The following is a 105,622-nucleotide window of genomic DNA, read 5'->3' as shown; positions in this document are numbered from 1 at the left end:
CAGCACAGGACAATTTGAGCCTGGTCACTTCTGCCTTGAGAGAGAATTCAAGGTTGATTTCCTCAATGATCCATTTGTTTGTTTTCTTGGCAGTCCCTCATACTCTCAGTTTTCTCCAACACCAAAGTTCAAAAGTATCAATACTCTTACTACCCCGATTCTAAATAAACTGATGGGCCTCCAGTCTATTTGTACATCGGTAAAATTTAAGGAACTCTTGCTAGACCCAATGAGTTTAATTCAGCCATTTCTGTTAATTGTAGTACTAAACACTCTGTGTAGCAGATTAATATTGTAGAGTATTCCTAGACCGTGTGGTAATGGTACACTAAAATGTTTTCACACAGTTTTTATGGTGTGCCAGCAACAAATATGGTGTCGGTCTCAGATTACAAACCCTATAATGGTCAGTTAATATGGCTGTTACCATTTTTAATAACAACTTCATAAAATATATCACATTAATAGCATGAATCCATGGATATTTGTTCTGAAAAGTCCCAATATATACAGTCTTTCTTAATTCTTCATAATAATTACTATCATAAACCAACAATATTCTTTGGTTATGAAAAGCTATTTAATTACTGAATAAATTATTTTCCACGCATCTTCCTTCTATTCCTTATTACTGGTTCTGCCACAGGGAATTTAGGACAAGACGTTTTTAATGTCAATCATGCATTGCATGAAAAGATAGAGATTCAGTAGGGAGAAGTGAGGAAAGGTCCTTTCCCTAACCCTAGCTGTCATGTTTTCCTAATACTGCCTATCTGGTTTTTGTTAATAATAGAGTCAAAATCATTAACCTAACTTTGTTCCTTCCTTAAGTACAACTAGCAATCTTTTCCTGGGAAGAAATAGTCTAATTTTTTCACCCAATCCCCCTTTTCTTTTTAATTTACATTCATGCTGCCATACCTGACAAATCCTCATTACAGAAACCAGTAAATTTAATTTTGGTGACCTTAATTCAGTTAGATAGAATTGATAGAATAGATAGAATTTTTTTATTGGCCAAGTGTGATTGGACACACAAGGAATTTGTCTTGGTGCATATGCTCTCAATGTACATAAAAGAAAAGATACCTTCATCAAGGTACAACACTTACAACACTTAATAGTAATTCAGTTCAAACCAAACCCATTCCAATTCCTATTCAAAAATATTAGACAAATTCATATAAAATATATCTTTTTTTAATATCATCTTGTTATGGAACAGAAAGTCCAAAACACTGAAGAATTTACTGTGCACCAGAGCCACTGAGTCATAATGTATCAAAAGTCAAATGCTTGTTTTTGATGTGACTGAATCTTGAGATTACTACTCCATTTTTGTTTATCCAGAAGCCTGTAACTATGAAAAAACAATTTCAATGACACCTCAAAATTACTACATAAACTTACTCTGAGCAACCGTTCAGTGAATCTTGTGTTTATATTTGTGTAAGTACATGTGTTTTTGCACATGTGCATCTATGTATTCTCATTAACAAAGCATAATAATAGAGTCAATCAAACATTACTGCAGTTTAATTGCCAGGTAATTCAATAGCAGAATAAAAATTATCAGAATTTTTCTAACTACTAACCAGAGCATATAAAACATTTGTTAGACCAATTCTAGAATACAGCTCACCTGTCTGGAACCCTCACCACATTTCTGACATCAATACAATTGAGTGTGTCCAGAAATATTTTACAAGAAGAGTTCTTCATTCCTCTGAAAACAACAAAATACCTTATCCCACCAGACTTGAAATCCTAGGCTTAGAAAACTTGGAACTCCGTTGCCTTCGACAAGACCTAAGTTTAACTCACAGAATCATCTGTTGTAATGTCCTTCCTGTTAAAGACTACTTCAGCTTCAATTGCAATAATACTAGAGCAACCAATAGATTTAAACTTAATGTCAACCGCTTTAATCTAGATTGCAGAAAATATGACTTCTGTAACAGAATCATCAGTGCTTGGAATACTTTACCTGACTCTGTGGTCTCTTCCCATAATCCTAAAAGCTTTAACCAAAAACTCTCTACTATTGACCTCACCCCATTCCTAAGAGGACCATAAGGGGCGTGCATAAGAACACAAATGTGCCTACCGTTTCTGTCCTATTGTTTTTCTTTTTCTCCCTCACACACACACACACACACACACACATATGCTTTATACACTATATAATCTTTTCTGTATGATACTTATATATATTGTTGTGACAAAATAAATAAATAAATAAAATAAAAATAGAATTCCTAGTCATACAATTGCAACAATTTTGATTCCATCACAATATGGCACAGTTTGATTTTTAACATTTAGCTTTGCTAATATATTTATAGCCAACCTAGATGCCAGCAAAAATCTGCACTATCTGCACTACTATTAATCTTCTCATCATTCCCATCACCCATCTCCTTCCACTTATGACTGTATGATTGTAACTTTGTTGCTTGTATCCTTATGATTTATATTGATATTGTTTCCTGATTGCTTATTTGTAACCTATGACAATCATTAAGTGTTGTACCTTAGAATTGTTGATGAATGTATCTTTTCTTTTATGTACACTGAGAGCGTATGCACCAAGACAAATTCCTTGTGTGTTTAATCACACTTGGCCAATTAAAAAAAAAACTATTCTGTTCTATTCTAAAAATAAAAACAAAAGTCTTATTCTCATATAAATCCAGGTCAGATTCTTTATATAGTTTTAATTACACTAGTTAGCTCGCCCTCTTTCCTTTCCTTAGTTTTTATCTCATTTTAATATTTTCTTTTTCTTCCAAGAAATAGAAATCTATTTCTTTTGGTAATTAGGCTGTTACAATATTTAAGTTGGGAAATGAGGGAGACATCCCTTCGTGTTATAGATCACACACACACACACACACACACACAGAGAGAGAGAGAGAGAGAGAGAGAGAGAGAGAGAGAGAGAGAGAGAGAGAGAGAGAGAGAGTATGCACAAATATAGACACTGACACAAGTTGAAAATGTTAAACTTCTCCCCCACCCCCAAAGGAAGTAGAAAGGTAATAGTTTGGCTTTTTCATGGCTTGCATATCCAAAGCTAGATAGATATCAAAACTCAGTTCCATTCCATCTGGAACAGTGGTGGGTTGCTACCGGTTTGCCCTGGATTGGGCGAATAGGTAGCGGCGGTGGCGGGACTCTCCACCTACCCTCCTGGATGCTTCTGTGCATGAAGCGTCACAGACATGTGAGCGTGCACACACGCAAACCGGTAGCAAACGAAATTGAAACCCACTACTGATCAGGAAGCACACACAGCAAAGTCAAGATTTTTCCAGTTACTATTCTAAAAGAGCAAATATAATCCTAACTAAAGGGCAAATGAAAAACAGTGACTGTCTAAAAACTAAAACCCGCAGATTTCAGGAAGTAGGCAGAAGAAAGCAAGTTCATCCTTCCTATTAAAATGATAACTTTATTATTTATTTCCAATGAAAATGTTTCATTATACAAACCTGCAAATTTATATCATATTATCTGATATGTAGGTAAACAATTACTGTGTTTCCCCGAAAACAAGACATGTCCGTATAATAAGCCCACTTGGGCTTTTCAGCACATGCGATAATATAAGTCACCCCCGCAAAATAAGCCACCCCCACCAACTACTTACACGCATGTGCAGCCAGTCCCTCCATTTCCTCTGGTTACTTGCTGCGCAACCAAAATGAGTTGAGGAGGTGAGGCCGGAGGGGGGGGAAGGTGGTGACATGCCCTCCCCTCCCTGGTCTTTGCACCGGCTGAGCGGGCCAACACATTCCACCCCACCCCAATGGCAACAGCAGCCTGGCTGCTTTCCTTCCCCGCCGTTTCTTTATTGAGAGGGGTGGTGGGACAGGGGAGAAGGAAGACATGTGGAGAGAGATATGGCTCCCCTTGCCGTCTCTTCTCCCCCCCCCCCCCGTCCCCTTGCCAAGCATGACAGGGGTCCTGCCCCTTGCTTAGCCACCTGCCCCCTTTAGGGATGCAATTTGGGGGTGGCAGGTGGGATGGGCGAGAAATGGGACACAGGTCTTATCTTTCAAGCTCTGTCACTTTCTTCACTGTTGTGTCCAGGGAAACATGCTGTAAATCAGCTTCAATCACAATAATACAAGAGCAAACAATAGATTTAAACTTAATGTTAACCGCCTCAATCTTGATAGCAGAAAATATGACTTCTGTAACATTGTTAATGCTTGGAACACACTACCTGACTCTGTGGTCTCTTCTCAAAATCCCCAAAGCTTCAACCAAAAACTGTCTACTATTGACCTCACCCCATTCCTAAGAGGCCTGTAAGGGGCGTACATAAGAGCACAAACATGCCTACCGTTCCTGTCCTATTGTTTCCTTTCATTATATCCAATTAATATAGTTATTACATACTTATGCTTATATATATGCTTATATATTATATAGTTATTTTCATGCTTATGCTTATATATACTGTTGTGACAAAATAAATAAATAAAATAAAAGAAGACCTTCTCACACATTTGAGAAGTTTTGATTGAGTTTGACTGAACTCGCAAGAAGGTCTTTTAAAGCGTATTTCCCTGGACACAATGGTGAGGAACGTGATGGAGCCGGAAAGGGAAGATGCATGTCCCACTTCTCACCCACCTTACTTGCCATCCCCAAACTGCATGCCTAAAGGGGGCGGATGGCTAAGCGAGGGGCAGGAGCCCTTCATGCCCAGCGAGGGAGGAGAAGAGATGGTGTTCTGTCCTCTTCGCCTCCGTCCGAACGATGGTTTAATTAGCCGGCTCTTATCAGCTCTGGCAGCAAAAGAGCCAGCGTCTGCCAAGAGCCCTTGTTAGCTGCCAAGACGCTGGTGAGTCACAACCTTCAGCTCTAGTCAATCAGTGGATTTTCCTGTTACAAAGAGACACAGCAGCTCTGGCTGCCTTTTATATCCTGTGGGGTGTGGCTCCATGACTCAGCACTTCCTAGGCCTGCCCCTCCCCTGCTTCTGTTGTTCCCTTCTCTCCTGCCTACGAAACCTAGGATTCAGCCAAGCCTGATTGCTGTCAGCTGGGTCTGCAGGCATGGCCTGGGAGTGAAAAGAGTCAGGGGAAGGAGGCCTCGTTATCTCTTTCAACTGGCCTGCTTTTGGCTCCTGGAGCTGAGCCAGGGAGGCCGGTGCTTCCGATGTAAGTCCTGACGGCCCTTCCCCCTCACTGTCCAAGTCACTTTCTGCAGCAGGCCCGGCTCTGAGTCATTTTCTGGCAGCAGGCCCAGCTCCAAGGCAGTTTCTGGCAGCAGGCCCGGCTCCAAGGCACTTTCGGGCATGGGGCCAGGTTCGGGAACGGGAGCCACAACAGATGGCAAGGGGAGCCATGACTTGCTCCACGCATCTCGCTTCTCCCCCGCCCCACCACCCCTCTCGATAAAGAGATGGCAAGGAAGGGAAGCAGCTGTTGCCATTGGGATGGGGTGGGACATGTTGGGCCGCTCAGTTGGTGCAAAGAACAAGGGGGGGAGGTGACAGCAGCCCCAAAATAATAAGACCCCCTGATAATAAGGTCAAGCCCTTATTTGGGAGGGGGGGAGGGTCAAAAGAAAATAAGATCCTGTCTTATTTTCGGGAAAACATGGTAGTTATATATTTATTCTTGTCTAACACTAAAACCAGTGGAATCATGGTTCATGCACACAGTGGTAAAACACCTCTCTAAACCAGTAAATTGCAAATCGACAGATTTAATGCATTAGAAGGAAGACAGTCACTGTGCCACATAAATGCAAAAGGAAAAAGAAGTGCTGAAGTTGCTCATGTGGCAATTCTCTATGTGGTTTAATATTGCTCAATTTTGTAGTCTTTCCGTCAAGAAATCTAGACAGTTGCTTAAAACTACAAAGCCTGATTAGGAACTTCCATGGTGGGTCAATTTAAGTTAATATTACATTATTTCAACTTTCTGGCACAACAATAAAAAATATTAACTAAAAGGTTTTAAACAAAATGAATAAAAAAATGTACTTAATGGGTGTATAATAATTTACCATTGCAAAAGCAGAAATTTTCCTGGTAACAATTATTGTTAATTTCCTAAGATTCTAAAGCCCATATAATATATTTTTCCATAAATTATAGTATTATCAATTTAATTAACTTAGCTACAATACTTTGGTAACCAAATAGCATAACGCAGACACTTGAGAAAGATCAGCTAACTTGCAAAAATTCTGTCAATTCCTGAAATACAAAAGTGTTTCCAAAAATCTCTGGAATGGAAGAATCTCATAGAACAGTTCAGTTTAATGTTGACATTAAATACTGAACAGAAATACTTAACATAAAAATGAAGAGAGGACAGATGGAGTGGCTGGAATCAAAACCACAAACATCTTTGCTTTGCAACATGTAATTGCAGTTCTCATTTATATATATGATGGATGGGTGGATGGATGGATGGATGGATGGCTACAGTGGTCATATACTGTACATAAACACGAGTTGAGGTTTCACATCAGATCAAAAGATCTCAGGATGAGATTGTTGAATTCTTATATTTCAGTTATCTTTAAAATCTTAAATTTTATAAAAAAAGGGGGGGGAATGTGCAGTGGGGCATTACAATTCAAATGCCATAAGTGTTACAATATTACAATGCAAATACAAAATAGAATTTGTGTTGCAATGTCACAATGCTTGCTTCATTTGCCTGCCGAGGTCCATGGCACCAAGATCATAAAATGACACTGTTTGTCAACTCCTGGTATATATTTTATAATAAACTCTATTCTTACACAAACAGTTCTTACTTAGCTATTCATGCAAAGGAGATTCAGGAATACAGAAACTATTTAGGAGAAATTCTGAGAGAATTTGGTGCCCACCCTCCAAATATATCCAGCAAACATAAATTGTTGGGAGGAGGATATAAGAAAGCCAATGGATGATATATGATTTTTGATCTTTTATTGCTAATGAGTCAGGGCTAGAGATTCAATGTCAGATGAGGCACCTCTGACATTGCAAACTCCAAGCACCTATTGCAAAACAGGAGGAAGAGATAGGGTGTGAAGAACCAGAGAGAGTTTGGGTGATGGAAGCAAAGCATTTAAAAATACATTTCTTTTTTATTAACCCACTTATCCTTCAATGTTGCTTGAGGATACAATATATTTTAACTAAATTTCTCCTTAGTTCTAAGTTGCTTTTCTCCTTGATTATTTATTTTATTTTATTTTATTTATTTTGTCACAACAATATATGTAGGAATCATACAAAAGATTATATAGTATATAAACATATATGGGTAAATATAAGGAGGTATAAGCATATATATAGAAAGAAGAAAAGAAAAACAATAGGACAGGAACGGTAGGCACGTTTGTGCGCTTATGCACGCCCCTTATGGTCCTCTTAGGAATGGGGTGAGGTCAATAGTAGAAAGTTTTTGGATAAAGCTTTTAGGATTATGGGAAGAGACCACAGAGTCAGGTAAAATGTTCCAAGCACTGATGATTCTGTTACAGAAGTCATATTTTCTGCAATCTAGATTAAAGCGGTTGACATTAAGTTTAAATCTATTAGTTGCTCTAGTATTATTGCAATTAAAGCTGAAGTAGTCTTTAACCGGAAGGACATTACAATAGATGATTCTGTGAGTTAAGCTTAGGTCTTGTCGAAGGCGACTGAGTTCCAAGTTTTCTAAGCCTAGGATTTCAAGTCTGGTGGGATAGGGTATTTTGTTGTTTTCAGAGGAATGGAGAACTCTTCTTGTAAAATATTTCTGGACACGTTCAATTGTATTGATGTCAGAGATGTGGTGAGGGTTCCACCCATGAAATAAATTATTATTTATTTTTATTATTATTTTATTATTTTATTTTATTTTTTTATTTTAATTATTTAATTATTATTATTATTTTAATTATTTTATTATTATTTTTATTATTATTAAAAATAAATTATTATTTAATAATAAATGATTAGTTTCCACCCATTGCTAATCAAGGAGAGAAGCAGCTTAGAACTAAGCAGAAATTTCCTGACAGTTAGAACAATTAATCAGTGGAACAATTTGCCTCCAGAAGTTGTGAATGCTCCAACACTTCAAGTTTTTAAGAAGATGTTGGATAGCCATTTGTCTGAAATGGTGTAGAGTTTCCTGCATAAGCAGGGGGTTGGACTAGAAGACCTCCAAGGTCCCTTCCAACTCTGTTATTCTATTCTATTCTATTCTATTCTATTCTATTCTATTCTATTCTATTCTATTCTATTCTATTCTATTGTGATAAGAAAGGTACACAAAAACTGATTATATTTTTATCTTAGCCTTATATAATTTGAGTTTTTCTTTTATTTTTGGTGTTACCTATTGATGGTAGAGAGAAATTTAGCCATGCCAAATTAAATCCCTCCCAATTGAATAGGCAGCAACTAGCCATTGCTTTGTTTTAAAAAAACAAACACAGGCTCAAGGACAAGTATGAAGTATGATTCCAAACGGTCTTACAGTCTGAAGTCTGGTGAGATATTTTCAGTTGGAGTAGCACCCTGAATCTCCTAAGCATGGTTTTAAGAAAGGTAGATGTTACCACAGGACAGGTCTTCTTTTGTTATCAAAAAACAAGAGGAACCTGTTGTACATATTTTTCCTTAGTAGTTTTTTGTTGAAAAGAAATATTATGGTTTCTGGACGACTTTCTTGCCAGACAAAATGGGTGGCGTTTGTGGCTGGGAAATGAGAATTCAGGGTTTTGGGAATGGAGATGAATCATACTCTATTGCATAACAAATCATTTAGACCTGAAAAAATTTGGAACCCTCACATATTTTAGGACATGGAATATGGCAAAGTTCTGAGTGGTATCTTTGATATAAATTTAGAAAAAGGATTGTTTTTTGTTTTTTTTGTAAAATAGAAAAATTAGAGATCTTCATCCTGATGATAAATATTTTGCTCCCATATAGAAAAAAAAAGTTGCCAGTGCACATGGTATGGCGTGGCATAACCTAATCTAATATGAATAACCACTGATAACAAGTGAGGTAATCTTTCCACGTATGCTTATGTCTATATGTCTGTCTATACATACAGATACTTGAATGGCATGCACAGTGAAGACTTGAACTCAGGCATATATTCTACATTAGGAAAAGAGCCCTCCTGGGCTTTTCAGAACATGCCCAATGTCATTGCTTCATATTGTGAGCGCTTATGGCAAGATATTTATTTATTTATTAGATTTCTAGACCGCCCTTCTCCCGAAGGACTCAGGGCGGTGTACAGCCTTATTAAAACACATAGGAACACAATAAATTTAAAATACATTTAAAATGAAATATTTAACCGGCCAATTTAAAATTAAAACGGTCAAACAACCGATATAAAACCCTAAACTATAAAATTATAAATAAATTAATACAGTTTAAAATTCAATTAAAACTAAGTTAAACTAAAATATCAAATTAAAATAATATAATATTTAGACTAGTCCCGCCTGATTGAATAGGAGAGTCTTCAGTTCCCGCTTGAAGGTACGGAGGTCGGGAAGTTGGCGTAACCCAGGAGGTAACTTATCCCATAGGGTCGGTGCTGCCACAGAGAAGACTCTCGCCCTGGGGGTCACCAGCCGGCACTGTTTGGCTGATGGCACCCGGAGCAGGCCCGCTCTGTGGGAACGCACAGATCGTTGGGAGGCTATCGGTGGCAGAAGGCGGTCTCGTAAATAGCCCGGTCCTAAGCCATGGAGTGCTTTAAAGGTGAGCACTAACACCTTGAATTGTACCCAGAAGGCTACCGGCAGCCAGTGCAGGCCGCGCAGGATAAGTGTTATATGGGAGCAACGTGATGCTCCCACAATTACCAGTGCAGCCGCATTCTGGACTAGCTGGAGCCTCCCGGTGCTCTTCAAGGGGAGCCCCATGTAGAGAGCATTGTAATAGTCCAGGCGAGAGGTAACGAGGGTGTGAGTGACCGTGCGTAAGGAGTCCCGGTCAAGAAAGGGGCGCAACTGGCGCATCAGGCGAACCTGATAAAATGCTCCCCTGCAACGGCCGTCAAATGTTCTTCTAAAGACAGCCGTTCGTCCAGGAGAACACCCAAGTTGCGCACCCTTCCCCTGGGGGTTAGAACTTCACCTCCCACAGTCAGCGAAGGCGTAAGCTGACTGTACCGGGACGCCGGAACCCACAGCCACTCTGTCTTGGTAGGGTTGAGTTGGAGCCTATTCCTCCCCATCCAGACCCGCACAGCCTCGAGACACCAGTCCATCACCTCGACAGCTTCGTTGGGGTGGCTCGGGGTGGAAATGTACAGCTGAGTATCATCAGCGTACAGATGATAATCCACCCCGAAACCACGGATAACCTCACCCAGCGGCTTCATATAGATGTTGAACAGGAGAGGCGAGAAAACTGAGGCACCTCACAAGTGAGGGACCTAGAGGTCGATCTCTGCCCCCCTGCCAACACCATCTGCGAACGGTCAGAGAGATAGGACGAGAACCACCGATAAACGGTGCCTCCCACTCCCAATCCCTCCAATCGCTGCAGCAGGATACCATGGTCGATGGTATCAAAAGCCGCTGAGAGATCTAACAGGACCAGGACAGAGGAACATCCCCTGTCCTGAGCCCTCCAGAGGTCATCCACCAACGCGACCAAAGCCATCTCGGTGCTGTAACCAGGTCTGAAGCCGGACTGGAATGGGTCTAGAAAGACAGTTTCCTCCAGGTATTGCGGAAGCTGATACGCCACCACACTCTCAACAACCTTCGCCAAAAAGCGAAGGTTGGAGACTGGACGATAATTCGCCAATACAGCTGGGTCCAAGGAAGGCTTCTTGAGGAGGGGCCTCACCACCGCCTCTTTCAGGGCGGCGGGAAAGGTGCCCTCCAACAAGGAGGCGTTGATAATTCCCAGGAGCCAGCCTCGTGTCACCTCCCGTGTGGCCAGTACCAACCAGGAGGGACACGGGTCCAATAAACATGTGGTGGAATTCAGCCTAGCCAACAACCTGTCCATGTCGTCAGGAGTCACAGGATCGAATTCAGCCCAGGTAATATCCATAAGACTTGTCCCCGTCCCCTCGCCCGGATCTATCCAATCAGTGTCCAGCCTGTCCCGAATCCGAGCGATTTTTTCGGACAGATACTGTACAAAATCCTCAGCATGCCCCTGCAAGGGGTCCTCCTGAGCCTCCTGCGAGAGCAGGGAGCGGGTCACCCTAAACAGGGTGGCTGGGCGGTTATCTGCCGATGCAGATAACCACATCGAATATGTGACTCTCTGTTTGCCTCTAAGAATGACTTTCTTTAAGGTCTACTCTACTTCTTTAAGGTCTACTCAGAATGAGCTACTGGCCACTTCTTAGATACCTTTCTATGAGGTATTCAAATTTTTGATACAGTTTTCAGAGTAACTGCTATCTTATGTCTCACTTTGATGTCATCTCAAAATAATGAAGGTGTCTATTTGAGAAGGTCTCAGTGCAAAACATTTTATGCTAGTCTAGCTGGAAAGTCAGAAGAATCAAAGAATTGGGCCTAGCTTTTTCCTATATCCTTTCTAAGGTAGAGAATTTATTCTGTCTGGTATGCAGATTGGTCCTAACTTATTTTGTTTTGTTTTATATAGAAAGATTGGTGGGTGTTCCAGATGTCACATTTATAGCTAATTGGCCATTTCCCAAAAGTGATCGTTATTGCTTGACCCCATTGGTCACTAGCATTCTTGGGGCTTTGTTTTCAATTCTTATGGTTTTAATAAAATTACCATGAAGCTGTTAGGAAATATCATCCAGTGTTATAAAACTGCATTTTAGGGGGAAAGATACATATGGTAATCTGAGGTCTTTTGAGGTCCTGAGTCGTTGTCTGGATATAGTAAACAATTAGAGATAGATCAATACAATGGGGATGAACAAGATGTCTTTCTGGATAGGCCTACAGGATTGGAAGAGAAGACTCGATCTAGAAAGTTGAATTTTTTCTGAGGAATCAAGCAGTTTGTGGAATTCGATTCTGTTCTGATATGGAATGGTCAGATGGCAATGAGAATCAGACCAGTCTATGCTCAGCTTCAATTTTTGCACTAGCTGCATCCCTGCCTATGAAATTAAGATCTGGTCCCAAGTCTATTACATTTACATTACTGGAATACAGGGTCTGCCCTTGAAGAGCATTAAAAACACAAGTCCAGATGTGTCGGTCAGGTTATCTATTATGTCACTTGAAATACTGCACTTCAAATTTCTTTTAATCCTAAATCAAGGAGATTCTATAAGATTAACAGTGAGCATCTGAAAATCTGCCTTCTGTTTAATGTCTTTCTTTAGCATCTGAGGCACAGAGTGGGGTTGATGAGTGTTCAGGCCATAGTCTAATCTATGTTATGTAGTAATAGCTCCGTTCTCAGTAAGCCTTCTTTTTATTGTCTTTCAGATAATATTCTTTCATGATCAATGCTGCTGTTTGGAATTAATATTTCCATAAAGTCAATGTGGGAAGGAAAAGCTGAAGCTATTTATTATTTTGCAATTTTTAATTTTTAATTATTTTTGTTGATTTATTTGTACTTCTCAAGGATTCATTAAATGGATGGGTAATCCTAATTCTCACAATATACAAAATGATGCTTTAGAAAAAATAACCAGGATGAAGAGCAATCTGAACTTTTTATTCTTATATTATGGCCAGCACTTTCATTAGTGTGGCCAATTGACATTTTATGCCCAATGATTGAGACAAGATTGTCAAAAGGTTTCTTTTCAGAGATATTTTGAAACAGGAATAAAACCTTTTGTCTTCAGAATTCATGTCAATATGGAGTGACTCTATAATGAGACAACAATTGCTTCCAGATGCTGAACTTCCTGAAGCCTGCGCCCCCCGCCTCTTCCCCTTTACTTTCTTGCACACACTTGGAAATTGCTCAGTAATAAATGTCTAACCATAATCACAGATTATTATAAATGCCTACAGATGTTAATAAACCCATTCTATTTCCCAGGACCTATGAGAAGCATTATTCCATGTCTAGGATCACCTCCTCCCATCACTTAATGAAAGGGGCGTAAGGGGTAAAACTAAGAATAAGACAAATGTAAACATTTTCATTATTATAAATCCATTCAAGATCTGTTTCGGGTTATCAGAATTGTTGCTTTTAGTGACTATATTCCGTTCTTCCTTGATCCAATTCATTCCAGATGTGTTGGGTCTACATTTCCCAGCAAGCATGACACTTAAGAGCACTAGTGAGGAAAGGCTGAAGGACAAATTCCTAGGAGCAACTATCGTCTGTTCTCCCTAATCTGAAAGGGAAAACTAGAGAGGAAACTGTAGCCCGTAATAAATTAATTGCTCCATGTTCTCCTTTCACTCACTCCATACTTTATTACCATAGCCATATCTAGAATGGAAGAATATTTAACATAATGTTTATGAATCTCAGGCTGGGATATTAAGTCTCTGAGTTAATCCTCCACCATTAGAAGAAAAAAGTGGGCATCATTAAAATAAAAGAGAAAACATTTCTGCGCAGCTGTGTTTGCTTACTGCTATCTCTTGTGGTAATCTTGTATGAAGTGAGGGGTTTGATCCACCCTTCTAAGTTGTTTGATATATGGTTTTTAATGTTATTAGCCACCCAGAGTTGCATTTGTGAGGTGGGTGCCATATACATCAAAATAAATATATAAATAAATAAATTTGAAATGAAATGACATTTTTTTCACGTTAGCAAGATAATGCTCAAGTTTTTACAATACAGACTTCAGCAATACATGAAATGCAAATTGCTAGATATATAAGCTACATTCAGAAGAGGATGGGATTCCTAACTTCATACAAGCATCTGATGGACAACAGAAAAGCCAAGACAGTTCCAAAAAGATATCTATGTTTGTTTATATTAAGCTTATTGGCTATAGATTGCAATGAATTTTTCAGTGGATTTCCCTTAAAGGCTAGGTTATCTATTGTTATCTATTGAAGAAAATAGCAGAATGGTATATGGAACAATTAAATTGTTTAAAACTGGAAAAAGAGCATGCCAAAGTTGCAAACTATCTTTTTTATTAAACATATATGCTGAATATATAATGAGAAATGCCCTAGAAGTATTAGAAATTGGATTTGAAATTGTTGGGGGAAACATTAATCTCATAATGTTTGTGACAATACTTCAATGTTTAGAAGCATGTAAGATTTAAGCTGAAACTGCAAAAGGCAGTTTGTTGCTCAATATTTAAAAAATGGTAATGATATGTCTAGAGACAATGGCAAATAGGCCAAAAAAAATTGAGAAAATAAGACTTTATCGTCATAGAAGAAAGATTGAGTAAAGAAAAATCTATGCATTTGATGCTGGATAAAATTGTTCAGAATACCCTGGAACCCCATCCCATTTCTCCAAATTATTTGCTCAATATTAGCTAAAGTGAAACCAGATTGCTCACTGGCAGCTAAAGCTGGACATATAAGACTGTGATGGTTGGAAAAAATGAAGGCAACTGAAAAAAGTAGTCAGCAGAAGACAAGATGATTACTATAACTAATAAAACAAGTAAGAGTTAACAATAACTCAAAAACTCAGTTAATGACATTCCTGGTACCATGATGTCTACTTGGTCATAAAGAGTTAGAAGTGACTGAAGAATAACAAACTTGAAAGTACAGGTCAACCAGGGCCTCTGGTGGTGCAACAGGCTAATGCAGCCTATTATTAACAGCAACTGCTTGCAATATTGCAGGTTCAAGTCCCACCAGGCCCAAGGTTGACTCAGCCTTCCATCCTTTATAAGGTAGGTAAAATGAGGACCCAGATTGTTGGGGGGCAATAAGTTGACTTTGTATATAGTATACAAATGGATGAAGACTATTGCTTGACATAGTGTAAGCCGCCCTGAGTCTTCGGAGAAGGGCGGGATATAAATGCAAAAAAAAACAAAAAAAAACCACATGCCAAATTTTCTCTTTCCTCAAATCCTTAGCACCTCTTTCTGTCCCAATACATCCTTTGCCTGAGGAGAGAATGGAAATTCATAATGGTATGGAGTATAAGTTATAACTCTGACACCATTCCAAGTGTGTATGCTTTGCAAATTTAAAACAGTGAGGATTTCACTGGGAAGAGGGAGGTGAAGGGGAGTGAAATAGACCAGATAACTTTAAAATTAAATCATCTCTGGTTTATGCATTTCTACATAATTGGCAACAAAAGTCTTACAGAAACTATCGTTCAATTGGCCAGACGCACCAAGATTCCAAAGAATGTAAGAAGAGCCTTATACTGGATCAAAGAAATGTATATTTAATCCAGCAACCTTCTCCCACAATGAGTAACAGAAGGACCAGAAACCTATACGAAGAGCAATAGCACAGAAGCACAGTCAGTGAATAAAATTGCAGGAAACTGGAAGGATTTTTTTAAAAAATGGCAACTCATTTAAATATTTGATTAAACGTTTTATTTATTTTTTAAAAATAAATATTTTATTTATTCAACCAGATTGTACATCTGAACCAAATCTGGATTTTGTTTTGCAGTGGGTAATTACTGCTAGCTTCAGATAAGATATACATTTTAAAAATGTGCCTTTAAAGTTAACAAGTGGTTTATAAAAATCAGTTAAAGTAGGCACTGTCCAAACTGGAATATATAAAATGCATTCTTTATTTTGGATGTGATCACACAGTACTAGAACGAGACGTTATGCTGCATGAATAGACAGACATGGTTAGTTCAAATTCTTGACTAAACACTGTGTCATCGAGCATGCCTGTAAATGTATCCATCCTTTAAGGAAACTCTATTTGTGGTTTTGTTGGGACACTATGAATAGTTGGCAGCAAAGTACTTGTTTGGGAAACCTGCATCATTAATTCTGGCATTTAGCTGTATTATGGATGCAAAGCCTATTGCAAAATATTCCACATGAAAGAATCTGTGATGAGGAAACAAAACACAATAGATGTGAAGGGCAGAAGCAAAACCAGATTGGAATAGCTTTGAGATGAGCCCTCCTGCATGCAAAAGAAGAGTCACCCACAAATAAGAACAATTAGGGTTCATAATTGTCAATACCTCCTTCCTTCATCCTTGGACTATCTAGCATAAGATAGACAATACAGGTAGTCCTCAATTTAGGACCACAATTTATGCTGCTAAATGAGAAATTGGTTAAGTGAGTTTTGCCCCATTTTACAACTTTTCTTGTCACATTTGCTAAGTGGATTACTCTAGTTTTCAAATCAGTAACATGGTGGTAAAGTGAATCTGGTTTCCCCGTTGACTTTGCGTGTCAAAAGCTTGCAAAAGATGATCACATGGCCCCAGGACACTGCAGCCATCATAAATTATGAATCAGTTGTCAAGCATCCAAATTTAAATCGCATGACCATGGGGATGCTGTCATGGTCATAAATGTGAAAAATAGTGCCGTTGTAACTTTGACCAGTGACTAAGTGAATTTTTGTAAATCGAGAGCTACCTGTATAGGACTGCCATATGCCATTGATCTTACCATCCCACATGATTTTTTAAAAATTATAATTATTTTTGGTGGATTCACTTCGCTGTCGTCCTTTTGAGAGAGTGCATATACCATCCTTTAAAAATATCAAATAGGTCCATAAAAACATAAAATTAGATTATCAGAATAAACGAATATGCCTACTCCTAATCGAGCGCTAAATGCACTCACAATTCTTATTTCTGTTTTATGCGATGCAGGTTAAAATTTACATATCACTACCGTTGAATTTTCTTGAATCTTTTGAAAAAATTGATTACAAGGTTTTTTTAAAATTTAAAATGATAATTAAGTATAATTAAAATGAGTAAAATGTGGAAGAAGCTGTTTAGAAATACACATACAGGTAATCCTCGACTTACAACCATTCATTTAGTGACTGTTCAATGTTACAATAGAACTGAAAAAAAGTCACTTAGGATTGTTTTTCACATGACCGTTGCAGCATACCAATGGTCACGTGATCAAAATTTGGACACTTGGCAACCGGCATGTATTTTTTAAGGCTGTGGTATCCTGGGATCATTTTCTGACAAGCAAAGTCAATGGGGAAGCCAAATTCACTTAACAACCATGTTACTAACTTAACTGCAGTACATTTAACAACTGTGGCAAGATCATAAGATGGGGAAAACTCAACTTTCTGTCAGCAACAGAAAATTGGAGCTCAGTTGTGCTGTAAGTCAAGAACTACATAATAAGCAGTTTTCATATGTCTACAAAATTGAAACAGGAAATCATATTATCATCAGATACTGGTGATAAATTCAGAAAATGACATCTATCAGATGTTCTATGTGACAAAATATGCACATGAACTTTGGTACCCATCTCCCCACTTTTTATTAGAATTGATTGTACATTTTCTGTGTCAGTCTGATGCACAATAAGACTAAATCCTAGAATTCATAACTTTTTAGTTGTATTACAATAATGAATATTTCTTTAGCTGTCATTGTTAAATTTTGCTTCTCCTGAAAAGATCAAAATTAAGATATGTTGTATTCTTTAAAGTTCAATAACACTTATCTATTTAAAAAATGTAAAAAGAAATTAGAGTTTCATAATTAATTAATTAATTGAAAGAGGCGGTGGTGAGACCCCTCCTCAAGAAGCCTTCCCTGGACCCAGCTGTTTTAGGTAATTATCGTCCGGTCTCCAACCTTCGCTTCGCGGCGAAGGTTGTAGAGAGTATGGTGGCATATCAGTTTCCCTTACACCTGGATGAAACTGTCTATCTAGACCCGTTCCAGTCCGGCTTCCGGCCCGGTTACAGCACTGAGACGGCTTTGGTCGCGTTGGTGGATGATCTCTGGAGGGCCAGAGATAGAGGATGTTCCTCTGCCCTGGTCCTGTTAGACCTCTCAGCGGCTTTCGATACCATCGACCATGGTATCCTGCTGCGCCGGTTGGGGGGATTGGGAGTGGGAGGCACCGTTTATCGGTGGTTCTCCTCCTATCTCTCCGATCGGTCGCAGACAGTGTTGACAGGGGGGCAGAGGTCGGCTCCGAGGCGCCTCACTTGTGGGGTGCCGCAGGGGTCGATCCTCTCGCCCCTTCTGTTCAACATCTATATGAAGCCGCTGGGTGAGATCATCAGTGGCTTCGGTGTGAGGTACCAGCTGTATGCTGATGACACCCAGCTGTACTTTTCCACACCGGGCCACCCCAACGAAGCTATCGAAGTGTTGTCCCGGTGCTTGGAGGCCGTACGGGTCTGGATGGGGAGAAACAGGCTCAAGCTCAATCCCTCCAAGACAGAGTGGCTGTGGATGCCGGCATCTCGGTACAGTCAGCTGAGTCCTCGGCTGACTGTTGGGGCCAGTCATTGGCCCCAATGGAAGGGGTGCGCAACTTGGGCGTCCTCCTGGATGAACGGCTGTCTTTTGAAGATCATTTGACGGCCGTCTCCAGGAGAGCTTTTTACCAGGTTCGCCTGGTGCGCCAGTTGCACCCCTTTCTAGACCGGGATGCCCTATGCACGGTCACTCACGCCCTCGTGACGTCTCGCCTGGATTACTGCAATGCTCTCTACATGGGGCTCCCCTTGAAGGGCATCCGGAGGCTGCAGTTAGTTCAGAATGCGGCTGCGGGTTATAGAGGAGCCCTCGTGGCTCCCGTATGACACCAATCCTGCGCAGGCTGCACTGGCTACCTGTGGCCTTCCGGGTGCGCTTCAAGGTTTTGGTAACCACCTTCAAAGCGCTCCATGGCATAGGGCCGGGTTATTTACGGGACCGCCTACTGCTACCGGATACCTCTCACCGACCCGTGCGCTCTCACAGAGAGGGACTCCTCAGGGTGCCGTCAGCTAGGCAGTGTCGTCTGGCGACGCCCAGGGGAAGGGCTTTCTCTGTGGGGGCTCCCACCCTCTGGAACGAACTCCCCCCAGGACTCCGTCAACTTCTGGACCTCCGTACCTTCCGTCGCGAGCTCAAGACACATTTATTCATCTGTGCAGGACTGGCTTAGATTTTAAATTTATAGGGGTTTTAAATTGGTCTTAATATTTATATTTCTATTTTTAATAATTGGGCATTAGAATAAGTTTTTTAATGTTTATTTTAATTTGTATATAAGTGTTTTATATGCCTATGAACCGCCCTGAGTCCTTCGGGAGATAGGGCGGTATACAAATATGAATAATAAATAAATAAATAAATAAAATTATCAGAATAAACTAATAAATATTTTAAATGTATAGTTTTTTAAAAAAATTTAAATCTATAGCTTCAAACATAACTATACTGTACATAATCCATTTTATAAAATAACAAAATGACTTTCTATTGTAAAATATGTTAAAATTAACATGGATATTTCAAGTGTCAACTCTCTTAAAAATGCAGGAAAAAAATGGATTATTTTTGTGGCTACAAAATTCTCATTTTTACTTACAACAATATGAAACCCCAATTATAGTCATTATCACTTTTCAATAAGTGTTCTAATTACACAGGCTATTCAGGACATCTATAAATACGTTATTATATTCACATTTTCCTAATAATGTAATGGCAAGACACAGATACATCAGCAGGAAGCAGGAAGAAATGATGAGTATAAGGTATTTAAGGAAAGGGAAGATGCAATATAATAAACAAGAGAAAGCCAAGTAGCGATTAACTCAAATATCCCGATAAAAAAGAAAAAGGACCTCACCATACTGGCCTCACATTTAATTAGTGGTAACAGAATTCATAGCTACAGAAATCAGACTGGTTGGTGATGCTGTTTCTAATCCTTAAATTGATAAACAGACGTATATCTATTCAATTGAGGAACAAGATGCATTATTTCTGATACACGATGGATAATGGCAAAAGCCAAAGAACACTAAAATAAATCAGTATGTGGTTTATTGAGTATGGAAAGGTCTTTGACAACATCAAGCTATGGAATCTCTTCAGGAAAATGTCAATTTCAGAATATCTGGTTTTGTTCTTGTAAAAAGCAAAATAGACAGGAAGTGACAGTCTGGACAGAACCTGGGCAAACAGACAGGCTCCAAGTTAGTAAAGTGGCAAGTTTCATACTCTTATTCATTCAATTTATATGCTGAATATATACAGGTAGTCCTTGACTTTGACCACAATTCAGTCCAAAATATGTGCTACTAAGCGCGGTAGTTGTTAAATTACTAAGACAGTTGTTAAGTGAAGATGGCTTCCTCATTCGGGGGGGCCTCCTGGGGGGCTCAGCAGGATTCGGGTGATCCCACAAATGCCACCCCTGCTGGCCACACCCACGGCCACCCCACCCTCCCACCCCACTCCGCCCCTCCCAGGAGCCTCCCCGTGGCTCGTTCATCATTCCAGGTAAGTGTAGGAGCTGTGCGGAGGGCAAAAAAACGGGCCTACTGGAGGTTCCAGAAACGGGCCTGTTTCTGGCCTCCAGAGTGCCCCCAGAGCCCGGGGGAAGCAGTTTTCGCTCCCCCAGAGGCTCAAGGAAAGCCTCCAGAGCCTGGGAGGGTGAAAAATGCCCCCTATGGTGCAGGTTTCTGACTAGGCCACGTTCACTATGGCCACGCTCACCCAGCAACAGGGCAGTGAACCCATTGCTAAAGGAGCTGAAGCCCACCCCTGTGCGCATTGATAGCTTGTCAGGTTATAAAAGATGATCACATGACCCCAGGACACTGCAACCATCAGCATGAGTTAGTTGCCAAGCATCTGAATTTTGATCACATGACCATGGGAATGTTGCAATATTTGTAAGTGAAAAATGATCATATCATGTATTTGAAGCAGGCTTTACCTTTACTGCATAATATAAATGATACTATTATTGCAGAATAACAATTATTATGTACAAAAGCAAATGGTGCATAGTTTGCGTTTGTTATGAATGTGACAGATTTCATCTAAAGCCTTTAAGCAGCAGCATTCTATCTAAGTGTTGGGAGAAGAAAAGGGGTGTGGTGAAAGCTGCAAGGATGAAGTCAGCAGCTGTCAACCATAGTTTTTTGTTTTTAATATGTTCGTCCATTCAAACGTAGCCAAGATACATACAAGACAGTCAGGATTGTGCCAAGCATCACATCAGTGCAGATAATCCTTCAGTGAGAGTTTGAACCCTGACCCCTAGAGATAAATCCCAGAAGATTCCAATGAATTCAACTGGCCCATCAACCAGAGTCTTAGGGCAGGCACTGCTTTTCAGTCTATAGAGATAAATTCTGTCTGTGAAATGAAATGTTTCTTTCAAAAATCAAATTTTATGAGGAGAAATCACACAAGATGTCTTGGGTGTAACCATATATTCACATGGGTGCTGACATTGGAAATACTGGGATTAAGATGGAGAGGCTGTTGTTTAAATCCTAGTTCAGTTCTCTAGTTTGCTAGAAGACTTTTGATCACTAAATAATGGCAGCCTAGCTTATTACTTAAACCTTTGATGAGAAGAAATGAATAAATGAAATTATAAAATGTGAGAAAAACTTTATTTACTGTTTCAGTAAAACTACCAAGGAAATTTAAAACCAAATAGTACAGAAAATAAAATCCAACACAGACCAATTGGTAAAGCAGTAGAAAGCACCAATTCAAAGCAATTTTCAAGAGAATGGTCAAAATATCTAGATTCCAGTTTAATAAATAAAAATAACGTTGACCAATTGGCACCTTGAAATAACTTCTGGGAAAGGCTTTCACAGGTACTGTCACAGCTGCGACACTTTTCTTCCATAGCTTTTGATGGAAAAAGACACAGCAGTTGAACATGACCACAAGATCTGAGCAAGGAGCTAAGCTTCCAGGAACCCAATCATAAGGCTTTCCAGGAATAATGGGTTCTTTGAACTATGCCTACAGAGAGCCTAGTTTTTGTTGACATTTCCATAAGCATATTCTCAATTAATAAATTAAGAGCAGTATCACCTATGAACAGAACTTTTAAAAAAAAAAATCATCTAAAGCAACTTCACATACTGTATATTCCACGTAACACCTAGTTGAGAACACCTAACAATATTTTACCAGGAATTTCCTGCTTGTACTATATCGTTATCGAAGTACATTTTCCAATGCAATGCAAATTGTGGCTAATGAAAGACTGGCATTCTATAGCAAGAGAGAACAAGAGCCCGACTGCTTCTTGAGTTGAGTTCTGTGACTAGCATCAGATTGGGCTTGGTATATAATCCTGTGAATCATTTAACATATAGAATACTATTTAGGATTATGTGTTTAGTAAACAGAAAAACGTATGCAGTAATATGAGACAGATGCTTCTTTCTGTCAGACAGCAATTTGTAATGACAAAATGTGTTCCTCTTTGAAATAAGGAACACCCCTGTGACTAAGGACAGATGTTTGGCCCACAGATCTTACACTATATTTTTTTAAAAACTCAATCAATCTTGTTTTTTCACTGCCACGATTCCTTAGAATTCACTTTCCCAATGCATACAACTCTATGTGGAAGCTTGTCTGTTTTTCACTTTTTGCTTTACACTGTCATTTTATATAAAACAGACCCATAACACCAGTAGTGGGATTCAAGTAATTTAACAACCGGTTCTCTCTCCTAATGATTTGTTACAACAATCAGTTTGTCAAACTGCTCAGAAAGTTAACATCCGATTGTCCTGAAGTGGTGTGAACTGGCTGAATCCCACCACTGCATAACACTCTGAAATAACACTGCCCTCCCTTAATAGGAGGAAAGTCAGTGGAGTCTCATCTATTTCCTTCTTTCCCCACACCAGGCTTTCTTTGGTGGAGAAATTCCAGAGATCTTTCAACCACAACCACTTCTGTTTCTGACACAAGTCTTTCCAAGCCACACCATGTCCTCCACCACCATACATTGTAAGTAGATTCTTACAAATAGTTTCTTAGGCATTACTTAGGAATACTTTCTGTTCTGATTCCAGGATCTCGTCTCCTGCTTTCTTCAAGCTGGAAATCGTTTTCCCAATATTTCATAGTGAACATCTTAAATCAAAGTGATCCTTTTCTCTCTCCTCAGAGTTTCAGTTTGAAAAAGACTAATTTGAAAAAGACTAACCCAACCACTCTATAAAAAAAGTAAAAGCTACGAACTCCCACAAAGGATGTCCAGTTTTAAAATATATGTAAATAAAGTCTCCCTGAATTGAACTCAGTTCTAGTGATCACAGGGACATGTAGATTTGTGGCATGAATATGTAAGGGATTTGCCATTCCTTTCTTGTTATTTTTATCCTCAGCTGACTTTATAGATATGAGTCCTGAAATCCCAGGAAATCAGACAGCAACCTTATTTTTTTTTTAAAAAAAAAAGCTTAATTAACCTAATACGGCGGCGACAGTCGCTGCTCTTCTCTCCTCTTTGGAACCTTCGTGAGAACCTGGGTGGTGGACCATCTTAGTTCCACCCAGGGCTATGCTGTCTATACCATGCATTTTTTGAGACCTCTTCGTTTCCCAGCTGGCGGCTCTACCCAACGACTGTCGTTTAAGATCTCGACAAACCAGGATACCACCATTTCTTCAGACTCTGATGACTTTTTCATATAACCAGCTTCTTGCACTACGAGATGCCCCCCTCTCGCGGGTGTGGCCCTCTTCCCTATCGAGGGCCTACCTTGATGACGAATTTTGGAATCCCGAGAGGTGGCATGCTTCTAAGAGAGGGTTAAGGAGGTTTTTAAATTCAGCTTTTCGTAAATTTTTATCTAAATCAACAAATGGGTTATGGGGTGGGGTAGGTGAGGGGGCATGCCCACAGGGGGTTAGGCTAGTCCCTTCTAAAGTTCATGATCTGGAGGTTCGTAAATTGGAGGTCTTGGAGGAGGTTAAAGCTCGACCACGTATGGGCATTTCCATCTGCACGGTACGGGGGAGGGGCAGGTATGGCGGAAGCAGGGGCTCGTATCATGTTCGGGGAGTGCGTTCTCGCTGTTTGAAAGCGATACCGCACTCCGGGCCCCTTGGCTTTACTCGTGTCCCGAGTGGTGATATCCCCCGGAACCTGGACCTTCGATTGATGTTGTGCAATGCCAGGTCCGTCATGAACAAGGCCCCCCCTCATATTCGATCTTATTCAAGAGGGGGGAGCGGACCTAATGGGCATTACGGAGACCTGGTTGGGCACGGAAGGGGGGGTTCCCCTCACCGAGATTTGCCCACCAGGCTTCCGTGCATTCTATCAGCCGAGGGCCCAGGGTAGGGGTGGGGGGGGTGGCGGTTGTTATTAACGAGAGTCTGGATCTGAGGGAGGTCGCTGTCCCGCAGATAGCTGGTTGTGAATCCCTCTTAGTGAGGTGGGGCCGGGGGGTACAGGTGGGCTTGCTGATTATGTACCTGGCTCCTTGCTACGTGACGGCAGCCCTGCCCGAGCTGCTGGAGACGATAGCCAGGACGGCAGTTGAGACCCCCAGACTTATGGTCATGGGGGATTTCAACTTGCCGTTGGCAGGCGAATCATCAATGGCAGCTTGGGAGTTCATGGCCTCCATGACGGCCTTGGACCTGACCCAGGTAGTTGACGTCCCCACCCACGTCAGGGGTAACACACTGGACTTGATTTTCGTCTCGGGACAGTGGCTTAATGATCTGAAGTTAGGGGAATTAATATCTCAACCCCTGTCATGGTCAGATCATTTACTCCTTCAGCTAGACTTTCGGACTGCTACACCTCACTGCAGGGAGACGGAACCAGTTCAATGGTTCCGTCCCAGGCGCCTGATGGACCCAGAGAGGTTTCTGACGGAGCTTGGGCCATTTCCGAGGGATTTAGCCCACGGCTCGGCTGAGGAACTGGTGGCCGCCTGGGAGGATGCGGCGGCTGGCGCCTTGGACCGCGTCGTGCCTTTGCGGCTTCTGACCCGGCGACGAACTCGACCAGCTCCTTGGTATAACGAAGAGCTGAGAGAGATGAAGCGCTGGAAAAGAAGCCTAGAGAGCGCCTGGAGGTCCAGCCGCTCCGAACCTGACCGAACACTAGCGAGGTCATATATTCAGACCTATCTAGTGGCGATCAGGGCGGCGAAACATAACTATTTCTCCGCACTCATCGCATCGGCAGATAATCGCCCAGCCGCCCTGTTTAGGGTGACCCGCTCCCTGCTCACGCAGGAGGATCGGGAGGACCCCTTACAGGGACGAGCTGAGGATTTTGTACAGTATCTGTCTGATAAAATCGCTCAGATTCGGGATGGCTTGGACACTGATTGGATAGATCCGGGTGGGATAGCGGGGATGAGTCTTGAGAATGTTATCTGGGCTGAGTTCGGTCCTGTGACTCCTGATGACATGGACAGGTTGTTGGGTAGGTTGAATCCCACCACATGTTTATTGGACCTGTGTCCCTCCTGGATGGTACTGGCCACACACGAGGCTGGCTCCTGGGAGTTACCAACGCTTCTTTGTTGGAGGGTGTTTTCCCCTCCGCCTTGAAAGAGGCGGTGGTGAGGCCCCTTCTTAAGAAGCCCTCCCTGGACCCGGCTGTATTAGCGAACTATCGTCCAGTCTCCAACCTTCGCTTTCTGGCGAAGGTTGTTGAGAGTGTGGTGGCATATCAGCTTCCTCAATACCTGGAGGAAACTGTCTATCTAGACCCGTTCCAGTCCGGTTTCAGACCCGGATACAGCACCGAGATGGCTTTGGTCGCGCTGGTGGATGACCTCTGGAGGGCCCAGGACAAGGGTTGTTCCTCTGTCCTGGTGCTATTAGATCTCTCGGCGGCTTTTGATACCATCGACCATGGTATCCTGCTGCAGCGGTTGGAGGGATTGGGAGTGGGAGGCACCGTTTATCGGTGGTTCTCGTCCTATCTCTCTGACCGTTCGCAGACGGTGTTGGCAGGGGGGCAGAGATCGACCTCTAGGTCCCTCACTTGTGAGGTGCCTCAGGGGTCAGTTTTCTCGCCTCTCCTGTTCAACATCTATATGAAGCCGCTGGGTGAGGTTATCCGTGGTTTCGGGGTGGATTATCATCTGTACGCTGATGATACTCAGCTGTACATTTCCACCCCGAACCACCTCAACGAAGCCATTGAGGTGATGGGCCGGTGTCTTGAGGCCGTGCAGGTCTGGATGGGGAGGAACAGGCTCCAACTCAACCCTTCCAAGACAGAGTGGCTGTGGGTTCCGGCGTCCCGGTACAGTCAGCTTACACCATCGCTGACTGGGGGGGGGGGAAAGTACTGACCCCCAGGGGAGGAGTGCGCAACTTAGGCGTTCTCCTGGACGATCGGCTGTCCTTAGAGGAACATTTGACAGCCGTCGCCCGGGGAGCATTTTATCAGGTTCACCTGATTTGCCAGTTGCGCCCCTTCCTTGACCGGGATGCCTTACGCATGGTCACTCATGCCCTCGTCACTTCCCGCCTGGACTATTGCAATGCTCTCTACATGGGGCTCCCCTTGAAGAGCACCAGGAGGCTCCAGTTAGTCCAGAATGCGGCCGCGTGGGTGATAGAGGGAGCACAGCGTTGCTCCCATATAATACCTATCCTGTGCAGCCTACACTGGCTGCCGGTAGCCTTCCGGGTGGAATTCAAGGTTCTGGTTACCATCTTTAAAGCGCTCCATGGCTTAGGACCGGGGTATCTACGAGACCACCTTCTGCCGCCGATAGCCTCCCAATGACCGGTGTGCTCCCACAGAGCGGGCCTCCTCCGGGTGCCGTTGACCAAGCAATGTAGGTTGGCGACCCCCAGGGGGAGGGCCTTCTCTGTGGCAGCACCGGCCCTGTGGAACGAGCTTCCTCCAGGGTTACGGCAACTCCCTGACCTCCGGACCTTCAGGCGTGAACTGAAGACTTTATTATTTCAACGAGCTGGACTAGCCTAAGAATAAAATATTTTAGTCAATTTTAATGGGTTTTAACCGGTTTTTTACCGTTTTAGTGATTTGGCGATTATAATATTTTGTTTTAATTGGGTTTTAAATTGCATATTTATTATTGTTGTATTTTTAATATGCCTGTGAACCGCCCTGAGTCCTACGGGAGATGGTGCGTTATAAAAGTATAAAAATAAATAAATAATACACATATCGAAAATAAGACCCTGTCTTCTTATTATTTTGGGGTGCATGGAGAAAGATGGGGCTCCTCTTGCTATCTTACCTGATTTCCATCTCTGTCTCCCTAACCTGAGGAAATGGCAGGGACTAGCTGCACATGCACTTAAATATTTTTGGGGAGAGCTTATTTTTGGGTGGGCTTATTTTAATGCATGTGCTCAAAAGCCTGATTGGGCTTATATCCAGGGAGGTCTTATTTCAGAGAAACAGAGTAGAAAACAACTATGTCAGATGAAATTACTGGTATTGCTGATTTTTGTGTTTATTGGATCCATAAATAATACGCAGCCCTCCAACTATTTCTGAACGCCAATTCAGAAGTTCAGCCACATCTGGAGGGTTGTCTGTTATGCACCCGTCACCTTAAGAGATGAAGGAGTCACTCAGAAACTTATGAATTATATGGTTTTCTTTCAAGACATTGTGAGAAATTAAACCAATTAACTGCTATAATTGGCAAATATACTTAAACTATGTAACTGTACCCATACATACATTCAGATCACACTATTCCCATTTGGGTTAAGCAACATGATGCTGAGGCAAAAGAGAAGAAAGAAATACTGTGAAAAATCTACTTCAGCAGCTGTATCATTCTGACAGCACTTTTATTTCTTTTTCACATTTTTTTCTTGGACTCTTTAACATTTATAACATTTGTCAGAATTATATTCTTCAATGTATCAATGTCATTCCCATACAAATCTCCAAACCACTCTTTCTAGCTCCTTTTTCTTTCCAAATAATTTCATCACTTTTGTTTTTAATTAAGTTCACTCTGCTGGCGACTTCATGGTTAGCCCACTTTACCACTTTCAAATAGTTTTTAAATTTAAATATAAACCTCAAAGTCACTCTGTATTTTTTCTGCATCTTTTAATCTTAAATATTTCTTGCTGTTTGATAACATTCTTTAATATTCTTCTATACACGGTATCTTATTTTAATTCTTTTTTAAACCATTCTTTTAAATGCATTTTTAAAAATCTGAACCATTCCACCATCCCATCATTTCGCCAAAAATAAATTTTGTACCATCCATTAGTGAAACTCCATATACTTCTGTGATACTCTGTAACACATTTTACACTGTTTTAAGCAGCTTCCACATGACTTTTACTTATATTTATTTTCCATTCATTTTGTAGAAATGGAATCTATTTTTGAATACCTTCTCTTCTAGGTGGCATTTTAATTTTATCAAGTTTTTCTTCCCTGTCATTTTCTTGCCTGTCCACCTTTTTCAAATTTCCCCTTGACTTTATCAAACCTCATAAATCATGTATTTCTCCCTAATTCTCTCAGCTTTTCATGAAAAATCATCAAATCACAATCAGTGATTTTAAATGTCTATTCATTGCATTGTCATTGAATAGCATGCTACCTAGAGGTACTGTTGTGAAATAAATTCTTCAAACAGAATAAAATAGAGTAGAATCAAATCAAATCAAACCAAATAGAAAATTAGAATAGAATAGAAATCTTGTGAGCCACTATTCTCATTCATTCTCCAAATGACTCAGTTGTTTTTTAAAAACTCTTCTTGTTTCCATTAATGGATCAATTCCTGTCATCAAGCAGAATAAATTCTCCACCAGATCATACTCAAAATGGTGTCGTTTTTCCCAAACTTATTCCTGTTATCAATATTCACTGTAGTGTAACATACATATTCTAGCACCAACACACATATTCTATTTTTGTAAGTACCCACAACTTAGATGGCAGTAGTTATCATCTCTGACATAAAATTCAGCCTTTTGTTAATAATTAAACCTATTTTTAGATCCCTATATGTATTTTTCTATCTCATTCCATCTGAAATACTGCACAGCTGAAATACTGTACAGATAGGTCTCATCTAAAACACCATATAGCTATTGCCCAAGAAACATTATATACGTATCCTAAATGATACTACCAAACTATAAATTTTAAATATGATTTTCTCAAGGAGCAGTTTTTATTACAAATTGCAAGGAAATTAATTGCAAGGGAAAAGAGGAAGATCATTTTCAAAACAAACATATTTTATTCTTGCTATTTAGCGGAGGGAAATGCTTCTTTGCTAAATATCTCCCAGTTTTGTATTGACTGTACTCAGTTCAAAAAACATTTGAATTACAGCTGTGTTTTGGATTTAGTTGAATCTTGGATCCTGAGGTAAAGTGTGTAATTCAGAACAGATTTTCATTCTCCAAGGCACGGCAGATAGAATTCCTGTTTTGATACATGACCTTAAAAAAGTTTCTAGCCCAAATTCTGTTTTTTTAGACGCACAGTGTGCAAAGAGACAGGAGAGATGGAGGAGGGGATTGAATTTTTACATAAACCTGAAGGAGAAGGGAGTTAAGTATTGAATTCCACAATTTCTCCCAAAGTGGAAGCAGGTAGAGGATCAGAATGATTCTTATGATTAAGCTAATGTTGGCCAAGTCAATCTGAGCATACAGATAGTCCTCGACTTACAACAGTTCATTTAGTGATCGTTCAATATTTCAACAGCACTGAAAAAGTGACTTATGACTATTTTTTTTACAGTTATGACCTTTGCAGTGTCTCCTGATAAAAATTCAGATGCTTGGCAACTGGTTCATATTTATGACCATTGCTGTGCCCTGGGATCATGTGATCATCTTTTGCGACCTTCTGACAAGCAAAGTCAATGGGGAAACCAGATTCACTTAACAACCATGTTAATAACCTAACAACTGCAGTGAATCACTTAACTATGGCAAAAAAGGTCATAAAATGGGGCCAAACCCACTTAATAAATGTCTCACTTAACAACTGAAATTTTGGTCATAAGTCAAGGACTACCTATATTTGGATTTGAGAGGGATCCTTAGTTTTACTATATGCTCCACATGCTTTTGTACCGGCCAGATTTTATGAAGCACAGTAATCTGAAACGTAAAAACAACACTGGTTTAGGATTTAATTTATGAATTTGGAAAAAAATAATAAAAGTTATGACTATATTTAAGTTATTCTCTGCTTCTTCCAGGTATGCATATATTCTATCTGAATTTCAAAGCTGGATCATCTTCCTCCTCCTTCTCCTTTGTACATAGAATTTTTGGGAAATATATACTGTCATTGTGAGATGAGGCTTTGCTCTCATAATATCTTTGGCATCAAATTAAAGGTTACTACTTGCCTAGACATTTGGAGATTTTTAAAGTTTTCATTAGTGTAACTACTGAATTTCATAATATCATTTCTGTCCTAGTTGTGCAGAATACAAATCCTAGAGGCTCATTAATTTGTTCTTAACACTACATATTTAACATTGCTATTTAACATTCCCAGCAAATAGGAATCATTGGCAGGTTAACAGATGTTCTTTTTTTTATTATTAATCATTACTATCTTTCAGTTGATGCAACTTTTTAAAAATTGTTTCTAAATAGTTAAACTTTGTTAGTTTTCTTAAAATCTGTTTGCTTTATTATAGCCCTGGTTGCTATGGAAATAATGCAATTGCGACAGTTCTGTCTTATTCAGAAATCATGACGCAGTTTTGGTTTTGTGCTCTGCAGTCTGCTACCAAAATATTTCCAAAGTTCAGAGTCCCCAAAGCAATCCAATTTTTTAAAACAAAACAAAGTCTTGATCTTCTGTGAACAAGTCTTGATACCACATAGACTTGATCTGATCTGATTGAAGTTAATAGCCAATAAATGCAGATATTATATAATTACCCTAGAGGACTTCCAGATTTATCTCTATTCAAGGAAATGCATTAACATATAATCAAAATACTGTACCATGAAAAATATCATTTTCATATAAATTTTAGCAAAAACATTATCACCAGGCTAACAAACTGTTATTATATTCAATTATCAATAGAATAAAATGTATGTTGCTGTTTTATTATCAAACTAGGTAACATCATCAGCATCAGCACGGTGCACTGATGATTTTATTTAGACAAGTAACCACTGTCATTACATTAAGCTTTATTGTGGGAAACAGTTTGTTTAGTATTTTATGTGAAAATATACTTTTTTATATTGTCAGTTCATTTGTTTATGTAATTCAAGCTATTCTCTATTTACCAGGCAGCCTTTCAACTGGTAATGTCAGGACCAGATTGGAGACTTTCTGCATCTTTAAACCATGATAGAATTGTGCTTAACCACTGTTCAGTGTTAAACATCCTTTTGTAGAAAGTATCCAATTCTAAATTTAAGTCTTTATTTTAATCCCCTAATTATTTTTTCTATTTTACATATTATAATACACTACAATGACATGCAGGGTTCAGCAACTGAAAATGAAGCAAAATGACAACTTTCACATTTCAAAGGCATTTTTAAAATACTGTATCAGAATAATCTTAAGAAAACATTATTATCAAATTTTACAATGACTATGGATCATCAGTCAGAAAATAAAAACCAGGATAAATTCTTAATTTAAATTCACATTTCTCACCCTTGAATTTCTTTTAAAATGAAACATAATCTATTACAGGTTTTTTTTCTGTACTGACTGGTTTAACAATAAATAATAAAGTGAGCAAAGATGCTTGTTTTTGTGAAAAGGAAAACAGTAGCCTCTAGTGGCACACACTGGAATTTCTCTGAAGAAGTGTTATAAAAGATGGCATTTGGATGTTTACCTCTATTCACAGAATAGAATAGAATAGAATTTTATTGGCCAAGTGTGATTGGACACACAAGGAATTCGTTTTGGTGCATATGCTCTCAGTGTACATAAAAGAAAAGATCTGGTGTGCAGTGCTCTATAGCATCGTTTTGAGGGTAGGAGTTGAAACAGTTTATGTCCAGGATGTGAGGGATCTGTAAATATTTTCACAGCCCTCTTCTTGATTCGTGCAGTATACAGATCTTTAATGGAAGGCAGGTTGGTAGCAATTATTTTTTCTGCAGTTCTAATTATCCTCTGAAGTCTGTGTCTTTCTTGTTGGGTTGCAGAACCAAACCAGACAGTTATAGAGGTGCAAATGACAGACTCAATAATTCCTTTGTAGAACTGGATCAGCAGCTCCTTGGGCAGTTTGAGCTTTCTGAGTTGAACTAGACAAATATATAAATACATCTCTACTGTGAAGTGATATATACAAAATAAAATGTGGAGTTCAACAATGATCCAGATTTATAGAGAAAACAGTTTGGGATGTACATTCTTCTTTGTACCTCCTTAAATTCATTGTATCTTTTTCTGTTAAGTGAACCCAGGAGAAAATACAGTTTCTTTAAGACACCCACACCCACATCCCTTCTCAAATGTGTTTTTCTTTTCTAATCTGGGCAACTACATAGATCTATGTAGTTATGCAAAAGTACTATTTAATTGAGTACTGTGATATGTATTTTGGATATCTTTTGGATTTCAGATCTAGGGCAATTAGCTTAATTAATTTTGGAGTAGGGAGACCATTTATTTGTGAACCAATAATTGCTCCTAACCCACCAGTTAATAGGTCTTTACCTTTTGAGACACCACCATTTACCTTTAGCAATAATATATGTGGTTATTGGTTATTACAGTGTCTATCATCCTAATATTTAGTCCTTGGTATAAATCTTTAATTAAAAAAATACATAGCAAGTGCTTCAATAAAATAAGTGAAAAAATGCAACAGAAAAAGTGTAACGTATAATGTGCTGCTTCAATAAACCATTTCAATTCTATACTTAATTATATAATGCAAACTGAAACTGAAAATTCTGCCACTAGAAAGGGAAGAGATATGACAACTTTCAGTTCACTCATAATAGCACACAAAGCTTTCAATATACACCTTCAAATCTACAGCAAAAAGCAGAAAATGATGGAAGGAGCAATGCTGCTGTTTTAGGAGAGACAAAATTCACACTCCACTCCTAGTGAACCTGTAGATCTCATACATGAAGAAAACAGAGACCTCTTCTCTGAGCTGGGTAGAAATAGTAATCCAAGCAAAGCTAAAGAAAACTGGATTGCCAGGATTTAGGCATAAACTAAGGACTACACTGTAGCCTAGTCTCACAAATCTGAAGGAGCGTCTCAAAGTGTCTGGTTTTTTTTCTCACTTATTATCCTTTCATTATAATTTCATACAGTACACGAGTATCTCCATAAATTAAATACTCCTGTATGACTCACGATTCTTGTTATTTGATTACGATATGCTTGGTTTCTGTGCATTCACACTTTCTGTTCAAAGAGGCTCTTCCCCACTCTATCAGAGTTGTTATGCATCTTCAGGACAATTCTTGCCAAGTTCAGATGTTACATAATTTTATTTTCTGTTAGTATTTGCCAATAAAGTTTCCACAGCTTCACTTAAGCTTAGGGCTTCCTCATCTCTAAATCTAGCCTTGAGGTTGGGAAAGCTAGGCAGTAATAAGGATGTAAGAGAGCAAACACAACACTGAAGCCAGCAGCCTCTCTAATTTTATGTACCTGTTCTTGCTAAGAGTTTTCTCTCTCATTCATTCTCACATTATTACACCAGCTTTTCTTTGCTTATTGCATCCTATGTATGTTTACCCATAGACAGGCTGCACAATTTTGGAAAAAGATGAAAGATAAGCTACAAGATAAAATGACGTGAGATTTTGTTTTTGACTAACAAATATGTCCTGAAATATGTTATGTCTTATTTTGACCCCCCCTTAATTATTCTTCTATGCTGTTATCTTTAAGGCTGTATCTTTCTTTTAACCTCCCACAAAACTTATGGAGTTGCTATATAAAGCTACATCATTAATAACTCCAATCATCTTGTGTGTAGTGGCAAACTTTGATCTCAGTTACTTTGTCTACATACACACACATTGTAATTTGCTATTCCAAACTAGCTACACTAGTAGGAGTTGCAGAACAATATGAGGTAGTGGGTTGGGAGTAATTTTAGGGATATATGCCTTTGAGGAGATGGGAATCTTCAGAAGATGCAAACCCTCATAGATTTAATTTTGAAAGTATGAAAGCTCTTTAAAACAGAGTAAAAGTAATTATGTATTATAGAAGTCGATGCAGTTACAATAATTAAAAGTATCAAAAAGGTTTGATAAAATGAAAAAGGCTGTAGAAGAGAAAAAAATGTATATAATGGAATGATTGTAGCAAAAAATGAAATTGAGAGAAAAATACCGCAATCTACCGAAAAGGTGTTTATGTATAGCATGCAATCAAGGAAAAGGAAAGACTGCTATTCTCTTTCCTATTTGGAAATTAATAGATCTTCTCATAATCTTCATACAGGCTTTATACTTGTTTCCTTTTCTTCCAATTCATTTCTTCCCAAATTACACTCTTGATACTAAATTGTGTCACACATTTAGAACCTCTAATCACTCTTCAATTTTCTTTCTCTAGAATTGGTTTTAACTACAAGCTTCAACATTGGGGAAGGAAAAGAGGTGACCAAATAACAGGAACAACAGGAGCTTTTCTTCTTCCATATTTCTGATTGGCACATTTCAGTAGTACCAAGCATGCTATCCCCGATTGATAGAGGATACATTCTAAAAGAAACTTATTAGTATGGAACTGAGTCCCGCAAATGTATGTTGAGTTGTTGGAAAGTTGTGGTGCTGTGGTAGGGATATATGATGTTGTTGTATGGTTTGTTTGGTCTTATTGTTTTATTGGATTTCAATGTGAGCTGCCTAGAATTTCATGTCTTACGTTACCATGTAAGATAGATATAAGATACGTAATCATATAATTTTTCTAAATAAGTATATACAAACATTCTTTCATCCCTAATAGGAAAACAATAACATTTAAATTCTGATTTTCTCATGTTGGTCAATCAATTCAACTGATTGTGGTGACAGACCAGTGTAAGAGGACTTCTATGAATGAATATGTTCTATCTTAATAAATGATAAACAAAATAAAGCTTTATATGTATGTATGTATGTATGTGTGTGTGTGTGTGTGTGTGTGTGTGTATATTTGAACCCAATCAGTTCAAACCCCCTCTAGCAGTTAAAAGGAAGAAACAGCTGCGATCACACATTGCTCCCAGAAGCACGAAGCTGAAGCCTGAAGATGACAAATGAGACTTCGTCGAAACGTCGCCAAGACACTTCCAATTTTACGCGGGAGAAAACCCGAATAACCAAAGACCTACATACAAACACCCGCGAAAACCTCAGAAAACACACACACACACACACACACACATATATATGCGAAATCCACTCATTCATCACGAAATCTCCAGAATCGTAAAGCCTAAAAACTTAAAATTTGGCACATACGTTCCTCTTGGCTTCTAGGTGCTTGCTAAGAAAGAATTTTTGGAAATGACCATCAGATCATTAGTATTTCATATATAGTATATTCATATACAATATATTAACACACTTGATGCTAAGGAGTTAGACGTTCTACTGCCCCTCCCCACCTGAAAAGTTCCAACTGCCAGTTGCCTCACATTCCGTTAACTCAGTTCAAACTGGCAGATTTTCCACTTCTTCACTTAGGAGAACTCTGGGGGTCCTTACAGTACTAAATGTCCTTACCTCACCAAAATGTCTACACCATCCACCTATGGAAATGCTTCCGAACTCGAGGTGGTGAGAAAGACATTCCCTTATTAGTTTCAATCACCAACCACCACTGAGCCAACTGACTGTGAATCAGATTTCCCCTGCATAGTGTCCCAGCCCCAAATCACTTCTTATACTGACCTCCTCAGTTCAGCCGAATCTGTTCCTTCTACTGTAACACCAGTTAAAGGGAAAAGAGGGAAAAATGCAGGAAAAGATTTACAGATGCGATTAGGAAAACACAAGTAAGGGAAGCTGCAAAAAGTATTGTCAAAGTCATCCCGAAGTCAAGAGAGGTTGTAAAAAAAGTATGCATCTAATAACCCTTACCTTAATCAGGTAGCTACAGCTAAATATGCCAACATTCAAAGTGCAGGGGCAAGTCTACCACAGGATAGTGAGTATCATGGCAGGGCCTCAGCAGCAGCCTTCATTTCTCCAGATATACTTTGTTGGTGATGACAATGAGAGGGACATCCGTTGTGGAATCTACCCAGGCATTACTCAATTTATCATGCCCAATCACATAGTTTCATAGCAAAGCACTACAAACTAGTACACTTATAAAACATTTATCTATAAGCGAGGGCCAGAATTAAGCTTATATTAAACTATAAGATATATTATGTAATACCGTATTTTTCAGAGTACAAGACACACTTTTTTCCTCTCTAAGAGGGTGAAAATTTGGGTGCGTCTTAATACACCAAATGTAGCCAAAAACGCAAGGCACAGAGGAGGCAATGGTCTGTGGCAAGCCCTGTAGCCTGGAACAGCTGATTGGGGGGATTCTGGGAGGCCAACCCACCCCCAATCAGCTGCTCATGCTGAATCAGGCTGTAATAATGTGCTGAAGCTGATCTGGCTGTTCACTATTTGCTGCAAGGGCGCGTTAGAGTTTGCAGCAGAAATCACATCCAGAAAGCACATACAAATAACTGATTCAGCAGGATTCAATAGTTTCTCTTTCTATATCATATAACACATGAAGTAAATATACAATACTAAAAGCAGGTTTTCCAAAGTGGTAGTCAATACAAGCAAAACAAAACAAAGGAGAGGAGTTTCAGTTTTAGTTTCAGAGATCAGCACAGCATGCAGCTTTAGTACAGAACAGTTGAGCTCACACAGCACATACTGTTTCAGCTTCCAAACAGTCCTCAACTCTCACACACACACTGACAGGACGCTAGCCAGATGAATACTGATGGATGCTGGTAGGCAGAGGCAGATTTTTTTTTCTTATTTTCCTCCCCCAAAATTAAGGTGCATCTTATACTCCGAAAAATACAGTAATTGTTTTGTGGTGGTGAATATGTGAAATCAATACACCAAGACCCAAAATATTTTAGATTTATGCCAAGGAGAAGAATAAAACCCAGATCAATGGTTAAAGGGCCGGTTTAGCTCACGCTGGTAAAAGCCTGTTATTAAGAACACAGTAGCCTGCAATTACTGCAGGTTCGAGCCCGGCCCAAGGTTGACTCAGCCTTCCATCCTTTATAAGGTAGGTAAAATGAGGACCCAGATTGTTGGGGGGGCAATAAGTTGACTTTGTAAAAATATACAAATAGAATGAGACTATTGCCTTATACACTGTAAGCCGCTCTGAGTCTTCGGAGAAGGGCGGGGTATAAATGTAAACAAAAAAAAAATAAATCATGATTGTCCAACCTTTTGGCTTGCCTAGGCCACATTGAGTGAAGAAGAATTGTCTTGGGCTACAAATAAAATATATAATATAGTTAATATATATAAAAAACAAATTTCCTCTATTTTCTAATATTTTTAATTATCTTGTGGGGCTGCATTACTAGCTGTCAGGTTGCATGGAGCCCTATAGGTCACTGATGGCACATGCTGGAATTAAATTATCTTCATCTTTCTGGTGGGTTTATGATCTTAGCCCTTTCACAAATCCAGGCTCCTCCTTCTGTTGCAGGGAGAAAGAGGTTTCATGTAAGAGGATCTGGAAAGAAATAGCTTGAGACTATCAACTTTGATCTAATTTTCTATCAGTTACTTAAGAAACAAGGTTGGTTCTCCTTTAGTGTAGTTTGATCATTGATTAATATGTAAAAATGTTCATATTATTTCTTACTTTTCTTTTTTGTTTGCTTTTAAATAACCTACAGCAAATTAAATATAATTATAATACATAACAGTAAAAGAGAAGAGTAGTAGTATTAATAATCATTTGACTGAAGAAGGGGAACCACAGAAGTTCAAAAGAGCAGAAAGAAAAATTCGAAGATAAAACATTTTCAAATCAAAGAAGTAAATAAATCAGTAACCTTTTTTTACAGGAAATAGTCTAATATATTATTTACATGTTCTCTAGAAGAATGAGGTTAAATGTCAGTGGAGGTTGCTTGAAGCAATTAAAATTAGCTTCCTCTGACTTTAAAATGAAGCTAATAAAGCAAAGAATGTTTTCTGTATATTTGTTATTTCAAAACATATAATCCTGAAGGATTATTTGTAATTTTCTTACTACTGGAGGTGAAATTCAGGAATTGGTACAGAAAAACTATCACTTTGCTACATTTTTAGTGGAAATAAACAACACAAGACTCAAGGAAAACTGTCTATTAAATATGTATATGCTCATCTTGGGAAGAATTGACACTTGATATGGAATAAAAAATTATGGATTTTTAGGGAAGAGGACTGGCTAAAAGAATGATTATGCAATATTATAAAGATAGATTTGCAGTATAAAATTGTTATACATGTAATTGTCAACAGTTGAATTAAGGGTTTTCAAGAAAGGATCAGGATGTTTAAATATAGTCAGTTCTTTTGAGGTTTTCTATTTATAACATAATCACCATAAATTTTCATACCTTGTCTTTATTATTTTATTTTGCTGATAACTAAATTTGAGGTTACGTTATATTTCTAATACTGTATGCGTACTTTTTCTTTTGATAATTAGTTTCCTGATGTGGATAGTGGCTTCAGTAAGTTGGTGGCAAAAGCCTACACAACCACTAGATGATATCAAAGGGTTAGGTTTTTCTGTATCTTTTACTACTTCTAATGGCTATCCAGATTACTACTATGCAATTAATAAGATCACAAGATCAATAAAGATTATTCTTTTGAATAAAAACTGGTAAGCTTTGACAATATTAATTTTACATAATATACTTGAATGGGCAATTAGTCAGAGATTCTATTCAGTGTACAAACCAGAGACCTATTCTTTCCACTAATTACATTCTCATTTGGCACTATTTCATATACATATATGAAACAAAACAAATTCACAGGTACCATGTACTTTTCAATTAAAAAATCTTTTAGAATTACCTTCTATCCCATAAATGTATGACATTTTCTAATGGTAAGATCCGGCTAAAATGCTTTAATGAAATAAATTCAATATTTTCAAAATTCTGAATAGTACAACCTGTACGTTTAGAAAACTAGAAATTATGTACCACTGATCTTACCACTGAATTTACTTGTAGCATAATGTAAACAATTATAGACCTATTTTTTTAAAAAAAGAACTATTTTTTTCAATTACTGGCTTAAATAAGTAGCATGGAATTTCTTTGCAATGTTCAAATGACCTGATCATTTTCATGTCTATCTAGACCCGTTCCAGTCCGGTTTCCGGCCCGGTTACAGCACGGAGACGGCTTTGGTCGCGTTGGTGGATGATCTCTGGAGGGCCAGGGATAGGGGTTGTTCCTCTGCCCTGGTCCTATTAGACCTCTCAGCGGCTTTCGATACCATCGACCATGGTATCCTGCTGCGCCGGTTGGAGGGATTGGGAGTGGGAGGCACCGTTTATCGGTGGTTCTCCTCCTATCTCTCCGACCGGCGCAGTCGGTGTTGACAGGGGGGCAGAGGTCGGCCCCGAGGCGCCTCACTTGTGGGGTGCCGCAGGGATCGATCCTCTCGCCCCTTCTGTTCAACATCTACATGAAGCCGCTGGGTGAGATCATCAGTGGGTTCGGTGTGAGGTACCAGCTGTCGCGGATGACACCCAGCTGTACTTTTCCACACCGGACCACCCCAACGGTTATCAAGTGCTGTCCCGGTGTCTGGAGGCCCTACGGGTCTGGATGGGGAGAAACAGGCTCAAGCTCAATCCCTCCAAGACAGAGAGGCTGTGGATGCCGGCATCCCGGTATAGTCAGCTAAATCCGGCTGACCATCGGTGGCGAGTCATTGGCCCGATGGAGAGGTGCGCAACTTAGCGTCCTCCTGGATGAGCGGCTGTCTCTAGAAGATCATTTGACGGCCGTCTCCAGGAGAGCGTTCTACCAGGTTCGCCTGGTGCGCCAGTTGCGCCTTTCTGGACCGGGAGGCCCTATGCACGGTCACTCACGCTCTTGTGACGTCTCGCCTGGATTACTGCGCTCTCTACATGGGGCTTCCTTGAAGGGCATCCGGAGGCTGCAGTTAGTCAGAATGCGGCTGCGCGGGTGATAGAGGGAGCCTCGTGGCTCCCGCATAACACCCATCCTGCGCAGGCTGCACTGGCTACCTGTGGCCTTCCGGTGCGCTTCAAGGTTTTGGTGACCACCTTTAAAGCGCTCCATGGCATAGGGCGGGTTATCTACGGGACCGCCTACTGCGACCAGATACCTCTCACCGACCCGTGCGCTCTCACAGAGAGGGACTCCTCAGGGTGCCGTCAGCTAGGCAGTGTCGTTTGGCGACGCCCAGGGGAAGGGCCTTCTCTGTGGGGGCTCCCACCCTCTGGAACGAACTCCCCCCAGGACTCCGTCAACTTCCTGACCTTCGAACCTTCCGTCGCGAGCTCAAGACACATTTATTCATCTGTGCAGGACTGGCTTAGATTTTAAATTTAGAGGGGTTTTAAATTGATTTTAATATTTATATTTTATATTTATATTTTTATTTTTAATAATTTGGGCGTTAGAATAAGTTTTTTAAGGATTATTTTAATTTGTATATTGATGTTTTATATGCCTGTGAACCGCCCTGAGTCCTTTGGGAGATAGGGCGGTATATAAATTCGAATAATAAATAAATAAATAAATAAATAAAATGTGATAATTCAGTAAATTATGAAATATCTATATTTCTGTAATTTTTTTAAATACAATTAAAAATTAGTTCCATTTTTTTATTTATCAAAAGTTGCAGTAATCATGGTTTTTAAAACAATTCCCCAAACATTTACAACATTTACATTTTTATCGTCTTTTTAAATTCATTTTCACTTTAAAAAATGTCTTAGCCAAATATTAAAACAAAAGATATAAACACTGAGACAAAACCATCTGTTACATTAAAACAAGTTAATGGTTTAATATTTTTCAAACTTAAGTAAGGAAATGCAGGTAGTCCTCAACTTACGATCACAACTGAACCCAAAATTTCTGTTGCAGACATTTAAGTGAATTTTGCCCCATTTTACAACCTTCCGTGGGCCGGTTTAGCTCAGCCTGGTAAAGCCTGTTATTAAGAACACAGAAGCCTGCAATTACTGCAGGTTCGAGCCCGGCCCGAGGTTGACTCAGCCTTCCATCCTTTATAAGGTAGGTAAAATGAGGACCCAGATTGTTGGGGGGGGCAATAAGTTGACTTTGTAAAAATATACAAATAGAATGAGACTATTGCCTTATACACTGTAAGCCGCCCTGAGTCTTCGGAGAAGGGCGGGGTATAAATGTAAACAAAAAATAAAATAAAAAAATAGTTAAGTGAATCACTGCAGATGTTAATAAAAGTTGTTAACTAAATTTGGCTTCCCCATTGACTTTGCTTGTCAGATCACAAAAGGGGATGATTCAGGTCTGTGCAACCACTGTAAATATGAATTAATTGCCAAACATCTGACTTTTGAACATGTGACCATGGGGATACTGCAAAGGTCATAAGTATGAAAAAACCATCATAAATCACTTTTTTCAGTGCCCTAACTTTGAACAGTCAGTAAATGAAGTGCTGTTAAGTCGAAGGCTACCTATACTTTCGTTAGTTTTGATTTTTTTGATTTACTGTATAGTAGTTTGTCATGGTTTTTTCCCTAGATTTTAAAAAACTTAATATCTAGGGAGACCTTTACAAGATTAAACTGACTTGGTGTACTTCACTTCCTACCAGGGGTGAAAACTACTTACCTTCCCTACTGGTTTGGAAGTGTGCATGCAGAGGGTCAGAAACGGGTTACTTCCTGGTTAAAACCAGGAAGTAACGATGTCCAGGCAGGTGGGCGGAGTCTCACACTGCCACCACTATCAGTTCACTGAACCATGCGCCGCTGCAGCTGCTACCAGTTCGCACTAGCCGGACAGAACCGGCAGAATTTCACCACTGCTTCCTACCATTTTAAGGCATGCTGCCAATGAGTGAACACGTGAACTACGGTCACTGATCCTCCTATCCAGTTTTTTTAAAACCATCCAATCTAGCTCCCATTACCACAACTGTAGTACAGGTAGCCCTAGACCACAATTGAGGCCAAAATTGTTTGTTGTTAAGCGAGACATTTATTAAGTTTTGCTCCATTTTACAACTTTTCTTGCCACAGCTGTTAAGTGAATCACTGCAGTTGATAAGTCAATAACCCAGTTATTAAATCAATCTGATTTGCCCATTGACTTTTCTTGTCAGAAGGATGCAAAATGATTATGGTCGCACGTGTGAGCCAGTTGCCAAGCATCTGAATTTTGATCGTGCGATCATGGGGATGCTGCAAAGGGCATTAACTGTGAAAAAACGGTCATGGGTCACTTTTTTCAGTGCTGTTGTAATTTTGGAACTAAACGAACTGTTGTAAGACGAGGACTACCTGTCCTCGATTTCTGCTTGCTAGAGTAGGTAAATATTATTGCCCCTGCATCTATGGGCCCATAGTTTCAAATCTACTCAGCACAGCCCTGAGATTTTTTGATAAGCAGTCTCTCCAACCATTCGGGTCCTACTGACACCCTCCGCCCCCCACCCTCCCCAGTCCGGGGAGTTCTCTCCCGAGACGGGCAATGCCTCGACTTGCAACCGCTCCTCTTCGGCGGGGCTGCGGACGCAGCTTCTTCTCTTTCTCCGGCGGCGCCGCGTCCCTCTAAAGACCCGTCCTCCCCGTCTCCGCCTGCGTCCCTCCGGCTCTGCACAACCATAGCCGCCCGCCGAGCTTGCCCCGCGCTGGCCGTCCAATCGCGGCGAGGAGTGGGCGGCCGAGCCGAGCGATGTGGGCCGGGCCTAGGCGGTCCCCGTGCCGTCGTCGCCGCTGCCGCCGCCATGATGCTTGTTTGCTTTCAATGAGTGTGAGAAGGAGGCGGAGGAGGAAAAGGAGGAGGAGGCGAAGAAGGAGGCGGGGGGAGCCAGTTCTCCTGTCCGGCCCGCGGCAGGAAACAAAGAGCCAGGCCGGCAGCTCAGAGACGGGGATGCTGCAGTTACAGGTACGGGGGAGGGGGGGCGAGGGAGGGGGAGGCGCGGGCGGGGCGGTTCCGCTCCTTCCTCCGTTGCCCCCTCTGGAGGATCGATCGGGGGCGGCCGACCTGGGGCAGACGGAGGGGCGGAGGTGGGCAACCGAGGAGGGAAACGGTCGGGGCTCCTCGGGGTTAATGACTGCCGAAGTGAGTCTGCTGGGAGGCAGAAAGGTCGGCGGCGTGGGGGCGGGTGTTTAGAAGCGGGCGCCGATACCCCGGAGCTGGGGAGGAAGCGAGGAAACCCGACCGTTGGGTCGAGATGTCGTGGATGGGGTTGGGGGGGTTGGTAGATGATGGGTGCTGTGGGGGTCGGGGGAGCAGATGGTGAGCGGATGCTGGGGGCCGGCAGAGCCAGCGTAGTAGTCGGCGCGGGTTGGGGAAGAAGAGGAAGCGAGAATTACTACTCTGGAGAGTAAGAGAGGTGTTGTTCTCAGGGGGAGGGGAGCGAGGGAGGGATGGGAATAGGGACGAGCGCGAGACCCAGCTAGCCGGGAGAGGGTGGGAGGCATGAATTGGGTGGAGCGGTTGGTGAGGAATTCTGAAGGGGCTGCGGGGGGAGGGAAAGCTCGGGAGTGGGGGCCCTGCCAGCACTACCGGAAGGAAACGGGGGTTGGCGAGCATTCGCTCGAAAGGGATCTATTGCCGTCGGGGGAGGGTTGTGTACAAGGTCTCTTAAATCTTTACCGGGGAGGGGGCGTGTGTGTGCATGTGTGTGTGTGAGAGAGAGTGGGGGGGGGGGAGAAATATGGTGCTGGGGATGACGATCTGGGGAAGCTTTAGAGCTGACGGAATGGATCCAGAAAGCTGGGCTTTTTTAAGGGAAGCCAAGGAGCCTTCTTGAGGGGTGGCAAGAACCGTCCGAGTCCCTAAGAAGAAAAAGTTTTTGAGTCTGCGAAAGAGGATGGATGTTTTGCACTAAAAGGGGCGGGTGAGCCTTCCTGGAAGCTATGGGAAGGTTCTGGAGGAAGTGACGTGTGCTCGGTCCTTGTTGACAAGAGCTGGGGTGGCAGGGGGGAGGAAGGGGTGGGTGGGCGGGGGTGAAGCTTTTCCTTGACGTTTGGAAGCTCATTAAGTAACTTGTCCCCGCCCCCCCCTTCATTACGCTTGGCTCCAGTGCACAGATATCCTTTTAGTATCCGTTTATACTAAAAACAACAACAACCCCAAAACAAACAAAAACCAATTAAGGGAATAATGACATGAGATGAAACAGGTTTAACCAAACCGAAGGCTGCTGCAACTCTTCAGGGCTATTTTGAAATAAATGAAAGGAAAAAAGGAGACTCCACCGCTAAGGCAGTGTCTCTTCCTCTCTGCCATCTGAAAGAAAAATAGATGAGGACTTTAAGGAAATCTGCAGACCAAAAAACCTGATTGCTGGGAACAGGATCCATAGTTGGTGATAAATTGAAGCTTGCTTTGGACTATGTGGTGCTGAGAGGCCTAGTTGGTAATACGGATGTGACAATAGAAGGTCTGTGTCTGAAATAGAAAGGAAAGAGCATTAGCTGAAATGATTGGCAGCTGTGCTAGCCAATGTAGTAAAACAAGGGCAGGAGTTGAGTGTATGTGTAGAAAGACAGCTGGCCCACGGAGACAGCAAACCCCACATATAGGTGTAAACTGAAGAATTGAAATGCAAATGTTTGAGGCTAGGGTATAAAAATAAGACTGTTTCCTGTTCTTTGAGTAGAGAGAATTATTCAGTAAAGTTGGTGAGAAATCTGAACTTTCTTATGGTTGGAAATAAAAGAAAAGCCTACTTGGCCAACAAAAATGGTAAATTGCACTTTTGGAAGCCATGTTTTATGTGATATTTCCATATGTACTGTTATTTTCATATTGGCCATTTTGAGTATGTAAGCATTTAACCTGTAAATGTTTGCTAATAAACTTTTGTATTAACTTATCAGTAACTTACCTGTTGTCTGTTGCAACAGTGTAATTATTAATCTTACATAGTATGTGGCAAGAGAGTTGATAACATTTTCCAAAATATTATGTTATGGGGTTATTTCAGAATTTTTCAATATCTTAATAAACTAGATAATGATATGATTATACACTTAACTCTTTGTGTTCATATGATTATGTTAAACAAATTTCAATGAAGATGTGAACTGTATTCTAAATAGTTATAAATTTTGGCATTTCAAAATTATTAGGTTGATAACAGACTTAAAATTCAAGAGGATTAATGTTTTGTGTGAAAGGTTTGCAAATATTAACTGGTGAGTGTATTGTATTTTGCACTTGTTTTTATCCTAGAGCAGGTGTCATAATTGGGGATTTATCAACATTTTCACTAGGGTAATTTTACAGAATTACCTATTCACCTTGTGTTCTCTCTACTGATTTGAGTGGATTCTGGAGTGTGATGCTAGGAATGAAGCCTTCTCTGGAGATTTATTCATATTATTCTTGAAATCATTCACATGTGGATTAAAGCTTTATTCCTTTTTCACCTGAATTTCTTGGATCAGTTCATTTTTATAAAGGTGTCTGATATGTATCACGTTGTTGAACTTTTGAACACACTCATGTTCAGTCTGTTAAATGTATCTGAATCATTGAGAAAGGACATATTAAAATAAATACATGAGCATAATCTTTTTTAGGATTTTATGTCTTCATTTTTTCTCTTTTGATTCCTTGAGATTATAGTTTTACATAATGATAAATTTTTATAGTTTTCATTGTAAAAGGAAAACTAAACTCAGTGACACTATTGTATAATTTTTCTTTGGTGGAAAAGTTAAATCAGGACTGTAGAGAATGTTTCTAAATGAAATGAATTTGTATATATTAAATTGTGTTCATTGAATATGAAATAGATATAGTTTAAATGCGTGGCCATATGTTGCGATTTAGTTTTCGAATGCAGGATCCTCTGTGAGGATTTGGGGGATCATATTCCAATTATTATGTGTCTTAATACAAGTTGTGTGATTTTGTACATTTTAATTTTTGTTTTATAGATGCTGTAGTGATGGGGTGTACAGTTGTTCATGAAATCTATAAGTTTATGTGCAAAATATTATTTTAGCTGAGATAAGTATGAGAAATGATGTTATGAACTCCAGTTGTAACACTTGAACTAAGTGGCAGAACAATAGGATGATTTGAAGTTCAATTTTATAAAGTTACTGGCCTTCAAACTATAAGACTCTTATTTTCTTATGGTAATGATAGACATATGGAACTTTCGGTCTGTTGTTTGTTAACATTTATCAATAAAAATTAGTCTAGTGCAGTGATGATGAACCTTTTCGGCATCGAGTGCCCAAATTGGAACGTACGTGTGTGTGTGTGTGCATGCGCGCATGCTGGAGCATCAGAAACCCAAAGACCAGCTGGCCGGTGCGCATGCGCACACCAGCCACCTGGTCTTTGGGTTTCTGCTGCTCGCATGCACACTGGCTACCTGGTCTTCGCATGCACCGGAACAGTGGGTCTTTGGGTTTCCGGCACTCTGGCGTGTGTGAAGATCAGCTGGATGGTGTGCATGCGCACACTGGAAACAAGAAGAGCTGGTGACGGCACGCATGCCCACACAGAGAGCTCTACGTGCCAGAGGTTCGCCATCATGTGTCTAGTGAATCATCCCACAGGATAGGAAGGAACAGTATCTTGTGATTTACACTTGTATTCCGAGTACCTGGAAGAGGCTTTCGCTGGTGATGATGAGTTGAAGTGATCACACTTCTTTTGCAGGTCTTTTTCTTGCTATTTACAATATATTTACTGGAAGAGCCATTTTACTTCATGAAGCATAAAAACCAGGCCTTCTTCCTTTGGTCCGTCCTGTATTGTGGACCGTTTTGTTCCTTCCTTAACCTATGATTTTAAGTACTATCTTATTCTTATAATATAGTACTATCTTATTCTTATAAATTACAAAGCAAGCTGGAAGGAAGGGTGCATCTTTCCTTTATCACAGACTGATTTAGAAAGTGAAGTTTGTTCATGCAAGACCAGCAATTACTGTATTTATAATATGTCCAAAAATTCACTATCTGTGTGTTTAACGTAGCAATATTTCATGCTGGTAGCAGAGGAAAGGCATAATCCTTTATAAGCTTTGCTACCAACTCTTGGATCTTCATTAGACAAATGAAAAGGACTTTTGCATCATCTATGTCCGAAATGGAAATGGTAGATTGGTAGATGAGGATGGATGAAATCCTTCATATTATTGCCTGAACTCTTCTATTTTCTGTGATGAATGAGATTTCTGTCTTCAAATAGAACCCGAATGAACCGTCGGGGGCAAAGCATTCCGGCCTCTTTTAGTAATCTTGCCCACCTAGATGAAACATTTATTGCAGCCAGGAGAGTGAGTCATATGTTGCATTAATCCATAGTTTACACATTTATAGTGGTGTGATTCACATATAACATAGATCTAACAGCTAGTCACACAATTTCATAGTGCAATAAGATATATTAGCTTATATTGTGAGAGCATTCTGCTTAAAATACTCTAGACAATCTGGTTACTTCAGACTGAAGTATGATACTAAGCAAATATTATAAAACATACAGTAATTTAGTGGAGCAGTGTGGTAATTTAAACTAGATTAATTTACAATGAGTTTAAAAATAAATGTAATCTTGATTGGCTAAACAACTAGCATCCTGCAGTGTAAAGTAGGTTAAACTGTGGAAATATTTGGAAGTCAGTATAGGTAGTCCTCAGTTTACGACTACAATTGAGCCCAAGATTTCTGTTGCTAAGCAAACCTTTGTTAAGTGAATTTTGCCCATTTTATGACCCTTCTTGCCACAGTTGTTAAGTGAATCTGCAGTTCTTATATTAGTAACATAGTTGTTAAGTGACTCTGGCTTCCCCATTGGCTTTGCCTCACAAAAGGTCACAAATGGTGATCAAATGATCCCGGGGCACTGCGGCTGTCATAAATATGAGCTTATTGCCAAGTGCCTTAATGGGGATACTGCAAATGGTCATAAGTGTGAAAACTGGTCAACAGTTTCAGTGCTGTTGTAACTTTGAACAATCATTAAATGAACTGTTGTAAGTTGAGACTACCTGTATATTAAAACTTACGTATTTCTATTCTTAAAACACTTATGATTCAAAATGACTATTCAGAGAAAAAGCATAAATAATTCCCCAAAATGTCTGGTTTAAAAATAAATTTGACAATTTAGTCTTGGCGAGCTAAACATATTTCCTGAAAAAGCTGAAAATAGATTAATGCTTAGTTGTTGTTTTTTAAAAAAGCAAACATTTTGATAAGTTTAAACAACCACTGTTGAACTAGTTTTTTTTATGAGAACACTTCTTGTTACATGCTTACTGAATAACTTGGGCTTTGTATTCAGAACTGGAATTCTAAGTCAGTTTTCCTTATACACTTGCATTGAATATGATATAGGATATGAAATTAGTCATTTGAATCCCTATTTTTTTCAGTGGATGCTTGCCCCTGTGTTAGATGGAAAGAGTGCAAATGAAGAAAATGATATGTGTTCACTTACCTGCTTTGGGAGCTGGATTGAAAATTGGGCCGAGGATGACACATGCAGAGCATGTATTATTTTCCCATTTAAACAAATATCGCAAAGTTTGTGTAATGTTTAGGGAATCGCTCATGCTAAGACCAATAGAAAACAGCTTGCATTTTTATTTAGATGTCTTGCCGAATCTGCAGTAATACAAAAACTACAAATAAGTAAAACTGATTTTTCTTTAGCAAAATGAATCATGGTCTGATATAATTAACATTTGAGAAACAAGATTTCCCCACTGTCAATGAAAGTAAAAGTAATGGATAGCATAATCCTTGGTAGCAGTCTATAAACATTAATAGATTACTGGAATTGCATCTTTTTATGCAATATAAAGTCTTTTTTATATTGTAGTGGTCAGTTGTTAAAATTGTTGCATGACATGAAGCTTGCTGAACCTCAGAACTCTAATATAGTAGCTGTTATGTTTTGCTATATTTCCACAAATTGCAAAAAAAATTGCAGCACTATGTATAAATAAATGTATAAAGCATTGTGTATAAATTATACACAATAAAAATTAATAAATTGTATGATTAGGATATTATATAATGTGTGTAACAAGGTTTCAGAATAAAAGGTATAATAAACTGTATTTGTTAACATAGAATTTGAATGAGGGAAATATTCTGTTCCTTATGTAAGAGAGAAATTGCATGGTACAATATGAAATTTCTTAATTACTCTGAAAAGAATTTCAATTTTTACATGAGTCTTAAGCCAAATATTAATTTTACTTACCCAGTTTTATTTTTGTAATAGGTGCACAAACACAAATGCCCATGTGGACAATCTTCTTCCAGCATCCGCTTACCTACCAATACTATTTGTCTCTCTTAATTGCTTGAAGCACAGTCTACTTATAACATAATTAGGTCTGGAAAGAAGCTTAACAGGGGCTGTATTTTGCTAGAAAACTAAATTCATTTATGTTGTGCACTGAAAATAGCTTTCTTGTTTATTACCACAACATCTGTTTACTCGAATATCAGTTCCTCATTTTTCTATCATTTATTTCTACTACTTATGATTGGAAATGATTATTTGCTTGTATATGTGTTTGTAGTTATGCTTTTTCCTACTAAGGTTTAATGTTTTCAATATAGTATTTTCTGCTTCTTTTTGAAAGAATCTTTTCAGTGTAATATGATCTCTACCAAGGGGCCATTTTTATATAGGTTCATTGAAGCTAGTGAACGACAGCTTGACTTGTTGGATGTCATGTCTTCTTAACACATGACAAATCTATTTCCATTATCTGGTTTTCATTATGTCCAAGATTGTCATTACTTTACACTTTTCTAGATTTCTTCATTTCAGCTTCTTATTGGAAATATAATGTCAAAGACTCAATGTAAACCACAATAGTAATTTTTTTTGTGGTTTACCATCTTAAACTATAATAGACCAGGAACTGCAGACATAACTGTATCCACCATTGTATCAAAAGGTATTGTTAAAAGTAATAATGTAGTTTATCCAAGAATGCTTACATTCTGGCGAAGTTTTCTACGTAAAGGCCAAGTATTTTTCTATATGATTTATTTATTTATTTCAGTCAATGATCAATCCAAATTTTAGAAAATGATAGAGAGAAAGGGTGCAATAAAACCAAGTGAACAAATATGTTACGATTAAACAAATAAGTGATACAACAGTGTAACTAAAATTCTTGAATAAAAATTGTATCTTAATCAAAAAGAGGAAGTAAATATTCAATTTATAAAATAATTTGACCAAAAAATCATTCTATTAAAATTTAAAAATTGAATATAAATCACAGCATATACAAGAATTATAAGATACAAATATAAAAGTAATTACTAACATAAGCTTGAGACCAATTGTTTATGCACATGCAGGGCTATAACACAAAACCTAGTTACAAGTCCTCTGTGGTTGGAATTTCCATATCTATATTTTTTCCCCAGTTTTTTGTTTAATCTTCATCATTAATGTTTTTATTGTGTTATAAAATAATGTAAAATACAAAGTAAATAGGAAAGCAGTGGGGGAGGGAAAGTGGAAGGAGAAGTAAGGAAAGAGAAGAATAAAAAAAGCAAAAGAAGCATTGACTTCCAACTCTCTGTTACTCTCTCTACTTTTGTTTTCACATGGAGATCGCTTCTGAACTTCATGCTTGATGTGGAGACGAAACTCTGACTTTGGGTTTTACCAATTAGACTGATAGATCTTTATAGAAATGGCTTGTTCATATTACTATGAAAAAGCAAAAAGTTGTGATTCGATGTTTATGCCTTACTTTACTGTAACAGAATTTTCATATCTAACAGAATATCTTAAAATTCCTCAGGCCAACCTGGAACATAGGACGACAGAGGAAAGATTAGACCTCTTTGAATATCACAGTGTAACAGCACATGCAGGACGGGTTCAATTGAATCCTCATCAAAGGGTAGGTTCAGCTAGGCATATAATTTTATTAAATTTCCCATATAGAGCTGGTGAGGGAAGGCTGTTGAATCTGGCTCTTCAAAAGAACTTTAATTGTGATGGGGAGATTAATGATAATTGGCTGGTTTCCCTCTGGAATAATTAAACTGAATTTATATAGATTTAGGAATAAGACCTTTCTTATTCTGATAATCAATGTCCAGGAGCCATTCTCTAATTACTTTCTTAGTCTGAATAAATTCAAAAAAGCTGTGAGAACTCAAAAGAAAAGCCACAGGAAGGGTGGGTTTTTTAACCATGTAATTTATCAGATAGTGTGGATGGACTCAATGGAAGCCACTGGAATACAGTGGCACTTGACCCAGTAATTAATAATTAATAACCAAGTTCTTAACCTACTTTTGGATATGCATTTTGAGACATGGAACAGAATTCTGATCAACTTAATTTGCACCATTTCCATTTATTTGGGTAAGGACTTAGCTGGGAACCATAAAGCAGCTGAGTCAGAGATTTAGCTGTTAATAGTTTTAAAGCCACAGGGATACCTTCTTCGTCTTTAGTGTGAACGAACTTTAGAATGGCTAAATATTCATTCCATGACCCCATGTCTTGAAGATCAAACCTAAGTATGCAAAAAACATTCTCCTGTTCAGTCTTTTGGCCATCTGTTATCCAGTGGAGACTCCTAAATGTTTTAGCAAATACTGTTATTTTGGTCTTTTAGCAGTTAATCACAAGTTGATATTCCCTGCAGTAGCACACTAAGGTGTTAAGAGTGGTTAAAACCAGCTGCAGTGGGGAAATAATGACTGCATGAAGTAATAAAGGGACAGTCACATGTGCAATTCTGGGGAGGATGAAAGCTTGGGTTTATGAGTTTGTACCCATAGAAATAAAAGCACAAACTTTAAATGTCAAACGGAATAGAACAGTGTTTTTCTTTTTAGAATCTCCTATATAGACATATTCCTATGCTTTTTCAGTGAGTAACTGTGTTAAGAAAATCTCTTTGATTTTGCAGACCAGTTCCTCCTAATATTCTGATTGGAAACATGAGATTTAGCATGGCATAATGATTAATGTGCTGGATGAAGAGTATAGAGACACAGGTTCTAGTCCTCCCTTAGGCATGGAAGCCAGTGGATGACCTTGGCATAGTCACTCCCTCTCATCCCAATCAATGTCAGGCACTGCATTAAGCTGGCTGAATCAAAATTCCTCACTGCACCATGCATGGATAAGCTTCATTGGAAGAACTAGATGGGCATGATGCAAGTCAAGCAATCTGTGCAACTAAGCAAGAAACACTAAAAAACAACAACCCTGTTTTGATTAGAAGAATTTCTTATATATTAACACTTTTAAAGACTAAGAATGCAGTCAGTGTATGTAAAATGATAGGCTTAATCTAATGTGTAATAGATGAATTCAATTTATCACTTGTTTGGTATTTCCACCTTTCTTGTTGACTGTTCTCCCAAGTGATCTGGTGAAACTTAAAGTTAAAAATGACAAAAGGAGCTTTATGATGCCTAGAGGAATCGTCGTTTTTCTTTTATCACTACCTCTTCTAGACAGGCTGCCTGATGCATCATGCTAAATTATAAGGTAGTTTTCTAGTTTTTGACTTCTGTTATTGTGTGAAGCTTTTGACTAGATTTACATATGCAAAGCATACTTTATCTAACTATGATTTAATGTATAAACCACAGTTGTGTAGGTTATTGTTAAGCCATAAATTACATTTTACCAACTATGAGATCCACATATCATGCTAAACCAGGAAAACCTATAGCTGAACATGTTGTACAAATCAGATTGCTGTTTAGGCATTCTGTATCACCTCCATTTCCTTATCTTGCTTGCCTTGGATCCAGCTCTTGGTCCTACTTCTTCCACATCTCAGTGATCCAATTTATTTTTCTTTATTCATTACTAATATCAATATCCACATTATGTTAAGTATTTTATCTGGAATAATGCAATCTCCTCACAAGTGAGATCATTAAGTGAATTGATTATAAGGTTCATAACAATTAACTGGATTTTAACTCTGATTTAAGGGCTAAAAAGAAAATGAAGTATAACATAATTTTAAATTGTATTACATTAACAGGCTTTATTGTAAAAATAGTTCACTCCAACGACTGAGCTCCAATTCTTGAAAATGTTAGAGATGGTGACCTAGACTTTCAAATATATATTTTTTTATTTTCTAAAAAGGCTTAACTTACTTCACCGATAAATATGAATTATTTGAAAATCTTTGATGTATAGTAGTAAAAATGGTAGGAATTCAAATATTCTGCCTTAAGTAGTTAAAACAATGCAAAAAAGCTCTTCAGATTTCCAGTTTTTAGCATGTTTGCTCAAATTCCTTTTATACCAAATAAGAACATTACTCTAATTGGATTTGGTCTTGTTTTTCTTAATGATGTTTGCAACTCTTCTAGTGATCAGCCTTTTGCAGTTTCCAGTGTGGATTAGGCTGGGAATATTGCAAGTCTAACATTGGGGTGTAAAATTCAGAGAAGTGTAAAATTTATTTAATATTCTGGTATACTTTTAGTGGTAAATATTGTGTAAATTTTGAAGCTTTACATCAGTTGGGAGATAGGACTTCAGTGGGAAAATCTTTGTTTAAAAAAATCATAGGATACTATAAATATACCTAAGGTACCAAGAAGCTAGGCCTGCACTTTAGAGACTTGATGCTCCTCATTCTTTTTATTCAAAATAAATAATTGTTTTGCAAAAATATCTTTTAAAACATTCATTCCAGGCTATTATATGGTGTAACATTTACAGTGTCCGTATGATATTTAGAAAGAGAATTTCTTTTCAGGAAGCTAGTGCTCTAATAGGATTCTGTTTGGACTTACTGAAGTGAAAAAATAATAAGAGCTTTATGATAGCACATAAGCATCACTTTCATAAAAAGTTAATGGGTGCTAAACATCTAATATCTCAATCAGTTGTATCTATTTTTAAAATTGAAGATCGCTAGGAATTTGCTGAGCTGTTTGAATGAGCTCTTTGTTTCTCTTAGCAAGCTATATTATATTCCCTATACTGTAGTTTGGAATTTAGTATTTACATCTGAAATCTAGTTTTTGCTGACATAGAGCTAATTTATTTAAAATACAGTAGTTGCATATTTTGGAGATATTTCCAAATGCAACTTTCACCAAACTTGAATTGTCCTACTCTTGGGACTGCAATGCTCAGAATTAAGAGTATTTTTAATCAATCATGATTTATTATAATGTAAAATAATTTTTGGTGCATTGAATTATGTGTACCCTGGTATCTATTAATCTTTTTTAGGCTTTTGATACTGTGAATTGCAATATGATTTGCTTTTTGAGGTAATCCTGGCTAGTGAGCTTCCAAAATCTAATGTGGTATGACCTGTTTTTTTCTGTTATTTTTGAATTTCCTCATCCATTTTAGTTTGCTTATACAAAATAAGACAAATATAATTAGGCAATTAGAGTTAAATTCATCTCATTGCTTACTGAATATCTAGTTATGGCTGAGACCTTATTAAATTGACTGAATTCATGAAACATAGACCATTAATAATATTAACTTTATAGTGAGATTTTTTTGTATTTATTACATATAATTTAGATCTACCAGGAATTGTTGATTGTTTAGAATATACAAACAACTGAATAAATAGTACTGTAATGTGTAAATATGTAAACCTAAAACATAATTGAAGATTCAAGTACTTGAGTTTTCAGTTGCTCAATACTTGAAGGGAAGTATTCATTTAACTACATTTTGTGAACTTTCCTATATATTTTGTAGATCAGAAATGTGGAATCATGTTAAAAAAACTTCACCTGAGTATATAGAGAAATCTTGGTAGTAGAACGTATCTAGAAATCATGATGATCTGGAATCATTCAGTAAGTTACAAAATTGAAGAATTAAAGGAAGAAAAAAGATTAAAATTAGGCAGAAAATGAAAAATACAAAACTTGTTTGGCTACATTAATATGGCTGTTTAATCATGTTTACGGATACATGATTTATAAAGTCTGAAATGAAATGGAAAAGGGAATTTGCCTATGTCTTGCAACAAATAATCCACCAATGTCTATCAGTCTTTAGTAACCCAATTCCTGCCTCCCACATGATACAGTTAAAGAATTATATAAATATATAGATAACCAATGTTCAATGCTCAAAAGTCAAAACTGCAACAGACTCTACAAACTACAGACTTGTACTATAGGAAGCGCTACAAGTGAACGAATCAATCTATTTTGCTTCCTCTTAGGATGGAAAGTAAGAGAGTTGTTGTCAAGGTTCCAGAAAAACCTCTTCTGCATAAAAAAAACTCAGAAGCCATTGTCTTTCAGAGTTCTTTACTAGCATGAGGAAACTGGCACACGATGAGTGAAATTCCAAAACTGAACTTCCGGATTCTTTCCCCAGTTATACAAACCCCAAGAGTCCCACCCCCCTAACCCCTTTGCTAGTCACATGGTCCCACGTTCTCCCAGTTCATTCGAATATCTTCTCACCACTCCTCCTGCAGATGTGAACACCATCCGACCTTGACCGCTTGAAGAATGTTACCATACCCCTCAACCCCCCTTCTTCCCCTCAGGGGAAAAATGTGGCAGCGTCTGGAACCCTAAAGTCTAGTATGGTTTCCAGGCCTGACAGTTGTGAGGAAATTAAAGAGACATGTAGTCTTGGATTTAATTAAAGTTGCTTTTTGTTTCTTTGAAACAACATTGTTCTGTACAAAGGAATCTTATCACTAATGTTACATTCCATATCATTTCCAAATCACATTGCTTAACCAGTCAATATTAGTGAACTATTACAGCAGTAAACATGCAAATTGATAAAATCTGAATCAAAATCATGTCACATGTTTTCACTATGTATCAAATAATTGTGGACTATGCAAATATAGACTAATTAAAGAAACATTAGCTGCTCTGACCACATTTTAGCTAATGAAATCTAAATGATCTCTTTTGATTTCTTGCCTTAAAAATTAAAATCTTGTAAAAAGGAATCTACTGCAGCTATTTTTACTGCTTCTATATTATGTGGTGTTTTGCACCCAATCTAGATAAACCTGTCTTCATATTTATTAAATTTAAAATAGAGTCTACTAATTGCATAAATGCTAGGTGCTTAAGAGACAACTTTTCAATCAATGTGTATGTTTTTATTTTATTTTTTTGCATGGAGAACCTTCTATTGTTGAGCCTCAGACGCTCAAATTAAGCCTCGTTTGTTAAGCTTTCCCTAATCCAGTGAATCATAGGCATAGGAGAATGGCCTGTAATTCTTGCTGTGAAACCTCCCAGGGCAGGTTATACTCTCTGTGCTTACTGTAGTGGTTTCTTGAGGTTGAAAGCATTGATCATATGTTGGGCAGGTATACGATGCAAGAAGTACAATGCATTTGTTTTTCTGGGCTTAAAATAAATATAGCTGTATGTTCATAGTTTGCCCACCATTTTACACCAAGTATTTTATCAAATATAGGTAGTCTTTGACATACAACAGTTCATTGAGTGACCCTTCAAAGTTACAACAGCACTGAAAAAAGTGACTTATGACTGTTTTTCACAGTTATGACTTTTCCAGAATCCCTATGATCCTGTGATCAAAATTCGGATGCTTGGCAACTGGTTCACACTTATGACTCTTGCTGTATCCCAAGGTCATGTGATCTCCTTTTGCAACCTTCTGACAAGCAAAATAAATAGGGAAGCCAGAGTCACATAACAGCCCTGTTAGTAACTTAACAACTGTAGTGAATTGCTTAACAACTGTGGCAAGAAAAGTCATAAAATGGGACAAACCTCCCTTGGCAAGTGTCTCACTTAAGAGCAGAAATGTTGGGCTCAATTGTGGTTGTAAGTCAGCTATATGTAAATGTATTTACAGAAGGCTTTTGATTTTGTGGAGGCTTCACTGAGTTCACATTTACAATTTCACCTTTTTGTTTATGACCCCTTTCTTTATCTCCAAAGTTCTTCCATAGAGTTTTTAAATGCTCTGGAACAAATTCATAGGAACACAGGGGCTACAGAAAAAGAGAAAATCGAGGGAAATTCTTTCCTCTTTCACTTAGGAATATTTGAACTGATTCAAAGATCTTTAATCTGTTGACACAGTTGATTTATCTCTTACTTTATATGTCTGAAAAAATAGAATAGAATAGAATAAGAATAGAATAGAATAAAATAGATTTTTTTATTGGCCAAGTGTGATTGGACACACAAGGAATTTGTCTTGGTGCATATGCTCTCAGTGTACATAAAAGAAAAGATACCTTCACTAAGGTACAACACTTACAACACAATTGATGGTCAATATATCAATATAAATCGTAAGGATTGCCAGCAACAAAGTTACAGTCATACAGTCATAAGTGGAAAGAGATTGATGATGGGAACGATGAGAAGATTAATAGTAGTGCAGATTTAGTAAATGGAATATGAAAGAGTTATAAAAGTAAAATTCTAGTGTACAAAGAGAGCACACAAAACTTCTAGCAGTATCTTTCCCCATTTCAATAGTTTTCAGGATCCATGTGTCATTCAGTGTGATGTAGTAGGGAATGACTGAGAGCTATAACACTCCCTCCCCTTTTTAAAAAAAAGATTAACTGGAAAAAGCGACCAACTAGAAGCAGTACAAGGCAGGCTTCTATAGCTTTTCCTGTGTACAGAAAATTTAATTTAACAGAATAATTGCTATTACTTTCTTATCTAATTAAAAGTATAGAGTTTTAACTTCATTTGCATTTAGGCATTTTTTTAAAAAAAAATACAGTATTGGGCCTGTATCAGATTTAGTCAATTTCCTGAAAAATGGGATAAATTGACGGATGCAAGAATTTAGATTTTATTCTGTCACTTGTTTTACTGATGTATACAAGTTACACCCACCAGAACAAAAGCCTTTTCCTTTTTTTACCCATCTGTGCTGAGATTTGTCCCATAATTTAGATTGACCCTGATTAGATCAATTTGCATCTGAGAATGTAGGCATCTTCTAGAATGTAAGGATAACTGCAATCCACATGAACTTGATATCTGAAAAAGATGTTGAGAATACCCTAGAGAATACATTCTGATTTATGCAGCAACATTTTACATAACTGCTGTAAATAAGGTCATTGAATATATTAGGATTGATTTTTGACTTGACTAATTTTTTAAAATTATCTGAGCCTTTTAGAAGGAAGCCCTTATCTAAAATCTCTCTAGGAATGCAAACTACTATTGTTATTAATAATATATACTGTATTAATTATATAATTAATATAGTATATATAATATATAGTTTTGAAAAGAAATTGTAAAGCATATAACAAACATCCCAAGATAAGAAGGTAGCAAAATATTCTTTGCCAATTGGTAAAAGAATGTCATATTGTCAATAAAATTTCATACTGACATTTTCAATCATCCCTTCCAATCATCCCTTCCTGGCTCTACAGTGATACTACATGATGTTGTTTTATGTTTCCAACCTCAGAGGTTCCAACATATAAACTATTAAATATTATAAGTTTATTGCTTCAGAGTTTATTTTCATGGTTAGTGGTATAGAATTGTTTGAAATAAATGCTTTGCAATGGCTTGCAAATGGCAATTTGTTAGTTTTGGCTATGGAATAAATTGCTTAATATGCTGTCACATTTGGCAGTTTCATTGAAAGCACAGTTTGATAATTTAAATCCATGTCAAATGGATTTAAATTTCTGCTGATGATAGGAATGAAAAGTAAGCCACATATTTATCAATCATGTGCGGATAATATCAATTATCATTCATAGCTTTTTCTTATCTATACTCAGTTTAGTTTGAGCAGAAGTCAAAGAAGCAAATGTGCAAATCTGTAAGATCTTAGAATTAAAATTTAATATTATCTACAAAGCACTCTTAGGTAATAAATTTAAGAAGCAGCAGGCTTGTTCTCATACCACACCCTAGCATTCTTTGTGAATTTTTTATGCTGCTTCAGAAAAAGTAAGCCAGCAAAGTATGCCTGAAAAGTCTCTCTCTCTCTCTTTCTCCCCCCCTCCCTCCTTCCCCCTCCCCCCCTCACCCACACTCACAATTTAAATTGAAGGAAACTATTTGGATTGATTTATGTTTGCTATTTATATATTGCAGCAATAATATGAATATGTCAAGAGTTTTTTTTCTAGTTTGCCTAATGCGAGAGATTTTTACCCATTCTGCTACAACCCTTTATCTTTATTTATTAAGACAGTTGTGAAATAGAAACAAAATAGGACAAACTGCTTTTTAAAGAAATTCCCATTTTCAGAATGTTTTCACAGTTTAAGCTGTAAACGACTAGCCTTGTGGTGCGACCGAAACAATCTGGAACTGAACACACTCAAAACCGTAGAAATGGTGGTAGACTTTAGGAGAAACCCTTCCATATTTCCACCTCTCACAATACTAGACAACACACTATCAACAGTAGAAACCTTCAAATTTCTAAGTTCTATCAAATCGCAAGATCTAAAATGGACAGCTAACATCAAAAACATCATCAAAAAAGGACAACAAAGACTATTCTTTCTGCGCCAACTCAGAAAGCTCTAACTGCTCAAGGAGCTACTGATCCAGTTCTACAGAGAAATTATTAAGTCTGTCATTTGCACCTCTATAACTGTCTGGTTCGGTTCTGCAACCCAACAAGAAAGACACAGACTTCAGAGGATAATTAGAACTGCAGAAAAAATAATTGCTACCAACCTGCGTTCCACTGAGGACCTGTATACTGCACGAATCAAGAAGAGGGCCATGAAAATATTTACAGATCCCTCATATTCTGGACATAAACTGTTTCAACTCCTACCCTCAAAACGACGCCAGAACAACTAGACACAAGAACAGTTTTTTTCCCGAAGGCCATCACTCTGCCTGGGAATAAATAATTCCCTCAACACTGTCAAACTATTTACTAAATCTGCACTACTATTAATCTTCTCATCGTTCCCATCGCCAATCTCTTTCCACTTATGACTGTATGACTGTAACTTTGTTGCTGGTAATCCTTGTGATTTATATTGATATTGATTGTTCCTGATTGCTTATTTGTACCCTATGATTATTATTAAGTGTTGTATCATTAAGTGTTAAATTGTACCCTATGACCATCATTTGTGTTGTAAATGTTGTACCTTGATGGAGGTATCTTTTCTTTTATGTACACTGAGAGCATATGCACCAAGACAAATTCCTTGTGTGTCCAATCACACTTGGCCAATAAATTTTATTCTATTCTAAAGAATTCAGAAGTAGTGCTAAGGGTTGACAGCACAGTTGGAAGAAAGGGCAAAGAAAGATAAAAAAACCCACAAATACAAAAAGTATAGAATCACAAAATTTATTTTTCTTCCTAGTTTTCCCCCACGAATAGAGATACTACTTTTTTTCAGACCAACTAACTGTTGATTCATTGGTTGCAACTGGAATTGACCAACCAGCTTGTCGCCTGAGTCTGATGTCATGGGCTGGGAGATAATGACTGGGCCAAAGTCACCCAGGCAGCTTCCTTGCCTAAGGCAGGACTAGAACTCAACAATCTCCTGATTTTTAGCCTGGTGCCTTAACCAGTAGACCAAGTCGACTCCCTGAATCACAAAATGTAAGTAGCATTGCAAATTAGAAAAATGAATCAATACATTACCTTGGGGTTTTGATAACCTTCAATATGCATTTGAATTTTGGAACAATTTTTTTCTTACCGAAATGAAGGAACAACCTATCACAAATTATCTATAGGGCAGAAATTCTTCTTAATCTGTAATTCATAAATCCCCAGTCAAATATTAAGGCCTGGTAGTGTCAGCTCCTATTTTTTGCAATCCCAGGCAGTCAGTGGTAATAGGTTTAGCAAGCCCCTGATGAGGCAGAGGATATGTCTGGGAGTCTGTGTTCTGTTTGATGCATCACAGCAGGCCTATGTTAAGAATGACATTAAAACTAGCAGGATTAAGGAAATGAAACGGAGCAATTTAATATTGGTGTTAACTCTGAAACAGAATACATTAATTAACAAAAGAAATAGAGCTACATAGGCAGCACTAGAAATAACTGATATCATTTATTTTGCCAATGATTTTGACTACTCTGGATCAGATCTTTTGTCATTTGAGTGAAAATTGTCTTTCATTCTGGGCTTTCTGAAATGTTTCTTTGCTGTGGTGCCACGTAGTGCTAAAGGATTTGAGAGCAGCCCCTACCTTGAATTCTTTTAGCACTTATGTAATATATATGAGTATTTCATTTTCTGTCTAAACTGAATACTCTCAGCCATATAGCCTTGGTAAGAAGACTTATTGTTATTGATTTATAAAGGTATATTTAAAAACATTTTCAGTTACATAGGTCGTGTTCTTTCATAGAAACAGATTCTTCTGTTAGAATTCATGAGATCAGCTTCAAAATGGCCACTAAATCAGTAGGTACTTTGAAATACAAGTGTGTGATGTGAAAGACATAATACAATATATATTTTCTTTCTGTGTAGACATGGAAAGAGCAGCCTGAATCTGTTTTTCTTAGAAGGTGTCCCAGACATCTAAGAAAATACCTTACAGTTTTCCATTTGTTAAAAACATAAAATAATGATTTGGAGACACTTATTAATTATAAGCCTTAGCAAAAAAATATATGTTTAGTTTGGTTTATAAAATGCAAAGCTCAGAGCTCTTCATCCTCTTGACTCTCCATGGCTGGTTTTACTGTTGGAATCTTGGTCTCTGAAAGTTTCTTACAAACAATTTGCAGAAATATCTATTACCATGTACTGGTACATAGACTGTTAGTAGGAATACATTTATGAAACTAAATAAGATTGTTTGCTGTTGTTAAATTTCTATTTTGCCTCAAACCCACATTTTGACAAAGAATAAGGGAAAGCAAAATGAAAACATTTGAAAAGTGAACTAATGAAAACAATAGCATTAAATAGCACAAACTAATGTAAAATACTGTATACACAGTGATATCTAAGGGGTGTGGGTGGGGGTGTTTGCATGTGCCTTACAAGATTTTTAACATTGTTGTCGAGCTTATCTTCATTACTTTATTTCTTAGGTCTTTTTAAAGCCTAAAATTTTAAAAGACCAAGAACCTTTATTTTTCATTGTACACTAGAAATTGTTATATTATGAATTTGATGTGTGATGACTCCCTTTTTTGCCACTTTCAGGAACAAGGGAACTGATGGTCAATGGGCTGGGAAGAAACAGATAAATTTGGAATATATTGTACTGGAAAATATGTCAAGTTATTAAATTAGTAGGTCTGATGGTATTTTTCAATGTAACTTTTGTAGCTGATTATATGGAACATTAGTTGTTATCTGTACATTGTCCTGACTGATGATTGATTTCCTGACTGAAAAGAATAGTGATCATTGCATGATCATTGCGTAGTGACCATGAAAACAACATGGAATGACCCTGTCACATGCCACATGCTTTTGAAATACTTCTCACAAGGTTTGTTTTTCTATAAACAGTTTGGACTCAACACTATGCAATTTTTTTCCCAGGAATGCCCAAAGAAAAGTACGAACCACCTGATCCACGAAGGATGTACACAATTATGTCCTCAGAAGAAGCAGCCAATGGGAAAAAATCACACTGGGCAGAGTTGGAAATAAGCGGTAAGAGAAAAAAATTGTGGGTGGGTCCAGGGCAAAAAAATGATTTTGGATTAATTATTGACAAGTCTGACCTCTTCATTATAACTTCAGTTATAGTAAACATTCTATTAAAATTTAATCTAGTTTGAAATGAATGTAATATACTGATATTAATTTCAAACTTTGAACTAGATTCTTCACTTGGATTAAAACCGGATACTGTACTTTGTTAAAGAATACAGGTGATCCTGAGTTTACGACCATTAGTTACGGTGGCCCTGAATGTAAGGACTTACAATTGATCCTCAAAGTTATGGCCATTGCAGTGTCCCCAAGGTCATGTGAAGGCACTTGTCAGCCTTCCCATATTTATGACTACCAGTTCTCTTCAGCTTCCCCATCCGCCTCTTTTCCCCCTAACTAGACCCTTTTGACACCCTGCACTCTATGGTCTCTGATTCCCTAACTGACATTTTTCTTTTTCATTCCCCCCCCCCGCCCCCAATGCTGACTAAGCCTGTCTGACCAATCCCTTTGTAAGGCAGCTGCTGGCTGCGTGAAACTTTCTTCCCTAGATTACGTACTGTGGTTTCCTTGCAAAACCTGGGGAAGATGTCCTGTGGCCAGCAGCTGCTTTGCAAAGGACCAGTCTGGACACATCTTGTCAGCATTGGGAAGAAGGGGTCTATAGATCAGGTGGCGTGGTGCAGCACAGGGTGGCAGGAGCCTCAGAGTGGAGGGAGGCAATGGTGTCTGGGATTGGGCTGCAGCTTTATGCTGTGTTACAGCTCAGAGTCTTCTTGCAACCCCAGGGCCATAGAGTGCCAAGAAGCCCCTTCCACTACACTGCTGGACTTGGCTTTGCACTGTGCTGCAGCTCAGGAGCTTCTTGCAGCCCAAGAGCTGTGGTAGGTCAAAAAGTCCCTGTGTGCTGCCTGTTGCACTACAGCTTTGCACCACTGGGGCTTCCCAGAGTGTAATGGGATTGTGCTGGGCCAGACTGGAGCAGTGAAGCTTCCAGGGGTGGCACATCTTCACACTACCCTGGGGCTCAGGGGTTTCCACACTGTATCCTTTCCCTAGCCTCTCTCACTTGCATAGGTGTGCATACCCTCGCATGCTTTTTTGCTGGTCTCCTTGGGCTCACACTATACTGCACCACCTCCCAGGTCATGCATGCCCTGCACATTCTTCCCGCCTTACCTGGGAGTCCCTTTGCTTCCTGCTTAATGACCCACGTGTCCAGAGCTGCAACGGCAATTGGGACTTCTGAAATTGTCACATAAGCAATGTAGTCATATCATGTCACACATTATGAGCTCATCACTTAATGGGAATTCTGGTTCCAATTATTCCAAGTCAAGAACTATGATACCAAACATTATGTATAAATCATAATGTTTATGATACCAAACATTATGTATAAATCTTATTGGGGCTTACATATGGTATTACTATAAAAAAAACTAGAGATCTGATCCAGTCTTGCTTTATTCCCTTTCACAGGAGGAACAAAATAGATATTAATGAATACCCCCATTGTAGTCTTCTGTTACTTATATGCTAAAGCAAGAATAAAAATAACTTGTATTGAATGAAAGTGGAAAATTGGAGGTGGATAAGAGAGAAGTGTGTGCTGTCGAAATGGTTTTCTACTGACAGTCTTTGACATTGCTTCTAGAAAATTCTGAATCATAAGTGCTTTTGTTCAGTGTCTTAGCTAGAGGACAAAGAGCAGAAAAAGGCGTCCCATCTTTGATACTTTATGTTGACCTTCCCTAATATACATCAGTGACAGCCCTGTTCAATCAGATAAATAGGTTATCTAGCAATAACCCATCTGTCTCTCTACAGGATATTAAGCTTACAGTACTCCAAGGCTTATATTTCTGAACATAGATTTTCCATTTTCTTTTATACATCTTTTATCCAAGAATTTAATTCCTTTAAAAAAACACAACCAAGTTAGTGAAGAATGCTTTTTTTTTTTTGCAGAGGGGGGTTGGGTTTCTTCTGATCTTACTGAAAGTCTCTATAGCCTAATTTTTTTTCACCTTTGCAGAAATGCTTTTTGTATACTGTGTTTTTATACAAAGCTTGTACCATTCCAGATATTTTTTAAACACAATTCCTAGCATCCATCCTCCCTAGCCTTCATAGGAATAATGGAGGTTACTGATGAGTAACTTCTGGAATGCCACAGGTTATTTCCTATGCCACTGTTTTGCTTCAATTTATTCTAAAATGTTTAAAAAAATTTTTTTTTTTAAAAAAGGTTCTTAAATGAATTGTGTTTCTCTCTCTGTTTATTTCTTTGGATTCTTTGTTTTCATGTAATCTCTGGATTTGGCTCTTAATATTTGCTGGATTCTTTTTATTCACAAAATTAGAAAAGTGTGTCAAGGAAACTTCTCTTTGCAGAAATCATGTTGGATGTTCTTGAGCTTGGTTTTTTGCATATGTTTAATATTTCTACTTAATATAAAAATTGTTCTCACTAGTTTTCTGGATTAAAATATTAAATAATCTGTAATTCTTACATTCATAGTACTTCTATCTTCTGGTAAGAAGAGTAGTCTTAATATTTTTTTTTAGAATCACAATAATTTTGCATTTATATTTTTCAAGAATTTTTAAGAATGTACTGAATGTTTTGATTTTCAGTTTAGATATTAAAACTTCCTCCTTAAAGATTTAACATTTAATATTTTATTATCTCATTTGCATTCTATTTATTCTTCTTTATTCATCCTTTCCGTATAAACCGCCTGCTTTTTGAGGCAGGTTGGCATTAAATTCAGTAATTTATTTGCAGACCCTTTTCAAATATAAGTGGCTCTCGACTTATGACCACAGTTGAGACCAAAATTTCCATTGCTAAGCAAGACAGTTGTTAAGTGAGTTTTGCCCCATTTTAAGAGCTTACTTGCCACAGTTGTTAAGTGAATCACTGCAGTTGTTAAGCTAGTTACACAGTTGTTAAGTGAATCTAGCTTCCCCAGTGACTTTGTTTGTCAGAAAACGACAACTACTGATTACATGACCCCAGAGCACTGGAATCATCATAAATACATACCAGTTCCCAAGCATCTGAATTTTGATCATGTGACCATGGGGATGCTGCAACTGTCATAAGTGTGAAAAATGGTCATAGATCACTTTTTTCAGTGCCATTTGTAATTTCAAAAGGTCACTAAATGAATGGTTGCAAGTCGAGGTATACCTGTAGAAGGGCTCATTTTGCCAGGGGAAAATAGCATTTAGCAGAACTCTCTGCTTGAGGAAGGCAGAGTGATAATTTTTGCTAATTATAGATAGTCCTCGACTTAAGACCACAATTGAACCCAGGAATTTATGTTGCTAAGTGAGAAATTTGTTTAATGAGTTTTGCCCCATTTTACAACTTTTCTTGCCATGTTTGTTAAGTGAATCACTGCAGTTGTTAAATTAGTTACATGGTTGTTAAGTGAATCACTGCAGTTGTTAAATTAGTTACACAGTTGTTAAGTGAATCTGGCTTCCCCCATTGACTTTGCTTGTCAGAAAGTCACAAGAGATGATCACATGACCCCCGTGATCTACAACTCTCATAACTATGAACCAGTTAGCAAGCATCTGATTATAAATCACGTGGGGATACTGCAAGGATCATAAGTGTGAAAAATGGTCATAAGTCCCTTTTTTCAGAGCTGTTGTAACTTCAAACCGTCATTAAATGACGTAAGTTGAGAACTACCTGTATCTGATTTTGCTGATTACATCTCTATTTATTTATTATTTATTTATTTTATTTATTATTTATTTTATTTGATTTTTATACCGCCCTTCTCCCGAAGGACTCAGGGCGGTGTACAGGCATAATAAAACCGACAATACAATATACAAATTTAAAATACGATTTAAAAAACTTATTTTAAATTAGCCCAATAATTAAAATTTACCATACTAAGAAAACCCCGTTTAAAATTAATGAATTTAAACATTAAAATCCCAATTTAAGCCAGCCCTGCGCGGATAAAAAGATGAGTCTTGAGTTCGCGACGAAATGTCCGAAGGTCGGGTATTTGGCGTAAACCCGGGGGAAGTTCGTTCCAGAGTGTGGGAGGCCCCACAGAGAAGGCCCTTCCCCTGGGGGCCGCCAGCCGACATTGTTTGGCGGACGGCACCCTGAGAAGTCCCTCTCTATGGGAGCGTACGGGTCGGTGGGAGGCGTGTGGTAACAGCAGGCGGTCCCGTAAGTACCCAGGTCCTAAGCCATGGAGCGATTTAAAGGTCATAACCAACACCTTAAAGTGCACCCGGAAGGCCACAGGCAGCCAGTGCAGTCTGCGCAGGAGCGGTGTTACATGGGAGCTACGCGTAGCTCCCTCTATAACCCGCGCAGCTGCATTCTGGACTAACTGAAGCCTCCGAGCGCACTTCAATGGAGCCCCATGTAGAGAGCATTACAGTAATCCAAGCGAGAGGTAACGAGCGCATGAGTGACTGTGCATAAGGCATCCCGATCAAGGAAGGCGCAACTGCGAACCAGGCGAACCTGGTGGAAGGCCCTCCTGGAGACGGCCGTCAAATGGTCTTCAAGCGACAGCCGATCATCCAGGAGGACACCCAAGTTCGCACCCTGTCCTTTGGGGCCAATAACTCGCCTCCAACAGCCAGCCGCGGCTGCAGCTGACTGAATCGGGTGCCGGCATCCACAGCCACTCCGTCTTGGAGGATTAAGCTTGAGCCTGTTTCTCCCCATCCAGACCCGTACAGCTTCCAAACACCGGGACAGCACTTGACAACTTCATTGGGGTGGTCTGGGGTGGAAAAGTACAGCTGAGTGTCGTCAGCGTACTGCTGGTATCTCACCCCAAAACCACTGATGATCTCACCCAACGGCTTCATGTAGATGTTGAACAGCAGGGCGAGAGAATCGACCCCTGTGGGACCCCACAAGTGAGGCCCCTCGCGGTCGACCTCTGCCCCCCTGTCAACACCGTCTGCGGCCGGTCAGAGAGATAGGAGGAGAACCACCGATATACGGTGCCTCCCACTCCCAATCCCCCCACCCCGCGCAGCAGGATACCATGATCGATGGTATCGAACGCCGCTGAGAGGTCTAATAGGACCAGGGCAGAGGAATATCCCCTGTCCCTGGCCCTCCAGAGATCATCCACCAATGCGACCAAAGCTGTCTCCGTGCTGTATCCGGGTCGGAAGCCGGACTGGAACGGGTCTAGATAGACATCTTCATCCAGGTGTTGGGGCAGCTGTCGCGCCACGGCACTCTCTACAACCTTCGCAACAAAGCGAAGGTTGGAGACTGGACGATAATTACCCAAAATAGCTGGGTCCAAAGAGGGCTTCTTAAGGAGGGGTCTCACCACCGCCTCTTTCAAGGCGGCAGGGAAAACCCCATCCAACAAAGAAGCGTTGATAATCCTCTGGAGCCAGCCTCGTGTCACCGCCTGAGTGGCCAGTACCAGCCAGGAAGGACACGGGTCCAGTAAACATGTCGTGCCGTGAAGCCTCCCCAACAGCCTGTCCACGTCCTCGGGAGCCACAGGGTCAAACTCATCCCAAATGTGCTCAACAAGACGTGCCTCCTCTCCTCGCTTGGATCATCCCAAATTCGGTCCAGACCGTCCCTCAGCTGAGCGATTTTATCGTATAGATAACCACTAAACTCCTCGGCTCGTCCCTGCAAGGGTCATCCCGCACCTCCTGATGTAGGAGAGAGCGGGTCACCAAACAGGGCGGCCGGGCGGTTATCTGCCGACGCAATGAGGGTGGGCGTGGGCGCCTCGCTTCCTCATTGCCACTAGGTAGGTCCTAGAATAGGTCCTAACTAGTGTCCGATCAACCGGGCGACTGGACCTCCAGGTGCTCTCTAGGCGTCTTCTCCGGCGTTTCATCTCCCTCAGCCCCTCGGAGAACCAAGGGCCGGACGAGATCTCGCCGGGTCAGAGGCCGCAAAGGCGCGACACGGTCCAGGGCCCGGCCGTGGCCGCTCCGAGGCCACGACCAGTTCCTCAGTCGTGCCGTGGGCCAGATCCTCAGGGAATGGCCCAAGCTCCGTCTGGAACCTCTCAGGGTCCATCAGGCGCCTGGGACGGAACCACCGTATAGGTTCCGTCTCCCTGCGGTGGTGAATGGCGGTTCGGAAGTCTAGGCGAAGGAGAAAATGATCCGACCATGACATTGGTTCTGTTACTAAATCGTCTAATACCAGATCATTTAACCACTGTCCAGAGATATAAATCAGATCCAGCATGCCTCCCCATGTGCGTGGGGCCATCATTTACTCGAAACAGGCCCAAGCCCGTCAGGGAAGCCTGGACCTCCCGAGCTGCCGTCGATGCCAAGCCAACTGATGGCAAGTTGAAATCCCCCATGACTATAAGTCTGGGGGTCTCAACCGCCACAGCAGCCAGTACCTCCAACAGCTCGGGCAGGGCTGTGGTCACGCAGCAAGGAGCCAGGTACGCGATCAACAAGCCCAACTGATTCCTATGGCCCCACCTCACATAGAGGATTCACAGCCGGCAATCTGAGGAACAGTGGCCTCCTCGGCTCTAGATCTTCCTTAATAACAACCGCCACCCCCACCCCTACCTTGGGCCTCGGCTGATGAAATGCTCGGAAACCTGGAGGCACAACTCAACAAGGCACCCCTCCGGGCCCAACCAGGTCTCCGTAATGCCCATAAGGTCCGCGGACTCCCCCTGAATAAGATCACAGATCAGGGGAGCTTTATTAACCACGGACCGGGCATTACATAACATCAGCCGAAGATCCAAGCTCTGAGGATCATGGCCTCCTGAGGAACGGGTAGGAACTGAGGGGCCGGAGCCCGTGATCGCCTCCAGACATCGACCCCGTGCCCCCAGGTCCCGATCCGCCCCCCCCCCTCCGCCATATCTGCCTCTCCCACTAACCACACAGATGGAACCACAATTGTCACCTGGAACATCACCCTCCCCCGGAACCTTCGGACCTAATAACACTCCGCCGCAAACATGCGCAGTGACTGGCCCCACCCTCGACGGGCTACCCCCAGCTCCCGCCCTTTCCCTCCCCCCCTTAAAATTTCCCTTAAAATCCCCCAATAAAAAACGACTAAAAGAGTTCATTAAAAATCCCCTAAGCCTCCTAGATTTGCATGCCATCTCTCGGGGTTCCAAAACCCGTCCTCAAGATGTGCCCTCGATAATGTGGAGGCCAGACCTGCGAGAGGGAGTCTCGCAGGGCAAGAAGGTCCGCGTTGAAAATCTTCGCATAGGTAAATAAAAATACAAATACAAAACGGTCAGCAGTCCATCCAGGCCGGTGAAAATGTCAAGGTGTTATTGTAGCGGTTATTATAGCAAGGTTAGGCTCCCTGGCTGGCGAGATGAACCGTGGACTTCCAGGGCTCCATGGGGCCGTTATTCTGTCCCCAAACCCAAACGGTCTCACTTGCCCCAGGTACAGATGACTAGCCATTCTCCGTCAAGTCAATCAATTGGTGTTAAAGTCAATATAGGCCTTGATGTCAGGGGCTCCATACCCAGTTGCTCCGACACTCCAGGCCAGATTGAACAATCCTAGGCCGAGCTGCCGAGGGTCTAAAAGAGGGCCAGCCACACCTCCGAGTCCTCCTCCGAGGGGCGAAACCCTCCAGATGGCTACATCTGACCCTCCGCCACTACCACTCAGCGATCGATCTTCTCGTCTCTCCTCCTCCCTGGCATTGATGGAATTGATGGAAAGACCGTTCTCAGGCATTGTTCGAAAACCCTCAGTCCTCGGGAGTGGGGGGCCACCTGCCGCCGCTGCCATCGCCGCCGATACCCGGAAGCCAAGCGCGGTCGCCGTGGCCATCACCCCAGCCAGAGGCCCAGCAGGCCCCGACAGAAGTCCAAGGGTAAGCCGAGGAAAACGCCAGGCTCCAAGGGAGAAAAGTCCGGCCAAGTCCCATCCAGCACTGTTGGAAAAAAAAAACCCTAGCCCCTGGGGGGGGCCGCCGCCGCCGCCACCGCCGCCAGACCCAAAGGCCCGCAGCGCCCGCCATGGCCACGGCCACCACCCCAAGGAAGGTGGGGAGACGCCGAGGGAGCTGCCGGGCCGCCGAGGGGGCCACTGAGCCACCGCAAGGCCGCCGGACCGCAGAGCCGCAGAGCCGCCATTGGGCCGTCACTGGGCCGCCGATCTTCCCGCAGGCCCAGGCAGACCGTAGCCAACACCGGGGTTGAACCGCCATAGAGCCGGGGCAGAGCCGGGGCAGAGCCGCTGAGTCAGGGCAGGGCAGGGCAGGGCAGGGCAGGGCAGAGGCAGGGCAGGGCAGGGCAGGACAAAGCCGCCACCGAGAAACGTCCAAAGAACCACCAGGGGAGCCGCCAAGCCGCCGGGCCTACCGCCAAACAGCCACCGCCCCGGGGAGACGCTGAGGAAAACCGCCGAGCCCGCCGCCGCGCCTATCAGCTGTTCCGAGGCTCGCGGCTCGGCGAGCTCGGCGGGCCTCAGCCCAACGCCTCCTCTGATGTTCCGCCGGAAGGGTCTGGGACCGGAGGGCTAAAAAAGACCCCCTCTCGGTCCCAGACCCCCTGGAAAAGCCGCGGACCGCACCGCGAAGATCGTCACCGCGCCATCTTGACGCATGCGCAAGTTAATGCTGACCCTTTTCTCAGCCAGTAACAGGAGATATAGTAATGGTATTGCTCACGCCGTTTTCCATTAGGAGGGTCATCTCTAGCCAATATCTCCAGCTGGCAGTTGCTGCTGCTGCCTTCCATCCATGGAGTATTGGGTTTATATGTTCTTTTTGTACCGTTTCTTTGGGACTCATTAGTTTATCTAAGTAATTGTAATTTAACTCTTTACACTCATTTCTAATGTTTTCCTTACTTACCTCTAGTGTGATGAACCAAAGTACTGTTATACCATTATCTCTTGACTACAGTGTCATCTTAAACCAAGTGTTTCCAGTTCTTTTTTCGATATTTCAGAGAAATCAATTTGAAAAGCTCAGTGACCTTTTTGATGTTAGCTACTGGTTGTTATCCAGTGACTCTGAAATTCTGATATGGAATACAGACATGACCATGTCAAAGTATAGGCACATACTTGTTATTAGCAAAATATTCAGTATACATTCCTTTGGGGATTGGAGTAAATATTATTTTAATCTATCCATGTGGGGTGCTGTGCCAGTGAATATGTGATATACTCATTTGTAATACAGGTAGTCTTCGACTTACAACCACAATTGAGCCAAACAGTTCTGTTACTAAGTGAGACAGTGCAACTTCCAAAGGGCAACTCTCGGTGTTCTCAATTTACAACAGTTTGTTTTGTGACCTAAGTTACAATGGCACTGCAAAAAGAGAGCATCCCCACTCTCATGTGTTCAAAATTCAGATGCTTAGCAACTGACTCATATTTATGACAGTGGCAGTGTCCTGGGGTCATGTGATCTCTTTTTGTCATCTTCTGACCAACAAAGTCAATGGAGAAGTCAGATTTATTTAACAACTGTGTTACTAACTTAACAATCGCAGTGATTCAGCTAACAACTTTGACAGCCAAGGTTGTAAAATGGAGCAAACCTCATCTAACAAAAGTCTCACTTGGCAACAGAAATGTTGGGCTCAATTGCTGGTTGCAAATCGAAGACTATCTGTATTTAAACAACAAACATTCTTTATAGGGAGTCCTCAACTACAACCACAATAAATGTTAAATGAGACATTTGTTAAGTAGTTTTGCCCTGTTTTACGACCTTTCTTGCCATAGTTGTTAAGTGAATCGCTGCAGTTGATGTTAATAACCTGGCTGAAACCATTGCCAAGCATCTCAATTTTGATCACATGTTCCTGGGGATGCTACTAAGCTCATAACAATGAAAAATGATCGCAAGTCCCTTTTTTCAGTGCCATTGTAACTTTGAACAGTCACTAAATGAACTGTTGTAAGTTGAGGACTACCTCTGTACTTTTTTTTTTACTTTTTTATTATCTTTTGGAGCTGTATTACCCAAGTTTGACATGCCTGCTTTAAATTTTATGCTCAGATTTGCTTTCCTTTGTAATGTTGCTTTGAAGAACCATTTGATTGCTCCAGGCATTGCTGAACTACGATTCTCAGCAGCCTCAACTAGCATGGCCAGCGGTAAAGGAAGCTAGAACTTAGTAACATCTAGAGGCCGCTTTGCCTCAACATATTAGAAGTGGAAGTGATCTAAAATAGCCGTATCCTTTTTGTTTTTTAGGGAAAGTCAGAAGCCTGAGTTCATCCTTATGGTCACTGACCCACTTGACAGCTTTGCATCTCAGTGACAATTCCTTATCCCGTATTCCTTCAGATATTGCCAAGCTTCATAACCTGATTTATTTGGATCTGTCATCTAATAAGATTCGTAGTTTACCAGCTGAGCTCGGAAACATGGTGTCACTCAGGTAACACGATCGTTTAAACCATTGTGAACTCATTTCAGTGATCTGTGTCCTTTGGCATTGTGATTTGGCAGAAAGCTTCCAGTTCAGTTGCTGTGAAAATACACACAGAATCAAAGCTAAAGCATTTGTATTTATTTATTTTTTGAGATTTCAGTTTCCCTGTGTTTACAAATCCGTGTTAAACTTAATGGATCTGATTCCTTATTAGTTGCAGACTGAAACGTGCTATGTGTATTTCATTAATAAGATGAATAGTAAATTTTGTAGCTATTAGAAACAGTAACATTTGAGAGGCGGGAGGTAATAGGAGATAAATACTCTCCATATCAACCCAGGGGTGAAATGCTACCGGATCGGAGGGGATTGCGCGATCCGGTAGCGATGGCAGCTGCTGGTTCGGAGGACCGGTAGCAAAAATCCCTGGCCCCGCCCCCCCGCCTCTGCTGAGCCACACCATCTGCAGAGGTTTGTTTTTTTTACTTTTAAAAGCCGGTTTTGCTTCAGTAAAAGTAAAAGTAGAGATTTTAAGGCACTTACCTGATTACTGAAGAACACATGGCTCTCTTTCCAGCCCGAAAGCTCCAGTTTCAGTTTCAGCCCAGACAGAATCAATCTATTCTGCTAATCTATTTCCTCGGTGATCAACTGGCTGGCTTTGCTGAGGAACTCTGGGATTTGAAGTCCACAATAAAATAAAATAAAATATTTGTGCAGCTTTCTGAGATTTGGTGTGTTTCTGTAGTGTTTCACTCTAACTACACAAACACACAAAATCTCAGAAAGCTGTATGTGGCATATTGTGTGTGTGTGTGTGTGTGTTAGTTGTGTGTGTGTAAAGTGTGAAAGTTGGTTTTTGAGCTTTTTGTGGCTATGTGAAGTGTGAAGTGCAGCTGCTTTTACATTGTGTGTGAGTCAGTTGTGTTGTGTTGTGTTGTGTGTGTGTAAAGTGTGAAAGTTGGTTTTTATTTTATTTATTTTATTTGATTTTTATACCGCCCTTCTCCCGAAGGACTCAGGGCGGTGTACAGGCAAAAGTAAAAAAAACAGACAATACAATATACAATTTAAAATGCAAGTTAAAAAACTTATTATAATTAGCCTAAAAACTTTAAAATATATAAAAAACTAAAACCCCATTTAAAATTAGTAATAAGAAATTTAAAATCGATAAAACTTAAGCCAGCCCCGCGCGAATGAAAAGATGTGTCTTCAGTTCGCGGCGAAAGGTCCGAAGGTCAGGTATTTGGCGTAAACCCGGGGGAAGCTCGTTCCAGAGTGTGGGAGCCCCCACAGAGAAGAACCTTCCCCTGGGGGCCGCCAGCCGACATTGCTTGGCGGACGGCACCCTGAGAAGTCCCTCTCTGTGAGAGCGTACGGGTCGGTGGGAGGCATGCGGTAACAGCAGGCGGTCCCGTAAGTACCCAGGCCCTAAGCCATTTTTGACCTTTTTGTGGCTATGTGAAGTGTGAAGTGCAGCTGCTTTTACATTGTGTGTGAGTCAGTTGTGTGTGTGTAAAGTATGAAAGTTGGTTTTTGGTACCTCTTATTGTTTTTTATACTTTGTTTATTATTTTTATTATTTATTGTTATTGGCCACGCCCACCAAGCCATCTGACCACCAAGCCACGCCCACCAATTAAGCCACACCCACAGAACCAGTAGGGAAAATTTTTAGATTTCACCCCTGTATCAACCTCTTCTCCCACTCTATCCACCTCTTTTGGGCACTTTGGATTATGCATTGCTTCAATGTTTTCTTGTGAAAACCTCTTCAAATTATCTGTACTTTCCCAGTTATCTTTAGTTATCTTTATTGATGCACATATAGTTCTATCCACTATCTTTCCACATAATACCTAGTTTTGTTTTTTCCTGTTTTATCTTTGGAGCTGTGTTGTAGGCTGCACTATGAGCAGTGCAGTAGTAAATAGCCCTACTTGATTTCAGTTAGTTCTATAATAAAACTCTGAATGCAACGTTCCATCAATACTGAGGATATATATTTTAAATCACTTACAATTTTATTGTTGCTTGGAATGAATTTATTTGGAATTACCTGTGATAAAAATGAGTCCAGTCTTTCCCTTTTTCAAACAATACTAGATAATTCTGTGATCCACTGGGCTGATCCTTTGAGAGAAAGTAGGGCAATGTGACCAGAATGACATTAAATTTTAGGCTGACCAGTTTTTTTTTACCCCAGTGCTGGACGATCCCATGATCATCTAAAAAGAGTACATATCGTAAATACAAAAATAATCACATTGAAAACAAATTTTAATAATAAGTCCCAAAGTTCTTAGCAAAACAGGTAAACAGAATGGCCACATGTGGGCAGAACAGTGGGGATGAGAGTGATGTCCAACTTCCTGCTGGCTTCCCCATTGACTTTGCATGTGAGAAGCTGACAGCGAGCATTTTGAAAACAAAATTGTATGACCACAGAAACCCTGCAATGATCACAGTTTTGCAAAGAAAATTGATCTGAACATTGCAGACATTTGAATTCCACAGGAGTAATGGGTCTTAGATTTTTAGAGCATTCTTTAATTTAAAGGATTTTAGGTACCTTGATTCAAAAATTGTTGTGCTATTCTGCACCTTTTCGGTTAACTTGGTTACAAACAGATAAATGAAACAAGACTTTTAGTAGTATATAAATGGATACAAATGGTGCTGTTCCTTCAAGAAGAGCAATGGGTAAAAGTCTGGACTTAAAATATTCTGGTTTTGTATAAAGATCTGATTACTGCTTTTGAAGAAAGACATATTTATGAATTTTATATAGTTTTGAATAAGCACTTTTGAGTTATAATATGTGTTCATTGGATTAGTACTAGGAGATCTGGGTTCAAAGTCCCACTCAGTCATGAAATCCTCTGAGTGACCTTAAGCTAGTCATTGTCTTTTGGCTACCGTTTAAAAAGTATTTACTGTATTAGCTCCTTAAATCATTTTGATTAGTAATGCTGGCTTAGGAATCATTGCTTCATTGTTTTATTTTCTTAATAATATAATAGGATTATGTTTAGCAGGTTTGTTTTAATTCACTGTGTTTAATATTATTTTATTAATCATTATATTCTGTCCAATATTCCTAATCCTCATGGTTCAAGCTGCTTGTCTTTTTGGTGGGTGCTTTAATATTGTTTCTATTTTTCACTGAAAGGTTTAGTTTAATTAAATATGTTATCTTACTATCTTTTTTCTTTATGTGACTCAGGGAACTCCATTTAAATAACAACCTGTTACGAGTTCTACCATTTGAGCTGGGAAAACTGTTCCAATTACAGACCTTGGGTTTGAAAGGTATGCATTTTCAGTTTTGTACTTTCTTCTCCATTTTTCATTTTGTTTTACTTTCAGCAGCCATCACTTTCTGTCTGATATTAAATAAACAAGATTAGATTTAAGCAGCTTTAAATTATTTTCATAAATATCTTGGTACTGCATTCTATTTCTGTTTTAAAGTTTTCCCTTTTTAAGGCACTAAATCAGTCTTTATTTCTTTGTCATGCCTGGAAAAAAGTAATATTTGAATTTCTTCTCCCCCCACCCTCCCCTTAGTTGAATCCAATCTGGTTTACTGATAATTTTATGAAGTGAGAACCTCAGGTTTTCAGTAATGACTTTGACTTCTGGTATTTTGAACTGAGTTTCCCAGATACTAGCGGTAATAATAAAACACTTAAATCTGTGTTCTTGAGCTTCCATTCTTCCTTTTGTCTAAACATTTCTACAGGAAACCCACTTACACAGGACATTCTGAATCTTTATCAGGAACCAGATGGAACAAGAAGGCTACTGAATTATTTGCTTGATAATCTGGCAGGTACTGCAAAAAGAAGTAAGTAGTGTTTTCTAAATACATATATGTGTATTCTTTATCATAAATACTCTTTTATTATTGAGATGTTTTTATTTTCCTCACTAGTTTCAACAGAACAGCCTCCTCCCAGATCTTGGATTATGCTACAAGAACCAGATAGGGCAAGACCAACAGGTAATGGTGAAGCAATCTTTTTAATAGATTTGCTTGACTAATTTCTTCAACTATGTTCTTCCATTTTAGAGGTGCATGTGCGTATGGTAGCTTGAGGCTAATCATGAAACAAAACTTAAATTATTTTGAGTCTGAAACGGAATAAGAGTAATGGATTAGTATAAACGTTATCTTTTTTCTAGAAAAAAGTTTCTTTAGTTCTTAAGGTAAAGTGGTATTGGGTTGGCTGTTTTGCAATTTTTTCTAATGACGGTTGTGTGGCTGTACAAATTTAAACGCCAAATGGGGTTGATGTATTTTTTAATATGCATTTTACTTAGATTAAAAAAATATATAGTCTCTTCTGATTCAAAAATTGGTGATGTTTAAAAATAACAATTTCACAAAAGCTATGATATAAGGTACCGTGTTTCCCTAAAAATAAGACTGGGTCTTATTTTCTTTTGACCCCTGAAAAAACGGCTACGGCTTTTTTTGGGGAGGGTCTTATTTCTTTCCCCCCATATACCGGTATGAGGTGGGGGGGGGATGAGCGGCCCTTTGCACCAGCTTCCCAAAGGGTTGCAGCAGGCCATCCCACTATCCACAAAACAGCTGCTTCACGCGTGCCACTCAGGCCGCTGTCTTTAGCAAATGTGGTAATCTCCCCCCCACCTGAAGATTGTTCTTTCAAAGAGGAGTTTCTCCATGACGGTGGCTGGAGGCAGCGTTTGCGTCAGGTTGGGTTTTCTCACGCCTGTCCTCTTTTTCTCAGTTTATGCTGCTCCACACAGAGCCAATAAGAGAGCTGCAGTGCCCACCAGGACCCAAAGAGTGCTGGGCTCAGCATAGCTGTAAGCCCAATGCCCGCAGCAATGAATAGGCATGCAGGCCAGCGCTCACCAGCCCAAAGGCGGCAGTGGCGAGGTGGCATAGGCATCACGGCTCCACCCAGAACGCCAGCAGCATGGGGCCTGCCGCAGCCAAGAAGTGTCCCAGCAGCAACTGGGGCAGCAGGCAGGGTGGGAGAGAAGCTCCCTGCTGGCCAAGCACTGAAGCTCCACCACTGCTGCTGCTGGGTGGACAGAGAGATGCGATTCAACCTTGGAGACCTGGTGGCAATGCTCTCTCTCCCACCCGGTGGGCTGGTGCTAGGAGGTTGTGTGATACTGCCCATGCTGAGCTGGTCGAACCACTCTGGTAGACCCGCCAGCGACTGGCTTCGTATTGGCGGTGGAAAACCCCACTCTTGGGAATTGCTGAGATTGGTCCTTCCCAATGCTCTCCATTTGAGGGCTTGGGTCTGCTCCTCTCTGCTTACTCCCATCTGTTGTTCCCATAGCATTGCCCCGGTCAGCAGCTCCCATAGCTTTGCCCCACAGAGAGGGATCCAGTTGAATGGCTTGCCAGGGCGCCGGTTCTTTGGGCCTGGCACCCTGTCGGCATTCTGCTTCGGCAGCCTCCACTGCCTTCAACACAGATTCAGAAGGAGAGTAGATGGTCTCGATGTGACCATTGAACCAGTCCCAGTGGTTCCCTCTGGGTTGCCTTGCTGTCCTCTATCTTCCCTGAATCTTCACGCCACCTGGTGTTGGGTCAGCGCTTGGGGCTCAGGACCCTGGACAGCACCCCAGTGATCGGAGAGCTGGTTGAAGTTTTAAGGGAGATTCAGGTTAAAGTAACACCCCTAATGAAAGAAGATTCCGAGGCTAGAAATTCCTCAAAGTTCCATTTTATTAGAGTTGTCATATTGGCACATCTGGGAAAACTTGAATCTGAAAGCTTCCAGGTTTTCCCCACCCAAAAGAAAGTCCCTTCCCCTGCACCCACATCACATGTCCATCATATGTCCATCACATGGTCCAATCAATGCACCGTGCCAACTGGAGATTTCTCCCAGTCATGCCACTCTAGATGCAGGTCCGAATGTCCTTGACTCTCCGAGAAAGGAACATTATTATGGCTAAATATCTCCACCAATCTATCCTATCCCCCCTCCTAGTTCCCCACAGCACTAAGTATGGCAGCCCTGAAGATCCAAAGAAAAAGATGGCCTGCAGGGGTGACACTGGGCTTTGCTTCTATCGTAAACACGCGCTTCCACAACTGCCTGTCCTTTTCTCAAGCAGCATCAGCCGGGTAGAGGTGGGGGTGGGGAGACAATTCTGACAGGCCGCATGGCTTTCTGCCTCATCAGAGCAGCAGCCTAAGCAATACCCGAGCTCCAGGCCTGGTGGAGCGCAAACTGTGGTCGCCGCCTGCTCCATAGCCACAAGGTGAGCTACGGAATAGAAGGACCCTCGGCTGCAAGCTTGCCTGGCGCCATGAACAGGGCTGGGGCTAGCAAGAGTGTGCTGGAAACATCTCCAGGCACCCAGAGAGACAAAACCTGTGGCCTTTGCTGGATTAGCTGACCCATGGGCTGCGGTTAAGAGGCCCAGCAGCCATGGGGTGACCAGGGAAGGGAAGGGCTGCCTCCTGTGTTGGTCATGCCCACCCACTTCACTAGGACTTATTTTTGGAGTAGGGCGTATATTAGGCCCCCAAAAATCAGGCTAAAGCTTATTTTCACGGTAGGTCATATTTTTGGAGAAACACAGTAGTTTACAAGATTTGGTCAACAGTTACACCAAAACATAGAATATGAATTACATTCCATAATTTAGTATTTATTTATTTTATTTGTTAAATTTATCCCCTGCCTATCTCATTGTGGAACTACTCTGGGCAGCTTACAACAATAAAAACAGAGAAATAAAAACAAGTGTAAACATAACAGTAGCAAAATAAATACAGTAATGTGAGATTTAAAGATGGGCGGGAGAAACAGCAATGTGGGGCGGAGGTGAGGTTTGCTATCTGTTTGATATGTATGGATACTTGTTTTTTAAATATAAATTGGAGTATAATTTAGACAAAATATTTAAAATTATATTTATTAGAATCTTTATTTATTAAAATGAGTGAAACTTTTTTCTCTCCAGCTCTGTTCTCTGTCATGTGTTACAATGTTCTGTGTGATAAATATGCTACTCGGCAGCTATATGGATATTGCCCATCATGGGCACTGAACTGGGAATACAGGAAAAAAGCTATAATGCAGGAAATTTTGAGTTGTAATGCTGACATCATAAGTCTTCAGGTAAGTGTATTTCCTTTTATAATACGATGATCACCTTTTAAAGTTGTTAATATATAAGTTATAATGCATTTTTGTCATCTGTATTATCCCTCACTGCCTTTATCACTAAAATGAGCCCTTAGCTTCTGCTTGTGAACTATTTGAAGGTAATCACAGACAAATGAATAGAGGCAATAGTAAACAAATACAATGACGCTTAAATATTTTCTACCCCACCCCATAGTGGCATTGAAAGTCATTTCCTGATTTATCATTCATCTGTTGTAATTCAGTTGCTTTCCCATCTGTTTTAAGGATGGGCTACATGGTCACAGATGATGTGCCAAACTAACAGATGTATTGAAAAAAATAAAGTTGCAGAGCTTCTCTGCTAGGGATTACATGGGCCTTGAAGCAGAAAACAGGAATTAGGGTCAACCCCGCTGGCTAGTGCACACTTCACCAAGCCAGAGAAATGCTAATTTGTTTTTTGTGTTAAATGTAGCTTGTCATCTCATGAGTTTATATTATATTATAGCTTGTCATCTCATGAGTTTAAAGTGTCCATCAATAGATATAAATTGGATGCTTTCTAAATAGCAATTAAAAGGGCAAAAATTGTCCAGATTCCCAACCCTGCCTTTTGGAGTTTCATTTCTCTTCTGTTCTTCAAATGTGTAGTTATTTCATTGTGACCTAGTTTTTTTTTCTGTTATGGACATATTTTTGAATAGGTAATTAGTATTTTTAATCTTACCTTTTATGTGATGTACTTACCACTAGAATTCTGGCATAAATAATAGCTCTCCTTTATGATACTTCTTTATCTCCTAGCTTATTGAGGAAACTACATATCATAGGTCCCAAGTTTCTTAACAGCTATTCTTTATTGGTCTGGATTTTTCTGATCTTGAAAAATGCTCATTGTCAAAGGGAAATATTTTGCTCCATAAATATAGAAGCTTTTATAGCTGCATATTTTGTATATTCAAGTCCTTGATGCATCAACTAGCAGTGAACAAATAAAAGATTATTGCAGTTGCTAATGTGCTAAACCAAAAAGAATTACTTAGAATTGAGCTCCTGAATTTTAGGGTCTAGCTGCCATTCAACTTGATCTTTTGTAAAATTCAGTGGACTCTAAACTAAATTCTTGATTGGCTGAAGGAACAAAATAATATTTTTGTAATGATAGTTTAGTTAGGGCCTACCATAAGAGTTTACAAATCCTATTGTATTGTTCTTCCTTCTCCGATGTATTTATCTTCTAATTTTATTTTTCTTATTTTTTTTATTGCTGACTGATACATTTACCTTTTTGAAGCTTTAGACTATTCAGTCAGTTACTATTGCAATTAGTTTAATTAGATCTGCACCTGTGTGCTTTAGATAGATAATGTGCTTCATTTCAAGCTCAGTACAAAAGAGGTCCATATAAAAGCAGATTGAATTGGAACCTCCTCTTCATGGCAGAGAGTGTCATCTTTGTATTGTTAAATAAACCCATGAGACATACAGCCAGCATGCAGAGAACAAAGGGAGCTAATCGCTCATTGGCAGTCTTTCTATCAGCACCTAGTTTTAGCACTTAACAAACATTTAGTTCTTTAACAGAGCAGGCCTACTGCCTCTGGAAAGACCAGAAGAAGCCTGGTCAGAAACATCATGTGTTCACTATGAAGCATTGTTTTGTTATTACAAAAATTACTTTGACATTATTGCGCTGCAACTTAGCATTGCACTTAATAATTGTCTTACTAATTGTCTTACTATGTCTTATTTTATTATTATTTATTATTATTTATTGGATTTATAAACCGCCCTTCTCCCGAAGGACTCAGGGCGGTGTACAGCCAGGATAAAAAAGAACAATATACAGTTAAAATACAATTAAAAAACTTATTATACAGTATGGCCGAAATAATTAAGAATTAAGAATCTAAAAACCCCAATTAAAACCAGAGAAAAAATTTAAAATTTAAAATTAAACAATTTAAGAAAGCCCCACACGAACAAACAAATATGTTTTCAGTTCGCGGCGAAAAGTCCGAAGGTCAGGAATTTGATGTAAACCAGGGGGGAGTTCGTTCCAAAGAGTGGGGGCCCCCACAGAGAAGGATCTTCCTCTGGGGGCCGCCAGCCAACATTGTCTGGCGGACGGCACCCTGAGAAGGCCCTCTCTGTGCGAGCGTACGGGTCGGTGGGAGACTACTATGTCTTACTAACGTACTATGGTACGTTGATTCGGAAAGAGAGATTGCACAGTACCATAAAATAAACTGTTCTTTTGCCAGAAAGAAATAATGAAAAGCTCACAACCAAAGAAACAGTCACACATATACAGGGCTCAAGTCAAGAAAAATTAAACTGAGCAGAAGCCTAGCAACACAAAAAGATAAGAAGAGCTGGGAGAGGTGTTGATTTCATGAATTGGGATGTGGATCGAGTTTATAGAGTTAATTCGCAATATGCACGCACGCATGCAGTTCCCAGAGAGGTTCATGTCAAATTTGTGAGAAGAGAGACGAGAGATGAAATTCTTAGAAAACATAGGAGTGGGGCACTGATTTACAGGGGCAGGGAGATAGCCATTCTGAGGCAGATTCCCAGACAGGTACGTGAAAAAAGAAAGAAATATTATTTTTTGTCAAGCAAATTGTACCAGAAGGGAGTGGGCTTCAGATGGATGATGCCAGAGGGATTGATGATTTTCCGGGAGGGCATTACGAAAAAAATCAGTACAATTGTGGAGGCTACGGCCTATGTGGAGGAACACAAAGCCTTCCTGGAATCAGATGATCCAGGAATTGAAGAAGGGAGGTTATAGATCATGGGGCTGAGCGGCTGCCGCTGTTGCGGCCCTGGAGTTGGGTCAGGCTGAACCCAGAGTTCTGAGATCCAAAACTAGGAAGTGATAAAGATATTTGGGATTGTGTTGGTTTTCCTTATTCTCTTTTGTACGATATTCTGATTATTCTTGACTCTTCTTTATTACGTATTTAAAATTTGCAAACTTAGCTACTTCGTGTCACCTGCTTGCCTTATGGCTGTTGTATGTGTTAAAAAATTTGAGTAAAATTCTTATTTTAGATAAGAAAAATGAAAATTTACCATACCTGATATGTATTTGTATAAACCTTTTTTGACTAATAAAAACTTTTTGAATAAAAAAAAAAAAAAAAAAAAAAAAAAAAGATAAGAAGAGCTCACTGAAAACCGCAAAACAACATTGTCTCTGTTCTGACATTTTTAAATATTTTGGAACCCAGATACAACAGGAAGGCAAAAGAGCATGCGCAGGTTGCTCAAATGTACCAAAGCTTGACAAACCAACACAGTGTACAGTACTAGTAGTCTTTGCATTTACACAAGCTCAATATCACTAGCAATATGCAAACACATATTTGAGTTACCTTCATGCAAAGAAAGACACAGCAGTGGTTAGGCTTATTCGGTCAATCTATATCAGGGGTGTCAAACTCAAGGCCCATGGGTCAGATCTGGCCCGTAGAGTGCTTAGATCTGGCTTGCAAGGCTGCCCTGGAAAGAATGAAGGACCGGCCCGCGATGCCTCTGCCAGCGAAAATGGGCACCCAAGCTCTGTTTTCACTGACGAGGGTTGCAGGAGGCCGTTGCAGCCGAAAACTGAGCTCGGGAGCTCGTTTTCACTGGCAGAGCACTTAGGCCACCACAGGCACCAATATTAGTGATGTGCTGGCCATGCCGTATTCCCCCCTCTCCCCGCTGAGGTCAAACACAACCCTGATGTGGCCCTCAATGAAATCAAGTTTGATACCCCTGGTCTATATGTAATTTCAGTTATCTATCACACTTAGGGCTCATGTTTGGTTTAAACTAAAAGCATCCAGAGGGGACTGGGGAAAGGGATGATGCACTGATATAAATGAACTCTGACCTTTTGTACATAAGTTGCATGAAAGATTAGTGCAGAGAGTGTGACAGCTTTTGTCATTTTGCTGAAAGTTCTGGATCCTGTGGATGCCTCCGGTTTAAACCATATTGTCATAACTTAATTTTGGGACAGTTGTATATCATTTCCTTATAGCAATTTATATGAAATTTAAATATTTCTACATTCTTAGGCTCTCATTGTTTGAATAGTGCCAAAACATCAAAAAATACCAAGTAATTTGCTGAAGAATTTGTCTAAAATTAGGAAATAAAGTGTAATGGACGAGTCCTAAAAAACTTTATTTTCCTCACAGAGGCTGTCACTAGAGATGTGCAAAATTATTCAGTTGCAAACTTCGTGTAACAGAACACAATGGTTTCAAGAGCTAGCTTTGAGGGTTTTGACTGTTCAGAGCAGTATAACTGGGCAATAGTTTTGTGTTGTAATTAAGTTCTTTTCTCCAGCCATTTTCCAGTCTAGCCAGTCATGTCCTAGCTATTAATGCTTTAGACGCAGGGTGGGGGGTGGGGATACAATTAAACACATGATCAGACAGAAGAAACCTGCTCAAAGCTTCATGCCTGGCAGCTTACCAAGCTTCTGCCATTAAAAAAAACACAGCGACTTTGCTATGGGGAAATAGAGTTCATGTAGGAGAGAGCGAGCTCTGATTTATTTTGCAGATAAGTATTGCAAAGGTATATGTGTGCCTATACTTTATACAGAAATGTTCATATTAGTAGTCTTGACGTATAGGCAGTGTTTTGGTTTGTTGAATCTTGATGTACATGGGTGTGCTGTGTGTACTTTGATATCTTGCAAAGTTAATGATATGTGTTCAATTATTTCTGCAGCCAGCAATTGGAATAACAAAGTTGCTTTTGTTATGCTTACATGTGGTATAAGGCTATGGAAGGAAAGAAAGGAGGAAGGAATAGTAGCTGTTAAAATCAGATAAAGGGATTATTCAAAAAAAAAAAAAACCCAAATCACAGTGCAGATTAATTAATTGAAAGACATTTTAAAGAGTTGTGCACTTTCAGTACTTTATTAACTGAAGAGGTTTATTTAAAGAACTTGAAAAGACAGGTGTCAGATTTGATAGTAATTTAATCTAATTTTTCAGTTAGATAAGAGAAATATTTCCATTGTTTCCCGCAGGAATTTATGCTATTAATAATATTGAGTAGGCCCAGTTTTCTGCAAGTTTTAATAGTAGTAGGTAGCATTCAGCACATAAATCTGTTCCATCTACTCTGGAACCACGAGGGAACAGAAACAAGTCCCAAAGTTTCATTATTTCATATGGTCAGAATACTTAAAAATAGAAGACTCGTGCTGCTAAGGATTTTATTCCAATTTTGCAGTAACTTGAGTGTCAGTGTCTATATCTGAAGTTGGGCACACTTTGGGGCTGTTGCTGGTGTACTATGCAACAGGAGTATTTGATCTAAGAACTTTTAGGTTATCAGTATTTCCCAGACTATATATAACTGTGATGATCCAGGTGAGATGATGGAGACGCGTCTTGTCGAAGTTGTTTGGGATGAGTTTGATTCTGTGGCTCTCGAGGACGTAGACAGGCTACTGGGGAGGTTACATGCCACCACATGTTTACTGGACCCGTGTCCCTCCTGGCTGGTGCTGGCCACTCAGGAGGTGACACGAGGCTGGCTCCGGGGAATTATAAATGCTTCATTGTTGGAGGGGGTTTTCCCCGCCGCCTTGAAAGAGGCGGTGGTGAGACCCCTCCTCAAGAAGCCTTCCCTGGACCCAGCTATTTTGGGAAATTATCGTCCAGTCTCCAACCTTCGCTTTGTGGCGAAGGTTGTAGAGAGTGTGGTGGCATGGCAGCTTCCCCAGTACCTGGATGAAGCTGTCTATCTAGACCCGTTCCAGTCCGGCTTCCAGTCCAGATATAGTACGGAGACAGCTTTGGTCGCGTTGGTGGATGACCTCTGGAGGGCCAGGGATAGGGGTTGTTCCTCTGCCCTGGTCCTGTTAGATCTCTCAGCGGCTTTTGATACCATCGACCATGGTATCCTGCTGCACCGGTTGGAGAGCTTGGGAGTGGGAGGCATCGTTTATCGATGGTTCTCCTCCTATCTCTCTGACCGGTTGCAGACGGTGTTGACAGGAGGGCAGAGATCGACCGCGAGGCGTCTTACTTGTGGGGTGCCTCAGAGGTCGATTCTCTCGCCTCTCCTGTTCAACATCTATATGAAGCCATTGGGCAAGGTCATCAGTGGCTTTGGGGTGAGTTACCAGCTGTACGCTGACGATACACAGCTATACTTTTCCACCCCGGGCCACCCCAACGAAGCTGTCGAAGTGCTATCCCGGTGCCTGGAAGCCGTACGGGTCTGGATGAGGAGAAACAGACTCAAGCTCAATCCCTCCAAGACGGAGTGGCTGTGGATGCCGGCACCCCGGTACAGTCAGCTGCAACCGCATTGGCCCCAACAGAAAGGGTGCGCAACTTGGGTGTTCTCCTGGATGGACGGCTGTCGTTTGAAGACCATTTGGCGGCCGTCTCCAGGAGAGCTTTTTATCAGGTCTGCCTGGTTTGCCAGTTGCGCCCCTTCCTTGACCGGGATGCCTTATGCACGGTCACTCACGCTCTTGTCACTTCTCGTCTGGATTATTGCAATGCTCTCTACATGGGGCTCCCCTTGAAGTGCACTCGGAGGCTTCAGTTAGTTCAGAATGCAGCTGCGCGGGTGATTGAGGGAGCCACACGTTGCTCCCGTGTAACACCGCTCCTGCGCAGTCTGCACTGGCTACTTGTGGTCTTTCGGTTGCGCTTCAAGGTGTTGGTTACCACCTTTAAAGCGCTCCATGGCTTAGGGCCTGGGTACTTACGGGACCGCCTGCTGTTACCTTATGCCTCCCACCGACCCGTACGCTCACACAGAGAGGGTCTTCTCAGGGTGCCGTCCGCCAAGCAATGTCGGCTGGCGGCCCCCAGGGGAAGGGCCTTCTCTGTTGGAGCACCTACCCTCTGGAACGAACTTCCCCCTGGTTTGCGTCAATTACCTGACCTTCGGACCTTTCGCCGTGAATTGAAAATGCACTTGTTTATCCAAGCGGGACTGGCTTAATTTTTAAACTTTTTGAATTTTAATAATTTTAATTGGGGTATTTTTATGAATTTTATGGGTCAAATTTGACTGTTTTAAATTTTCGGCCATTTATAGAATATGTTATTTTAACTTTGGTCTTAATTTGTATATTGTACTGTTTTTATTCTGGCTGTACACCGCCCTGAGTCCTTCGGGAGAAGGACGGTATAAAAATCTAAATAATAAATAAATAAATAAAATAAATATATACAGATGATATTGCAGCAATGTCTTGGCAATATTATCTTCTGACCTTATGGCCCACAAGAAAGTGTAAAAGATACTTTGCCGTGTGAGCTAAGAAATCTGTGGGATGAATCCACACCCTCTAAGTACTTTAGGCAACCAGGAGGGAGGTGAGGGAGAATGGATTCAGGATATTATTAATGCCTCTTAGATAGAGGAAGTAAGTGAAAGAGGGGTTGGGTTGCCTGTTGTCAACCCAAGATTAAGATGACTGTCAATCGGTCATATTACTCAACTTCTTTTAGGGGAAGATTTTGATGGGGCTTCAATTGCAAATTGTTCTAGGTAAAGTGGACTGACTGGATCCCTTAGAATCAAGATTCAGACTTGGACATGAGACTAAGACTGTTCTGGCTGATGAACTTGTACAGACTTCAATGAAGAGAGTACACCTGCCTAACTCCTATTAGATAGATCTTCTAGTGTTAGGAATTAGTCTGAGTCTTCAGATTCAGAAGCTGAAGAGCTTAACCACTGACCCTGAGGCTACACTACATACAGGAATTAGTTGAAGAGATTTCTAAGAAGACATAGTGCAGCTGAATCAGCTGATCCAGAGCCTGAGTTAGGCAAACTCCTTAAACCCTTAAACCCAGTAGTGCATCCCAAATTGCGAAGAGGAGACCAAATGAAGTCACACCACACTGAAAGAAAGAAGTATGGCTCAAATTAATCAAAATGATTGTAAGGGTTATGGAAAGGAAACTTAACAATTACAACCCCTCGCCCCCTGTCAATCTGCATGCATGTGATCATATATCAGTGCTTCTTTGGATTGTCTGGATCAATTATAAAACTTGATCATTCTAGGACCACTTCTGAATTGGCCCTTTTCCCCCTCTCTGGGCTACAGTTAGTTGTCACATTTTCATTCACTAAGTAGAAAGTCAGCTGTTTGCAATGTGTTTATGCCACTACAGTTAAGGATTCATGACTACAATAAAGACCTTGAGTTTGTATCAAAGCTGGCCGTAAATGTGCAGTTGGCAGTACAAGACAGATTGAAAGTAACTCTTTTAATTGCAGTTGTTGACAATTGAAAACAAAGCATTTTATCTGATCATACAAGTTGTATAATATAGACTGTACCAGCACCATTTTAAAAATGCCCTGTAGTAATGCCTGAGAATGGCTTTTTAGCCCAGTGCAATTTGTATATGAGTTTGTGCCTTGAAAACCTCCCACACACCATTTTCAAGCTGATTTCGTTTTTACTACTGTGTTTCCCCGAAAATAAGATCCTGGCTTTTTATTATTTTTTGGAATCCTGAAATAAGAGCTTGGCCTTATTTTCAGGGAGGTCTTTTTCTGAGACGCATGGAGCAAGACGGGGCTCCTCTTGCCACCTTACCTGATTTCCAGCTCTGTCTCCCTAACCCTGACCAGAGGAAATGGTGGAGACTGGCTGCTCATGTGGTTAAATATTTTCGGGGAGGGCTTATTTTTGGGGAGGTGGGCCTTATTTTAGCACATTTGCTCAAAAGCCCAATTGGGCTTATTATCAGGGGATGTCTTATTTTGGGGGAAACAGGGTGTCTAGTTCAGTAACAAAATGGGTTACATCTCCATACCTTCATTGTTTAATTATAGTGAGATTATCAACCATTTCAAGTTGAAATTAACACTGACAGGGAAGCTGGTCACTCATTATGCAAATGACTGTGGCTTCCTGTCACAAAAATTGAAGTGGAATGAAATAGCTGGGATGGACCAGTTGCAGATAAGATTGACAGACAGGATCCTGGCTGAGTTGGCCAGAGTAAAGTGCCCGATCTCTCTGATCCACTTATACCTTTGTATTGATGGATGCTTCCAACAATTCAGAGGATTATCCCATCCAGGTCTCCCTTGGATGCATTCTCCTTTTAGATCCCAAAGATCCGTTTGAAAAATTCATTCAAATGATCAGAAGCTGGTCTCATTTATAACTGGAAAATAAACTATATGCAGGAACATGCCTATATGCCGTATGTACATCAAAGAAATCACATTCTACTATGTTTGAATATAGCTGACTAGATGGGCTCCTAGATCAGGAAACTGGGGCCCTTCAACTACCATATTTTTGGAGTATAAGATGTACCTTTTCCCCCCCAAAAAGAGGGTGAAAATCTGGGTGCGTTTTATACTCTGAATGTAGTTCTGCCCAGCCTCTCAAACAGAGGTTTCAGAGGCTGAAAAAAGCCTCTGAAAGGAAGCTTCAGAAAAAAGCCTCCGAAACAGAGCTTCAGGAAAAAAAAAAGCCTCTGAAACAAAGCTTCAGAAAAAAAGCCTTCAAACAGAGCTTCAGAAAAAAAGACTCAGAAACGAAGCTTCAGGAAAAAAAGCCCCTGAAACAGAGCTTCAGAAAAGAAAGGTTTTTTTTGAAAAGGAGTTTCAGAAGTTTCAGAGGCTGGAAAAAAAGCAAGGCACAGAGCTCACAACCAAGGAACCTGTTGTTAAAATTCACCTCTGGGAACAGCTGATTGCAGGTATTCCGGGAGGCCGATCCACTCGCCAATCAGCTGTTTTCTTTTTTTCCTCCCCAAAAACTAAGGTGCATCTTATACTCTGAAAAATACAGTAGGTCCATTTGATCCTGTCTGTAAAGATGTAAATTCTCGACTTCTTCAACCTACCAACTCTGAAAAAGTGGTATACCCCAGGCAGAAAGGTTTCCATGAACTAAATCTGGGGTAGTCAACCTTTTTATACCTACCGCCCACTTTTGTATCTCTATTAGTAGTAAAATTTTCTAACTGCCCACCAGTTCCACAGTAATGCGCTGTGTATCATCACTTGCGCATGCCTCTTGCGCATCATGGATTGGGGTTGGGGGGGGGGCACCGGCTACCAGCTCTGCTTGTCTGTTACAGGACTGAGGTGAGGGAGACAGAACATGGCTGTGTGTGGGGGAGATGCGCGAGCTATTCTGGGATGAGGCTGTTTTGTTTGTGGTCGCACTATAGCGCCATTTAGTTTCACTTACGTAATGTGAACTAAACTTATGCGCGGGCAATACAAATAGTATATTTTCAGAAATTTAAAATTGTCACAGGGAATTTTATGAAAACCTAATGAAAATGTTTTTAAATAATGCTATGATTTTTTTAAAAAAAGTCAATTAAATTAAAAAAAAGGAAAGTGCTTCAGTATCGGACAAAACCCCTACCGCCCACCATGAAAGCTGGAACGCCCACTAGTGGGTGGTAGGGACCAGGTTGACTACCACTGAACTAAATGAATCCTTCTCCACCCAGCCTATCTTCCAACATCCTAACCCTGCTAAACCATTTGCAATGGAAGCTAATGATTCTAATATCACAATAAATGTTATTTCAATTAGAAGAGAATATACGTAGCTCAGGGTAGAACTGTGGAGTCCTTGGTGCTCTCTGAGCTTGGTTGTTTACTGGCAGACATTTTATTACCTGACTAGGTAACGTCACTAAGAACTGATGATGTTATCTAGATGGGTAATGAAACATTTGCAAGCAAACAACCAAGTTAAGAGAGCTCCAAAGAATCCAAAGGTTATTTGGCTACAAGCTACAGCAAAAATACAGACCTTGCTTCCCTGTATCTAGCCTATAACTAGATAAAATTAAATTTATCAAAATAGCACTATATTGTCTGGGACAAGAAACTCTTAGCTATGTAGGTAGCCTTTGAAACTTGGAGGCATTTACTGGAATGAAACCCTGTTGAAGTTGGAATGGGTCATTGTAACCTGGAATACTTACAAGCAGCTCAGAAGTGCTACTAGCTGTTGTCAGAGACCAGCCAAGGAAATGCACAAAGCTTTTATTTCTACTACTTAGATCCCAGAAAAGTGTATCTGTTCTTCATTACTGACTTATCAAACCCAAAGTTGTTGAACAAAAGTGTCGATACTTTTTCTAAAATGGTACACTTTATACCTTCCTCATGCTTGCCAAGAAATTAACTCAATTGTCCTGAACCATATCCCCAGCTTTAAGCATTGCACAAACATTTTATTTTGGAGCATGAAATCCCTTTTACATGGGACCCAGTTTGATGTAATGGTTAAAGGCACTGGGCTGGACATCCAGGAGATTCTGTGCTGCAGTCCTGCCTCAGGCATGATCTGGGCAACTGGTCACTCTTTCAGTGCTAGAAGACTGGAAAGAGTGCTTTTTTCCATGCCAAGATTTTATACCAGTGCTTAAGTCAAGCCTTATTATGGACCATTAACCCAAAATCTTCTATATGGTAAAAAAGCTGCAGCCATGCATAAACTACTTTGCTATTAACAATATAAAATTCTATGGGCTACAAATGTAAATATAGTATACATCCACAGGAATAACATCTTATTTTGCAAACTGGCTGAACTACTTTTATATCATTTGCCTACTTTGAATCATAAGAGCCAGCCTTCGAATCTACCCAACTGGAAGTTCAAGTGATTAAGGATCAGACAAGGAAATGTACAAACATTTTGCTGACTGACACAACTTGGTCCCGCTCTTTCAGTTGGTTTGATTATCATCAGATACTATAAGTAATTGCTTTAGATCTGAAGGAACAGGTCTATGACTTGAGTGGTTTCTTGCAAACTTGCAACTTCTGCTTGAGTAAAAAAAAAACAAAAGAGGCCATGGTCATGGGAGTCTTTGCCCAGCTTTGTCTGGCACTTCTGTTATGGTAGCTTCTTATGAAGCTCTTAAGCTGTGCCTTCTGCTCCTATAATGCTTTATTTATACTGTTACAATGGGTCTGTGTTTGAAGATCATTCAGAAACTGCAGTTGGCTGAAAACATAACTTCTGGCAAAATCTAACAACTTTGGGACTATAACATCTGATGCTTCCATAACTTCAGTGGTTACTAGTAAGACTTTCAGTTCCAATGCATACTTCAGTCTTCGCCCTTTAAAATCCTTCATGATTCAGTTCTCATGTATTTTCACAGCCATCTATTACAGCAAGAATCAAACCGTTCTGTCTATTCACCCCAGGAATACTTGCTTACAATCTACAAGAAGTAAAGAGAGGTGATGTAGGAGATGTCCAGGTTGAGCCCGAAGGAGAGGTCAAACATGTCATCAATATCGAGTCCCTTCATGCCCACAAGTGATCTAAGTTCAGTCCACCTTGAAATCCATTGACTCTTATCTACCACTAGTTTGCTTTGATTGTTAGTAATTCAGATTCTTGTAGAGAGCATTAGCATATAATAAACCATTTGAACTGCCTGGATTCCTCATTTCCTGCACTTGACGAGCAGTCCTTGATCTTGGCAGTCCCAAGGTTATGGAACAAATTACTTTCACAAAGCCATTCATGTTGGTATTGGACTGCCTTTTGGGAGAAGGGTATGTTTTAATGTTTTGCCGGTTTTCAGTCAACAGTTTTCAGTTAATGTGATTTTTGTTTTGTTTTGTGGGTCTCAGGTGTTTTTGAATGTGGTGTTTTCATTACTACTTTGTAAATTACCTGGAATTTTTTGGAATCAGGTGATATTCAAATCTTTGTTATAATTACAAATGAATATATTGTATTTAACTAATTATTCGCTTTCTTATATTTTAGGAGGTTGAAACTGAGCAGTACTACAGTTTTTTCCTAGCAGAATTGAAAGAACGTGGGTACAATGGATTCTTTAGTCCAAAATCCAGAGCTAGGACAATGTCTGAACAAGAAAGAAAGCATGTTGATGGTTGTGCAATATTTTTTAAGACAGAAAAGTAAGCAAATGCTTTTTTCCTGGATCACATGCATTAACTTGCATAAATAAATCAGGTTTTCTCCTTGTAACAAAAGCTATTTCTTTAGCTTTATCTTTAGTTACTTTGCATTAAAAGGTCTTTTTATAAGTTACTGATTTAAGAATCTTGTAATACCTCAGCCGTTAACAGCAAAACTTTTCATTAATGTGGTATGAAGAAAGAGGGCTGTGGATTTTAAAGTAAGAATGTGAAATACATTTCAAATTGAGTTACCTCAAATCTGAAACACACATGTTGGGTGCAAAATGGCCCCACACAAGGTTGTGAAATACCTGTTTCAGGTATGAGATGGGCAGTTTCAAGTGTTTGGGGAATGTTGCAAACAAGAGAACAGAATTAATTTGAGCTCAAAATACTTCAGAGCGATACAAAACAGCCGGCTCTCCATTCAAGATGGAGCACTTCATATTTTAATGAGGTGTTTGGCACTTGAAACGGTTGCAGTCAAATATTTTGCACACCAGTTTCTTCAGCATTATTTTCATAAAAGCAAGGAGATTTGATTGCTATTGAAGATATAGATTCAGATATTTAGAATTGTTTAGTATACTGGTTGAAAGCAGTTTTTTTTTTTGTAGTTTGTGCTTGACATGAATGGGTATTTGTAGCTGAAAGAATATGAATATTCATCTTAGATATCCTATGTTGAACTTGAATGCTAGTGTAAGCATTCTTAAGGTGTAAAGGAATGCTTTTACATGGAAACTTTGACTGAGCTATGAATTGAGGCATCTTTGTTTGTCACCGTTAATTATTTGTACATTTATTTGTAAAATTAATAAAGGGTGGGATACAAACAAATAAATAGAAAAAAGCTCCACGATAAAGTTGCCAGGCAATTTTAAGCAGTTGTCTTCTCTTTCACTTATCTCACTCTCTCCATGCACAATATAAGACATGATGCTTAAACAGTTACAGGTTTTTAACTTACTGTCAATTTTAATAAAAACCCAGTGTGGTATACAGGTAGTCCTTGACTTATGACCACAATTGAGCCCAAAATTTCTGTTGCTAAGTAAGACATTTGTTTAGTGAATTTTGCCCCAGTTTATGAGCGTACTTCTCACATTTAAGTGAATCACTGCAGTTGTTAAGTTAGTGAAATGATTGTTAAATGAATGTGGCTTCCCCCTTTGCTTGTCTTAAAAGGTGATCACATGACTCCGGGACACTGCAGCCATCATAAATATAGGCCAGTTGCCAAGCAGTTCAATTTTGATCATGTGACCATGGGGAAGCGGCAACAGTCATAGGTGTGAAAAATGATCATAAATCACTTTTTCAGTACCATTGTAACTTTGAATGGTTACTAAACGAACTGTTGTAAATCGAGGACTACCTGTACTGGTTAAAGTGTACCAAATCAGGATCTGGAAGATCCAGTAAAGTCCATCCTTAGCCCTGGAGATTCTTTGGGTGGTTTTGGGCCAATCACATTGTCTCAATCCATTCTGTTGGAAAGTTGTGATTGTTGTTGGAAAAATGATGTGAGGAAATGTTGTGTTTGCTACTTTGAGGTCAAAGGCAGCCTATAAATCTAATAAATAAATAAGCTGTATGAAATACCTTAATATTTAAATCCTATCTGTTTTGGCAAAATGCAACAGATTTTAAAAAGAACTTTTGGTATAATAGCTACGCCAATAAATTTCCAAATCACTAAATTATATCTTACCTTGGTTTTGAAGCTATCAATATACTGAATCTTAAGTGAATTAATATATTGAGTTCATTCCGCTGCATTATATAGTACTGAAGCCCTAGCATTCACTAAGTATTACTTTGAAGGATTCACTAAAATAATTCTGTAACATTTTAAAATTCACTTGGCTCTCAAATGATGAATTCAAGATAACATTATTTGCAAAATGAAGTGCTTCTATTTTTAAAGAAGACTATATATACATCAGCTGTTACAATTAATTATAACAATTATAAATGTAGCATTTTTTTAGTTTGGACTAGACTACAATTTAGTTTGGTCTTGTTTTAGTAGGAATAAATAAAGCGTCTTCTTCAACTCCTAATGATTTCATGGATGTATCCAAGTTGTTTTCTTGGCAATAGTAAGGAACTGGTTTGCCAGTACACAACTTGTTTTTCTTTTTTTCTTTATTAACTTTATTAAGTTTGAGCAAAACCCCAGACTTCCTTGTTAAGAGAGGCTATTTACAGCATACGTTGGCATAAAACTCCTTTAAAAATTTATATAGATTGGAAATGAATGCTAGCTGACATCTCAGTGCATATGTTGATAACCTTGTTATTTGTTTCATTCTGCCAATGAATTGCTCCTTTTTGCATACTCAGAAATTCAGCCTGAGTGACCTTTACTTATATGTGGCATAAGCTATCACTTCATTGCTCTGTTTTCATTAAATACATTTTAACTATCATGTCATTGCGCTGTCTGTATTAAATAGATACTATGTTTCACTATATCATTTCTAAATTTTAAAAAGCCTGTTCTTAAATAAATAAGATGCGTCAAATATAATTGTTTTTAAAAAATGCGAAATGACGTCTTGGTTTCTGCCGTGTTCTTTTAAGGTTCACCTTGGTTCAAAAACATACTGTTGAATTTAACCAATTGGCTATGGCAAACTCCGAAGGATCTGAAGCAATGCTGAACAGAGTCATGACAAAAGACAACATTGGGGTTGCTGTGCTGTTAGAACTGCGAAAGGAGTTAATAGAAATGTCATGTAAGTTTGTTGTTAATCCAGGAGTAGATTGGACTAACTCATTTCATATATACACACACACCTTCTTTGGGAGGGAAAAATCATTCAGAAGGGCTGTAAAAACAAAACAAAAAGATGAATGACTGATCAGTGGCGCTTTGAAGCTTTCTGTGTTGTGATTGAGTTAAGAATGAAAATATATTTTATAATACTTTTCTAGTTCTAGCCCTTGCAGGTAGTCCTCATTTGATTGTGAGCAGAATTGTGAGCAGAAAATGAGTCAGTCAGTAACACAGTTTTTAAGTGAAACTGCAACTGTGTTTACATTCTTTTGCTCCCCCGCCCTTTCTAGGCCTGTAAATGTCTAGAAACTTATTTTTTTCATCATGGTTGTAATTGTGAACAGTCACTAAACAAGAAAGTCATTAAATGAGGACTACCTGTACTGCTATTTACAACATGGCTAATTGGAAGTGGGAAAAAACCCCTGTTCTTCACATATCAGAATTTCCTAGCTTTCAATATTACTAAAGGTACAAACCTTCAATTCTTGTATCAAAGAAAAATATTTTATCTGATCAAGCTACAACTGACAATCTTACCTAGTACACACAAAAAAATTAGTCTACATCTAATTTTTGCAGTACAAAAGACCCTTTGATGTCAGAAAATTGAAAGTAAAAATGTAACATGAATATTTCTGTGAGTTATTACAGCTTCTCATGTCATCTTTTCATATTTCTATGTTTTGTTAATGTCTAATGAAAATTAGATCATATGTTAAAATGGACATATATACAGTATTTCATTTAACTATGTAAGGAGGCCACTTTTGAATTGCTTTATAAAAAACGCTGATCCCTTGTACTGTTAGAGGAGAACAGATTTCTTTGATAGTACTACAACAGATTCTTTAGTTATTCACACAAAGGGGCAACTTGAATAAAAACAGTTGTAGAACAGTTTATTAGTATTTAGCCCTGCCTCTAAATAACATGGCACTTTCTTTTTTAATTGTGAAGGTATCTCTTCTGCAAGGGAGACCATTGTCTATTCATGGGAGTCGCTGTGTGACTTAGAGATCTGATATTCTCATATTTCTGTTCATGTAGGGAGCCTCCATGAAGAGAAAATATAGAAGTTACATTAGAAGATAGAGAGTTCAAGCAACAATGAGGGTCAGGTTAAAGATATGCTGCAGTCCTTTTCTATTGCTACTGGCCCTTAGAGGGTGTATAATTACTGGTTAGGCCTAAGTTCCTTTGGGGTTTTTCCATTTACAAAATTATTCCATGTTGTTTCTGATTTTCTGAGCAGACAGTACAAAGACTAAAGAATCATCTTGCCTACATAGTTATAGATAGCAGCAGCAGTTGTTTTAAAGCAACACAATTTGTGTGCAGACTATCACCATGTGGCTTTTTGTTCTTATGTTAGTAATGTAATAATGCCAACAAAAATGATATTGAGCTAATTTTTCTTTTTAAATGGTAAAATGGCTAGGTAGGCTAATGAATCCTGATTAATTTCCATTGACAATCTCAATTTAGTTGCCCAGAAGTAGGCTAGAGTGAATTAACCATTGACATTCATACAGTGCAGTTCCATTCTTGCCACATTGTAAATATTTGTTTGTTTGTTTGTTTTTAGCTGGAAAGCCACACTCTGTAATGGATAAACAGCTAATTCTGGTAGCAAATGCACACATGCACTGGGACCCAGATTATTCTGATGTGAAGTTGGTTCAGACAATGATGTTCCTTTCTGAAGTAAAGAACATAATTGACAAAGCCTCGCGGAATCTCAGGCCTAGTGCTTCGGGGGAATATGCAACAATTCCACTTGTACTGTGTGCAGATTTGAATTCCTTGCCAGATTCTGGTAAGCAGAATTAATATTCTAATTAATTATTAGAACAATTATATTACTCATTAATTTTTTGTACAGTCTAAAAGAGTTTAGATTTTATTTACTGAAATACCTCTTAAAACGTAGGATGGATTCCTTGCTGTTAATTAGGACTTCAGAAACTTCAAGCTGCTAAGGTCTTCTTGAGCACACTGTTGTGCAGAAATGATTAGTTCTGAATTCAGGTTCAGTTAGTTCTAAAGAATAAAAAAAAGGCAGAGGGTGGAGTACAAAATTAAAATGTAAGAGGTGCCCTAATAGTTGTACTGTACATGGTTCAAAATTCAAATTATGAGTAGCAAAGATCCAAAGCACTCTAAATTCTCTGCTTGACCATCACTTGTTCAGGTTCTGAGTTAAGAGGGCATTTAATTGAGAATAGGTGTGTAAAGCTTTTTATGGATTTAGCATTTTCTATTAGATTTTTGTTCCATTTTTCTTCCACAGATATTCAAGGTGACATACATAACCATTCCTCCTTCAGTTTTCCCCACAGTAATAATATTTTCAGTTAATTTGGTGACCTCAAATGACTCTCCCAAAGTGACCTAATGAGCTTCCATAGCCAAGGGTGACTTGAATCTAGGTCTCTCTAGTCTGAGTCCAGCACCTTAACTAATACATCTAATAAATTTAGTTTTAGTTCAATCTCACTACACACGCTGGAAATTTTTCTAATCTCCCATATGGAGCATAGAATAATACTGACCTTCAGTAAAGCATTAAAGTATTGGTGAAGTGGAAGAATTTTGAAGACTAAAATTGAATATGAATGCTAAGTACAGGTAGTACTTGATTTACGACTACAATTGAGCCCAACATTTCCATTGCTAAGCAAGACAGTTGTTAAATGAGTTTTGCTCCATTTTACGACCTTTTTGTCACAGCTGTTAAGGGAATCGCTACAGTTAAATTAGTAGCATGGTAACTTAACAACTGTCAGTCTGGCTTCTCTATTGATTTTGCTTGTCAGAAAGTTGCAAAAGTGATCACATAATCCTGATTCACTGCAATTGTCACAAATACCAGTTGCCAATCGTCTGAATTTTTTTTTTTTTTGCATTTATATCCCGCCCTTCTCCGAAGACTCAGGGCGGCTTACAATGTATAAGGCAATAGTCTTCATCCATTTGTATACTATATACAAAGTCAACTTATTGCCCCCCAACAATCTGGGTCCTCATTTTACCTACCTTATAAAGGATGGAAGGCTGAGTCAACCTTGGGCCTGGTGGGACTTGAACCTGCAATATTGCAAGCAGTTGCTGTTAATAATAGGCTGCATTAGCCTGTTGCGCCACCAGAGGCGCAACTTCAGTGATTATATGCCCATGGGGACGCTACATTTTTTATAAGTATAAATAACTTTTTCAATACCTTTGTAACTACAAACAGTTAGTAAATGAATGGTTGTAAGTCAAGGGCTACCAGTGGTGGAGTTAGGCTCGTTTTATTAACCTTTGGCTCACAAACATGTAGAACATCACTGTGTCTTTAATTTAATTGATTTGGTCCAAATCATATACTTAATCCTTATTGTTGTATAGAAAACAAAAACTATGATAAGCTGGTAAATATTTCCAGATTTTTAGTCAATAAAAGCAGTATAAAAATGAATGCCAGGTAATATTTTCCTTTGGCCATGATGGAGCAATAGTACTGAAATGAACAAATTTGCTTTTTTATTAATAGTTCTTTTGTTAATTTACATTGTAATAGGTGTGGTTGAATATTTGAGCACTGGTGGCGTAGAAACAAATCATAAGGATTTCAAGGAACTGAGATATAACGAAAGTCTCACTAACTTCAGTTATAATGGGAAAAATGGAACTACCAATGGAAGGATTACTCATGGTTTCAAGTTGAAGAGTGCCTATGAGAATGGTTTAATGCCTTACACAAATTACACATTTGATTTCAAGGTAAGCTTGATTTTACACAGAGATTATAACTCCTTAAAACAAATTCCCATTGCACTAATGTTGCTTTAAGGTTTATGTAGTTTAGCATGGAAAACCCAATCCAGAAACATTATGAAATGTGAGGTCAATTATGGTAGGAATTAGGGATGTACAGGCTGAGAATGTGCAGGGCTTTGGAAATTGAAAAGAAAGAAAGAAATAATTTCCTGTTGCAATTATCTAGAAGTGCCCCCTAAAGTTCTGTTATTTCATATGTATATGAAGTTTCTGGAAATGATCATCACAGGATTAGAGCTAGTTATTGGTAACATGTTGTTTATTTTTATTGTTCTGTAAATTCAGGACATCTCAGAATTGAGCATTTCCAGGTTGTTTGGGAGAACAAACTAAACCAGGTCAAGACATGTTTGTTACTGAATGTGGGAGATGGACTTAAATTTTAAAGAAACACTTATTATCAGTGGAGTGGGATGGCATTTATTCTTAAGGATCAGGGACGGCGTGAGGTTATCCTATCTGATTCATCATTGATGAAGGAATGATCATATAACATCATGTGGAACTTTTATCATTTTCAACTGATAAATCAGACCTGTCCCTGCCTGGTGAGAGAGACCTGGCTTTGGTGACTCATCTCCTATTGACCTCAAAGAAGCACTTACTGCTTATCTTGCCAGAGATGAATTTGACACTAGTGATTAATTCTGCTTTCTGTAGATATAACAGATGGCCTCAGGAGATGAAGCAAGCTCCTTTCTTATTACAGCTTAGAGGGGGCTCAGAAAATACCTGAGTTTTTATTTGCTTTTAAAAATAGGGTATAATGTTAAAAGGGGGGGGGAATTGGGGCAAAAAAACCCCACAAGTAAGGAAATGACCAAAACATGTTAGGCTACATGTAAAACCTTTTATTTCTTCAGTTTATATAGCTGTGAATCTCACTTTTATGTGACTCTAGGCAGGTTGGAATAAAACAAATAAAATGCATAAAATATTCAATATAACAAATAAATAAAATTCACAGCAGCCAGAATAATCTAACCAATCATTCACACAGCCAAGTGATAGGTCGCAAAACATGCCCAGGGCACCAGGCTAGGCTCCAAAGCCAAGATTTCAAGGCTTTATAAAAAGCAAAAAGAACCAATCTAATATGGGAGAATGATGTTCCAAATGGAGGGTCAAAAAAGGCTGTCTTGGCCTCCTCTAGCCAGTACTCCTTAGCTGAAGGTACTTAGAGTCGGGGTCCCCAACCCCAGGTCTGTGGACCGGCACCATACCGGGCATGTCAGAAACAAGGCTGCACAAACAAAGCCCCATCTATGGGATGCAGGCAACACGAAACCATGCCCCTTCCGGTCTGCGGAAAAACCTCTCTTCATGGAACTAGTCCCTGGAGCCCAAAAGATTGGGGACCACTGACCCAGAGAATGCCCTGCCCTGCCAAATTAGCCAGAACAATAAGCCCAATTTTTAAACATGTCATTAAAATTTGACCCCATGGTATAATATCAGGATTTCCATTGCATTGATAAATAGCCAGCTGGCAATCACACAACAAACACATATTGACAATCCAAAGTTGCAATTGGAGGTCACGCTGTTTTTTACAACATGAAGAGATATTGTTTGTAGCTGCTCCACGCCAAAGCTCAAAATCAGTAATTCTTGATACAGGGAGAACTTACATTTTGTGTGTACCGTATATACTCGAGTATAAGCCGAGTTTTTCAGCACGTTTTTTGTGCTGAAAAACGTCCCCTCGGCTTATACTCGGGTCTATACGGCTTATACTCGAGTTTTTTTTTTTTTTAAGCCCCTCGGCTTATACTCGAGTATATACGGCTTATACTCGAGTTTTTTTTTCTTCTTTTTTTCACATTTTACCGGACGGCGCGGGGAAGCCCTGCCGGTGCAGTGAGAGGGCGGGGCGGGGGAGCCGCCAGCCTTCTCAGCTGAGGGAGGGAGGGTTTCCCCAACCGGTAGGTGCCTCATTTCCCACCCTCGGCTTATACTCGAGTCCCCAGTTTACCCCAGTTTTTGGGGTAAAATTGGGGACCTCGGCTTATACTCGGATCGGCTTATATTCGAGTATATACGGTATGTATAATTCAAGAATATATTCCCTGTTTTAAATCACATTGATGTTTGTAACAGTACAATTACAAACTTAATGAATATTAAACCAAAATTTGATGACAATGGATCAGAACCAGATCATATGACTTAGTGTCCTGTCATCTATTTTACTCTTCTAAAACAGATAGCTAGCCAGACCACCAGTGTTCTAATGATAGGAGTTTGTTGTTAAAATGTTTAATGTTTTTGTTTTTAAACACACCTTTGTAAGCTGCCCAAAGCCAATAAATAGATGAAAGTATATTAATTTTTTGAATATATAAACTCCAGATTAGGAAATCTATTTATAGCTAATACTCTTACTTCATATTATCTCATCATTGCTTCTCTCATGTCTCTTCTCCTTTCCTATACTGATTTTGGGAAAAAAGCCCTTGGCTCAGCAAGGTTTAGATATTGGATTCTGAATAATAAGATGAACTTTTTTTCTGATGTATTGGTTCAAGGCAATATTCTTACTATGTACATTGGCTAAATTATTGGTATATCTTAAGAACTACTCAAGTGTACTATGAAAGATGTCTGACAAATGGGGAATTAGTTTAGTCTCCATTGTCTCAGCTAGAGTCCAGAACCGTGATGGTGAACCTATGGCACATGTGCCAGAGGTGGCACGCAGCACCCTCTCTGTGGGCACGTGGGCCGTCGCCCCAGTTCAGCTCTGCCTTGCATGCATGTGCGCCTCCCATCACCCAGCTGGTCTTCATGTATAGGCAGGGGGCGGTGCGTGTGCAGGTGGCTGCGTGTGCATGCAGGGGGGCAGGGCACATGCAGGGGGCGTGCACATGCGTAGGGGGGAACGTGCGGTGGCATACACATGAACGGGGGAAGGGCATGTGCAGGGTGGCTATGCACACATGCGTGGGGGTGTATGCATGCATGAGTGGCAGGGGGCATTCATGGAGGGGTGTGGGGGTGCAAGGCGCATGTGCGTGTGTGGGAGGATGGAGTTCATGCGTGGACCCACTTGTGCATGCATGGGGGGAGGGCCGCATGCATGGGGTCCACATGCGCAAACACGGGGAGGGGCGCATGCGCAGGGCCCCTGCATGGATTGCATTTTGGGTGTTCAGGCACACACATGCACATTCATGCATGCCTGCGCGTGCTTTGGGCACTCGGTCCAGAAAAGGTTAGCCATCCCTGGTCTAGAATTATCCGTAGCTAAGCAATCTGATGTTCTCCAGATGTTTAGGCCCCAACCATCGTAGCCAGGGCTATGGGATTGTATACATTTTAGTATACAATACATTTGAAAATGTCATATTCTGTCCTAAGAAGTAGAATTGGACTTCTTCTAAACCAGTGGCATGAAGATTTCTGTTCTGCCTGTGGGAGAAATAAGCCTCACTAATTCTGAATGTCTTAGTATGGATCTCACATCTTTTGAGATTAGGTGAATGTATCAAACCAATTCAGATTCTATGGCTACTCTTACATCACCTCTCCTTCTTGTCTAGACATCGTGTTTTTTTTTTATCTTTTTGAAAAAGGATATTGTAACTATTGCCATTGCCATCGATAACTATCCCACTAGTTTCACAACTGAGTTTACTGTATCTGACTTCAGTATCACCTGTGGCAACTGTAGCTTATTTTCTTCTCTCCACACCAAAATATCACACCATATTTTATGGTGCCATAAACCTGATCTTGTTTTTCTGTGAGCAACGGCCTTTCTCTCATTGTGATCTATCCTTTGATCAGAAGGCAATTAATCAAATTAATCTCCTGAAGTTGGGACCAGGGGTCATTTCTGAATACCACAAATATAAGACAATAGATCATTTTAAAATGTCCCCTTTCAAAGTCCTGTATTTCAGCCCACTCACACATGCAATGGTAGCCATTCTGATGCTGCATATGCTACACCAGGTAGCTAAGAAAGCATGGCAAAAGCCATCTTCCCTGGCTCATGGTTCCAGATATTTAAATGGTTTTTACAATTTTATACCTCTCCTATTTGGTAATTATGTGAGCTGATTTATTGCAAACATCATCTGTGGATAGAGAACTGTAAATTAAATGTTACAGGCAGAGGGGATTGGAGTGACAACCTGATAGCTACAGGCAGTGGAAACTGAAGTAGTAATGCCACATCTGATTTCAAACTATAGAAAAATGTATATTGGAATAGGCATTTTTCTATGTCTGAGGACTTTGCATAGACCAGCCATCTAAAAATACACCAATGGATATTTTAACACGAAATTAATGTGTTCATACAAACCTATAGTTTATTAATGTAAAGATATTTATGCAGTTCCTTTCTCCTTTCTTTTTTTAGGGTATTATTGATTACATCTTCTATTCTAAACCTCAGCTGAATATTCTTGGCATCTTAGGACCTTTGGATCATCATTGGCTAATAGAGAACAATATAAGTGGCTGTCCACACCCGCTCATTCCTTCTGACCACTTCTCACTTTTTGCACAACTGGAGCTGGTGCTGCCTTTCCTGCCCCCGGTAAATGGAATCCATCTGCCTAGCAGGAGGTAGTCAAGTACATTTTAGAGGACAACCTCGATGTAATTTGTAAAATTGTAAAATCTGAATATAGAGGAGTGAGGTATGGCCAACAGGGATCTTTCTTAATGATCTTAATTTTAAATCTAATAATTTGTTAAAGAAATAGTAAAAGCCAGGTGCTATCAGACACACAATTCTGAGCCCAACATGCTTTATATACTGTTAGACAGGGATTGGTGCATGGGCACCTTTCTTAGATTTGTTACCAATAATCTGTTTGTTTTATCCAATGTAATATTTCATGCCTTGAAAACAGGGAATTACTATAATAAATTCTCTTTTGCACAGATATCTGTAGCACTACTTTTTGAGGCCAGTAGTTAAAAATCAAAAGACCATTCTTCCATACTTCACTCCCTTCTTTTTCAGACTTGTTTGTTTGTAAAATATAGAATTTGAATTTAGCCTTTATTGATTGTATATGAACAACAGAAAACCTGATTTATGAGATTTTGTACTTTAAAAAAAATCAGATTTGGAAAATGATTGTATTGTAAACTAAGGCTAAATTTTTATCTGTTTCATGTGTTATAAAGGCCAGCTTGTAAAAGAAGTTGCACCAGATTTTCTCTGCTAATGATTTGCACTGTTAGGGCTTTTAGCCCATATGTACTACTTCATTTTTTTTTTTAAATTGAGAACACCGCTTTTAAATCTGAATTTGGTAAATTCATAGTTAACATGCATCCGTTTCTTTCTTTCTTTTAACTTAAAGTGGCAACTTTCACTTGTTTTTGGAACAGATAAGCTAAGCAGTGTCTGATTAGGCTTTTGTGGATGGATAGCACTCATCAGTTTGATCACTTTAGCATTTTTCCTGTCAGAAGTGGGTTGGGCAGAACATTGTGTACAGCTCTTTACTTTCTGTGTTGAGTCACCAATTTCCTATCTCCACTGTGCCTGCTTGATTTTGTTCTCAATTAGCACTGCCTGTGCATGCAGAGGGAACCTGGGCATCCTCTTTTATTTTTAAAAAAATAATGTTAACATTTTGTGAAAATTTTATGAAGATACTTTTGTATAAGCTGTGGCATCTATTTTGTTTTCCTTTTGTGAAGCGTTGGAATATCACTTTTATGAACATGCTCAAATGGTGGGTACACAAATTCTAAGCTTCTGATACCCCTGCACTGCTTCTTTCAATGTTATTGCATAATGCTGTTTCTTTCCTAGCCTCACTTCCCCACTAAATACCATCATGTGAATTCCTTTTTCAATTTAACTGTATTCCTCAGTCGCCATTCCTTGAAGATTAAGTATGCCGTCTTCTATTTTATGAAGCAGTGTAATTAGAAATGCTTTTTCAGTACAGGTTCCCTAG

General features: G+C 39.7%; 1 protein-coding gene across 4 annotated transcripts; it reads left to right on the top strand.

Moving 5' to 3' along the window:
* The first annotated feature begins 42,786 nt into the window (after positions 1–42,786).
* On the top strand, positions 42,787–104,928 carry CNOT6 (CCR4-NOT transcription complex subunit 6). 4 transcript variants are annotated; one of them, XM_058166531.1, is made up of 13 exons: positions 42,921–42,939; positions 50,816–50,917; positions 62,491–62,604; positions 72,818–73,004; positions 76,228–76,313; positions 76,747–76,851; positions 76,939–77,007; positions 79,971–80,128; positions 92,922–93,076; positions 95,669–95,823; positions 97,453–97,683; positions 99,430–99,632; positions 104,059–104,928. In XM_058166531.1, the coding sequence occupies exons 3-13, from the start codon at positions 62,493–62,495 to the stop codon at positions 104,269–104,271; spliced, it is 1,674 nt and encodes a 557-aa protein (XP_058022514.1). In that variant the 5' UTR covers positions 42,921–42,939; positions 50,816–50,917; positions 62,491–62,492; the 3' UTR covers positions 104,272–104,928. The 4 variants fall into 4 exon arrangements, with proteins under 4 accessions (XP_058022513.1, XP_058022514.1, XP_058022516.1 ...); XM_058166530.1 differs by lacking the exon at positions 50,816–50,917 and having other exon boundaries at positions 42,787–42,939; XM_058166533.1 differs by lacking the exons at positions 42,921–42,939; positions 50,816–50,917 and adding an exon at positions 72,620–72,797 and having other exon boundaries at positions 72,911–73,004.
* Positions 104,929–105,622: the final 694 nt, after the last annotated feature.

The sequence above is a fragment of the Ahaetulla prasina genome, chromosome 2, assembly GCF_028640845.1.
Source record: "Ahaetulla prasina isolate Xishuangbanna chromosome 2, ASM2864084v1, whole genome shotgun sequence".
NCBI lineage: Eukaryota > Metazoa > Chordata > Lepidosauria > Squamata > Colubridae > Ahaetulla > Ahaetulla prasina.
Note: the sequence above shows the minus strand (reverse complement) of the source record. Positions and strands in the feature narration are given on the sequence as shown.

Coding starts and splice junctions, on each gene's coding strand:
- CNOT6 (XM_058166530.1), top strand. CDS start 62,493: ATGCCCAAAGAAAAGTACGAACCACCTGATCCACGAAGGATGTACACA. Junction 76,852..76,938: donor GGCAGGTACTGCAAAAAGAA/GTAAGTAGTGTT, acceptor TTTCCTCACTAG/TTTCAACAGAACAGCCTCCT. Junction 97,684..99,429: donor GAATTCCTTGCCAGATTCTG/GTAAGCAGAATT, acceptor ACATTGTAATAG/GTGTGGTTGAATATTTGAGC.